This window comes from Ornithodoros turicata, chromosome 2 (assembly GCF_037126465.1).
Source record: "Ornithodoros turicata isolate Travis chromosome 2, ASM3712646v1, whole genome shotgun sequence".
Taxonomy (NCBI): Eukaryota; Metazoa; Arthropoda; class Arachnida; order Ixodida; family Argasidae; genus Ornithodoros; species Ornithodoros turicata.
In genome coordinates, this window is record NC_088202.1 from 142,274,267 (window position 1) to 142,418,445 (window position 144,179).

The window sequence follows — 144,179 nt, forward strand, 5'->3', positions numbered from 1 at the left end:
GTGGACGTCACAAGTGGAAAGCCACTTTCTCGCGTACCTGCCAACGCTTGCCTGGTTGACGGGGGTAAGAGGAGGCAAATGGGAAGCTCTCCTCGCTAAACATCGTTTACAGAAAACGCTGAAGTTGGCACATTTCTTTCCACTTCGCGCTTCAAGCGACAAGACTTGGAGAGCCCACGCGAAGCGGCTTCGTGCTTCGCTGTTGAAAGTGCCCAGCACACTGGACCGTGTGAGAACTGCGGCGCGAATCGTAGCCAAGGAAAGCTACATAGGATCTGCTCTTGCGGTTGAGGTGAGCATGCACCCCTCTGTGATTCAGTGTCACGTCGCGCACATTCGGTATGTTCGTGATGAGCAGGTTTTTTTTTTGTAGCTTCCAGAACCCACGCAAATATATATCAAACGTGCAGAACATTGCGCATCACTGAATGCAAAGTTTCGGCGTGGTTCTGAAATAGCTACGAACAAAGAGTGCTGGCGAATTACTGTAGTACGGTGTTAAAGATATACTTTCGCCAAGTTTGAGGAGGCGGTACAAGGACGGACTAGTTGACAGGACGGGACTCGTTAAGCAGCAAGGACAGGTGTTTTTTCTTTTTCTTTCTTTTTTCTTTTACAACGGGGTGAAGTTGAATCGGAAGGAGGTCGTCACAGAGTAGGGAATACAATTTGCAAAGTCCAGGGTCCGCACTATTGTAGACCTGAACCACTTTTCTCGAAGCCTCATTTGGTGAACCCGTCTAAGAGCCCTGATCCCAGATATCAGCCAACGTTCTACTGCTTTGTCACATCTTGTTATCTTTCTTACGCTATCCCACACTATAAGGAAAAAAAAGGGTGTGAAAAGGGTAACTTCTATAGTTACAACTTATGTCAACATAGCGTCTGACAAAGGGCGTAAAAGGGTGGTAAAAACAATTATCATATATCCAAATTGCTACAAAAAAGCGTACGCCCCCCCTCGCTCGTCGAATCAGAAGCGGTAACGCTATCATTCGTAAGTAGCAGGTATAACTTTACAACCTTTTAGGCACAACATATGCGACCACTATTACGTCCTAAAAGGTGTAACTGCTCCATCCTTTTTCTGTGAGTGCATCCCTGCTGTGAAAGAACGCTTGCAAGTGCAGTTATAGGAGTCTCATCCCGTCGACTGGTGTCTATACTACACTGTCTAACCGTCTTTACACGACCTCCAACGCAGGGAAAAGTTACTCGCAACAGGGAAATATCTGTCCGTGTTCCATTTGTCTTCATGATCCTCGCAAGTGATTCGAAATTTCATGCCCACATTTTCTAGGTCGAGTACTTCGCCAGGCGCAGGTTTATGCATGTCCCCGTTGGAATTTGGAACATGAGTGTACCTCCCAACAGCACACACTCTGCCTTCCACATGGCGCGCTATGCCGTCCGCATCTACAGAAGCCTTCTACGCGTACTGCGACCGAACAGGCAACTTCGATGACACTCCACTGTATAGCCATGCTTCGAACCAAAGGCTGCGCTTTCTTTACCGATGCCTAGAAGACGATATTCGAGCGATGCCGCAGCAGTTGAGAAGTGGCCTCGATCTCCGCATACAGGGCAACGTCCTTCTGGAACAAGCCGTCGCGGTGATACTGGCTCACCGAGCTTTCCAGCACCTGCTCACTACGAAGAGGATATGGGGAATAGACTTCCGTCTTAAAGGCCTGGAACGTCTCTCGTCCGACCAGCTCTTCTTCGTGTATTTCGCGTTGGACAATTGTGAGCGCACCGACGAAACATCGTGGAGAAGATCTGCGCTGCCTCCAGCGCAAGTGCGCGTTAATGCGGCCTTGAGGCAGAACAAGCTGTTCGCGCGTGCGTTCGGATGTAAGTTTGGGAAAGCTATGAAGGCCCACCGTCACTGCCCTCTCGTATCATAACCGGGACGTCCGCGGCGCTTTATACCTTTTTGATAGTACAGTTCATACAGTATATAATATAAATTGATGTAACGATATGTACTGTCTTACTTGATAAGTTTTACCATGCGGTTTTAGGGAGAAGGCTACAGGTCAGGTACTTCGATGGGAGTTTCAACAACCGGATCAAGCTTATGAGGTAATTTTCGTTGAAAATATTGGAAGGGACATCAGAGGAATCAGATAAACATACAGTGCAACAGGCCGATGCTAAAAGGAAAAGTTCTAGATAACTAAACTGTACCAACTAAACTAAAGCAAAAGGTACAGGTGGAACCCGTGGGGTCTGCCTGGCTGCAGATACGCCGTTCGGGCTTGTCTCTGAATATGTTGGCCCCGCTTGCAAATGTGGTGCGGGCGTGGATTACGACGGAAGGCGTTACATGCAGTAGAATGAGGTCAGCTTGTGTGCACCCCACAGAAAGAATTTGAGGAGAAGCAGGGCGGATACGACGAACAGGCGTGTCGCTGTCGTATATTTTGGCACAGCGGGCTCTAAGCCTGTTATGTGGCGAAGCACAACTCTAGGGTGTAGATGGGCATGCCGCGGAAGTACACCCGATAATTCTGTCTACACCTTTATTAATCGACAGAGAATCGACATCGTGAAACACCGTCACTCGAATTCTTCGATTTCCTCGCGAAAGTACCGGTCGTACTCTCTCTTGTAGCAGGGCAAACTGTGTCGCTCGGACACCATGACGTCCGGAGAGTTCTGGAAGCCGTCCTTGTCGACGCATCGACAAGACGAGAACGTGGTGCATTGGAGTGGAGGTAGTTCCCGTTGCGGGCGCATCGATGTCGCAGGAACGTCCTTATCAGCATGGTCATCGGAACTTCCGCGTTGCTCAACAACTCCTTTTCACGCAAGCAATCTGGAAACATGGAAGTCAAAAGTAGGTATAGATTGTCGCGTGTACCTATAGGCTCCAACACCGGGAACTTGCTGCGTGACCCGTGAATGAAGGGAAGTGATGGTGGTGGTGGTGATGGCGAAAGGGCTTGCCGTTGTCGGCCTCACGTATGTGGGCAACGCCACGACTGACGCCCTGGGGAAATGTGCGTCCTGGGCCGACTTCTAGGGGAACTGTGCCGACATATGTCTGAAAGCGTCTGAGGAAAACCCAGGAGAAACCCCAGACAGCACAGCCGGCACCGGGATTCGAACCCGGGTACCTCCCAGTCTCGACGTGACATGGCTAGCACTAAATTAAACTAAACTAACTAGCACTAAACTAACACTAAAGGGAAGTGATGTGTGAATGAAGGGATCATGTAACATAGTAGCCGGGGCCAATGAAATACAGACGGACGAACACACCACTTGTGCCTCACAATACCCAGTTGCATATTTCAATTAAAGGCAATCCGTCTGCTGGTAGATTTCTTGAGTGAGACTGGTCTCATTACCGTATTGTGAAGACTAAGTGCGAACTCCATTTTAGTGTGAACTGCTGACACCGTATTTTGTAGATGTGAAGTGTGCGATATTGTTTTCCCGTTCTATTGATTGTGTGCCTGTGAGTATGTGAGGGATCCCGCTGTGATTTGTTTCGATTGCTGTATACAGCTCTTGCAATGGAGCAGGTAGCACCCATGGTGGGTTGCTGAAAGCTCCAGGGTTTACTTTATTCTACTAATTTATACTAACTAACTGAAGAAGCAATGAGGTGACACTTAACATGGCCCCGAACCCTCTCACATTTGTCCAGCTGTCCATCGGGAGCCACCATGCAAAATAATTTCGGTCAGCGGTGTATTATAGCTGCGCAATCAGATATATAAAAAAAGAGTAAAGAACGGTCGGAGAAAGCTGCTGCGGACGGCCGACACGACTCCCGCGTGACGTACAGAAGTCCCCGTGCTTTTTTTTATTCGTTTCCTTCTTTTCAGCACGCGCGTCACTGTGTGCGGCTCTACGTCACGAGTCACGTGCCCGGGGGACCACGTTACGTCACGACGTTCCGTTGTTCTCCGACGCGCTCTTTTCAAGAGTGGATGAAGTTTTAAAAGTGCGCAGAACAGATCGCCTAGCACGGCCTCCGTAGGTCACATGCACTCGTCGCTCTTTCGCAGGAGCTAACTTTATTCGTTAGAGAATACGCCACAACGAAAAAAATAGATGAAAAAGGGACACCTCTGTGCTCTTTTAAATAGCACCAATAGCAGTTGGTGATCCCACTGCTTGTGCTTTTCTATCTATCAACTGCGCCATTCTTAATTGAAGATGAGCATGACTTGGACCTTCGTTCTGGAACGCCTGGATGGTAGCTTTCTACTGGGTTCAACAGTCGGGGATATAATGTAATGTGCATAGTTCTGTTGTTTTGGGTTCTTTTACGCTGCTTTTGTTTTCGGCCTGTGTTGTCTATTATAATGGCAGCGATATGATAGTGTTTGCAGAGTCGACGTGTCAGCGGTTATGGACACTCTGTGCCGACAGTACTTACTGCAAGTCATCTCTTGCTCTTCCACTGAATACCGGGGAACGGTGTCTTGATTGTCGTACGGTCTCCCGTCCGGTCGAACGCAGTAACACCTAAGAGAAGGGTAATCGGGCTGCAGTCAACGGTTCCGGTTTCGTTCCACTTCGTTTAGTTACAACTTCGTGTGGTCTGTATAGTTTGAGATCTGGCATTTCTCCGATCCCTTTATCGGGATGGGGAGCTCGAATTCAAGGTACGGTAAAGCACTGGGCTCGCGAAAATAGTTACGCCACTATCAGACTTTACGGAACTTTCAGGATTTTTGTTGTGTATTTCAACTTTACCGTCACAAAGCCTTGTGATGAGGAGACAAACAAAGTGGCGTTTATGAACGTTTATAGATAGTTTCTGCTAGACATGTACGATGATCGATTGTGGTGCGCACACAGCGTAAGAATGATTCCGGAAACGCAATAGTAAAACATAAAACATAGTAATAAAATAAAAATAACAGTGAAAATATAAATATAATAGTAAAAACGTTAATAGTAATATAATAGTATATAATATAATAAATAATTACTCGACTGTGACTTGGTATCCTTGTTGTCACGTAACAGAGTTGAGGTTCACAGTTTTTATCAAGTGCTGTTGCATACCTGTCATCCTTGCACTGTTTCGGAGCATAACTTCCGTCTGGATCGCAATACGGCGTATCCATACCAACAAGAGTAGTGTCATTGTCGCTTCGCATCTCTTTTTCCATCGCTGTCAAGTTCAAGAAGTCCACTATGCAGCGCGGCATCATGTCGTCGTATCGTTGATCCTTCATGACTGCAGTAGTGAAATCGAGACCATTGTTGAGACGAGAGTGACTAGAGATGATGCCGTTCCTTGAGGTTAAGGGAAGACAACGACGAACAAGAAGCAATAGGAAAAAAAGAACGCCGTGTATAAGCTTCACCTTAAAATATCGTCACGGTTGAACGCACGCGCACACTGGGCAACACAGTGCACGGAAACGTTAACGTGGGCACACGCCTAAGGGAGAGGGAATTTAAATAAAGTAGGGAATGGTGACATAAGAACGGCCGTTGGAGAAGACACGAGCGGTATCTGATGATCCCGCTGTTCCTGACACCTGTGTCCATTGCTGCCTTCGAACTCGTCCCTGTCGTCAAATCTCCGTCCCTGGCACGAGTTACAACGACGTCACGAACCGTCTACTACGTCACACAATTCACGTACCTAGATGGGTTTAGAGGTCGCGTGGTCTTCTTTCTTGGGAGAGGCATCAGATCTCGCTCCTTGTCACCCAGTCTCCCCACACTGGTCATCCATGCCTTTGGCTGCTGTCACTTGAACGCAGCCTTCATTTTGTTGGCTGAGATGGTTTTGCTGATGGCCGACGCCGTCGGCAGTGAAATGTCGTGTCTGCTGGACTCACGCTCGGCTTCCCCTTTCGTAAGTTACCCTCCACAACAAGTCAATGCCACAACAGCACTTTATGACCGTGATATGTGCGATTTCCATTTTGTTTTCTCCTGGATTGACTCCAGTCCAGTCCAGGACTTGCCAGTAAGAACCGAATGGGGCCCGCCTTGTTGCGAAAGGGATTAGACAGGCACAGTTTTGTGCCCTGGCTGTCAGATGGCTCCACCAATAGTATTTGCGGGCGCAGAGACAAACTGGACCCTAATCCTTTTCCCTCTAAGTCAGTGACGATATTCTGAAGTGAAGTGAAGCGCAGCGAAACTTACTTCGGACGTAAAACTGTCCAAGTACAGGATATCCTTCCTATGATACGTACCACATGGTAGGGACAATAGAGAATTCCGTCGCGGTACGGGCTCCCCATCTAAGCTGCCGTCTTCCTTGAGACAGAAACAGTAGGCGTCCGTACACTGCAGAGGGTCAAGGTTTCCGTTACGAAGGCATCGAAGTCTCTGAGCCGCATTCAGGTCGAGAGCCTCCTGCTGTGCAGCTAGCCGGGAACAATCTGTGAAAGGAACGCGAAAATAAATGCGCAGCAGCCGCCTCGTCCTTAACCACAAACGGATTAAGTGTATTACATACTGTTGAAACAGTTTTCGAACTCGCAGAAGAATTTAAGACTAAGACAATGACAAGTCAAGCTGGAATGTTGCCTATAGGGGCTATAACGCTTGTAGAACTGCTTGTGTGGCTCTTACTAGCAAAGTTCTGCAAGTCAGTATGGTATGCCACAAATATTTGCCCACACAGGCGTAGACGGCGTCTCCCTCACGTTCCTCTTTCTGTTGCTCGCGCTCTCACATCTGACTACACTAAGGGGTTATTGGTCAGGGGATTGCAGAGTTTGCGCGCCTCTAAGCGTTTCATCGAAATTTGTGTACATTCAGTATCTTCCAATGACATAATATGAGCACAAAACGAATCCTTGCAGCCCCGCACTTCTGAAAGTAATAAGAAATAATAACCATTAATACAGAAATGCGGTTGATGTTCCTGTAGAGGTCTGTCCTCGCAAACGGACACACAGATCCTGCGTGCGAGCCGTATGTGGTCAAGCGAGTGTCCACAATTACACTCGGTACAGCGTCCCCCCCCCCCCTCCCAGTGACATAACGAGAGCTTATTGGTTATCTCTAGGCATGTCGCGGGCACTAAACATTGCAATGAGCGTCCGCATGCTGTACGGGGGAATACACTCTAAAAACTGAACTTCGCCGCATAGCACGCTCTGCGCCAACCATGGCCACGAATGATAGGGTTATCGCTTCTGATTCGAAGAGAGAGGGAGGGCGCATAGGCGCCGACTGCGCGGGGGGGGGGGGGGCCTTGCCCCCCCGGAACGTGAACTGGGGGGGCGCCGCTTCCCAAGGGAAGTCCCGCTAAGAGACTGACACCAACCTTTGGGGCTCGGCGCGCCCGGGTCAAAAGAGCGAAGAGGCACCAAACCCAAAAATGCATCTTGCAATTTGTAAAATATGTATCCGCCCACCATACTCATTATCACAGTAGAAGGTGAGGCGAAGAAACTCAAAGGATGACACAACACATAGCCTGAATTTCGCCCAAAGCAATCAGATCAATCAAACGAAGCAGTCGAAAAGGTACCAGCAGCTGCCAGTGAGCTGTAACGGTAGGATCTTCGGAACGCGCATCAGTTGGGAGCGGGTTCAACTCCCGCTGCTCCATTTCATTGACCATATTCATTATATTGCGCGCATTTCGGGTCAAACACCGAGGATTCAATGCCTGAGTGCACGTTCCCAATCGAGCATGTGAGGAATGTCCTCCGACAACGCGTGGAACAACGTCTGCCATATGCAAGAAGTATTAAGAAGTTGTCCAGAGCATTTGTGCCACAGTTGCCGAGCAGTCTAGTTTGCGGCATGCATGCAGGGCGGGGTGCATGTGATTTGTTGCTGTGCGGAGGAACTGCACAGCTTATTCCGTAGTGTTTGCACCAGCTACAAGCCGGGCCGTGGGACTCATCTAGCGGTCGCTCCTGGCAATGACACGCACATCTAGTTGCCCGGTCACGTGATCCCCACATGTTTCAGTGCTATGGCGGTCTGCGCGGAGGCTTTGAAGTTTAGCAAACCTCTGTCCTCTGGCCTTCGAGGAGTCCATTTGCACAACACTTTGAAGGTTAAAGGGTGTCTCAACATTTGCTGCGTGATAAATCACAGCAAACGTTCAGCAAAACAGAAGAGAAGCCAGGCAATGTCACGATGACGTACGTACGTCTTCTAGCAATTTAGTGATCTATTGCTTCCACACTGAGACTGTCTATTTTGTGTTTCAGCGGGTATGATAACTTCTAACTCCAAAGCGGTAATGGAAACAAGTGAACGGAAACAAGTTATTCGGCATCTGCTCGTCCCTGTATTCAAGTAAGATACGCCACGGGCATGGAGGACGCCATGTTCGATGACGTGTTGCCGTGACGTTTATGGGTCACGTGTGTGGGCAACTAACCACAATGCCATACGCGGATCACAGCACGCTCCACTTGCATTGAGAGAAGCGCTTAGGGCATCTCCTTAGCTGCTTACCCACATGTTTAAATGTGTTTAAGCGTGCGGAGCTGTTCCTTCTTGCATCACCCCCGACAACACGTCGAGTGTATCCAACTTCTCTAGTCTCTTGTGCCAATGTCTCTAGCTCAACGATTGTTTTCCCTCGGTTACTTACTGCAGTTCATGCCTTCCGCTTCCTGATGAAGTGCCGTGCCAAATATCCTCTCACCTCCATCGCCTACGCAGTGACACCTATGAGAGAATCGGCAGAGTTTCGCCAGCGTAGCAGAAAGTAGAAGCGATTGCAACGATGTTTCCTACATGAGTCCCTTCTTGCATCTTTTAGGACGATAATCACCGAAGAAGTCACAGTCTGGGGCCGGTCTGCCATAGGCCATCTCGAAACCCGGTCCTTTCTTCAACTCTTCTTGCAATTCTCGCACGCAAGGTTTGGATGTTTCTGGAAACAGCATAGTGTTTTATTTATGGACTCTACTTCACGAAGCCCGACTTCGAGAAATATATTTGTAAATAGTTTCGAAACAATAATGCACGCACTCAGTGATCCGGACAACACTGCTGATAATGGTGGTTGCGTATGGTTCTGGGTGGTTTGTGTAACTTATTGGAAGTCCCGATGAACGTGAAGGATGAACGGTATAAAATAAGAGAGAAACTGATGTTCTGATGCTGGAACAACATAGAAGGTAATCCAGAAGATGTGGGTTCGATCCCTACAGCTGGCTAACCTTTTCAGTGTCTTTCATCTTTCACGGTATAAAATGTTCTGTAGCGGAGCTGTCGTCACCATCGTCGGCTGCACACGTCGTCATCTCGCGCCGGCACGAACGGCATTTCATTAAAAGACCAGTTAGGCACTTGCGATCATCCTGAATGATCATCATCCTTTGTGTCCCAACAGTTCTTATAAGTGGTCGGCCCAGATCCCCCCCCCCCCCCCCTGCAATAGCGGTGACGTTGCTCGGCTAAGAGTGGCCGACTAGGGCAAAAAGTTCCATCATCACCAGCACCGGTGATGATGATGATTCGGGTTTTTATGGCGCACGGACAACTAAGGTTATAGTGCGCCAGATCATCACCAGCACCATCTTACAAGTACATTCTAAGAAAAAAAGGAGCACTTTTATTGGGGACTAAATACATTACCACAAAAAAATAGTCCCTTTCGGGAGTAAATGCACGGGAGTAAATGAATGTCACAGTGTGGAGACTGCATTTCACACGCTGTTGTAAGAGTTCCGGGTGCATAATTCGTGTGCATGCATGAAAATACTTTGAAGCAAACCGTCAACTGTGATATATCAAGTTATATAAACTCTTACGCCATACATAGGGCACAATTTGCGAAGAAAGATACACTCGCTGTTTCTTACTCTGTGCGTGGCTGGAAAATTGCTACGTTGGCTGAGTTATACAGCTTTATGCCATCAAATTGACCAATGGCACATATTTCCGTAGACTGTTGCATTCAGGAACCATTCGCGAAGTTAAGTGACAATTTGCAGTCCTGGGGAGTAAATGTCGGGACTAAATGTAGGGTTAGGGGACTAAAATGGGGAGTAATTGCAGTCCAGGGGAGTAGAGGCTGCAATTACTCCCCGTTTTATTCCTTTTTTTCTTAGAGTGTAGCAGAGTACACGATAACTATACTGTATTAATTAATTGGCTCAGAAAAACATCACACACAGGTCAAATCTGCCACGCACGTGCCAGATAACCTGTTATTTCTCCAAAAGATAGAAAGAATACACAGCTCTTCGGGAGCACGTATGATGTTTTTAAACATTGCTATTCTCTACATTTCGAGTAAAACAACGCTACGTGGCGCAGTGGTAGTGTGCAGTACGATGCCGCATACAATAACGTTATGGCTTCCTTGCAGGCAACTGCACCTAGCGGTATCACGAGGCTGAAGACTTGGCAGGTGAAACAGCAGCAATTTCATTACGTGATGTGCGCTGTTTAAAAGCTTTCCAGTCCTGCTATTGGCTAGACTGTAAAGTGTAAACAGCGCTCGTTAGCGCGTCGACGGTGGTTGGAAAAGAAAACTACTTCGAGAGCGTGCTCTACATACAAGAGGTTTCTTTCCTTGTGTCACATTGCGGTGCGCTATTCAGCAGCTAATCGCAGCACCATTCTCATCGGTGGTAGTCACGCTAAACCATGGGTGATGGCGTGTTCAAATCCTACCAACAGGCGCACTCCCTGAAAATTTCCCAGGATTTTGCCTTTGCAGCGCACAGGCGGATGCCTGCACAGTCCCTCCTACCTGGGACGCGCACTGACTCCCCCCCACGCCCGTCTCCAACTCCCACCTGATGTCCTTCAACCATCTGTTCACCAGTCGGTCCCACACAGTTGCTTCAGAGTGTCGATGTGGGACAAAACGAAAAAGGAAGAAGAAAGGACTTACGTAAGGTACACCTCCCTTTAGAACAAGTCATCGAGTGGCCACATTCTTGACTTGGCAGTGAGGCTATCTCCGTGTTGTGACAGGGACTACCATCGGCTGAATCGAAAGGGGCACAGACTTTGTAACGCATCCCCACTCATGACTCCTTTCTTAATTTCCTGCTCCTTTTTCTCGGGTACCATCACATTTACCTTGCGTCTTCACGCAGATCGGACAGCATCCGCACGTCGTCGCATTGTCGATGAGACGGCCCGCCCCGCAATCCACGGCCTTGCATTCTTCCATGCACGCACGCGGAGAGCAGGCGAAAAATATTTGGCCCTCCGCAAGAGTCACAGTCAGGAATACGAGGAACACTTCGCCGATCCAGTGCATCTTGTACGCCCCGTTGAGTGAACATCTATAGGGAACACCTGCATACAAGCGTCCGCACCCGTTTCCCAGTATAGTCTACGGCGCAGCCTTATCTTATCAGTGTCGGATTTATGATGGGCCGCTGTCACAGCCTTCACTGTATATTATAGGATTGAGATAATAGAAAGGATGTCCTCCTCGTAGCAAGGTTTTGTATAACTCAAAACTGGAGCAGCAATGCGTCTAACACCATTGGGCCATGTCAGGTAGGATAATTTCCTGCATTAACAGATTCAAACTTCGGGCATAATAGGGTTTACTCACTGACGTCACCTCGCCGCCATACTGTAGGTCCCTCGAAGTTATTTACCCGCATTCGTACGCCGCGATATGCTTTGTGGATGACTATTAACGTCGAAAACATGGGAATTACCTGGATATGCTACAAATCGCACCGCACAATAGTTGTGAAACGCCAAATATACGGTGACTGCGATGCGGGTAATGACTTGGGAGGGACCTATACAATATGGCGGCCGACGGCAGAACATCTGCTTGCTAGCGACAGTGGCGGTCTCCTACGGATGACGTCATGTGAATAAACCCTATAAACTGACCTCACGAAAGTGGAGCTAGGGTGCTCAGCTTTGGCCTTCTAAGCCGAGTGTGCATAAGGCCCAAGTGACCAGAACACCCAAATGTTTATAAGACCCGAAAAGAAATTGGGCCTTTTGAGCATTTGGGTCAAATGAGCAGGGTAGGATAAGGTGTTCAGAAGGCCCTAATGCCCAGAAGGCCCAAATGGTCATATGGCCCGAAAACCAGGAAGGCATCAGATTGACCTGTGAGGTCATGGAACCGCAAACAACAGAAGCGTATTTCCCCATTGAACTAGGCCAGCCCCAACCTTCCGTCACCTGAAAGAAAGGCTTCTGTTGCCTCAGGGTCCCAAAATTTGCACTGATAAAAGTACGGTATTTTTCTGTGCATAAGCGCAGTTATACATAAAAAAAAAAATCTCTGAAGAAGTCCTGCGCGTCATCTAATATCATATGCGCGTCATCATCCTGCGCAGGACTTTTTCAGATAACTTTTCTAAATATATAACGGCGCTTATACACAGAAAACTACGGTACTTTTATCAGTGCGAGTTATATGCAACAAATATTCTTCTGTAAAATCGCCCTTCAGGTGTGACAGCGCAGGAATTCCACACTTTTCCGAGAAGCCCTACGGCTTGGTATTTTGCTCGGGGCTGAGATTTATTATATTAATCAAGTTGCGCTCATTTTGGACAATTGCACTCGGTGAATCCTCGGAATATGCTCCTTCTGCAGCACGCATCTGACGTGAACACAAACAATGCGCTTCTTCCGCCGTGTGAAATGTAGTCTCCAAAGAGTTCAGTTACAGAATCAATTCCTAGGTGTTCGCCCATTTGATGGAACCCATTTGGTCGAACGGCCCCGAAAAAATGGTCCCGGAAAATTTGGTGTCGGAACAAACGATCTCGAAAAAAATGGTTCCCGAGGGGTTAGAGCGGAAAAAACGGTCCCATGCGTAGACATGGTTTGCTACGTTCAAACCCCTCCCGAAATCGTACATTTAGTAGCTCGTTTGGGATAGGGAAACGAGGAGTAAACCCTTCTTTCCTATGCAAATTTCCTCCTCAACCCCTACAGAAATATTTTTTTCTGGCTACGCTGCTGCCGTGCCCGGCTTGGTTACCTTCGCAGAAAAAGCGGTACTCATTGTGCGTCATAGCAGTATTCCAGATAAGGTTGAAAAGCTTTTAATGTGGCAAACGGATCAGTTGTTCAATAAAAATACTATGCACAGAGCCTACCAAATGTACCGAACGAAATACTGAACGGTGTAAGGATTCATATTTATTTGTATTTAGTTTTTGCCACATCTATATCTTATTTGCTTGAAAAATTGTTTCCTCATTTCAGCACATTTATTAATATTTTTAGTTCAGTTACCTTTTGCTCCTCTGTCGCATTCATTTAACATTGCGCAAAGAAAATATCTAGGGCACTCCTAATCTTCCCTCCTGGTTTTCGGGCCATATGACTATTTTGGCCTTCTGGGTATTTCGGCCTTCTGGACACCTTACCCTGCCCTGCTCATTTGACCCGAATGTTCAAAAAGCCCAAATTTTTTTCGGGTCTTATGAACATTTGGGCGTTCTGATCACTTGGGCCTTATGCACACTCGGGCCATATGAGATGATACCGTGCGCTTTTGGGAGGGACACTCATGTATGGACGGACACTCTCAAGATTCCATCAGGGCAATGCATAAACCTACGCCTGACGGAAGAATAAAGGCAGAAATATCGAATCAGGTGCAACGCGTGCCAAATGCACCCTAGGGGTAGTGAGCGTTGATTATTTTGCCAGATGATAAATGGCACGACCCGTAGTAATGAAATGAACAAAGTATTTATTTCATATATTACGAAATGAAAGAAAGTACGTATGAAAGCATGAAGCACGCAAAGCGCGAAAGCACGATGACTCTATAGCTGTGATTACGCAAAATATAGACGAATTTGAGCATAGCCTTTCTGAGAAAAAACGCTGCCCAAAACAGTGATTTTCTCATACACTACTTCAGATATAACGGTGATTGCTCAGAGGAATTCACGAACGTGACGAAATGCATTATATACATCCAACGAAAGGCTGATATTATTATGCCTGTTTTACTATTCATATTTTTAGAATACCGAACCCAGCGAGTGTATTTAACAAGATTTGGGCTGGTTGGTACATGCTTGTGATGTGGGAGGCGAAACAAGAAGATTTAAAGGCCCGGTTTCACCAACGCCGGTTAACACTTGAACCTTCTGCTTCACTAAAGAGAGTTGTAGTAACTGAAACGTTCATCACGTCACCAACTAAAATTTGTAAAAAAGAATTGAGTGTTGACTTGGGAGTTCTAGCAATCCTTGATCTCGGTTCAAAGTTAACCAGCGTTGGTGAAACCGGGCCTAAGAAACACAAGGACAGCCTCGACTTTCAACCTCTTTACCTCATTATAGAAAACAAAATGGGGAAAAATGATTGGGGAATTTCATCGCCTAGGGAGATACTCACCCCATTTCTCGCGGGAATGTGGTCAAATGGAATAATGGGATCGCGTTACAGTGAGGACCGAAGACCTACGGTGTCCAAAAACTTTAGAAGTGCTTTTAGGGCAGAGCGTTGATGGGCTGGATTCGGCTATGCACCAGGGAAAACAACATGAAAAAAAAAGACGATATGAAAATAAAGCAATGTAAAGTATCATTGTTTTTACTTTGAGTCATGCCATAAACTGGCTAATGCTTCTTGGCGATTAGATGCTCTCGTTGTCTGGTAGGTAGTCCTATAGTCTCTGATGAACTGATCATCTTGTGCCCGTTAAACGCGAAGCAAAGCGGCTCCTGAACGGCTACAAGTCTAGTAAGCGTTCCGAGAGGTAAATACGCCTGCATGTTAGAGAATGGATCTGAGGTGTGCCTTATAGGCCGTGAATTTGGTTGGCAAGTGATATGTTCCAGGTTTGGTTTTAAGAAGTAGCAGGTGGTGGTGGTGACGAAAACCGGCTTGCCGTTGTTGGCCTCACTTATGTGGGCTGCGTCACGACTGTAACCAGAATGAGATGAGATGATGTGATAAGAACTACAACTTTCTTGAAGTCTCGACATTGTTCGTTGCAGGTTCCAAGTCAGGTCTTTTGAAATTGTGACACATAGATACTTGAAATTGCAATGGATTCCCGGACATGTGGGCCTATCCGGTAACTCGCGCGAGGAGATGCGGCTGCACAAGTTGTGACTCATGTCACGATATATCTGCCCCTTACCTGTTTCTGCTTACCATCTGTCTATCCGCCGCCAGTGTGCTGCTCGTGCCCAAGCGTTTTGAGCTGAGGCTGCCACCTACGACAGCCACCTGCAATCAATCGACCCCTCGGTGGACTTCTTTATTACGTGTCTCTGCACTCGTTACGAGGAATTGCCCCTCCATCGCCTCCGTCTGAACGTCGCCCGCACACCGCTGCATCTGTTCAAAATGGGTCAGTCCAGCACTCTCCTCTGCACTAGTTGTGGCGTGGTGGCTGATATTCGCCATTGCATCCTACATTGCCGGCAACACCTTCTGCACCGCGACGCCCTCTGTCGTCGTGTATCCCAACTTGGCTACAGCACTATAACATTGGGAACCTTCGAAGAGGACCAAACCCGAGACAGGGGAGAAGACGCAACACACACACACAAACACACATACACAAACAAACAAACAAAAACAAAATTTCTAGTCTAGTTCTGCACCAGCTAGTCAGCACGCTTTACCTCTTTTCATTGGCTACATTACTGGGTCCCATTCCTCAGCCGACCCAATGGGCCATCACCACTTTGCTCTGCCGCTTACTCCACGTTCCGAACCTTGTCAACTCCTTGTGATTGCTTGACCGTGTCTGTGAGTTTTCAGTTTTTTATCTGTACTTCCTTCCTTTCTTTTTTCCTTCCTCTTCTTCTTCTTTTTTTTTTGGAATAGCAGGCCGACCTCTGCCTGGTTGACCTTTCCTTTTTTAAGATAAATCTTCATATCCCACCCTTGAAACTGTCCACATTCGATAGATCATGAGTCTTAATCTTGTAATAAAAACAAATAACTTCCTTTTCTCTAGCAGGCTTTCCTTTTGTATGTTCATGCAGATACATTGCTTCCTCAATTAACATCATCTGCCGAGAGCCACGGCTAGAAATAATTTTTGCAGGCAATCGTTTAGTAAATTATCGAGGTGCCCCATGACGGAGCAGGACGTTGGCAACGAAGAATTTTGCTATTTCTTCGGACGATCCCGTGGGGAGTGAAGCCGTCTCGACGTAGCGTGTGAGATGATCAATTGCCACAATTACCCATCGATTGTTGCGTGACGTAAGGGGCAGGGGGCCGAAAAGGTCTATGCCGACGCGTTCGAACGGCGCAGCGGGTGGTGGTATGGGGTGGAGCTCGCCCGATCGGGGTGGAGGAGACGGCTTCCGCCGCTGGCACGATTGGCATGAGTTGACGTATTTCAGGACAGATGTGTAGAGACGGGGCCAGAAATATCGGTAACGCACTCGTTCATAGGTTTTGAAGAAGCCTAGGTGACCAGCCGTGGGGTCATCGTGCAAAGCACGAAGGATGTCGCGCCGGTGTGCGGCGGGGATCGCAAGAAGGAGCGGGTGGCCGGTGGGCGAGTAGTTGTGCTTGTAAAGAAGGCCATTCTGCACTGTAAACTGCTGAGCCTTCCGAGCGACTTTCCGGTTGGTGGTTAAGTGGGTACCCTCGATATGATGAATTAGTTCGGTGTAGCCTGGTTCCTGAAGTTGAGCTTCGCGAACGGCAAGGGAGTCTATGGGTGAGAGGACACCTAGGACGTCTCCTGCGCAGCCGGGCTTGTGGTGGGAAGGGTCATCTGGAAGGGGACAGCGGGACAGTCCATCAGCGTCGGAGTGTTTTCTTCCTAATTTGTATTTTACAACGAACTCGTATTCTTGGAGTCGAAGTGCCCAACGTCCAAGTCGTCCACACGGGTCCTTTAACGTCGAAAGCCAGCACAAGGCGTGGTGGTCTGTGACGACGGTGAAAGGCTTCCCGTACAGATACGGGCGGAATTTGGTAACGCCCAGACAACTGCTAAACATTCTTTGTGCGTGGTGGAATAATTTTGCTCAGCTGATGTTAACGAACGGCTGGCGAAAGCGACAGCTGACTCCATGGGAGCACGAGGATGTCGCTGAGCCAAGGCTGCGCCAATACCATGTCCACTTGCGTCGGTATGGATCTCAATAGGTAGAGTGGGGTCGAAGTGACTGAAGACGGGCGCCGTAGTCAAGGCGGTTTTCAGGTTCAGGAAAGCCGCATTGCATTGAGGACTCCAAGCAAAAGCGATATTATTCCGGAGCAGAGAGGTAAGGGGAGCGGCGATGTCACAAAAGTGACGAATAAAACGGCGGAAATATGAGCACAGCCCAAGGAAGCTGCGTAGTTCTTTTATGTTGGAGGGCGTGGGAAATTCGGAGACAGCACGAATTTTGTCCGGATCAGGGGAGATGCCGTCCTGGGAAACGAGGTGTCCAAGTACTTTGATTTGTCGATATCCGAAATGACACTTCTTACGGTTTAGCTGGAGTCCAGCGGACGCGATACAGTCGAAAACTGCAGAAAGGCGTGTGATGTGGTCATCCATGTTTGAGGAGTAGATTATAATGTCATCAAGGTAACATAGGCAAATGTTCCATCGTAACCCGCGCAAGACTGAATCCATCATTCGCTCGAATGTGGCCGGGGCATTACGTAATCCAAACGGCATAACAAGGAATTCGTAGAGCCCGTCAGGTGTTGTAAAGGCAGTTTTCTCGATGTCATCTTGGGCCATAGGAATCTGCCAATACCCGGATCGAAGGTCGAGAGACGAAAAGTAGCGGGCTCCTTGGAGGCAGTCCAGCGCGTCGTCGATACGGGGCATCGGATATACGTCACGGCGGGTTATTTTGTTTAGCCGCCGGTGGTCGACGCAGAATCGATTGCTACCGTCCTTTTTAGTCACCAAAACAACAGGCGAGGCCCAAGGGCTGTTGGATGGGCGGATGACCTTCTTCGAGAGCATCTCTTGAACTTCTTTATCTATGACTCGACGCTCCGAATGTGAAACGCGGTAAGGTCGTTGGCGTAGGGGACGGAAAGCGCCTGTGTCGATGTGGTGCTGAACACTTTGCCACGCCCAAAGGAGATTTGTTCAGATCGAAAAGCGAGGCGTTGGCAACTAGCAGGTTCAGCAACTTGGACCGTTCTGGACCGCTGAGTGATGGAGCAATTGTCTGCCTAAGAGAAGAGATGTCGCTGTCTGAAACAGGTAGGGTGGTAGGATCTCCTGAGTCATCAGTCAGAACGGCGAAGATATTGTCTTAGGGCAAAGGGTCATACGTAGCCAAGACGAAGCCAGAAGGAAGAACTGCAGGCTCAGAGGAGAAATTAGTGACGGGGTAGTCGACGAAGCCCTCGTGGGTACGGGAGAGTGAATGGGGCGACATGAGGCCTTTCCTCGCCAAAGAAGTGTAGCTGGGTGTGATGATAATGTCTTCGTCAGCCGGGATCCCGATGCGGAGCCGGAGTGAACAGGTGGTCTTCGCAGGGATGGTGACATTTTCCAGAACAGATAGTGCGAGAGCTGGCGCAGCAGATCCTTCTGAGTGGTAGTTAGGCAAGACGGACAAAAACAGGTCGGGACGGGTGCAGGTAATGATAGCAGAGTTCGCGCTCAAAAAGTCCCAACCAATGATAGCATCATAGCAACACGACGCAAGCACCAGAAACTCGACCGGACAACATGTATCTGCGAACGTGAGACGGCAGGTGCAACGTGCGACGGGCACAATTGTGTGCCCAGCAGCACCCACGAGAGGTTTTCCTCGATATGGCGTAGTGACCTTGCGCAACATTTTGCATAAATAAAGAGTTACGACAGATGACGAGGCGCCGGTATCAATTAAAGCAAGAACAGGATGTCCGTCTAGCACGATTGTAATGACGTTATGGGATGAACAGGGGGGAACTTTGGGCTCTGAAAGCGATGCAGTCCGGCCTCCTGCGGCTGCTGCTATGGGTTTCCCTGTGGCGAAGGCGTTCTGGTGCGGAAAGAGCCCTGGTTGGGGGACCGTCCACGGAAGAAAGAGACGGAGCGGTGTCTGGGAGCGGGTGGAGACGAGCCGCGGCTGTAGCGGCTGTCCGTTGGGGGATACCCTGCGCAATCGTTGACGCGACGTTGCGCCCCTATTTGTCCGGGAGGAAGTCCGAAATAAGAGCCGGAGTGGGAGGCCGACATGGCGAAGTCCTGCCGTCGGCGACGACAAAACCGGGCAATATGTCCCTGAATGCCGCAATAAAAGCAGGTGCGCGTTTCACGACGTCGAATTGGGGGGGGGGGGGGAGAAGTCATCAACATGTGGACGGTAAAGTGGAGCTAACGTTTGCAGCGGCGCTGAAGGCTGAGCTGCTAGAAACGAAGGCTGGGAAGAAACGGGCTGAGCTGTGCGCAGAACGTCAGCGTATGTCGGACGGATGGGCAGTGAAGCCTCCGGGCGGAGAGCAGCAGCAACTTCTTCAGGGACCAACGCGTAAATGGCGTTCGTGGCAGAATTGGGGCCCAGAGATCGCGCGTCCGTCGTATCAGGAAAAGTTTGGAGAGCTCTGCTAGCTAGCTCCTCACGGATAAGGTTGCGAATAAGTGACCTCAGGCTGTCAACGTCGGGCTGTCGTAAGGTAGGAGAGATATCAGCGACTGACACCTGCGGGAGGCGAGTATTCCGTTTTTCTTGGAGTGTCGTGCACGCATGGATAACGTCGATTACAGTGGTGGGATCTTTCAGCAGAAGGTACTGAAATGCCTCCTCAGCGATACCTTTCATTATGTTGGAAATTTTTTCTTGTTTGGGCATGCTAGGAGCGGACCTGCCGCAGAGGGCAATGACATCTTCGATGTAGGCAGCATAACTCTCTCCTGGGCGTTGGTATCGTGTCGACAGCTTGCGAGCCGCGTTGGCCTTCCGAACCGTTGACTTACCAAAGAGCTCACCAAGACGGTCGCGAAAGCATGACCAGGTGGAGAATTCTGCCTCGTGATTCTCGAACCAAGTCTTCGCCAGATCTTCAAGGTAAAAAACAACGTTCGCGAGCTTGGCTGTATCATCCCAGCGATTGTATGTGCCGACATGTTCGTACGAGCTGAGCCAGTCCTCGATGTCTTGACCGGCAGCTCCCGAGAAGATAGGGGGGTCACGTTGACGGGGCGTTGGCGCCGGAGGTGTGGCTGCCGCACTATGGGAACCAGGTGTATGGTCGTGATGTAAAGGCAACCCAGCATTTCCTTCCGATGTACCACCGCTGCTGGTAGGATTCGGAGGCGCCATTGCGACTTGCTTGCCGGATCGGAGCTCCGTCCTGGTGAAGAAGTTGCAGAATAGGAAGGGAATCGAGACGCACCTCCACCAAGTTGTTAGGTAGAAAAGCGAGACAGATGTAGCCAATGGAGGTAAGGTTCTTTATAAGCAGCCGGAAAGGATGGAGGCCGAGACCAGAATGAATTGGGCGCGGTCAGGCGATGATCAGAGCGATGGGGATGATTGGGATCGGTGATCTTCCCCCTCACAGGATATTTAAGTGTGTGTGTGATCATGTCACTTCTTTCCCTACAATACAATGATGGCGGATGGGTGGACATGCTGAATGAAGAACCCCGATATATATCTGAACATCTGTGCGGATGCTGGGACACTCACCTCAAGGTGCGCAGTTGCAGATATTACGAGCGCGACTACCGTGCGGATACTGTCAATGTTATCTGCGCTCACGTCGAGAGGTAGTCGTTTGTCCGATTTCATATTGGCTTCTGAAGGAGGCTGAAAGGATAAAAATAAAAATGCGACTGCACCACCTCCACATCACACATTTTAGCGTTGTATATGAATTTTGTGTTACCAACACGGCCGTCGTTTTTATTTATTTACGTCGAATCTTTCTTTTCGTGCATATTTTGTACCCTAATCGTTCTCAGTTCAGTAAGTTGACAAACACAACTCGTCTATGTCTTCACGTACTGCTTTAATATTGCACGCATGAGCTCATTCTATGAGGATGCTGGAAGCTTCATTTCGACGTTTGGTCCAAGTATTTCTCGTTTGTTGAAATTTTTGATGAATTCGTAATGGCTGCACCCCATATCAGGATCCCCCTTGCAAACTAGATCCCACGCATTGCTGTCGTCCCACCAAACTGTGAAATTGTCGTTGTACCATTTCCTCGTGTAGGCTGTGAAGAAATTTGGTGGATGAAGGAACTGCCATATCTTCTGCTTGTCTTTGTTGATCCCGTATTGTTCACATCTCGTACCGACAAACCAATTACCTGTCTCTCTGTAAATGCAAAGAGAAGCAAGAAAATCACTGCTACGAGCAAGTTTTCAAGATCAACGTTTGCTACACATGCAAATCATACTGAATTGATATGTTAGTTCTTTGGTAACCACAAACTATACCAGAACTACTTTTATCACAGAAGTGGTCGCATATAGTTAATACCTTATGCACTCTATCGGATATGTATGTGCAAAGCAGGGAACATGCACGGCGTCGAAAAATACTTGGCCGAACTCGTAGGAAAGACTGGTGTTGTCATTATAAAGGCAGTTGAAGAGCTCCATGTCATCCGAGCAGTTCGTTCTGAAATATCGCGTACGTTAAGTCATGATATAAGGACAGGTTTTATTCTAACTTTTGGACATCACATTGGTTATGTAGGACACTCTGTATTTGCTATTATCACTTACAGAGTATATGGATGCGGATTGTTGAGCTTACTCTTCTCGTGAACTCCCTCTGCTAATATGTAATCTGTGGCCATATCGTGTGTTTGGCAGCACTTGTCTGTCGACTCTCCAGTTCCATACACCTGACCTTTAGTGGATATATTTCCAGCACCACACCATTTCGTACCTGGAAAGTTTGGGGAAAGAGGATGTCAGACACGTATGCATGAGATACGAACCTCAAAGCGTATCTTCATAGTGAGTAACGCTGATATTTCGAGGACTGTATAATTGAAAAATATCGGAAGCCCTTGCAGGGTCGGCACCTACGGGGGGGGGGGGGGGGGGGAAATTGCCCTCCTGACGTCAGCCGAGAGGGACTCCGCGAATCTTGGAGTGTGCCCGCCCAGGACAAAAGGACACCGCCCCTGAGCCCTTGTATGTTCAGGCAACGATGGCTAAGCAATCGTACCAAGCAAGGGCTTATTTATTGCCAGAACGAGACTGCGTTAGTGGTGATTCAGGCAATTGTCCCTTCACAAAAACTAGTGGCAGACACTTCGTGTTAGTATGCGCATTGACAATAGACTAAGAAAAAAAGGGAGTCAGTGTGAGCTTGCGTTTGGCCCTCTTTCCGCCATTGCGTCCCTCGTACCGTTCTGTCCTATCCCTTTCTCTAATATATTTGACTCTGCCATCACCAACACCACCTAGATTTGATTAATCTAGGTGATGTTGCCGCCACGCGTTCGGAAGAGAAGTGTGCACACAATGCTCATGCTTTTGCAGCATGCACAGAAGAGGGATTGTCTTTGCTGCTGCTGCTGCTATTTCCCATGAACTTATCCCAACTACACTGCCTTTCTAGGCTTGTGCACAGAAGAGGGGATCACTTGATCTCTGACGCAATACCATCACAACTTCATCACTGCAAAGTATGAAGCGGAGCCATAAGTTTTGTCGATTGCGTGCGACATGGTCGCGTCGGAACTCACACTGCTCAGCGAAAGCCAGCGTATTTGCCGAGGATTTTTCTATACGTTCCGGTGGCGAACGTGAAGGGCGGGTGAGCTCGGAGGCAATCGCCTGCGCTGTGCTCCCATTCGTGCGCCTGGCTTATGTCACCGTGATGTTACTATCGCTGGAGCATCCTTAGCCGCAGAGGGAGGGCGAATCTTAAAAATTCATTTATTTAATATGTAGCCTGTTTCCAGAAGAAAAACTTGTCCAAGCAGGCTATGAAGCAGTACCAAACCCCAGCAAACCACCGACCGCACATAGACGTGCATAAGACGTCGCAATATGGATGGATATCAAGTGGATTATCGTGAGGGTCCAACTTACATCCACTGGATATCCATGGGAGCTGGACTTTAGCCCTGTTTTCTGATCCTAGGAATCGCCAGACAATGTCTTTCATGGACATGTGGATATGAGGTGGATATTGTATGGTGCCAGTATAAAAACTCGGTAATTCAGTAGTTTTGATACTGTGTGTAGTTTTATCAGTATAGTATATTATAGTATCATAGCCCAAGGTTATTATTTAAGGTGTTACTCTTAAAAATGAATTCACCCCAAAAACGCTAAAAAAAACAGCCGGCTCCCTTTTTGCCCCCTCCACAGCGAGCGTGGATTTGAAGGGAGACCTTATCATCCGCAGTGGCCTCTCTTGGCGAAATGGCCGGAGCATATACTGAAGTACAAGTTGTTGGGGCACGTTAATTCTAAGTGTATTTGGCGTAAAGCGTTTGTTACTGTGAAAGGGAATGTCTTTGCAAGTAGCTCATGTATCTGCAGAGACAAGGTATAACCAATAACCTTTGTGGCATTCGTTCCAACCTAATATTATGTTTTTAATTCAAGCTACCCTCTAAAATATGATTACCTGCTGAGCAGAGCTGTTAAAGTGATGAAATTCCTGCGTTGCTTCACGAGTGTTTCGCACTTTGTACGCCCAGAGGCACGCGAACGATAGAAGTATAAAATGATTCTACTTGCTCCGCGATATCTAGTAAGGTTCACAACTGTTTTTGCTTGCTCTCAGCAGAAGAAAAACGTTGCTGTCAGCGTCAACGTTGCTGTCAACATCACGCGTACTTATCCGTATCTCCAGACGACGTCCTGGCGATATTCCTCTGAAGTTCAATCAATGCCCAAAATCTAGTCTACCGGACGTTCCATGGATATCCCAGGGAACTGCAGGCTACGCCTCTCAAACATCCAAAGCACAATATCCTGCAGACGTACCTGAGATATCTGTTATTCACTAAGTAAAACCGAAACGCGAATGTCGTTCTGGAACATCCCACAGATATCGCATGAACGTCCAGATATTCGGGACGTTCACGACCTTGTAGGGATGCCCTAGGGATATTTGTGGTGTACTGGGACATTACCGTATCGGTCTGACAAACACGTTTCCGGATGCAGTAGATGCTTTTAAAGAAAAAAAAATTTTTTTTCATTACACATACGTACTATCTTATTTTGTAGTCAGATCCCTGTTGTTCTACCCCTCTGTAAATCCAACATTTTACATATCCCATTTACGTGACATTTATACTAGCAATGGATGAGAATTTTGCATCTAACCCAGCCGGGCTATACGACGTTTGTGTAGTTCTAGTAAGGTCAAACTCAATTTTTGTGCTTGTTTTGCAGCTGTTCTATTCTAAATTTTAGCACTTAATCGCGTAATGCCTCTCCGGGAATCGAAATAAATTACAAATAAATATAGATTAAAACCCCACTTGCCTGGATATATGAAGTTTCCATTCGTATTCCATTTCACAAATGCAACCATCTGTGGTATAGGGCCCGCCAGCGGATTAATGCAGAGCTCTGTGTACTTCTGAGCATTCTCAGTCATACTTGGGGTTGCTATGTATGTCGACCCGAGTCCTCCCTTCTTGCCAAAACTGTTTAAACTGCAATACAGGTGAAGGAATATGTTAGATGACGAGATACAAAATTCTAGAATCCAAAATCAGAGAAATTCTCTGAATCAACTCTTCAGGCGCGAACCTGAACTCAAGAACGCAATTTTATTACACAAAAACAGTCATGGCTAACCAACCATGTAGCCACGTCGTAACAACAGTCCCAGTTTTACGCTCTACGTAGTCGGTAGTAGACTTAGTATCCTAGTAAGTAGCCTTAAAAATGCAGGCCTTTCCGCACCTCATATACGAAGAAGTAACAGCGATAGCTGATGAGGCTCACGGTTGTACTGCGCACGCACATGCAGGCAATAATTTTTTTCTTGCCACACATTTTCTACAATTTTTCCACACATTCTGCCATGAACTCCCTGGCCAACAGTTGGCGGTTTTGTGCCACGTCAGTGCGAAACCACAGCCTATCATGGACGTCACAAACATGGCCAAACTCGTTCTTCAAAAACTTGTCTGCAAAATCCGCCTCGGCCAGTGCAAACTCCGACGAACGAGCACAGGTTTCAGGTGCACACATCTGGGGCAGTTTACGTCTCTTGACCTCGGCCTCGCCGAGCAACATTTCTAAATATGACAATATAGAAGCAGTCACTGGTATCAGGTTAACAGTACTTCGTTACTGTACAGATGCTGTTTTAGAAACTATAGACGAGTAAATGCAACTATCAAAGACTTCAAGTCAGCCCTGTGTAATGGAATACTAAATGGAAAAATGACATTCTTCTATTTAATTTAATCCAATAAGGCCCTTAAAGGCCTGAGGGCATTACATAAGAAGTACAGAGATAACCGAACAACATCATAGGAATAAATAGAACATAAACAGCAAATAAATTAGTACTGGGAAGCGAGTACATATAATTAATAAAACCATCAAGTTCTTCTCTCTTGGATGTCCGATACCAAGTCCAGGATATGGTATGGTATGGTGGTCCAGGAGTGTATGGTATTTCAGGCCCTTCTGAATCCTGCTATGACTAGAGGGAGGGGATTTCTTGTTTCCAAAAATCACTGCAGCCGGTTTAAGATTGTTGTCTGTCGCACTATCTCTGGCACACATAGGCTCATAATCCTGCTGATTCATGAAATTCCGTGCCACAAAGGTCACGTACACCAAGCTACTTCCCATGGATCGATCCTTCGTCAGCCTATTCGTATTCGTATTCCTGATGGACATACCTGGCAGGATGCCTGGATGTACTGCATCAGGTTTGCTGTTATGGACATACCTGGTATACTGATAAGGGATCTACTCCAGCATAGGAATTACGATGATTTTCACGGATGCATTCACCAACACCACAGGATCTTCTTGTGCGTTCGTCATCCTGAGCTCCAGTGTCCACCATGCTGTGCGCTTATCGCACCAGATGTCTTGTACGGCTGCAGAGCTGTACGCTCTTCACAATGCGGTCTAGTGCTTTGTCATGCAAGCAGCACCTGGTGAGTGGTCTGAATCAATGAGCGGCATTTAAGCACTATGCGCACCTGTGGCCTCCAGTGATGTTGTGGTCATAGTGTACGATATCATCTTATCGTACAATGCCGCCGTCGCAACAGGGTACAGAATTGGGATCCAGTCGATCATCGATACCATCGGCATTGCCGGAAATGATGCTGCTGACAGAGAAGCACGTGATCCTCACCACGCAAAATACATAATTCACTTCTGAGGATGCAAAACGTATCTTGTGCGTCATCCAGCATGGTCCAGTTTGGAGCCAGTGGTCGAATTCCGCATAATCGACGTCGCTGATGCGCAGAACTGACCCGAACCTGTCCTGCTGAATCCCTCCACGGATGTCCCGGGCTCTCGAAGTTTTGCTTCACAGACGTCGACTCAATTTCCCATTGGTCAACGCATTTGTGTTCAAGATAGGCGCTCAACCGTAGTCGTTGTTTTCAACATCCCAGTCAACGTGGGACGTAGAATCTACATTGTCTAATGTTGAACAATGTTGAATGTAGAATCACAACGCTGAAGCAATGCTGTTTCAACAGTACCTGGTCAATGGTGGATTGTGAACGTAAAGAAAAACCTTAATTTTTCATGAGCCACTCAACTGTAGATATACGAGCAAATATTTGCGTTGATTCTACATTGTAGCGTCAACATATTGTCAACCTTTATCACGAGTGGAAAAGTCGTTGCTGCCTCAAAACGCATCTAGTTGTTTCACACTGTATTTTATTCCTGCATTCTATTCTGCCGTTCGCGTGTAGAGTAAGGCCTGCATGACGTGGTATTTATATCACTCATGCTTCCATTAATAATAATATTTATTTATTTTAAACCCTCATAGCCATACACTTTTTAACCATGTTTGTAAACGACTCATCATGAATCGCACATATTCAGTAAACAATGACAAAAACATATTTTACCTTTTCCACGCCATTATAATGATTGGTCACTGAGGTAGAGCGATATAACAAGAAATCAATTTCCCAACAAGCGCGAGCCGAGCACAACCACGTCTGCCCCATCGCCATCGACATTCTCCAACCGCCGTTTCAAACAGTCGAGGTCGAGGTAGTCGAGGCTAGAGAGTGGTGAGGCGCGTCGCCATGGCAGTTCGGTAGGATGAACATCGTATTTGTGACACGGAAGGATCTTAGGAACTTAAGCATCATGCGTATTTTGTACTGCAATCTCTGGAGCGTCGAGGCAGTACTGGCCAATGCGGTGAACAACTATGTTGAGCGTAACAGCAAATGCCGTAGTGTGCGAGAGGCAGCTTTCCTTTGTTCTCCGGCTTTCAAGTTTTGCAGGTGATTTTTCTTTCTTCCTTTTGCGTCAATTAAGATTTGTGCATTCTTGTTTTCTCAATGACCACATGTGGGAGAGGTGTGGAGCACACAGCTTAGTATCCGAAGTAAACAGCTTTATTTGTTTGCGTGTTCTTTGTCTGCAGAATCTGGTTGCGTATCACTGACGAATTTATGTGAACTGTGGGACTGTGTGTGATGTGCATGTGTGATATATAGTTTGATGTATCCGAATGGTTATTAGGTATATTCTGATGAGATCCTACTGTGGTAACGTATAATGCTTTTTGTGTTTAGTACGATATGGCTTCTGAACATGCCTTCCCAGTGTCGACATCAGTTTGCTACGGAGCTTTACTCTATTGTTGAAGTCGCATGTTTAAACAGCATGTAACGCAGTTAATTCAGTTGTTACAAATTACAAAATGCAGATATATTTGTTCAGATATCTTATATTCACATGCTATTTTATAGGGGCTTGTCATGTCTTGAACTGGGAGTGATGAAAGCAGCGGTGGCCTATTCTATGAACAGTCTGATAAGTATAGATAAGCTTGGCTGCAAAGGAAATGAGTTACCTTTTTACATCTGAGTGCACTGTTCTTCAAGCTTCCTTGTTTTTTGTATAACTGCTAATCTGGTTGTTGTGTGAGCTGGTGTCGCTTTTGTAGTTTTTTATTAATAGCTCCAGTCACAGTTGTCAGAACGCTTGAACTGCGTCTGATGTCCGTCATTGACAGCCTCACGCATGTGTAAAGAACCTGGTGTCTCTACAACAATGAAGAGCAGGGCATAAACGAGAAGACGAAGACATCGCTTGGACATGCCAGTCATTAAGCTGCTTCCGCATCACATCATGTATACTCCGAAAGAAGCTGCGGTAAGACACTGTCATGCATGTGTTCCTGCTGGTTGCAGAGTGTCTGTTTTTGATGTCTATTTAGGGAAGTGCTTGAGCTGCCGTCCCACTAGATGGAATGACCTATGTTATTGGTTATCTTTCAGGGATGACCGTTCCAAAGAGGCATAGCGACCATCCATGTGATTATTATTACTATGACCGTTAATGGGATGGTCCGCTGTGGTTGTCAGAGCGCGCGGGGACAGCGCTTGGTGATTGACGGCTTTCAGGTGACCGTTGGTGTTGGGGTGTTGATCTAGCTTGTAGGAAACACCTGGTAGTTCCCATTCGCCCTGATTTTGCTTCTGCCCCTCACGATACTACTAAGGTAGTTTTCGTCTTCTCACCACAACCGTTGGTGGTTGGTTGGTGGTCTTTCTTGGAGCGGAGAATGAAGACACGAGCTGTAGCTATTGGAAACATACGTCAGAGCTCCCGTTGACGTCACATATTCTTGGAGAATCCGAAAGTATGTAGTATAGCGTGTTCTCTCGAAAATTCGTAGACGCGCGTAACGTCCACCAATGACATATACGAATATTTGACATCCCGAGTTTGTGTCCGACGTTAAATTATAATACGATTTACCACGCAAGTTATTCCCCGAAATCGATGTGTCCTGTGTCCTTTGTGATTTCGTGCTTTGTGACGAACAGTTTGAAATGTTCACTCAAGATTTAAGAAAAGCTTTTTCATGTACAGAGTTGCTACTAACACTGCTCTGCGACTATTAGGCTGTTTTCCAAGACGCGGGACAAGCCGGACCGCGTGGTGCCCTCGCCCTAAAGAGAGGAGCAGGCTAGACTCTAACCCCCATCTCTTCCACCGCGTACGCGGATTTGAAGGAAGACTAGTACTTTAAATACTTTCTTACAAGGTTTGGAGAGGTCCGGAACTCCAATCTTTTAAGGCTTTGCAGGTTTTGCTCATATTTTGCATGAACTGCGGAGTAATCGGTGTGCCGTGGAGGTAGTACCTGGAACCAACAATCGTTGCACAGCATCAGAATCACCTAGGTACAGCTAAGATTGATCGTGTTAGGCAGGGACAAATGCTCATACACCTCGGAGGCACAGTGCTAAATAATAAACTGGACTTGTATACTAATACACCAAAAGCTTCCGCGGATGCAATGACATGGATTGGAATAATAGAACTCCGCAAAGGCGTAACATTGAAAGTCTTCACAGTTCAGGCTTCGGGATTCGCCACGCGGGAACGTTGCGACAGTGAGTGTCGCGTACCAGGAGTGGGCGTACCATCTCCTTCCACAGTTTACTAAAACAACAGCGTCAGTCTCGCGCTTTGTGATATGTGCCATACATACCACGTACCGTACCTAGCCGGTGGATACCAGCGTCCCATAGCCAAGGATACAGGTAAACAAAACACAACATGACGGCTCAAGTTTGCCATCTTTTTAGTCATCGTGTTGTATTTTATTTACGTGTTTTTGCCCACCGCTCAGCATTACCTATCACGGAGTTTATCCAATAGCTTGTCTACATCTACGCCATTCTGTCTAGGACCACCACGATTTAGAGCAGATAAAAAAAACGCTTAAAAATGCACCTATCAAGGCACATTTTATACAGGGTCGAAGTTAGAGTGTCACAAGGGAAACACTAATGAAACAAGGGAAAGGGTGCCGGCTAGCTGGTATAGATCCATGAAGAAGACCGAGAGACACGGACGCACAAGGGACGACACACGTAGAACCTACGTGTGTCGTCCCCCCTTGTGTGTCTGTGTCTATCGGTCTTCTTCATGACAGAGTGTCATACCGATGTATGGCGGGCCATAATACGCCACCGACCAAACCCTCCCCGGACACAAGGCCAGCACGGCAACATTACTGAAGCACATGACACATCATGATCTGGAACACTGCTTGCAACAGCGAAAAATATGTGTCCAGCGTTGCACAGGTAGGGGAGGGAGAATGTTTGTAGGGGATAACCGTTAATTTGCAATCCTGTAATAATAGATACGATGTTCCCCTCCAGTCTCGTTATTTAATAGCCAACGTCACTGCGACGTGACCATGACGTTGGTTGATATGGCGAAGCCAAAACAACGCGGACGGAAAACACCGCCGTTTCACTAAGCCGTATTCCTTCACGCTTCCTTGTCCATCATGTCCAGACCACTGGTCTCCATAGAACTCCCATAATAACTAGAAACCAAGCCAGCGAAGGGGGGCATCTCAATATGGGAGCCGCCATGATCGATACGTTAGGCCTAGCATGCTACGAACGGTGTCTCCTGCGAGTTCCGTACACCGTTTCCTCACGTCGCAGCAGAAGGTGTAAACCGTACGATACTCGTTCCCTAGAGAATCTAAGCCCACAGGTGATGGCAGATAAAACAAACACACTTCGCATACGGCATGGCACGCGGAGCAGAGCGGAAGCCGAAGCGACTTGCATTGGATCGGATACCATTGCGCCGAACGTGCCTGGTCTTTACACGTGGAAAGGCTGTGGCGGAATCTGGCCCAATCCAAAATATCGATCATGGCGCCTCCCGGACTTGGCCATTTGGAGAGGGTCTTGCCTCGGTACAGCTCATTTGCTCTCCCCCAGCTTTTCTTCTAGCCTTTCTACTTATGATTTCCATGCTGGTCTCAGCAGCCTTTGATAGCGCTGCTCTAGTGGACGCAAGGCGACGCCCACGCCGCTGCATGTCGACACTTTCGACGCCTCCACGGTTTTTATGGGCTGTGCCGTGAAGGGTTGCAAAGCGTTCCCGCCGTTTACTTCTGTGGCGTTCAACGTGACATTAAACATAGTTGTATCTTACTTTACCTTGGTGCCTTAGTCGGTGAGCATAGCACACTCGCACATCCCACAAGCATGAGAACAGTGATCAGAAGGAAGTGTCCGATCGCAGATGTCATCTGAGTAAAGAAATTGTAGGTAGAATGAGACCAACGCGCAAAACACCCGTCATATGCTTTAGTTGCGTCATTGTGTTACTTTTATGTGCCCCTGCATACCATTTCTTTCGTACACTTAGGAAACAGAACACGATCCTATAGTCGACCGTCATACCGGAACACATCGTTGCATAAAATTGCTTGTACGTCTAACGAACTAACCAGTGGCGGCAATTCAGAAGACGGGCATGCGACACATTACGCGTGAAGTAAGCTGTGACCTTCATGTATCGCGCGAAGAGCGCCGTGCATGGGTTTTATCGCGTGTCTTTCTCGGCGAGTACCCCTCCCCCTCCCACACACACTTCCTTAGCTCCTTAGACGTTCATCAACATGTTCAAACCGGAGGCGTGTGCCTTTTTGTGACATTTTTGCACATTTGTCTTAGTTTGCAGTCCGATGGGATAACGGTATCATTCTAAACAGTATTGTGCAATGCATAGATTCAGAAGTTACACGTCAAAAAGAACTAGTTACAAGTTAAGTTACCGCGTGAAAAATGTTATAAGTTACTAACGAAGTTCTTCAGCCTGAAATGTAACTCGCAGTTACTGAGTTACTTAAAAAAAGAGCGAGTTACTTCCAAGTTACTTCGGACATAAAATAGCATTACGCAGGTGCAGCGCGCGTGAGCGCAGTTCAGTTAGACCTTGAGTTGCCTGCAGAGGAGTGCAACACGCTTAGATCGTTTTCGTTTATGTCCAACAATAGACCTCTCCCTGTTTGTAAACAAATGACGTCATAGTGTTCGACAGCGCCACAAATTTGGTAGCATTGAGCCTCGCTCGAAGCTAGAGGTGAACAAGGTCGCGCCCGAAAGCCACGGTCTTGAGGGGATTACGATATGGTCCCTTAAAGGGACGCCACCCTCGGTCCTGCTTTTCTTTCAATGGGAGGCAGCGAACAAGTGCCCGTTCGTGGAACTCAGCCCTCTCCTTCCGATTTGTTTCGGTTTCAGTCTGTCTACCAATGTCATGATGACGTTTCTCTGGTAGATGTCTATTCGAACACCTTGAATCTTACTCCCTGTGGGCGCACAATGGTTCAGCTTCATTTCAATGGCAGCGGCTCTTACTTCCTGAATAAAATACTGTCATTGATTGAATATCACATATTATGGCAAAAAATGCCATGAAGGAACCGGAGAGAAAGCAAGAAAATCTAAAAGTATCTTAGAACTTAACTTAAGTTACTTTGGCAAAGTTACCTGAAAAAGGAACGAGTTCCTCTGAAAGTTACCACGGCGCAAAAGTAGCGAGTTAAGTTACAAGTTACCAAAAAAAGGAACTTAGTTACAGTAACGAGTTACCTCGAACTCTGGTCCAATGATCTGCCTGCAGCGTGTTACGCCGTGAAGGTCTGTTTTAAGAGTGTAGATTAAAGCGCTTTACGCAGGGTACCATTAAAGAGTGCGCATGTCGAGCATACTGTTTTAAGTTCTTGTTTTTTAAACGTTGCTTTATCGTGTGGAACGCTATGGATGGCATTGTTCCCGAGGTGTCTTCGAGTCAGTTTTTTTTCTTCACTCCTGCGATAGCGTCGAGTTGAGGCTATACTATGTCTAAATAGATACATGAAGGGCGAGGTTTTAATTAAATTGCCACGATAACTGAATTCAGAAAGAATTGTACGGTACATAAGAATTGTACCGTAAACTGCACAACAAAGACGTCAATAAATAATGCCAAATTCATACCTTGATAACTGTTGCCGCAGATAACTGTTGTAACCTTGATAACTGTTGCAGTTGCAAGATCCACTTCAAACGTCCGAGATTGGATATCACGTTCTCTCGAGTCCCTTTCACGACCAACTGTATTGGCTACGCGACCATAACGTACACTCTCACCCCTGCGCAGCCCTATTTATGTTTCTCCTCGGTGCCGCATCGCAATGTGGCGCTGATAGCGCGCCATACTTTTCTGTATACTTTCGCCCGGCTCCATCCGTGCGCGTCCGAGTTTGTGGCTTTTACAAGTTTTTGCAGTTGCGTCAGTAGTGCTTCCTGTGGTAAATGACAGGTACATCATATGCTAAACATCGTTAACATGGTGTACTGCGTTGTTCCGCAGTGCAAAAGTCAAATCATTAATGGAACAATGATGCACAAATTTCCGTCGGAGATCGCCCATACAGTTAACCCTGATATTTTCTTTCAACATTCTTGAGAATCAGTAAAAGCGGGATTGGAACCAAGCACCTCTCAATTACCGTCCTACAGAACAATCACCTTCCATCATGTTAACTATGTACTTGCCACGTTAATAACAAATCGATGTCTGGACATTAAGCATAAAGTACCTCTCTAATGCTGTTCTGTACAGTTGTAAGTGATTGTGTCTATGTTTCATTGTGTGTTTTTATTATATCTGTGTAGCGAAAATTTTCGTGTAAATGCTTTCGAGTGAACCTTTTTCCTTGATTGCGTCTCTTTGTACATACCCATCAAGCTCCTGAATGTACAGAAATGTACGTTTGTACAAACGCGTGCTTTTAAGTAATCGTACCACGAAAAGACAATTACTCACTAAAAATTTTGACCTTATAGCGGGGCGCGGCCACGGCGCGACTTAAGCTTTTGCTCACTGTCACTGTGAGTTACAATCGTACAGTTTTCACGCCTTTTTCCATTCTCAATATTTAATATCTTTATATATTTATAATATTTAATATATTTTTAATATCCAAACCCCAAATGAGCAGCTGTACGGACAGTTATGTAACGCGCGTTGAGCTATACAGCAGGGCGGACATATTTGTCCTGCAGAGAAGCACAGAAGAAAGAAGAGAGCAACAGAAGCCACTGGAAACACCACTAGGTTGTCCTCCATATCACATATATTTTGCACAAGCATTTGATTCCTGAGTCCTGACTTGGCACACACGAGCTGGATACCCACATGGTCCCACAGAAATGAAGTATTGCGAAAAAAAAAATTATAGCATTACTACATCGCTAAATTCATGAATGTAAACCGCGCACGGCAAAGACACAATTTATATTCCGTATGACACGATATCAGCGCCCCTTGCGGGTGGTTCCGCTTGTAGCGCCAACTTCCGGCGCATACGGAAGTCCTATAGGCCGTGTACTTACAGAGATGGTCCCTTTATACTCTGCAGTGTGTGACGTGTCGTTATTTTCGATTACGCTCATCATTATTTGCAACCAGCATATTATCTATGGCAGCTTGTCATGGGAAGTTTCTCCTTTGTTGAGATAAAGGCAGGTGCGAAGTGAACACAGGTCGACGAATGCCCTGACAGATGGGGATTCGAAAGTAGGCATTATGTAACGTTAAATTGCACCTTGAAAATTGTTGTCGCAGTCGCAGGATTCAGTTCAGTCTTTCGAGTTAGGAGTTGATGTATAGTTGATGTTCTCAAACGATTCTTCTTCTTTATACCCAGTGGTATGTGGCGCATGATTCGATTACGCGCACCATTGTTTGCAACCAGCATGTTAGCGACGCCAGCCCTCATGGAAAGGTCTTCCTTTCGAAAAGCTTTTCAAGTACTGAACGTAAAGAGGTAAGGGCCTATCTATGAAAGACTGTCTTCCTGTTTTCTACCCGTAAACTTCTGCCCCGTTTGCACTTTGAATCTGAACTGGAAGCCCTCAGCTTGAGTTACCCACCATCGGTTTCTGAGGGTTGTACTCGACAATTCCCTGTCCTGGAACGCCGAAGTGAAGCAGTTGAAGGAACGGGATAGACTTACGTACCAACGTTCGAACTCATCACTTCGGGTTGCCGATGGGGCACGACTTATGCCACTCCGTGTTTGATCTTCATTCCTGTCTGGTGCGGCAAATGCTTACATACCACGTACCCGCCCTTTATGACGTATGTCCAACTTTGAAGACCTACAACGTGTATTAGCGACGGATGCTTAGGCGTACCGCGGGCAACTTCCAACTGTGCAGCTATTGCTGAAGCGAGAGGGCCACCTATATCTGTTTCGCGAGCGATCGAATCCCTCAGGCATTACACACGTGCCTCGATATGTCAAGCACACGTATGCCCGGTGGATTAGTGCGCGATCAAGGTCGGGCATCCACCAAGCTCTGGCGCCCTACTTCCATGAAATACCTCGGTTCAAGTACCCATTCCCTAGTGGACCCTGAAACTGCCTACAGTGTCACCGGAGGTTCCAGGACTCAAGTCCAAGAAGGACACTCCAGGGCCTGTTGTAATGCAGCTCGCACGTGATATGGTTGCTCGGCACTCCGAACTCTAGCAGATATTTACAGATGCGTCCACATCGCAAGAGTTGTCGACATGCGCATTCGTCGTCCCGTCCTCGGGAGAGCGCCGTGCGATCCGTCAGTCTCATAGGTCTACTAATGTAACCTAGGTCTTCCTTTGTTCAGAATAAGACCAAGTGGACATCGAATGATGTACGAATCCTCAGACAGGCGGGGATTCAAACAGTCATTGGTAAATTATTCAAAAAGGCAACTGGGTGACAGTTACAGTCACTCATTTTGAAATGTGGCTAGCTGCAGCTGCAGTAACCGCGTTAAAGTAGCTTAGTTACATTACAGTGACCTTGCAAGGGAAACGACGAAGCCAGGTCAGTGTGTATCACTCAAAAACTTTGATGTTGATGATGTTGGCAAAAAAAAAAAAAAAGATAAGAAATGATAATAGGCAGACATTGGAATAGTCACGCGACGAATATAACAGTCTCTTACACAGACTACCACCACCACCACCACCGAATTAAAAAAAAAACGCCGCGTTCGTCTGCCCTTTCCTTCTGAAGGCCCATGCATCGGTAGTGCACCATGAAGAACACCATCGCAATAGACTGACATTAGTGCACTGCTCTGCTCTGAACTTTTGGGTTTGAGTTTCTTTTCGCACTTGTACTATCCTAGCGTAGTTATACAGTGTTATAAACAACTGACTGAAATGTGATGTGGGCAAGCTTTCGCTTGTCCCATCCTACAGTTGGCAATACCACCGACGGGGTTAGTCCAGGTCGACTTGGCTGCGTGTGAGTTGAGAAAATACCTGATACTTCGGTTCGGAAAATGACGTGTATTTGAAGCCTCGATAACACGGGAACATGGAACTGACGCGTGAAAGATATTGCATTGCCTTAGTAACTTAGAGTTAAATTGAGAGTTACTTTAACCAAAAATGGCACCTAGTTACACTGAAACGTTACTTATGTAGGCAAGATAACTAACTAGTTAATGGAAAAGTTGCTAATTACAGTTACAAGCTACCTATAACCTAGTCATTACTCTATACTAGCATTCACAACTTATGTTTCGTAAAGTATAAAGGCATACTCGTAAAGTATGTCAGCCAAGTGAGTTCCGAAATGCTCCGAATGCGACGCCGAACGGATGCCTCTATATTGATTTTGCAGGATTTCGACTGTCCTAGTGACACATTTCTTGAGCGACTTGTTACGGTTGATCAAACAGGGTTTCATCGCTATAATTCCCAGAGAAAACAACAAACACTTTATGAAACAGTGGCACTCGTGCTATCCTAGGGCGAAGAAAGTCAAGACCCAACGATCAGCGAGAAGGGCCATGGCCACGGTTTTTAGGGGCAGGGTGCTTTGATGACTGACTATTTCCAGAACGGTGAAGAAGTTAATGCAGCGTACTACTGTAGATTGCTCTGTCGGTTTAAGGAGGCTCTGAAAGGAAAACTGTCCGGGAAGCTACAGAAAGGTGTCCTCATTTGTTAGGACGATGCACCAGGCCACAAAGCACGCAAGACAACGCAGGTTCTCAAGGACATTCGATTTGATTGCATTGATAATTCGCCGTACCCGCTGGATATATCCCAATCGCACCATTTTTCGTTTCCAAACTTTCCAAACCTAGAAAGAGGTTGAAAGGAAAGAGATTCTCGTTGGACTCTGCGGTGGCACGCTCAGCCAAAGTGTATTTCGGAAAGCACGCATCGGATTTCTTTCTTCAAGGGTTAAAGAAGCTTCATGAAGAAGCTTCATGTGTCAAGTGAATTGAAGTTCAAAGTGAAATTTTAATAAATTGTAATTGTTGTGCCATTTTCATTGATATGCGCTGTCAAGAAGTCTTTTTGAGTTCTCATCTGTCATGGCTCTCTCATTGTTTATTGGCAAGTTAATTAATGAAAGGAAATGAAACGTCCAATCTGAAACGTGCCGTAATTTGAACAAAGGAGGACTTCTCAATGAATTTTGCATTAGTTATTGACTCCGTGTTCTACAGAGTTCCGAGTACCCAGCTGTCAGGGCATTCATGGACCATTTAATCTTCACTTCACTCCTGTGCTACACACACGCCGATTGATTGCAGGAGCGAAGTGAAGATTAAATCAATCAATCAATCGGTCAGATCCAAGCGCCACGGCAACCGTGAAGATCTATTTATTTATTGTGGCGCTCCATTGCGGCATTACATGGAGAACGCATAACAGCAATGCTTACAGAACAGTAACAAAAAAAAAAGACAGGGAATCGAATAACACTAGAAAAGAAATACAATGTCATTAGCAACTAGTTGTGTAACAACTACTACAAAGTAAAAAAAAGAGCGGAGAGCTGTTTTGAATGATGTATGATTTACTACTGAGGTGATGGATGAAGGTAAACAATTCCATAGTCTAATTGCACGAGGAAAGAAGGAAAAGAAAAAAAAAGAGTTGCTATGGGTGAAGAACAGTTCGGTATTTCTGAGCGTTATCCAAGCGTTGGCTTGTGTAATGCGCTGGTCGGATGTAAAGAAGAGTAAGGGGCAATGAGTGCAATTTTTTATGAAACAGATGGAGTGTTTGGAGGTTACAGCGGTGATCTAATGGCTAAAGGTCGAGAACTGACTTTAGAACGGTAACGCTAGTGGTGCGAGAATAATTAGATAAGATGAAACGAGCAGCGCGATTTTGTACTGATTCGATGGCATTTGAAAGGAAAGATTGATGAGGGTCCAAAATACAGCTTGCAAATTTCAACTTGGGCCGGATGAAGGTGAGGTATGCCAACCTTTTAACTTCAGAGGGGGAGCAAGACAGAGGTTGCGCCGGAAATAACCCAGGCAGCGGTTTGAGTCACTGATGATGTAGTTAATATGAGTGTGCCATTGAAGGGTGCACGTGATATCAAGACCAAGGTACTTGTAGGAGGGTGTGTGACTAACTAAGGTGTTACCGAGTTTGTAAGGGTACAGGGATTGGTGTCTGCCGACGTGGAGGTAAGAACATTTATAAATGTTCCCATCACATCCCAATGTTCTCAACACATCTACGCAAGCAGCACAATGTACTGAAAGTCGAGTGCAATAGGGGTGGACGGTATGTGTCTTATCAATGTTCTTTAGCTCCACGACTCTGTTCAAGGCCTTCCACCTACCCGTCCACCCCTATTGCATTCGACTTTCAGTACATTGTGCTGCTAGGGTAGATGTGTTTAGTGGCTTCAGCCATGTTGAGCACCATGAGTCGATAAGATTAAGGTCTGATTGGAGCAGTATTTGGTGTTCGGGTATGTTTATAAACGACACAGTCTTCGGCGAATGGTCGGACTGCAGATGAGAGATTAGTTGGGAGGTCATTAATGTAGATTAGGAATAGTAGGGGACCTAATACAGAGCCTTGTGGGACACCTGACGTAACGAGAGAAAGAGAGGAACAGTTATCATTAACAAATGTGTATTGCTTGCGTGAAGACTGATAGTTAGTAATTCATAAGAGAAGGCTGTCCGGAATCTTTAGACGAGATAATTTAGCGATTAGCCGTTTGTGTGGAACTTTATCAAAGGCATTTTTGAAATCTACGAATATTATGTCGGTATGGATGCCTTTATCGAGGTGACAAGATAAGTCGTGAATAAATGAAGCTAGTTGAGTAGTACAGGAGAGAGCGCGACGAAATCCATGGTGAAACGGAAAGAAGAACGAACGAGCTTCAAGGAAGTCCATTACATTTGAGAATATGACTTCGGGTGCTAACCTGAGTTATGGGGCGATAGTTAAGAGGGCATGACTTCGAGCCGCCTTTGTGTATAGGTATTACTTTACCTATCCGCCAGTCGCTAGGTACATTGCCAGTGGAGAGTGATTGGCTGAAAATGTCAGTTAGGAAGCGACTCGAAGCTTGCTTGGTGCTCTTGAGGACTTTAGAGTTGATGTCGTCAAATTCAGAAGAGGAGGAGAGCTTGAGGGAATCAATGAGGTGACATATGCCACTGGGCGAAACAGAGATCTGAGGCATGTCAGCGTATACCCAAGGGGAGCTAGGAGGGGAATATTAGGAGGCACGACGTCCAAGTACGCACTGCAAAAAGCGATGTTAAATAAATCGCAGCACTCGTGGGTGGATAAATTATCACCGTCGTTAAGGGTTATTTGTTCATGTTGGGTCGGCTTAATGAGGCGCCTGAACTTGCTTGGATTACAGGAGAGAGCAGCAGGAAGGTCGGAAGAAAAAATTCAGCTTTACGAGATTGTAATGTTTTTTTGTAAAGACTGGCATGTGTGTTATAATTTTTCCAATCGTTAGGATTGTTTGTGAGTCTGGCCCTTCTGAAGAAGCCTCTCCTGCGAAGTAAAGATTAAATGGTCCTCGATTGCCCTGACAGCTGAGGCTTGGAGCCCTGTAGAACAAGGAGTCAATAACTAAAGTAAAATTCATGGCTTGAAAATTGTTTCCCCAGTTGCATGATTCACTTCTATCCTTCGAGTTTAGATTATGTACATATGTTATATATTATATTGTTATTATATGTTATATATATATATATTATGTACATACAAGTGTTCTCAACGATTCTCGTTATAATCTGTGATCTGTAGCATACGACTATTTCCAAGTACACGCACAATAGTTCGCAATCAGGATATGGTCCATGTCAGCTGTCATGGAAAGGCCCTCCTTTGTTCAGATTAAGGCACGTTTCATATTGGACATTTCATTTCCTTTCATTAATTAATGTGCCAATAAACAATGAGAGAGCCATGACAGATGGGAATTTAAAAAGCCTTGTAGACAGCACAAATTAATGAAAATGGCATGACGATAGCACAATAGCGATCGTAGAATTCGAGGGTGCGCCGAAAAATTCCCTGCCACCTCAGAGTCCCACGCTAATCTCTTTCCTTTCTAACTTTTCAATGGTGCGATAGGGCAATATCCGACGAGTACGGCGGATTATCAATGCATTCAAATCGCAATTGCTTGAGAACCATTTTCTTGCATGCTTTGTGACCTATTGCATTGTCCTAACAAATGAGAACACCCTTCTGTGGCTTCTCAGCAGAGCAAGCCAGTAGTATGCTACCAATAACTGTTTCATCCTTTTGGAGATAACGAGTCATCAAAACACCTTCGTTGTCCTTGAAAATCGTGGCCCTGGCCATTCTCGTTGATCATTGGGTCTTGAATTTTTTTCGACCTCGGATTACCCGCCTGCCACTATTCCATAGAGTGTTTGTTGGTTTGTATCGGAATTATAGTGGTGCAACCATGTTTCATCAATTGCCATCCCCATATCATCGGAATCATGTATTTCTCTCTCTCTCTCTCATCAATTGCAACAAGTGGCTCAAGAACAGTAGCACTAGGACGCTCGAAATGCTGGAAAATCAACATAGAGGCGTTCAGACGGCGTTCATTTTGGCACTCAGGCACTGATTCTCCAACGCTGGTCAACTTTGAACCGATATCAAGGGTTGCTAAAACTTGACGTTCACACTTTCTCTTCTTTGCAGACATTATAATTGAAGTGATGTTTCAATGACAGTAACTCCCTTTAGTGAAGCAAAGTTAAGCGTTAAATTCATGTAAAGGGACCTCAGTTCAAATGCTAATCACGTTGGTGAAACTTGGCCTCACTTGGCTGACAGCTTCCACGTTCCTCCCACGTTCCAAAGCTCCCACGTTCCAAAGAGTATAAGACTGAGAATGCTTCCTTGGGGTATGCCTTGATGAACAGGGTGCTTGGGGCTTTGGCCGTGGGATGTGGGGACAGCGACAGTTCGATCCGTAAGGAAATCGTGGAGCCAGCTCAAGAGGTGACCACACGCCAAACAACTGCAACCCGTGGAGCACACAGATGTGCGAGACGGTATTATACGCGCGCTTAATGTACAAACCCAATTTCAAACCCAATGCGTTCTCTGGGCAAGCCTACGGTTCGCCGATTCGCCTCTGAGATTCGCACATCCAGAAGGATGAGGTAATGGACAGATTCAACAACTTCTGGAGTTGACGCCGATGGAGAGCTCCTTGATGTTCCAGAGTCTTCGGTGGCAAAATCACCACACTAAAAGTTGCCACACCACTTCTTCACGGTTGAGTAGAATGGGCACTCGCCACTCAATGCTTGCACCGTGCATTCCTAGATTTCCCCTTGAGTTTTCTACTGCATGAACAGGAACTTCATGACAGCGCGAAGGTCAACCTTTGCAAAATTTCACGATTGGTCCAGCTTGATGGCCTGAGCACACACACACACACAAAGAGAAGCTGGCAGATATGATGCAAGTTACATGAAATCAACGAGAGCGACAGAGAAGACACGATGAAAGTATGCATTGAGACTTGGCTATTCACGCATATCGTGCGCTCGCTTGTCCGCATCCTCACGCTCGTCGTCGATCTTGGTTTCCGTCACAGTCGCTTGCTGAACATGTGCACTTGACGTGCAATTTATTTACTGCTCTTCAGCGCCGCGACTCGTACTGGCCACGGCCCGAGCTTCTTATCAGGGGTTCTCTTGGTACTGGCTGCTGCGCGCCGGCTCTTCTTACGCTGCGCGTTCTTTACACGGCTTGCCTCGGTCTCCCGCGGGGTCCTGATCGTAGCAGCTTTTGCTCGCCCGTGCTTGTGCAACGCGATGTGCCCGAAGCTCTTCAGGTGACGCATACTTCTTAAGACGGACCATGATGAGTCCAAGGCCACAGCCAACGTGAGTCTCCGAAATGACCGATCAGCATCTTGCAACTTTCGTCTTCGCTTGTTCTTCTTCTCTTCTGTGTTTCGGCGATGCGACACGCAGGACACGGTCTTCACGAAATTGCTCGAGACTGAGGAGATGTAGGCAAATTTGGCACCAGGGTGATTTCAAGCAGGTTCAGGCACGGTGGTCCTGTCGACATCTCAGATTTTGTTCGTTCGAATATATATTGAAGCCCAGCGCATAGGAAGTACATTGGCGGAGGAAATAGCTGAACGTAATATTAACGACGTAATATTAAAGAATGGTTGAGGGGATAACTTTGCACAGAACAAGGTATAGCGGGGCCAGTGTGAGGAGGTGTCGCGTAACTGAGGCCGCCTGAACGTTGTACAGATTATAGAATCCAAGGTTCAACTTCAGACGGTGTAATACCACCGATCTGTGGGGCAGAGGAGCTTCCTAGCGAACGCGGGATATCTGGTTCAACCCGGTCAAGAGTCACACCCTGCGTACCGTTTTTGCAACCCACTGGGCTCGTTTGTTCCAACCTAACAACGCCATGATCCGATTTACGGCGCGTTACTTGCATCAGATTCCTTATATCTGGGTGCACCTCATCCAGCGTTTGGTGTAGGAGTTCGGCGCCTGTATCTACTTGCTGTAGGACATCGTGATCGCTTTCTTCCCACGACAATCTTCGACTTCGTACGGATGGGCTTCTTGGTTTTAGCGTAGCGTCGCCAACTACACTTTCCTGTAGTCTAGTGAAATGTTATAGTATTCCTTGACCGACACCAGGGGTTCTGGCGATGCCACTGTACTCTTCGACTGCAGGAGGGAGTGACCGCACGGATGGCCTACTCGCTTGTATTGCAGCATCGCTAACTATACCCTCTTCGAGTCTCTTAAAGGACGATAGGACGCTAGCATTGATCACGGATGGTGTAACAACGTCTCCACATTCTTCATAAACCTGCGTAGCAGCAGAAACGCGTTTCGCAAGAGGCGGTGGTGTAGTCAAAACGCTACGGTCTCGGAACAGAGGCGACCTCATCACGGAATCCCGTCCGGTATCAAACGTATACACTTGTGGGAGGTTGTGGCAGATATGATCTTCGTCCTGTGGTATTCGCACTTCTATTTCTTTTTCTGCGTCTGAGATAATGAACAAGCACTTCTTCAAAGTTTTCTTTCCCAACCCAAAAGCCGATGTCCGTCTCGACAACTGTTCAGAGGCGACGCAGAATCCAGCTTTACAACAGTCGCAGTTACATGGCCATCTGTTAAGTTCTCCCACTGATCTTGCGGAACGTGGCTCTGAGCTTGGACGTCGCAGGCGAGGTCTTCCGCATGATCCGCATTGTATCTCGTCCTTCACTTCAGGTTCACGCTTCACGATTTCATTTGCCTCACGCGGAGGTTCGCAGATTTCGGCTTCGCACGCTTCTGGCATGGTCACTTCCGGCACTATGTCTTCCACCACCGTGGACGTACTCATCCATTGAGTACCGCCTTCACCAATTCCGCAGGCAAAATGGATCTTCCGTCGCGGTGCCTGGCTAGTGCCAATTATGGTTTCATCGGGTTTGATTACATTACCATGAATCTGGTCCTGCTTAGGCATCCCCAGTATGCTCGAGTAGATCTTGGAACCCTCATTGTATTCCGCTGAGAATGTTCTGGAGTTTTGTTCACCGATAACACCTTGGGGACTGCTTCCTGCTCGGCCGAGGTATGCAGGAGACGTGACGGTCGTTGGCTTCGAAGAACCTAAAGGCCATTTCGTTTGAGTATCTTGTCGTATGAGGTGTGTATCTACGCGATTCCTTGGCGTTCGTTCCTCTGGTATGCCGTATTCTAAGCCCTGCTGAACTTGTGCCTGCGCCTCGCAGATTATCGGCGGTGGTAGCTTTTCGGAGGGGCTGCACCGAAGGCCTCTGCCCTGATGTAAGCAGGGTCCTCCCATCCACGACAAAAGTCCTGATGGCAGGTTCCCGCACTGTAAGAAAATATTCCGTTTCAAAACGGGAACGAATGCTGCTATCCGTTGATGCCAGCCAAGTGCCCGTAGTCTTCCGTTACGGCTCTGATGGTAGACGGCGAATGTACAGGAATGCACCCGTAACTGAGAAAAACGGTGTTGAGTCTGTTGTGAACTGCCAACGGCTACCACTCAGTAAATAGTACATCATCACCGAAGTGCCGTTTGGGCAAGGTACTGCTATATATCAGTAAGTATAGGAAACTGTACTTGTGATGTGCCTCTTCATTACGGCAGCAATTCACTAATTATAATGACGGGGCGCTGTCCAGTAATGAAACGATGATTCCACTTTAAAACAGGGATAAATGCTGTCGGCCATGATGCTAGCTGGTTTCCTGTTGTTTTCCTTTACAGTCCTTATGATCAATGCGAGATGTCCAGATATTTTGTTTCATTGTTAATTGTTCAATTCTCATGTTTTGTGTGTCCAGAGAGGATAGCTTTTCAATAATAACCCTTTATTTTGGAAATTACTGGAAAGACTACAAATAACTTGTGCATGACTTTGGTGGCGGAACATTTGACCGCTATGTATCACATGAGCTGAAAAGAAAAGAAAGTATTACTGAGCCTCCTTAGTCATAATACTTCCGCAACAAATTAAATTATTTGATGAATAAAGAAATGTAATATGCTCGTAGGAAGCATTTACAACTTACATGTTCCCACTTCTTGCTATATTCATCTGCTGCCCTCACTGCCTCACACATTTATGTATGTAGCCCTCTTGATTTTTTTATGCCTGCTGGCTCCCTTCGTTCTCAATGCTACCAACCAGGTGCCTAAAATCACAACCAATTAATAAAATTTCCTTATGAGTATTCAAAATAATTGCATGAAATATTCTTAGTTTCACATGGTGTAATGATCAGGACAAACACTCCATTTCTCTACAGACTATTCCAAATAAGTTTATGAAGAACACTACACGTCCATCACTGCAAGTGGCACAATAAATTTCTCAGCACATAGATAGGATTTTTTTTTCATCCGTGAAACATGCTTATCAGCATAGTTCAGCATGGCAGAGACATCACCATATGTGAAGCATATGAATGTCTCTGAAAGGTTAGCAGTTGATATGGCCTCTGCTATACGTATGTGTTACATCGCCTGCTGTATTTACTGCAGTATGTATCGTACCAGCCGAGTAAATATGTAGTATAATATAAGGAGGGTTCTTGCGAGACAGGCTCGCAGGTAATCTAAGCTAGAGCAATATCTAAACTTCCAAACCAGTTTTTTGTTACTCTACTACATGACGTGAGTTTCAAAATGCTATATTTTACCTGTATGTGATATGCTCTCCTACAACATTTCAATGCATGTCACAACATTTTTTTTTTTATATCTGCTGTACTCTATCCAGGTAAGCCATGCAAACAGCAAATATACCTGTGAATAATTATCAGGAGTGCCTCCCACCTTCAATGGATATGCAGGGCCATGACGCTGCCATGTGTGCCACTTCCTGTCGTTGAGAGGGAAGCAGAACATTGTCTGCTTCCAATGCATCAAGTACTGTCTTGCTGAGGCTCTCCCAAGGGTAATAAATTCGTGTGAGCAGAGGCATTTGTGGGATTGGTGAAGGTGCACTCACACATGTTGACTGATCTAAACAGGAAAGCAAAAACAAAATGGCACTTAAAGCCCCAAGCAAGAGGGCAAAGTGGCATCTGGAGATGTATGCACTATACCTTGTTTCCATAGTCCATTTTTAACAATGAAAATGTTATCGAGGCATTTCTCAGCACCAGCAACCATACAGCGAAGTGATAACTCATCCACTAAATACACCTAGAAACAAATAACTGGTGTTACAAAGATTTTTAGAACAACAATGCAATTGAAGCTCATACGAGCATTATAAACGTTATAACAAAAATGGTATACCTGTATGTCGCCTTCCTGACAAATTCGATGACCCACAGCAACTCTGATTAGCTCCTCAAGACATGTTACTGACACCAACTTTTTCATGTTGTGATCTCTACTCCTGATCTTCAGAAACGCCTAGTAAAAAAAAGAAAGAGAAAAAGCAGCAGCATTGAGCAAGCTTTGAAAACCACACACATATGTAGCAATCACTGTAGCACGCATAGGGAAATATATGTACCTCTCATATGGAACTTTCTGTGTCAGAAAACTAGAAGTTAGTAAGCGAAACCAGAAGTATTGTATATATTTGGCAAAAAGTTGGTTAAACAGACTATATATACCTCCATAATCATGGTTGAGCAGTGATATTCTGGGGGAGACAACAATAGAGTTTATTACTTCATAAGCTGAATATGGATGACTGTCCATTAATTCTGAGGGTCGCACACAACAATATTCACTTGTACCTGAGATTCAAGATGGTATAGCATGAGGTCTAGTAGGAAGGTTGATGGCGTTATGCGAAAAAGAAAAATTGGCATCACCTCCGGGCCAGTTTCCACAAAGATGTGTCCCAGTTTCCCATAGCACAGGTTGTACTCGTCTCTGGAGACCACAAGATAGTGTCCTGTTGTATGTTGAGTCCCATGAATCGTGACTGTCGAAGCACACAAGAAGGGACTGTCAACTCACAGTGCACGATGCATCTGTAATGAGGTGATGTTTTCAGCGTGCAATATGTGCTTCCTCACTGTCCACACTGCTGGCTGCAAGAAGTCAGAGAGCAAAACTTTTGAGACAATACTTTTTGTGTTGAATGTGTTGGCATTTCGTCAGGATGACACCTGGAGGAATTGGTTCTATAGTTCTTAGAAGCAGCATTACGTCCCTCTATGGTGCAAGGAACACCACTTGCAAAATCTTCATGTGATAGCAGATGGTCGAAAAGAGCTCGACGAGATGAAAATTTCTGCAGGAACAAAGTGCACCCGTATATCACCTACCAAGAGAGTGCAAAAAGGGATCCATTTATATACAGCCTTCAGCTGTGCGAGCAGGAAACTGTTACTGGTGAAAATTTCGACGCCGCTTTGACTAGTAAAGGTACATTTGTCTGGAAAGACTGTGAAATGTGACCTCTTTGATGAATTGTAAACTGTAGAGGATTGCAATTTTGCAGACAGGAGGCCTTCCTATAGTGCAAATGCAACAGATTTCAATGGAAAGTATAACAGGCCATATTGGAATGATATCCACTTTGGAGATTGGGACACCTTCGGGTGAACCTTCCACAACAGAGGAATTCTGTTTACTCCAGCTCCAAGGGGGAAAATAGAGTCACAACATTTATCAATTTTTAGTGCGAGATCACAGCAAAACACAAATTATTTCAGTAGCCTCCCCCTGAATAACTGAAGGTTAGGCAACTCTTTACGTTTCTACTCATGATCCACACACAGTGACACACACAGACACTGTTCTCCTGCTGTTGCACACCGTTGCTGAAACACGTCTGCAACGAAACAATTTTTTCAACCATGCATACAAGTGGTGCTTATTTGACTTGGTATAGTAGTGGAACAACGAAACAGAGTTTCGACTCACCTTTGCTTTGCGGGGGTACAGTCGGCCAAAGACCAAACACTAGATGCACTTCTAAACACTTAAAACTTCACGGAGCGTCTCATGCGTCTACGAGGAAATAATTTCGCGGGCTTCCAGTTAGCGGCTCAGGTGACAATGCTGTATTGCTCCGCGCTGCGCACTCGCTGACGGCGAGCCGCCGGCGTCCTTGAGTCTGCCACATTCATCCGAGCAAAAAGTTACGCCCGAATATCGCGATATCAGTGTTGGATCGTTTAAAAACTGTAAATATGTGCTTCGCTGAAGACATGTATCGTCTTCCATATTTCTGCTAGTATAATCGTGACGTGGTCTGAACAAAATATTTCATTTTCAGCGATATTGCTCTACTCATTCCTGGAAAAGACGACGGGATAGCAACGGTTCATGTGCCGCTACGGAATTGGAGCAGCAATGAAAAAGAGAAGCTCTGGTTCCGTGGGCGCTTTTCCGTAAATTTACGGTCTTTTTTAACAGTGCGCCTGGTGTAGGACGCTGTTGGTCTCGTACTTATCCATTGAGTACCGCCTTCACCAATTCCGCAACCGAAATGGATCTTCCTTCGCGGTGCTTGGCTAGTGCCAATCCGCCATTTTCACGCGATCGCTGTGCGCATGCGCATCCCGCGTCTTCTGCTCTTCTGGTTGAAAACTATAGAACCGTAGCTGAAACCATAGCTGAAAACAGCCGTAGCCATTACTGCGTTAACGCTGCTACGCTATTAACGCTATACACCATTTTCCCGTTCCTGGGTCCCTTCCGTCAATGAGTGAGGCTACGCTTCCGGCACCAGAAATGTATGAAAGGACCCAGGAACGATAACGAATAGCTTTAATGCTGGATGACTGCACTGCACTCAACAAGTGCAAGAATCTTCTTCTTCCTCTTCTTCAAAACAGTTGTGCACAGCTTATTGGTCTGGCATGGAATGACACGGACACGGTTTGCTCCAGGGTCATGTTGTATACATCAAACGGACACTTACACTTTGTACAGGGAGAAGCAGCAGGAATAGGCCTTGAGGCCTAACATGGATACTCAAAAAGTGAATGCACGAAGTATGCTGGAACGAAAGCGACAGAAACCGCAGTGCTCCTCACGTGCATTTGTTTTCAGCCAGTAGCAGACGACATTCGAGTGGGCGCCACATCTCAGGAAAATGGTCCATTATGGTTTCATCGGGTTCGATTACATTACAGACATGAATCTGCTCCTGCTTATGCATCCCCAGTATGCTCGAGTAGGTCTTGGAACCCTCATTGTATTCCGCTGAGAATGTTCTGGAGTTTTGTCCACCGATAACACCATGGGAACTGTGTCCTGTTCCGCCGAGGTATGATGGCTTCGAATAACCTGAAGGCCATTTCGTTTGAGCATCTTGTCGTACGAGGTGTGTTTCTACGCCGCTTCTTCGCGTTCGTTCCTCTGGTATACCGTATTGTAAACCCTGCTGAACTTTTGTCGCGCCTCACAGATTATCGGCAGTGTTGCTGTTGCATTGTACACATCCACTTCTGGTGTGCGGTCCCTGCGTAAGACTTCAAGTATGGCCAAAAGAATCTCGTTCGTCGTCTGGACTGCTAGGACGGTCATCGGCGGACAGCACGGATTCTGTTTACGCTGCGGACTCCTCTCTTTCGACGCATTTCAACTGCTTTTTTGTCAGGGGGAGCTTCTGCTACACTTTTTGGGGGAACTTGTTGAGATTTAGGAGGCAGTGTTCTATCTTTGATATTACGTCTTTTTAACCTAGGAATATTTCTCTTATCTGGTTTCTTCGTGGATACCACCTTTTTCTCGTCATTCGCTGCATGTGTCTCCGAAAGGGTTTGAAGTTCAGACGTAACCTCTTCGAGTAGGCTGTCTTCCAGCGCGTCGTGTTCCGTATGATCTACATCAATGTGTTTCTTTGTTGCCGACTTCGAAGGTCTCTCTACCTTAGTTACCTTAACTGGATGGGTCTGTTTGTCAGCTTCTTTTTCTTTTAAGTTAGGTTGCGACTCTGTTTTGCTGGAGCACGCCGCTTCATGCTTACTCGTTGATTCGATGAGCTTGGAAGAGCTGTCAGATTCCTGGAACGTTGCCCAGCCCGCGACGGAAGTAGCATCGGCCTCAACCGTGGACTTTTCCTCTGATATGCTAGGTTTTTGTTTCGTCGATTCTGGACACTCAGGCGGCACATGATTGAGAGGTTCCTCCTTGATGAAGCCCTCGGCGCTAGTGGTGGCTCCCGGCGGTGGTTCCTCAGGCTGACGAACTCGCGGTTTGTCCACTTCATTCGTAGTGTCGTCAACGTGGTGATCAGCCACCTGCCCCGTCATTTTCGTGCTTTCCAACTCTCGGCTTTTCCGGCGACTACGGTATCGTGTTTGCCAGCTTCGAGTGTCTTCTCACGGTCTTCGTTGCTACATGGTAGCGTTGATGGTGCGGGGGACGCAACTTCTGATTTCTTTTGTTTCTTCTTTTTCTTGTGTTTTGATTTTTCATCTTTTTTGCTCTCCGGCTGTTCCGGTACCTTCGTCCCGGTGGGCACTTCATTAGCTGTCTTTTCTTTTTCTTTGGTTCCTTGGTGCCTTCTGTAGCGGAGGCGTCCTTCTTCGATTTCTTTGTCGATCTCCCCATGACATTCGTTGACTGGATGGCCTTCGGACTTTGCCATATCCCACGGTGTCAAGTGTTCCTGCACCTCATTGCTGTCATCCACATATGCAAAATGCTTCCTCGTCAGGTACTTACTGTTCGCTGTTCAATACGACGTGAGCGAATGCCTTCAGGAAAGACGAGATCCTTGCAGCACTTGAAGTAGGTCGCGTGATAGAATGGATCGCCAGACACCTTCTTCTTCTTCTTCTTCCCCGTCCCCGTCTCAAAAGATGGCAGTGAGTCACTAAGGGAAATTAGTCAGGTCGCTTGGGTGTCATTGCATGTATGTTTACTGACGTACGTACGACGTATGCGCGTACATTCATGTGAATATGTAGGTATTTGGGTGTGTGTATGTGCGTGTGTGGGAAAGGACGGAGAAGGTGTTTAGAAGCAGTTCAAGAGAAGGACGTAAGATACGCGTGGTAGCTAGGAGACGATGGCGGCACTTTCAAATACATGGTCTCGAGTTGTTCAAACTTTGGCAGGATGCACCGCTTTTTCTATGGATTTCCTGCAGGTTTTGTAGCCTTCCTTGGCGCCATGCCCTTTGAAACCCCTATGAAGAACTGAAAACTCGCTAAACTACTTACTGTTTGTTCCGTGGCCCTTGGTCCCAATATGGTGCTGTGCAAACTTTGCTGCAACAGCCCTATATCTGCAGATCCGCAGGTGTGTTGGATGACGAGGATTTCGTGCGGACATCCTGGTCTGTCGTTGCGAACATCCGCGCGACATCCCGTTTGTGGACGGCAAGCGCACGTTTAGAAATCTGTGCGGGGGAAGCTGGGGAAGTGACTATAACCGCCTGCCCTTGCGGGACACGGATATCCGCATTTTACTTGAGGTAAGCATTAGTATCTCTGGTGACGTCTCCTAGGTGGAGCTACAATTAAGAGCATTCAGTAAATTGGAAATGGCCTGTCGTAGCGTGTTATTCGATGGGTTGCTGTGCGGTTAGTTACTATCTTCGTATGCCAGAAAACACCTTTGGCCTGCTGGCTGGCATCAGCCCATCTCATCATCGTATATTTATGTGTGTGTGTGTGTGTGGTCATGTCGCTTCTTCCCCTACAATACAATGATCGCGGATGGGTGGACATGCTGAATGAAGAACCCCAATATATATCTGAATATCTGTGCGGATGCTGGGCACTCACCTCAATGTGCGCAGTTGCAGATATTACGAGCGCGCCTACCGTGCGGATACTGGCAATGTTACCTGCGCTCACGTCGAGAGGTAGTCGTTTGTCCGATTTCATATTGGTTTCAGAAGGAGGCTCAAAGGATAAAAAAAAAATGCGCCTGCACCATCTCAACATCACACATTTTAGCGTTGTATATGAATTTCGTGCTACCAACACGGCTGTCGTTTCTATTTACGCCGAATATTTCTTTTCGTGCATATTTTGCACCCTAATTGTTCTCAGTTCAGTAAGTTAACAAACACGACTCGTGTGTGCCTTCACGTACTGCTTTAATATTGCACGCATGAGCTCATGCTATGAGGATGCTATAAGCTTCGGTTCAGCGTATCGGCTGAAGTTTTCTCGTAAGTTGAAATTTTCGATGAAGGTGTAATTTTTGCACCCCATATCAGGATCCCCCTTGCAAACTAGATCCCACGCATTGCTGTCGTCCCACGTGACTGTGAAATTGTCGTTATACCATTTCCTTGTGTAGGCTTTGAAGAAATTTGGAGGAGGAAGGAACTGCCACACCTTCGGCTTTTTGTTGTTGATCCCGTATTCTTCACATTTATACCCGAATAGCCAATTACCTGTGTGTCTGCAAATGCAAAGAGAAGCAAGAAAATCACTGCTACGAGCACGTTCCCAAGGCCAAGGTTTTTCAAACTTGCAAATCATACTGAATTGGAATGTTAGTTCTTTGGTAACCACGAACTACCAGAACTACTTTCATCATAGAAGTGGTCGCATACAGTCAATACCTTATGCACTCTATCGGATATGTATGTGCGAAGCAGGGAACATGCACGGCGTCGAAAAATACTTGGCCGAACTCGTAGGAAAGGCTGGAGTTGTCCTCATAAAGGCAGTTGAAGAGCTTCATGTCATCCGAGCAGTTCGTTCTGAAATATCGTGTACGTTAAGTCGCGATGTAAGGACAGGTTTTATTGAACGTCACACTGGCTATGTAAGACACTCTGTATTCGCTATTAACACTTACATAGTATAGGGATACGGATTCTTCAGCCTACTCTTCTCGTGATATCCCTCTGCTAACATGTAATCTGTGGCCATATCGTGTTTTTCGCAGCACTTGTCTGTCGACTCACCAGTTCCATACTTGGTTGCATTAGTGGATATATTTCCAGCACCACACCATTTCGTACCTGGAGGGTATGTGGAAAGAGGACGTCAAATACGCATACATGAGATACGAACCTCAAAGCGTATCCTTATAGTGATTAACGCTGATCTTTCGAGTATTGTATATTTGAAAAATATCGGAACGCCCTAGCAGGCCGGCGTCTACGGGGGGGTCAGGGGGGAAATTTCCCCCCAGACGTTCGCCGACAGGGAATCCGCAAATCTTGGAGTGTGCCCGCCCAGGATCAAAAAGTAGACGCCGGCCCCGAGCGCTTTAATGTTCGGACAACGACGGCTAAGCAATCGTATCAAGCAAGGGCTTATTTATTGCCAGAACGACACTGCGTTAGTGGTGATGCAGGCAATTGTCTCTTCACAAAGACCACTGGCAGTGACCTCGTGTTAATTACATCGTATGCGCATTGAGAATAGACTATACGAGAAAAAGAGAGTCAGTGTGTGCAGCTTGCGCGTTTGGCCCTCCGCCCGCCATTGGTTGCGTCCCTCGTCCCGTACTGTCCTCTCTCTTTCTCTAATATCTGTTTGACTCCGCCATCACCAACACCACCTAGATTTGATTATTCTAGGTGATGTTGCCGTCACGCGTTCGGAAGAGAAGTGTGCACACAATGCTCGTGCTTTCGCGGCATGCACAGAAGAGGGAATGTCTTTGTTGCTGCTGCTATTTGCCATGAACGTATGCGAACAACACTGCGTTTCTACGCTTGTGCCCTGAAGAGGGAATCACTTGATCTCTGACGCAATACCATCACGGCATCATCACTACAAAGTATGAAGGGGAGCCATACGATTTGTCGATTGCGTGCGACATGGTCAGCTCAGAACTCACACTGGTAAGCGAAAGTCAGTGTATTTACAGATGACTTTTCTACGTTGCGGTGGCGAATGTGAAGCAGGTGAGCTCGGAGGCAATCGCCTGCGCATGCGTGCGCATAGCTTATGTCACCGTGATGTTACTGTCGGTGCGGCTTCCCTAGCAGCAGAGGGTGGGCGAATCTTAAAAATTCATTTATTTAATCTGTAGTCTGTTTCCAGAGGAAAAACTTGGCCAAGCGGTCTATGAAGCGGTACCGAACATTACCGTATCGGTCTGATACACACGTTTCCGGATGCAGTAGTCCTTAAAAAAAAAAAAAAAAAACTTTTCATTACACGTACGTACTATCTTATTTTGTAGTCTGATTCCTGTTGTTCTACCCCTCTGCAAATCCAACGTTTTACATAGTCCATTTACGTGACATTTATACGATCATTTGACGAGAATTTTGCACCAAACCCAGCTGGGCTATACAACGCTTGCGCAGTTATAGTAAGGTCAAACTCCATTTTTGTGCTCGTTTTGCGGCTGTTCTGTTCTCAATTTTATAGCGCTTAATTGCGTAATGCCTCTCCGGGAATCGAAATAAATTACAAATGAACAAAGATTAAAGCCCCACTTGCCTGGATATATGAAGTTTCCATCCGTATTCCATTTCACAAATGCAAGCAACCGTGGTATGGGGCCCATCAGCGGATTAATGCAGAGCTCTGTGTACTTCATAGCATTGTCAGTCATCGTTTTGGTTGCTATGTATGTCGACCCGAGTCCTCCCTTCTGGCCAAAAATGTTCAAACTGCAATACATGTGAAGGGATATGTCAGGTGATGATATAGAACTTCGAGAGTCCAAATCGGAGAAATTCTCTTATCGACTCTTCAAGCGCGAACCTGAACTCAAGAACGCAACGTGGTTATTTGAAAACAGTCGTGACTAACCCACCATGTCGCCATGTCGTATACCAACAGGCCCAGTTCGACGCTCTACGTAGTCATGAGTGAGTAGCTTTTAAAAATGCAGGCCTTTTCGGACCCCATGTGCGAAGAAGTAACAGCGATCGCTGTTTCGTGCACGCTAAATACGGGCGAGAGGAGGCTCGCGGTTGTATTGCGCACGCACATGTAGACAATAATTGAACCTCTGTACGCAATAAGGGGATAAGTCGACTTATCCCCTTTTTACTATTTTTGCTGCAATGACATCTACATACCCAGTACGCACCTGTCAAAGAAAATTCAGGACAGTATTACAATTTATTGGCCCGCTACAGGAGGGTAAGAAACGGGAAATTCATGCGTGTCAACGAGACGGACAACCAGATCAGGCCCCTTTTCTCGGTTTGGGATTTTTAGACTTATCCCCTTATTGCCATACAGAGGTTCAATTTTTTTCTTTCCACATATTTTCCACAAATTTTCCACACATTCTGCCGTGAACTCCCTGGCCAACAGTTGGCGATTTTGCACCACGTTGGCGGGAAACCACAGCCTACCGCAAATGTCAGAAACATATTGGACTCGTTCTCCGAAAACTCTGCAAAATCCGCGTCGGGCAGTACAAACTCCGACGGACACGCACTGGTTTCATGTGCACACGTCTGGGACAGTTTACGTCTCTTGGCCTCGACCAAGAGACGTATCAGAAAATTCATTTCCATTTTTGAGAAGCACAACGTCATGGGTCAACCAACGGCTGCTACATTGATCCTCGAAGGTCAGTAGTACTGTGAGGGGCAGAAGGAAAATCAGGACAACTAGGAAACATAACAGGTGTTCCCAACGATCTAGATCACCGCACGCAATGGTCACTGTGAGTCCTCGCGCGCCGTCAATCACCAAGCGCTGACTCCGCGAGCGTCAACAATCACTGCGAGCCATCGTATTTCCCCATAGAAAGAATACGCCTCTTCTTAAATAACTAATTAATTTAAGAACTAATTAATAGCCAGTGGATTCCAATCAACACACAGAGGTGTAGGAAACAAGTAATAGTGAACAGATTGTTGTAGCAACAAGTGATAATGAGCGATAATTATTTCATATCACTATATCTTCATATTATGAGAAATTATGCAAGCAATATCAAAGCCTATTATTTAAAACTGCCAATATAACTCTATCGACTGGAGACAGAGTCAGAATCAGCACTAATTACAGAATACTCGCACAGTCTTACATTATCAGAGGAACAGAATCAGACGGATAGAGGAACAGAAATCAAAGCAACATCAAATAATCGACAGAGGAATAGAAGTGAAAGCGAGCGATATCAAGGAATCGATAGAGGAGTAGAGGAACAGAATCATAGCGCCCTGGAACGCCGAAGTCCGGCTAAGATTGCGCAGATGCTAAACTGAATGTGCATCGACACATTTGCGGTACTCGTTGGGGCTTGACGTGTCGTGCTTTGCTCGGTCTTCACTCACCTCTAATTCGACAGATGCTGGCGTATCACGTTCCTATCTCGACTGGCTTGTGCCCCTCTGCTGAAACTATTCTGGAGCGGGTCCTGACTAAAAGTGTAAAGCTATACCTCGGTGTCCTTACCGCAGCATTACAGCCTGAGCTGAGCCTTAGCTGAGGCACTCCAGCACTAAGACTGTGGTGGTCGCTTGCGCTACTGCTAGTGCGCATAAATATCAGCCTGCCCGTTAAGTAATTCATGATCCAACGTAGTATACGACCGTGAATTTGTGGCAGCTTTGCCATCGGCATCGCGGCGCCGCTGTTTTTGAGGCGCGAGCAAAATAAACATTCGTTCACTTGCTCCCTTGCGAGCTACCAGGAAAGTTGTTCCTTGCTTGTGTCACTTGCCGCTACAACTGGTGACCCGAACGTGGAACCCTAACGTTCCATCCGCGATTATGTCTACTGGTGATGCTCCCCCACCTGGACAGGCCTTAGCGACAACCTTAGTGACACCGGTTCAAATTCCGTTATGGTAGAAAACGTATGTGGCATGAATATGACTGACACTGTCATATGGCCTTCTTATATCCAGAAATAGAGCCACGGTCAGCAGTCCACGTGCCTTTTGCTCTTGGATGTCCGATAAAAAGTCCAGAATACAGTTCATGGTATTTCAGGCCCTTCTGAACCCTGCCATGACTGGAGGGAGGAGATTTCTTGTTTCCAAAAACCACTGCAGCCGGTTTAAAATTGTTGTCCGTCGCACTAACTCTGGCATACATAGGCTCGTAATCCTGCTACTTCATCAAATTCCGCGCAAAGGTAATTCAAAGGGTATGTATACCAAGCTACTCCCCATGGATGCTTCGTCAGCCTGATGTTACAGTGGACATACCTGGCAGGATGCCTGGATGTTGAAGGAGGCCTTTCTTGATTGACTGATGTGTAAAAGGAAAAACGGTGCCTTTCTTTCAATCCAGTTTTTTCACTTATTCATAAGGCAGTAAGAAAGGAAAACTTTGATACTTGCTATGGAGGCAACAATTTTTACCACACCAGGGGCTGGACACACACTAAATTAGTTGCAGCATTTCAAAGCAACTGGCAACAACAACAACAATAGATGCTGACGATGAGATGGGGTGTTTCACCGCGACGGTGTGGTACCCTACCCCACTGCACGTGGAACATTATATGAAGATGATAAGGGAAGGATGAAAACACGAGAACAACTAAGGCGTCTGCAGCAACCTAGTGTACGACAGGAAGTCGATGAAGAGGTGAGACCCGACGATAGAGCACAGGATCCTTATAGGGGCTAATAAGTGCAGCTAGGTTGAGTGGTCTCTTGCTGATACGAGCAAGCTCATCACACACTACCTGCCTTTGCAGGCCGTACAATGCACATTCCATAAGAATGTGCTGTGTGTTCGCCACGACACAGCAGTTGGAGCAGAGGCTTGTGTCACAGCGTGATCATTCATTTGAATTATGGGGTGAAAGCCACATTGAGGCGGAGTCTACGCAGGACGGAGGTAAAATGGCGTAAAAACGGGCAGTGAAAGAAAACGATAAATTCGGGTCTACCAAGTACATGAGAGATTGATCCGTGATGTCCCGGCGCCATTGATGTGGAATCACGGGCTGAAACCACGCGGTTAGTAGGGTCCGCCTGTCAGCCCTCGAGAGCACAATGGGCACGGCTCTCGGGGGCCCAGGGGCAGCCGTTGCTACTCTGTCAGCTTTTCTCTGCTTGTTAAACTGCAGTGACCAGGAATCAACTGCTGTGATATGTGATGACCATGTAGACGCTGAACTTTGTGGAGAATGTCTACTACGATGGGGGCTAACGACCCACGAAGTCCCATTTTTTGCCACACATTGCACAGCAGCACGTGAATCGGTGTAGACCACCCAAACACACGAATGATCTTGGGATATCTGTTACACAAAGAGTAGAATGGCATATAGCTTCGCTGATGTTCATGACGTACGATATGAGAGATGATATCCACGTGAGACTGCACCAGATGGGACGACAAAAGCACATGAAGAACACTCCGGTGTGGTAGATCCGTCAGTGAAGAGGGCAGTGTGGGGTCAGGATAGCTAAAGTGCATCATGTCCGTTCACAACTATTGAAGAACTAAAACTCGCACTTGATGCTTTGGAACCTTGAGACCCGGAACAGACAGGGAGAGTGATGGGAGCGCAAGCGACCACGGAGGGTTAGTAGGAACTGTTGGGTGGACTATGAACGGAGAGAGCTTGGGTCTGACATCCATCAGACATTTGTAAGCAAGTGGTGTGCATCCGTTAGGTGCAGAAATACCATGGAAACAGGAGAACAGCAGCGATGCACGATGAAGGAAACCTCACAATTTTTCTGTCACTTTTTCTAGTAGCATTCGTACGCCCACAACAACAATAACCACATGAATGACAATGGGATGAGGTGTTTCACCGCTACAATTGCAATATCATACATTCTTAGAAATGAGGGGGGGGGGGGTAATGGCAGGATCGGCTCGCCGTTGTTGGCCACATTGGGCGTCGTCACGACTATAGGCAGAAAAAAAAAGACGGATGGAGGATAGAGGATGTAGGGCGGAGATGCGCGGAGGGTGCATGAGTTCGTCGGGGAGAGCAAAGTGTTAGATGGGTTGTTGAGCAAGACCTGCCTTCTGCAGAAAGAGAATGAGATTTCTTGCTTTAGCAAGGAACCTTAGAAACCTCTTAAAAATGAAGTTTGTGGTGGCGCGACTACCGAGAAGGTGCGCGAGAGCACCATTCTACTCTGGCGTGTGGCAGTTGTTCTTTGAGGGGGTTCTTGGGGAGTCTTTGAAGCTTGTCCACTGGTCTGACGACGGCACTCTGAAAGCCCCCCATCATCATTCCCTCATCCTTTCCCAACGCGTAATAGGGCAGTGTACCGCCCCAGCGACGGTGAATCGCCCACCTCATCATCATCCAATGTATGTATGTATGTGTGTGTGTGTGCGCGCGTGACAATTATGAACAACAGAAGTGTCACAAGAAAACGTACACCTCCCGTTTTCAACAAATCAGCGCAGATAACGATATCATTCGAGATGATGGTTGACTATCAGCGTGCTATGTGGTGAAGTTCATTTTTAAGAGTGCATGTCATACTACAAATTTTACTTTATACCCATACGATTTGTAAGACTTAATCGCTGGCTTTGATCAGGCCATACAGGAGCAACATTACATACATAAATAAACTAGTAAATTTAGACGACTTAGTAAAAAAACAGTAAGAACAGTAGTGAAGACATGCTATTGAATTCGACAGTATGGTACACGTATATACACATAGTACATTTTCTTACGCTAAGGTGAATAACCAAAAAGTGCGAAAACATGGTTTTGCCATTGACTTACAGGAGGAAATATTTCCCACTGCATGCGGGATGTCACCTGTGAAGTGAAAAAATGGCTAGGAAGCAAGTGAGCTGGTGAAGGTGATGCATGATGGAAAACCCCGAGACTATGGAACACGAAGGGACTTTGAGACTTCGTGTTTGTGTCTGTCCCTTCGTATTCCCTAGTCTCAGTGGGGGGGGATATGTTTATTAAGAAAAAAGGAAAGGGTCTCAGGGTTTTACATCATGCACCTGTGAAGTGTTTGCAATGAAAGACCGGCACTTTTTCATTCTAAATTGTATGGTGGTGTTTGCACCTTCACTTTTTTGTACACAGGTAATTCCGTTTGGTCAAACTAGTGACTAAAATGACTAACATTATATCATTTACGAAAGCTTGTCACTCAACAGCAACAGCAATAAATGATGGAAAAGTGATGATGACTAATATTGGATCCGGCATAACCCGAAGAACTGGATCCCGGCTGTTTTCCACGTCCTCAAATTTTATTGAAATTCGTTTAATTTTCAATAAAATTATTGGATTTATTGCGATCGTAATAAATCCGATTCGATTCGATTTTGGCTACGTCAAACTGGCGTTGATCGACGCATTGGAGACCAGTTTCTATGAGGACCCGCTCACGATGGTACTGTCCGCAGACCAGGAGGACGTGATGGAGGCCACCGCGCACACCACACGTGGAACAGAGGCTGGACGCGCCGACACCGAGGAGGTGTTTGAAAGCTGGTGTAAAAGCCACATTAAGTCTCATGCGGTGGAAGACTGTGGTAAAGGAACGCGGCATTCGGCGGGGGAGAGTAAGGGACAATGTGGCGTCAACGGAGTAAAGCAGAGAGTGGGTGGTGATGTTACGTTGCCATTGAGACTGCATCATGGGGCCAGTGAGGCTTGAGACGAGGTAACGGCGATCTCCAGGCAAGATGATGGGGAACGCCGATTGTACTGGTGCGCGCCTGCGGCTGTTCGATCTGCGTCCTCGTTTCCGTTGATGCCCACATGACCTGGGATCCACTGGAAGACGATTGTGTGGCCCTGTGCGCTTGCTTTCTTGTAGACTTGTAGCGTTTCAATGACCACAGGACTGAGGAAGCCGCGAAGTCCCAGAGTTGCCACACACTGCAGCGCAGGTCTGGAATCCGTAAAAAACGACCCAGGAGCGAACGGGGCTGTCAATAAGTTTCCACAAGGCGAAAAGAATAGCATAAAGCTCAGCGCATGTTGACGATGTTTTATGTGAGAGATGATGGCCATCTGAAATTGACTCGGAGGGAATGACAAAGGCAGACGACGAACTTCCCCTCGTGGTTGAGCCGTCTGTGAAAACTGCGGTGGAAGTCTCATAACACGAGCTCATCATATTGAGAGTGAGCTGCTTCGTCACGCATGCAGCGACGTTGCCTTTCTTCCCTGTTATCCCAGGCAGAGACAGGGACATGCAGGGCATCGGAAAAGTCCAAGGAGGAGTGCTGGGAGCTGTGGGTGCGACCACAAAGTCAGGTATGCTAGTCTTCATTGGAGACACACATGGGTGTACGCTGCTTTGCTTGCGTGTCCGGAGCTTCCTAACTAGCGGATGTCGCCGATGGTGAGCTAGAAGGCGGAGGTACTGCCGACACGTCTCCCCGTAGCGAAGCACTTCAAGCGAGGCTTCCTTAGCCTCAGCAATGACTATATGGGTCTCTGCGGTCTCTCTCCAGAGACTGCGCGCCAGGAGGCACTGAAGCTCATGGACTGAGGAAGGTGGAAGGCCATTCAGCACAGGCAAGCTGTATGCAAGTGAACCGCGAACCAAAGCTCGGTGGACAGCCAACAGCGACGTCATGAAATGGAATGTGGAATGTTTTCATTGACATGTAGAGACAGACCGCCATGGAGTGACACTTTAAGCGCACGCAGGATTAATCATAGTTGCTACTCAAAGGCTGTGTATACTCTCTCTCTCTCGGTTTTATCTCAATCTCGAAACCCTGCTGGGGAATCCTGATACTCCAAAAACTGCCTGGGATTCCCAACACTAAAGAGGGTATGGAATGATTGCCTGTGGTTGCCGCAGGAACCTACCCCACTTCAAAGCTGAGCATCAAACCGAACCGGAACCGAAAACTGGAAATAACCGTTATTTTTATCGAAACCCAACCGAAAAGGCCGCCGCCATCTTGGAGCTGAACCGGAACCTAACCGATTCAGAAAATTTCGGTTACCGTTACAAAGCTGGTTTCAAAGCATCGAGAGTTCGAGACTGACCGTTTTTCATCTTACTTATCTTAAGTGCCCCAACCTGTTCCAAAAAGTGACCGGTTCATGCGACATTTTTTGCAACCGGAGTCTCCAATACAGGCGGAAATGCATATAAACGCACGCATCGATGGAGACAACGTCGGACAACTGCGCTCTATAGTTTCGTTTTCCTGTGGACAAGCGTTCTTGTCACAGCTTTGCAGCCAGCTAGGACAAGCGAAGAGAAATAAAGCTTTTCAAACTTTCCTACCGTTTATTTTAGGGCATATGCCTTCTGCGATGAACCGGTTCGGAACCGGTTTAGAGGATCTTGAACCGGTTCGGAACCCATATATGTGTCCTCCTGGACCTGAACCAGAACTGAACCATTTGCCTGGACCCGGGCCTGAACCGACCCGGAAAAAATTTCAGTTTCATGCTCTGCTTCAAAGAGGTTAATATGAGAGGATAAATTAACAGTGAGCGCGAAGAGGTGACAGGTCGGAGTTCTGTTTAGAGCCTTTCGAGGAGGCTGGAACAAAAGCAAAGAGGGAGCGAAGAACCCGGAGCTGATGCGCGGGGGTGCGCGCCATGGGCCAAGGACCTTGAACAAGCTACGTCTCAAGGGTCACTCCTCTCACAGGTCCGTGCTCAAGGAGTTCAAGTTGACGTCGAAGCACCTGTCGTTCACCCGGGTACCGGTCGCAATCCTCGATGATATGGGGAATCGTACCTGGGGTGGTGGCAAGCTGGGCACAGCGTCGTGTGACTGTAAGCCAGCCGAGCCCAGAACATATAGGGGTGAAGGCGATGTTGAGTCGTAGACGCCGCACAAGTGACAAAAGGATGCGAGTGAAGCCACCTGGCACCTTAAATGATAATATCGGGTCCACTTCATTGAGTCATGTCACGGCACCACTGCTGGCGGGCCCATGGTGACACCAACGCAAGTAGGAACGTCTCTCTGTTGGAGAAGATAATGGGCACGGGAGATCTCTTGAAACCTTCCCGTTAACAGCTGCAGCTGTAGAAATATTGAATGTACGTCTGCTGAAAGTGTGTACATCTATATTCTTTGCATTGATGGGTTGGAAGTCGATCAAACAGTTCGTTATTTAAGTAATAGTGTATCCTTTCATAGAGAAGCGCGATGACTCACAATGGTTCACACAGGCTCACAGTGGCTCACAGAGCGCGTGGGGTCATCGTGGGGTGATTGTCGGTGTGCGCGGGAACAGCGATTGGTTATTGACGACGCGCGAGGGCTTGCAGATGGCCGTCCCCGATGTTGATCTAGATCGTGGGGAACACCCGTTGTGTTCATATTTGTAGTAATTTTCCTTCTGTCTCTCACAGTACTACTAAGGTCATTTTCGCCTCCTCGCCACAACTGCTGGCGGTCTTTCAATGTGTGGCGGAGAGTGGAGACACGAGCTGCAGCTAGGAAACAGACGCCAGAGCTCCCAGTGACGTCACATATTCTTCGAGAATCCGAAACTATGAAGTTCTGCGTGTTCTCTCGAAAATTCGTAGACGCGCGTAACGTCCACCAATGACATATACGAATATTTTGCGTCCCGAATTTGTGATCAGGGTTAAATTATAATACGATTTACCACCCCAGTTATTCCGGGAAATCGATAAGTCCTGCGTCCTTTATGCTTTCGTGCTCTGTGCGGAACGGTGTGAGATGTTCATTCAAGATGTAACAAAAACTTTTTCAGGTACATTGCTGCTAGCAATACTGTTCCGCGACTATTAGGCCGTATTCCAAGATGCGGGCCAAGCCAGACCGCGTGGTGCTCTCGCCCTAAAAAGACGAGCAGGCTCAAGTCTGCCCCCCCCCCCCCCCCCGTGCACCGCGTACCCGGATTTGAAGGGAGACTAGAGCATTAAATACTTCTTTCTTACAAGGATTGGAGAGGTCCGGAGCTCCAATGTTCTAAGGTGGTGCAGTTTTTTCTCATATCTTGGATTAGCTGCCAAGTAATCCGTGTGCCGTGGAGGAAGTACCTGGAGCAAACAATATTTTAATTTCGTCGTATACCATAAGAACTACCCAGAGAGAACTAAGATTGATCGTGTTTGGCAGGAACAAGTGTTCATACACCGTGGAAGCAGAGTGCTAAATAATACACTGTGTATAGTATACTAATACAGAAAACGTTTTCGTGGATGCAACGAAATGGATTGCAATAACAGAACTCCTCAACAGCGTCACATTGAAGGGCTTCACGGTTCAAGGTTCGGGATTTGCTATGCGGGAACGCTGCGCAGCTAAAAGTACTGTAAAGCAGTAGACAAGCATGATATGCCGGTGATGTGACTGGATACTTTGTTGCTTCTAAATACCACGTGCGGAACCATACGACCGACAATGCGCTATAAATATTTTTAATTTGCCTTGAAAAATGCAGCGTAGTGGAGCGGTGTGACGCCTGGTGTCAAACAACCCCCTCTACAGCGAGCAACACTGAAAATTGGTATTACACACTATTACATCGGTTTTTATTGGTCGTTATTTTAGTAACCATATTATTAGTTTTCCTGTTTACCTATATGCATTCTGAAACCCCTGTTAACAGTTTAACCTGTTAGCCCCCGTTTTTGCGAAGTAATCCAGCGCTGGCCGTTGTTTGATGGAGGCTCTCCCTACTTCTCTGCTGCGCCTGCGCGCTCCTTCTGTTCGCGGCCTCTTTCGAACGAACAAATTCTCTCTGTGAATCTCTGTGAACAAAAAAGTCCCGACGCTGTCTAGCTTCTTGAACGTCTGACACATTTTTTTCAACGGCTCAGCATTTAATTTCATTTCAGTTCGCTTATCCGTTTATCCTCAGATGTGGATCGTTGTGTGGATTGCAGGGGCGGATTTTATCGTGGATTGTGGTGGATTGTTATGTCGGGCCGAGTGTTATACGCATGCAATGTGGTTGCCGCCGTATGTGTCAGGAGTACGGATTCATTTCGAATACCTAGTACATTGTTGCCCGTAATCTTTAATTGTAATTTTCTAATTAATTGCACCGTCGATTGGAATGAAACTTGCGCAGTTTTTGTCCTGGTGGCTTGGACTATCGAATAGCCACACTAAATGACATTTGATCCGTGCTGCTGTACAGTAGCTTTAAGTAACCGTACCGTCTCCTTCCACAGTGTACTAAAACCCCAATAGCGTCAGTCTCGCGGGTTGTGATATCGCTTCGGATTATGGTACCATGTACCGCACCTGGCTGGTGGAAAGTGGAGCCGTAATTTTTTGGTGGAAAGCGCGGCAGCTCGCCACGGCGTGGCGCCAGCTGCACTCCCTTCGCCGCTCCGTTTAAATTCGCTACCGAGAAATCTCCTCGCATGACGAAGGTAAAATTTTCGTTCCAGACTCAGAAAAATGTTTTCTTTCTAATGAAAACGAGAAGAAAATCATTTCATAGTCCCTTTAATAGCCACACCTAGTGAAAAAACGTCACCGTGACGTGACCATGACGTTGGTAGACACCCGTCGTTCCCGTCGTTTACTCCTGTGGTATGAACGTGACATAAAACATAGTTGTGTCTTACTTTCTCTTCGGTGCCTCAGTCGTCGAACATCGTATATTCGCCCATCCCACAAGCATCAGAACAGTGATGAGAAGGAAATGCCCGATCGCAGATGCCATCTGAGCAAAGGAATGATACGTAGAATTAGGCTAACGCGCAAAACACGCGTCATATGCTTTAGTTGCGTCATTATGTTACTTTTGTGTGCTTCTGCACACCATCCTGTATCCTATATTCTGAACAGGTTCCTATAATAATACGAATTCCTATACGAATAATATTCCAATACAAATAATTCCCATATAATATGCGAATACGCTATAGTCGACTGTCATCCAGAAAACATCGTGGCTTATAATAATAATAATAATAAAACAAAGAAAAATAATAGTAATAATAATAATGATGATGGTGCCGTGATGTTACACGTAAGACTTGTTTGCGCAGTGTGGCGACATGTTGCACGTGCTGCGGGATAGGACTGAGGATAATTTCGACCACCCGGGGTTCTTTTGAAGTGCCCCGGAGACCTTCGACACACGGTGCTGGAAGCAATGCTGCGAGCTAACCAGTGGCAGCAATGCAGAAAGACGGTCACGTGACACCTTCCGCGTGACATATGCTGTGCCCTTCACGTATCGCGCGAAGAGCGCCGCGCAGGTGTTTTACCGCGTGCCTTTCTCGGCGAATTCCCCCCCTTCGCTAGCTCATTAGACGTACAAGTGATTAAGCCTCCAACACGTTCGTTCAAAACGGGAGGCGTGTGCCTTTTTGTGACATTTATGCACTCGTGTTAGTTTGCAGTCGGAAGGGATAACAGTATCATTCTGAACGGTAACATTGTAACAGTATTGCGCAATGGTCTGCCCACAGCGTGTTATGCCGTGAAGCTGTTTTAAGAGTGCAGATTAAAGCGCTTTACACAGAGTACCATTTAAGAGCGCGCATGTCGAGCAAACTGCTTTAAGTTTGTTTTCCCTTTTTTAGCATCGCTTTATCGAGCGGAACGCTATGGATGGCATTGTTTGCGAGATGTGTTCGAGCCAGTTTTTTTGCTCACTCTTGCAATAGTTTGAGCGCGAGTTGAGGCTATACTATGTCTAAACAAACACATAAACTGCGCAGTGATATTAAATTGCCCTGAGAACTATGAATGCAGAAGGTCTTGTACGTAAACAGCACAACAAGGACGTCAATAAATGTGAAATTCATACCTTGATAACGGTTACCACAGTTGCAAGATCCACTTCTAACGTTCGAGTTTGGGTATCACGCTCTTTCAAGTCTCTTCATACTCTGCAGTGTTTGACGTGTCGTTATTTTCGATGACGCGCATCATGAGTTGCAATTAGCATATGATCGATGGCAGCCGTCCTGTGAAGTTTCTCCTTTGTTCAGATTAAGGCAGGTGCGAAGTGAACATTATGTGGTCGACGAATGCCCTGACAGGTGAGGATTTGAACCTTTTAGACAGCAGAAAAGTAGTCATTACGTATTGTTAAATTGCACCATAGCAGTATACGCGATTCCAGCGAAGTCATGGCCACCTTGCGGCGATTTCGAAAAGCTGCAAGTGGAGGCTCGAGTGCGCGTCTGGACAGGGAAGCGTTACGGTACACGTTTCTCTTTCTTTCGTCCGCCATCTTGGACGTTCGGGGCGCCACCTGCAGTTGATTGGAATCGCGAATACGATTGTTGAGAAACTCGAATATTGCCGATAGGGCGGCGCCACCGACGCGATTTTTTCCCGTGCGTGGTCCCTCTGGTGGGTGGCACGTGGGCGGAGGGCTGTGTTTTACGACCCGTGCGCTTACAACATGCAAGTGTATACATACAAAGAGCAGTCATACACAAAAAGTACAAGTTGAAATATATTTAATAAAGCCAATAGTGCTGGGAATTGTAATGCCAATCAGATGAAGGTGAAAAACCCTGCCGAAAAAAACCTTGATGATCTGAAAACGAAACAACACAACACAGTACAACTCGTATAATAAAGAATATACTTACTCCTTACCAATTTCACAGCTTCCATATAGATATGACTCAATATCATTGAAGAGATACCTCGCGGCATCACCCGTTGACCACACCGAGTCATCACACAGAAAGAATCAAACCAAGTGCATACTCTGTTTTATTATTGGCAATCCTCATATCTTACACACACGTTTTCGATGAATCGGAATTAAAACACGATCGTTCTTTATCAAAGGACACCACATATAGTTAAAGAGGATATTCTTATTCCATACGATTACAATCAAATTTACAGGTTTTATCATAACAAATCTGAGATTCCTATAAGTGACCACTATCATTACAACACTGACAATTTTCCAGAGCCAACATTATTGTATAGTGGGGACACAACTCTTAAAGATAGTTTCTTATTAAGTGCTGATAGATACAACGACATTAATCGAATTTCGAGCACAGCAGGGAAGACCAAAGACACCCAACTATTATGCTCTGTTCCTACGGGACACAACTTTGAAAGACAGTTTCTTATTAAGTGACCAGCGCAGATGTAATGAAATAATTGGATTCTAAAGAACAGAGGAACACAATCAATACAGAGCCAAACTATAGCGCTTTTTCAAACATGCGAACAACAGATACATGTAGGAAAACAATAGCGAAACAATACTCAACCAATCCATCAAAACGAGAAGCATTACAAATTTAATAACTTCTGTCCGTGACCAGCGCGGATCTAAGAAAATAAGTCGACTCTGAAGAATACAACAAGAATTCTATCAAAACAATTAATAGCCAGCAAAAAACTAAGGACAGATAACGACGGTAAGGACGGTTTCTCTAAGTGGCAATTTCTCCGACACGCAAACAACAGGTACATAATATTAATTCAAATAACCATCGTGAGCTAGGCTAAACGAACAGTACGAAATACAGTTTTCATTCTGACAGACACTACAGACCTTACTTTGTTTTATGGATCCACTGGGGGTATCTACACTAATACCCAGAAAACAGACATGGTACAATCAGAAAAACCAAGGCGAGCTATCTCTCCCGTTTTTTCTTTCTTTCTCCTCCTCTTTCTATACAGCCAAAGCCAAGCAACTGCGCATGCTTGTTCCTCCATGGGATGTGGAACGCTACCTCTCTCTCTCTCAAACATTCCTTTCTTCAAAGCGGAGGACAAGCCGATAATCGGCCAAGTTTGCACAGAGGAGATATTTTTTTATTGAACATTTACCACAAATAGACGCTCATTATTCGATTCGGAAGAAAATATGGAGAAAGTCAACATTATTCAATGACAGAAAACAATCTATCAAAACGAGAAACATTATAAATTTCATTTAATTTCGTTTATTTTCAATTGTAACACAGAAAAGAAAGGAACAAGGGGAAGTTGGACGAAGAGAGGCTAAAAAGCCGTTTGACAAGGGGGACAAATTTAGTAACTGCTAACTGTTTATGATAACTTTACAACAGAAAGTTCTACGTGCAGCACCCACTGTGGGGATGCCAGGGCTGGAGAGGCATGAGGCGAGGCTTGAGAAGAACAATGGGGGAAGCGAACTACCCGTTTAATGGCGAAAGCGATACAAACAACTAACAAGACAACCGTGAAGTAGGCATGGCGAGCGACGACTGACTAGTAGTAGCGAAGCGGAGGGAGTCTCCGGTCTTTCAGACGCGGCGAGCGCGTGCCACAGCTTTTGCATCAGAGCCATTTATAGGGAGAGTTTGGCCATTCTTTGATCTTTTGCCGCCTCATGGGTGGAGCCTATTTTGACGTCAGAGTCATCGTTGCGCCGCCCAAAAAGCCTGAGTCCGAGCGGAATCCGCTTATCAGCCGTCTAGTCCGCGCCATGTTGATGCTGTCCTCCAGCTGGTCCACAGCTTCGTGGTCGCGCTGAATGTAATCTACAGGAATAGCCGGCTTATGACCCACTCGCCCTAGTGATAAGGGGGGCTTTGTTGCCGAACTGAAAGAGTTCAAGGACGAAAGGCTTTCGAAGCAAGAAGTTCGCACGTGTCTTCTCTCCGTGGATTGTAAACAACGATCAGCATCAATATGGCGTCGGCGACCAGCTGACGACGGGACAACAATAGAGCACGACGAGGGAGGTCGCTCAGCCGTGACGTCGCATGACGCGCTTTAAGTTAGGCTCCTCCTAATGGCCAAACTCTCCCTATAAACGGCTCTGCTTTTGCATAAGCAGGGGGCGACCTCTGTTGCAGTCCAGGGGAAGTGCGGCGTGAATAAGGAGGAGGGGGAAGGACGACCCTCACACCACACACAAAAGAAACAAGTATTCAGCTGAAATGGAAATTAATATATAAAAGTTTTCTACAGAGGAAATCATCAGACACAGCTCAGAAACACATTTTCTCATCCAGCTCACCCTCTCAGTTAATCTCACCCCCTCTCTCTATCTAAATTTCTTGGTCTCTTACCGAATTCAGCCCACCAACGCTGTGCCCTCAACGCTCATTTGACATTTTTGGGACAACCACAGGACTTTGAACCTTATTGTGAAGGGGCTCATTATTTCATTCTCCACACCACCATCACCATGGGGTATCATGGCGATCGAGATGAACTCCCCATTCATTATATCTTAAAAATAAAGCTGTTATTGTTGTTAACACAGTTAGTGAGGTGCTTGAATGAATATTATTAACCAGATCAGAGGCTTTTTTTGAGAAACAGAGCCTTTTATCTTATTATGAGTTCGAATTCTGAAAAAATAAGTCAAATAAGTCAGGAGTACTCTCAGTTTGTAAACTTCCTGAAAGTAATATTGAAAGAAAACAGTTAACTATGGGCACGAAGGGAGTTGCCTCAGGACAGGAGCCGCCGATATTTCGAACAGAGACTGTTCTCTTCTGGCCCAGAAGAAGAATACTCTGTTCGAAATATCGGCTGCTCTGTCCTGAGCAGAAAAGCTTTAAATGTTTTCAATGGCTCAATATTATGCAAAAAACTCGAACACGACGATGTTATATGTAAAACTGTCAACCTGCTCACCGATTATTTACAAAATTGAAAACAATTTGCTCAAGTTGCTGACACCTCCTCTTATCTGGGTGATGTTTCCACAAGAATAAATTCTCTTCTCTCTCTCTCTCTCTACTCAGCAATTGGCGGTTAGGCCCGGTTAAGCCTACTTCTATTTTGTTAATGAAAAGTTCAGCAACAAAAGTTGATGTGGTGACTAAAAGAGTGTACAAAGAGAGCATCTGCCACATGTTCTTTGAAAGGCAGCACTACGTATCCTGGCGGAGGTGATCGTTGTGCTTTCGTTTGTGTTCGGTCATCAATTGTGGTTGTGTATAATAACTGCATCTACATAGCTAATCGCTTGTTTATCGTCTGTTCTGCGACCTATGCGGTGAACTGCAACGTTCAAGATAGCCTCTCGATGTACCTCAGCCTCGAAAGCAGCGGGAGTCTGATGCCATTTTCACAACGTGTGTGCAAGTGCTGATCACGGTAGGCTATGTAAACAGAAGTAACATTCAAGAGTGGCATTAGTCTGCATCGGACTCCTACATGAATAACTTCTACAGTGTTATGGTTTCAAGAAATCGACGTAGTACTTTGCAACGTGTCACCGATGTGCAATCCATTAAAGCATATCTTCGCGGACTGCGTTTCTCCGAGAGCATGGTGATTTCAGGCAGTTCTGGTAGGGTGGTTCGGTCGACCTCTCAGATTTTTGTTCATTCCAATATATATGGAAGCCAAGTGCCCGGAAAAGTCTTATCATGACCCTTTTCATTTCGGCGGGGCGTTTCGTCTTTAGCGGGAGTGTGTACAGAAAACGGAAGAGGAAATCGCTCGCCACAAGAATGTAGCGGTAGCCACCGTTGAACCTCTTGTATTTTGAAAAGTTGGCAAGATCCATTTGCCACACGTCGTTGATCTTGAGCGCGATGATGCGACTCCTATTAAACTTTCTTCTGACCGGATGGTGAAGCGTGTAGGCATCCAGCTTTCTGAGAATGGCGAGAGCCTTCTTTTTGCTCAAGTGACGCGCTTTTCTATAGCGGTCCACACACCCCAAACCACCCGCTGGCTTCTCATATCCCTCCATAAGTCGTCCACGCAATGGAGGCTTGCTGCTGCTGCTGTTGAGGCTCGCGAGGTTTGGGCAGAGAAATCAGACGCAATAGTTTCGAGACTTTGGGGAACCAGGAAGGTTCCTTTCCCGTCTTACATTGCAAGAAATAATTGATGAGTTCGTAAACGGAGGAGTGCCTGATGGGCTTGCCCGACACGGAGACACAACCCCCGCGATCCCAGGAAAGAACCTTCTGTAATTCCGAGACGGCCCTTTCCGCTTCCTCTTCGTCCACCTCTGGAGAGAGGAGCGAATAGTCAAAGTCATTTGTAGCGTCGGACGCCTTGTTTTTATTGTCGTAGGGTTCGTATCCATACTGCTTGAGTATACGATACAGTGCTTGCAGTATGAGTTTCACTTTGACGTCGTCACTCTCCTTCGAGGAAAGAACGTTTCCGGTGGAGGAGTTGGTCACTTCAATTCTCTTGGCCATTGACGAAAAGGTTCAACACGGCGGAAAGTAGGCGAGGAGCCACCGACGAAAGAACGCCCTGTCCTCGCTGCTGAGACGGATAGCGCTTCAAACGTTGCGGATTCTTGTGAATCTTTTTGTAGGCAAACCGTCGTAAAAAGCGTTTGTGCTTCTTCAAACGCGCGAACGTGTCTGGAGCTAGAGCCACCTTTCCGTTCAATAAATTGAGGCAAATTTCGGAGAGGTGTTTCATGTCAGACGAGGAAGAACGTCTCAAGACGTCGCGGAGGGGGTAGAGTGGAGAGTACTTTGAGTAAAGTGAGGTGAGGGCGGAGATTCATTTCGGGGCGTAGATATATTGACGTTCTCCCAGAAAGATATTGCTACGCAACCTGTGATCCTCGTGCGTATAGTTGTGAAGATCCACGAGTAAATAAGCGTGGGGCGACGACATCGCTTGTTTATATGCGTCCAGAAAATACTCAAATTTTTTTCTGCCAAATAACTGTTGCCCGAAATGTTCCATCTGGTGCACGCTGTGCACGGTGCGCCACAGGACGACGTAACTGGCGTTGTAGGATATAGTTCTAAAATGGCTACTGTCGAAAAAGATGTTTTGAACGAGTAAGAGGATCGACGCGTTGGCATGGTGAGAAACCAGAATGAAAAGATCGGTCACCTCCTTCAAGGAACCGGCGTTGGTCATGTGATCGTCGACGGCGATCAGCGTAGCGCGCGACGTGTCCCACTCTCGCAGTAGCTCCTTGGTAAATTTTACGGAGTCCCCAAATTCGTCCTGCATGCTCGTCGAAGCATATTTCTGTACGTAGAATATTTGTGACAGAGGCTTGTCCACCACGTCGTTCAGGTTCCTCAGCACGTTCGCAATGAAAGTAGATTTGCCGCACATGGAGGGGCCGCTTAAGATGCAGCGAAAAGGATGACGGAAACGAAAAGGTTCGGGGGAAGACATGTTGCGGGTGTACACGTTGCACGAAGAAAAAGAAGAGACTGAGAAGAGGGATGCATCGCTTTTATTTACACGTCGTCGTCGTCCTCTAGATGGAACTGCCCCAATACAGATTATCCAGGCTAAAGTTGGACTTCTTTTTCGTCAGTCTGTCCGCCGCTAAGATGCGGTCGAGCGTCTTCATCTTGTCCTGACACATTTCTTGACGTGCTTGCAACCATTCCAGGCGGTGGACTTGAAAGGCTTCCTCTACGATGCCGCGAATAAGTTCGCGAAGTTCTTCGTTTTTTGTCTTTCCTCGCCAACGAGAAACGCAGGAGAATAAACTGCACATGGCGTTTTCCACGGCGGGCTGCGCGGAGGACGCTAGGAGCGCGCGTCCCAGCCAGTTGCTGGCTGGCTGTCGCGGAGAGCAGACCTGTGCTCGGTTGCTCCGCAGTCCCCGCGCCCGCTCAGTTTCTGCCTGGCTGATGAGCAGTCGCCGCGGGGGAAAAGGTGAGTGATTTGCCGCGTTGTTTTACCGCGCTTCTTTTCTCGCATGTTTGCCGTTCCCCCTTGTTTAGCGGTGACCAACGAGTGATTTGCCGATGTTTGACTGCGCTCGTGTTAAGCCTTTTCGCGCATGTTTAGACTTTTTCAGCAGTGACTAAGCCTTTTCTCCGTGTTGATGCACGTTTAGCGGTGACGCGGCGGCGGTGCAGCGTTGTGACGCTGTGGTTAGGCCTAAGCGATCACTCCCCCAAGCCTTTTCTCCGATGTGTACTGTTTTCTCCGTGCTGTTTAGCAGTAGCAGTAGCGGTTAGACCTTTTCTCTCGCATGCCTAGACTTGTTCAGCAGTGTTGCCATTTTTTACCTGCCGCTAGTGTCTTGTTCTGTCTTTCTCGCATAGAGCTACGATGGTGGCGCCATCTGGTGTGATGCCTTGCAACTAAGTGGCCACCTGTCGTCGATCTCTGCAACTGCTGGGTGCCAACTACCAAGATGGCGGGCGCCCGTCACTCGGGTGTTGCGAGCGGTTTCTTCGCCGCGGCGTCGTCGATTTTCGAATAAATTCTTCTCTCCACTCTATTTCTATATATGTATTTTATTTTCTACCTATTTTTTCTTTTTTATGGGCTCTCGTAGTGCACAACGCTCAGCTGGTCTGGACACGAGTTAGATGCTCCCCAATTAGCGTGGTGACTCCCTGGAGGGTGCTGATTAATGTGGGGGGTCCCAATTAGCTCTAATTGCTAATTAAATCGTGTTCAGGCCAGTTGAGCGTTGTGCACGATGAGAGTCCATCCCCTACTACTAAGCACAAGGGCAATTCAGCAGCCGGGCAAACAACCTGATCTCCCTGCCTAACAAGACGATATCCTTGGCCAGAAAACTCCAAACTCCCTGCCTAACTACAGTTATTCGCCAATCTTTGTGGTTTCGCAGTGGTTATCCAAGATGGACCCTTATATTTAAGGAGTGCCTTTTTCGGGTTAAACGCGATTCTGCCCGGTTATTGCCCCCCGAACTGACCCCCCACCAATTCGGGTTAAATCCGATTTCTCCATGAATTCCAGTCACTATGAAACCCTCAAGTGATGTTTCCACTCGAGACGAACAAAGGTAACACATGTAAGAATGGGTCACTTAGGTTCCTAGCAATACACCCATATGTGTCAGCACTCCCAAGCAGCGCAATGCCTTGGAGTTCCCCTTGCAAGTTCCTGCAGTAGTCAGAGACAAGAAGTTGTCCGAAGTCAGAAGTTTTCCGCCGTCCACAATGCTACAGGCTGCTGAGGAGACTAGTATCCCGCAGGTAGCTGAGAAGCTCTGCAGTTATATCACCGCTGAAATTTTAACGCGTTCCTTCAAAGAGAGAGAGCGACATTTATTCAACAATCGTTGGACAGCAGCGAAGAGTCTCATTATGTCCTCTCCTGTTATTCCCTGCCGACTTCTTTAGAATCTGAAGAAAGATAACGTCGCGACCTGTGAGGAGACGATTCAAATTTTTCTGCATTGACCTTTTTGACAAGTCTACGCTACTGACATTGTAATATGAAGTAGAGTTCCTCTTAATTACTAGTTTCGAGAGTGAATAACAGTTTGAGTAACCGGGCTCGGTGACCATTTCAAGTGCCGACGATGAGCAGTCCAAGGGAACAACCGAGGACCGGCAAGTCTCCTTACCCCTTTATCCGTGTATTCGCACGAGCGACATTCCTCCAGAAGCGGAAGATGCGAAAAGCGGTATAGCTTTCTGCCGTCACGTGATCGTGAGCGCTCAATGTCATGTCACCGCTGACAGTGGGGAATATCTTGCTACACAAACACAAGATATTCCGTAGCAGACGACAGGAAAACATGCTGGTGTGCTAGGTGGCACCGTGTGAATGTTCAACATAACACAGGCCGGAACTTGGTCTATGTGAGCAGTGTTTTCGTGTTTTCTTCCACTAGAATATTCCGTGGGGATGTCGCTCGTGTGAATACAGTCGACCCACGTTTATCCGGACGGCTTTGTTTCTTGTGAAAACGTCCGGATAGCAGGGGAACCGGATAAGTGAAACACGAAAATTCAGAGTGATCCTAAAAGGACATCTTTATTGACCATTACACAGAAAACTATCCACTGTCATCTGTTTCATTCTAATACACGCATCCAGTTCTTGCAAACCTTTGCTAATGACATCGATTTTGCAAAATATTGTTCTGTTGCTCGAAAAATAATACCGCTGTTCTCAGTGCCGCTCGCGCATTTTCTACCGCCACAGCTGGTTGCGTTCACGCTTTCATCATCAAATTCTTCTTGAATACTATCGGAAGCGACGACAATGACGATGTCGTCATCTGTGGTTGCAGCGCAGGGGTCCTCGTTGCAGACCTTCTCTGTGTGGAATGATCAGACTGCTCAGTGGATGACTTTCGTGTAACGTGCAAAGTCAGAAAGGAAGAAAATTATTCCTAGCAACACCGTCTTTGTGTCAGTAAAAAAAGGAGGTCACGACTAGGGTTCTCGACCACCCTTGACTAGGTGTAGGCCAAGTGTCATTCCTGGACAATGACCGGATAAATGAAGTCCGGATAAACGCGGGTCGACTGTATTTTGCAGCAACACAAATACTGTGCCGTGGAAAAAATTCTGACTGGATATAAGTGATTTCTATGAGGATGTACGAAAAATGATCTGTGTAACAAATGGGCTTTGTGAAGGTGGGGGGCCTCCCCAGGGCGTACGCCCTGTCTGCCTCTCCTTAAATTCGGGACTGATGGAAATTTCTCTTGTTTTGCCCGCTCGCTAGTGAAGCATCCGCTACTACTGCACCTTTGCTGAAGTCCGGATAAACGAGGGCGAAATACACGGAAAGAAATCCGTTCCCATGCTTTTTTGTCCGGATAGCGCAGGATCCAGATAAATGAAGTCCGGATAAATGCGGGTCGACTGCACACGGTACGTGCCTTTGTTCAGGAATTCGTGCCACTGGCTATAAAGCACACGTCGAGCACCGAAATGAAAGAAAAGTAAAAGGAATGTGGGCTTAGGTCTGCAGAGGGAACCATAGTTGTTGGATGTGCTTAAAGAAATGAAGGGTTAACGCTCCACCGCGGTCTCAAAAGTGCTGTTCGTACACTGTGACGAATACAAAGAGGGGGGTGGGATCGCCTCCCAATCAGCAAGCTAAACATTATGTTCTCCCTCCCCGCTACGTGCTTTGACAAAGAACCCCCTCCCCCCAAAGTCAAAGCCTGTCTCCGCTCCTGTTTGTACCATGCTGTTGAAACGCACGCTAGTACCGCTGCTATACGTTACCCAAGTGGATTAACTGACTGCACGCTTTCCGTGATAGCAGATGTCGCGTCATAATTGGTTTTCATCACATGCTTTTCGATGCGCTATCAAGACTACTGCCAAGCGTAACACAAGCATACAAACACATTGATAAGGACGCATCTTCCCAGGCAGCACAATGTACTGAAAGTCGAGTGCAATAGGGGTGGACGGTATGTGTCTTATCAACGTTCTTTAGTTTCACGAGTATGTTCAAGGCCTTCCACCTACCCGTCCACCCTTTTGCACTCGACTTTCAGTACATTGTGCTGCCTGGGTTAACAGCATTTCTGGCGCTTGCGATGGCCCGATAAGTCGCGCCTGATAACGATAACAGTTCCCCCTTTCTTTTTAAAGTTTTCTTTCAATCCCTCATAGACGCCCCCTTACTTTGCATCTTCTGCCGATTCACGTGATATCCTAACCGATCATCGTCATTTGTCACTGAGGCTGGTGACGTCGAGCACCCATGGGTATATCAAGTGCCGCGTCCGAGGTTAGGCCACTTACTCCTGAGTCGCTTGGTAAGTTGCTGTTCGCTTTTGTCCTTTCTGAAGGTCTTGTACGTCTTAAAGGGGGTGCGGCAATCTTAGGTGGGTTGTTGTCGGTAGGTTTTGCTAGAATTTCGCGGCGTGTTTTGTACGTTTGCTTGTCGTCAACTTAGCGTTCCCAATGTCGCATCTTTGGGATAGCGGGGCATACGCTAAAGGAATTTTAGGAGTGCTTAAAGCCTTAGTATTTTTCAGGATTTCCGATTTATCTTCTGTGTGTGCCACCGCATGGATCTGCGCTGGATGTGCTGTCCATGTGCTCCTGTGGCATTGTGGTGTCCCATGGGTCGTTATTAAAAAGTATAAGCACGTTTCGTAATGGTTTTCTGTCAATCTAGAACACGCATTGTTATTGTCTGTTTACGTTTAGAAGAGCCCCCGAAGCTTTCTTTATTTTCTTTTTGTCAACGACAGGGCGTGACGTATGAAGGTAGGCACAAGCCCTTACCACTGATTTCTCCAGCGTTCTCTCACTGCGTTACGGGGACTCTCCTTGTTGAAACATTCACTCTCCACTTCTTCCCAAGAAGCGTGGATACGGGGACAATTATGTAAAATGTGGTAGCTAAACATTTTCACGTATTGATGATGCAAGTGCAATGCGCATTGCCTTTATACAGCATTTTCAAATAAACACGCGCAAAGCAACGAGAGCGAAACCGAAACGGAGAAGAAACCCGCTAGGAGCGAGTGCCCAGTAGGAGAGAACAAAACTGAAACAAGGAGCGCGATGGAGCGGAGGTGACCACTCGATGCCGTGCGGCCGTGTGCAGCGGCAGTGCAGAGGGCGCTAGGAGCGCGCCTGCGTAGAGACCGCGGAGGGACGCCAGAGGAGGCACAGTAAGCCGGTTTCGCCGCCGCGCAAATAGTGTCGCCACTGGCATTTCCCGCCAAATTCCGGCTATTTACTTTCCATTGGCTCCGGTCTCCCACGTGACCCTTCTCGATCATGATTGGCTGAGGCTCATTTAACCGGTGGATTCGCCCGCGTTCGTTTTTCCGAGGCGCCGACCCGTCTGACCGTTGTGTAGCTCGCGTCTGCCTATGTGAGCAGGCGGTGATTTCGTTTCGTGGATCTCGAAGATCTTCGAGCCATGGATGAACGCCTGAATGAAAGGTAAGCAGACAAACGTATGATGCATGTCAGTGATCAGACGTTTAATACTGTCGCCTAACTGTGTGCACCTTGCCCCGTATTACATCACTTTCTGCCGGTTAACAGTCATGATCTGGTTGATGATTCTGCGTGGCGTTGCTTCTTGCGTTTTGTTCCGCTGTTTGAATGTGTCTGATGCTTAATACACTGGTGTGCATGAAAAGGAAAACAGCGTACATCGCGTACGCAGGGCTCCTCCAATTTTGGCATTAGTCGACATTAGACGCGTAACGCTGGCATGTCTTATAGAGCGTATTCAGCCAATTAACGTTGCCTGTGCTCCGGTTTACCATATCATTAACAGGTTCACTTGTTTTTTGTTTTTTTCATTCAGACACCGACAGCTGTTCGTGGCCCTGCGATCTGCGAGCATGTGGCCCCTGTCACCAGAAAATTCGACAGTTGTGCTGGGATAAAGCGGATGGCTTCTGCGACTCATCACGTGCTATAGATATGTATAATAATATCTACTTTCTCCAAACCGAATAGGTTCCCTTAAGGATTGTATAATATGATAGTCACGCTTTCTGTTGCTCGGCGCTATTTATTCTCTGTTTATTCTGCAGTATTCTGTAATAATCGTGTTGATTTACTTGCATTCAAATGTTGCTTCTTGTGTATATGTTTACCGTGTCAATAAATTTGTACATGTGAATTCCTTCGTCTTCTGGATTTTCATTTTCTGCTTCCCGATAATATTAGCATATGACCTGGCGAAGCGCTCGGAACAGGGGGGGGGATATGAGTGAGAGGGTGTGGAGAGGGCACGCATCGCACATGCGCAGTTCGATCAGCCAGCGCGCGCTCTTTGGCGCCGTTTTCCGGCTATTTTGTCGTGATTCGTTACGGATGATCACGTGGTCAAGGGGGGCGGTGGTTTTCGTGGCGAAACTGTGGAAGCTACAGCTGCACTCCACTGGCGACGCCCTTGTCACTTGCGCGCTGGCTCTCGTGCAGTGAGGACGCGCGGTCGCTCGCTGCGCCGTCCCAGCGCCGCGTCAGTTGGGACTTGACTGTCATCGGGATCGAACGCTCCGTCGCCGCTGGGGAAAAGGTGAGTGATCTACCGTGGTGGTTTTTCCCAATGTTTGCGCGGTTTATACCGTGCTCGTGTTAAGCCTTTTCTCGCATGTTTGCCGTAACGGATAGGCCTTCTTCCCTGGGGTTTGTAAGCACATGTTTGAACTTGTTTAGCACTGACACGTAGCGTCCTAAGGTTTTTCTCGGTGTTGCCGCATGTGTAGCTTTGTGCGCCTAGCGTTTTGTGGTTATCGTCTTGTGCTAGCTTTTGAACCTTGTAGCGCTGTGGTTAGGCCTAATCGATCGCCTCTTCCCCGTTTTCTTCATGCTGTCGCATGTTTGTCATAGCGGTTAGGCCTTTTCTCCACGCTCTGGCATGCCTAGACTTGTTGAGCAGTGTTGCAATTTTACCTGCCGCTAATATTTTGTTCTCTGTCCTTCTCGCATAGAGCCGTGATGGTGGCACCATCTGGTGTGATGCCTTGCAACTAGTTGGCCGCCGTCGTCGAGCTCTGCAACTACAGGCCATCAACAAGCAACATGGTGGTCGCTGGTCATTCGGTCGTTCCGGAGCAGTTTCTTCGCCACGGCACCGTTCATTTTCCGAATAAATTGTTTCTTTCCACTCTATTTCTATCGTTTTTTCTTCTTTTTTTATGGACACAGGTTGACGCCAACACACGGTGTGGTCTGGACACGAGTTAGATGCTCCCCAATTAGTGTGGTGACTCCCTGGACGGTGCTGATTACTGGGGGAGGGTCACCATTATCTCTAATTGTTAATTTAATTGTGTTTAGACCAGATGTGTGTTGGTGGCAGTCTGTGTCCATCGCACACTACCACTACGAACAAAGGAATCGCCATGAGAACTGCGCTGAGTATTCTAAATGGCGAGCCGTCGCCAACTGAAGTATTGTGGCTCTGCTGCTCTGGCCGCCTCGCACAAGATCTGCCCATGCATGCCTATGCGGCTATATCGGCTGGGTCGCCTCCACAGTTTCATGCCGCCGTGCACTCCTATCACCGCAAGGTGTCCTCTATTCTACTGGCTTCATTTAGTGGCTTCTTCTCCTAGCGTGCTGTCTAAAGCAGTGGTTTGCCAAGAAGTGGAGAACAATCGGTCCAAAGCGGGCAACGCCCAAGAAACATGCCGTGAGCGGCGCTGGTGGGCTCGTGGCTGACTGGACTTCTGAGCAATGTTATGTGGTGGTTTTCCTGGGATATCCTGCCCACACGCTATCATCCCTTCTTGTGGAATGTTGCCTCGACAAACGGTTGTCCCCGAGAAAGAGGTAACATTTCCTTGAGTTTGAGGGACACACAATACGAAGAGGACAATTGTGGACATTGAGGGCATAATGTGTGTTTCTCGAACTCAAGGAAAGCTTACCTCTTTCTACAGTACACTTCTACAGTACAGCATTCTAATTTGTTCATCAGTTGTCCCTGTTGTGGTCGTGCCGAGACAAACAATCATATGCTCTACGAGTGTCACACGGCGAGTATCTTTTGGAGCCTTGTTCGCCGTTCGCCTCACAGCCTTAGTGTCCTTGTAACTGTTTGTGGCGTCGACATATTGTGGACAGCGCGGAGCTACTCGTGCTTGGACATGATCAGTTCGATAGGCTATGGGGAACACGTCCCTCAGCTTGTGCAGAGGACGGCCACGTATCAATCGCAGGAGTCCTGCCTTGATTGTACATAGTGTACATCGTGTAATTATTTTTCTTCCTACTTTCAGGCATAGGTGGTATAGCCTACAGACTATATGACCAATGAATCTTTTTTGTATCTAGTGTACATAGTTATATCCTGTGAAGTGCCTGAGTTTTTTGCGTGTCGTGTATAATCATTCCAGTCACTAAATTGTCCTGTAGCCATCGATTTACTTTGTACTGAGTACAGCTTGTGTATTACATAATTAAGCTTCCCGTAACAGCGAGGCTTTTTAAATTCCGACCTCTCTTTCCTCTGTCACTGGTTATTAGCAAGTTAATAAATGAAAGGAAATGAAATGGCATTCGTGGGTTGATCTCACACGTGCCTTCATCTGAACAAACCAGGACCTTTCCATGACAGCTGACATCAATAATATGCTGATTGGAAACTACAGTGTTCGTAATTGAAAATACGCCACAAACCACAGAGTATAAAGGGAATCGTTCGAGGACACCTACATGAACATGATCTTTAAACTCGAAGAATAGGAGTGAACCATTCAACTGCAGAATCCATTTTCAAGCGGTGACTTTTACTTTACTTATTGACTCCTTGCTTACAAGGTTCTGAGTCGAAGATGTCGGCATTCGTGGACCGTTTAACCTTCACTTTGCTCCTTTCTTATACACACACAAATACATGCATGAACAGACAGACAGACGATGATGAGATTGGGCTCCTGTCGAAATCTGAACAGATGACCTTTTTATGACAGCTGCCATCGATAACATACTGACTGCAAGTTATGGCGCGCGTGATTGAAAATAGCCATATGCGACAGACCCCCAGAGTAACGAGAATCGTGTGGCAACATTGGCATGAACATGATGATCTTTAAACTCAGATGATAGAAGGGAACCATTCCACTGCGGAATCAATTTTCAAGCGATGACTTTTACTTTACTTATTGACTCCTTGTTTACAAGGTTCTGAGTCGAAGATGTCAGGGCATTCGTGGACCATTTAACTTTCACTTCGCTCATTTCTTATACACACACAAATACATGCACGCACAGACAGACAGACGATGATGAGATTGGGCTCCTGTCGAAATCTGAACAGATGACCTTTTTATGACAGCTGCCATCGATAACATACTGCATGACTGCAAGTTATGGCGCGCGTGATTGAAAATAGCCATATGCCACAGACCCCCAGAGTATAACGAGAATGGTGTGGCAACATTGGCATGAACATGATGATCTTTAAACTCGGATGATAGAAGGAATCATTCCACTGCGGAATCAATTTTCAAGCGATAACTTTTACTTTACTTATTGACTCCTTGTTTACAAGGTTCTGAGTCGAAGATGTCAGGGCATTCGTGGACCATTTAACTTTCACTTCGCTCCTTTCTTATACACACACAAATACATGCACGCACAGACAGACAGACGATGATGAGATTGGGCTCCTGTCGAAATCTGAACAGATGACCTTTTTATGACAGCTACCATCGATAACATACTGACTCCAAGTTATGGCGCGCGTGATTGAAAATAGCCATATGCCACAGACCACCAGAGTATAACGAGAATCGTGTGGCAACATTGGCATGAACATGATGATCTTTAAACTCGGATGATGGAAGGGAATCATTCCACTGCGGACTCAATTTCCAAACGTTGACTTTTACTTTTCTTATTGACTCCATGTTTACAGGGTTCTGAATTCTCATATGTTAGTGTATTCGTGGACGATTTGATTTGGTCTTCACTTCGCTCCTGCCTTATACAAACAAACACGCACAAACGGACGCACGCGCAGATAGGCAGACGATGATGAGATGGGGCTCTTGCATAAATTCGAACAGATGACCTTTTCGTGACAACTGCTATCGATAACGTACTGGTTGCGAACTGTGGTGCCATAATTGAAAATAGCCATATGCCACAGACCACACTGTATAAGGTGAATCGTTTGAACACCTGCATGGACATAATTTCAAAACTGGAAGGATAGAAGTCGATCACGCAACGGCGGAATCATTTTCAAGCGGCGACTTTTACTTTACTGCGGCAGCGTGGATGTTGGTACAAGACTTTATTTTATTTTTTTTATTTTATTTATAAAATACTACAAACCCTGAAAGGGTCCCAGTAGGAGGGGCACAGAAAGTCCAAAATAATTTACAACAGGACACATATGTCACATCATGTAACTGCGTTCAAGCCTTTCACAAATGCCGTGACAGAGCGGTGTGAGACCTGAGCAGATGACAGAGAATTCCATTCTTCGACGGTTCGAGGAAAGAACGAATATTTAAAGCAGTCAGTCCTGCACTGGAATGGTTTGAGTGTGCGCTGATGGCTTAGCCGTGTTGATCTAGGTGCGTGTGGAGTGATATAGTCCTGATGATTGATTCGAAATTGACCATTGAGTAAATGAAAAAGAAACTGGAGCCTATGAGTCTTTCTACGCTCTTCCAGCGGTATTAAGCCACTCCGTGCGTAAAGAGGAGTAACTGAGGTGAGACGATGGTACGAGTTAAAAATAAAACGTTATTTCTTATATTATCTTATTTCTTATAACGACTTATTTCTATTGACATACTGGGTAAACATTGGCTTCCGAGCATGTGGATAAGTTACCGGACATCGTGAGCACTTCCCATCCTTGCGCAATGACATACGAACGAATTTAGGTACTCTTCCAAAGTAGATCGTAATATACGTGTACACAAAGCGCAGTGCTTGTATCACTGGTAGCTGCAAGCAATGCCTGTGTCTTTGGGTTCATGTGGCTGTCTCATAGTGCATGTGGCTGTCTCATAGGCTGGGTCTCACCTCCTTTGGTTCACAATGTGTTTGAACTCATATTTTACACGGAGACTTTCCATTTAATGTATCGCAGACAACAGGTGTATACGAAAGCATTCTTGGGGGTGGATGTGTTAAGTGGGCTCCCATGATCACCGAAGGACGCTTGCCCACTGCCCATATTTCCCCAAGGTCGCATCCCCATTGAGGAGGGCTTATAGGTGAACCCCGGCGTTGTACGGAGAGACATTCTCTGGCCCCCGCTATGTAACCTTGTTGCCTGTTTCTGTAAATAAGTCGTCGTGTAATCTTCGTCTAACGGGCTGAATGCCGAAATAGCTCTTTTCAAATAAAACGCTTAAATTTACCCTTCAAAATTCATTTTCTGAAATCATCCGCTTAAGAATACACGCCATCAAAATAAACGATATGAAAATAAATCATGGTTAGCCTAAGCAAGGTAATGTTCCACATGATAGTTTAGGGGCGACGCGATGTTCTTCTCGTCAGAACAGGGTATTATGGGAGTATTATCTCATATACAAGTTCAACCCTCTTCACCCGTCCGGTATCAACAAATCACAAGGCACCCTAGAAACACTTCACAAATAAAATATGCTTTTCCCTTCTATCTCCGTTATCATCTGTTACGTTCTGCATGGCCACTGCTTTTTGCTTTCTTTATTGCATGCCACAACTTTGTATTACAAATATTTAAAAAAATACTTTGCTCGCTCTGGAATTTTCCCCACGTAACCACTAACCTCCTTATCTTTCGGTATGTTTGCCAATTCTTGCCTGTTGTCCCGTTTCGTCCACGTCTTCGTGAGCCTCCCATTTTTCTGTAACCGGCCTGGTGCCAAGATCACTCCATTCACATAATCCCTTCCACACTCTAACAAAGCGGCCATTCACTCCGGCCGTACAAACCCGTCCGGACCCTTTCTTCCCTCCGGGCTGTTGACCCGCAATTCGCATGAACCTTTAAACACTTCACACTTAACCCTTTAAATACCCTGTCAATGATGAGGACGGTGCCCAGAAGAAGAACAATCGCTGTTCGAAATATCGGCGGCTTCTGTCCTGAGGCAAGTCCCTTCCCCCACCTCTACCGGTTCGCTGGATTTCTACCCATCTAGGGTATTATGATGTTTCTTACACATGTCTGTACTGTTGAAGTACATTTTTTCAAATAACAACTTTGGATTTCGAAATATCCAGTTTAAAAGTGATGACGACGATGCGCGTATACACACTCTTGACACTTGAACGAGATAGGAGCCGAGCTGTGAACGAGGATAACAGGCTTGGGGGGGGGGGGGGGGGGGGGGAGATGACTATGGCATTGTTGTGGACGGATTGCACGGCGACGGTCATTCGCACTGCATGTCTCGTATTATATGCCTGAGAGAGATATATAAAACCGGCCAGGATACACCACCAATAAAATTCGCAGCAGCCCAGTCACAAAACATCCCCCAACTAAGCTGGGAACACTGACCACGGTTCACATACAGACAGACAACCTAGTTCCGGTGCAGCGGAATCCTGGTTCACAGTTCTAGCCATGGCTAGCCCCAAGCTCGATGAGCACACTATATTTTCCGCGGCGGACGTCGAGTTGACATCCCTCACTTATCCTGAGGATGTTACTCTGGGACAGAAATGACATCCTGAGAACATCCGCACGGGATCCTCAATATGTTAGAAAAGTGCAAGATTGAGGCTCCAAAGATAATCCTAGGGACAACATCTGGAGACAGAAATGGGATGGTCTCAGGAGCACTATAGGATAATGTTCTTCTGCATGTAGCAATAGTGAATCTTCTTTCATTTCTCTCTTTTAGCACTGAGCAGACGTTTACAGTAGAAACTCACTTTCTTTTTTTAGTTTTTAAACCTCGGCCACCAGCTTGTCATTTTCTTTTTCTCCTCTTCGATTGTTTTCGATGACGAAGAATGGGTCCAGCGGTATAGAAAGCAAAAATATAAAAGGTTGTACTGCCAACTGGAGGATGTGACAACCGAAAGCCTTGCACACATCGCAATTAAAAAATAATACTGCTCTCACCCTAAAAACGAAGGTCCTGTGCCAGTACGTTTAAGACAGCCCAACTTTGGAAGAAATATACGGCAGTGGCATTTCCTTTCGCAGGTGAAACATATACTATACATTGCTTGTCATGCGAACTCCCCCATGTGTGAGAGTCCTCGTAGCATCTCAGTCAAAACGAAGGGTAAGCTACCTAAGTTTAACTCAATGGCATGCATAAGGAACACTGCAGTGACGAATTCTTTTGAGTATTCGTCAATGTTTGCGACTTAGTTGATTTAAAACATCAGTCGGAAGTCACGCACGCACTGTAATATGCCATCACATTTCTGTATCTTCCATGGAAATGTTCTGTCTAGCATCCCATAAGGGAGCTTGCTTGGATACTTATGGCAACAATATCACAATGAAAGAACTAGCAAGCTATAGTCTATAGCACACTGAACCCAGTGCATTGGTTCATTGAAATCATTCAAGTTGTATTTGTACCCCTGTATTTTTGTATTTTCTATTTGTAATATTTTTGTAGTGCATAAATGGTCACTTCTGGTTCAGTTGAATTTGGTTATGACAAACAAACCGGAAAACTAATTAATGGGTGGAGGCATTGAAGTGCACAACACAGTATTAAACTAATTTACTTCTTCTATGTCTCCCGGGTGACGGCCGCAGGACGTTCGCAAATGACTACCACTGGAAGATCCCATGATGACACTCTCTGGATCTCCTCCGGAGATTTGATCACGGACCAGGACGCGATGACACTTTGAGGACTTCCTGAGGGTCGCGAGTGTTCTTCGTGGAGCAGCAGTCGGCTGTTCAACAATCAGGGACGGTGCAGTTTAAAGGATTTATTTTCAAGCGTTTGTTCTTCAAAGTTTCTATTTCGGCGTTTATTTCGAGAGCGTGAATTTTCGCATGATTGATATTTAAGGGTTTATTTTGAAAGTTTGATTTTTAAGAAATTTATTTTTGAACGTTTTATTTATACGTGATTTATTTCGGCGTCATCCCATGGAACGTGCCCGCAGTACCTTTTCCCCTGGAGTTGACTCTTTTCCCTCCCGACCCTCGAACCAAGTTTAACTCATGGTTCTAAATCCCCAGATGTCCGGGCCATTCGTTGATCGTTTATTCTTCACTTCGCACCTGCTTTAACATGAACAGACGATGACCTTTTCATGACAGCTCACATCAATACTATCCTGTTCGCAAAGCGCGTAATCGAAAATAGTCACGTGTACACCCCACACAGTATAAAGGGAGCAGACACGGCGTGATCTTCAAACGCGGAAGTTAGCACGAAATCCTACAACTATGGCAACAGCGTTCAAGGTATGATTTTGACATTACTTATTGGAGGCCTTGCAGTGCCCTCTTTGCTTTGTGATATTCCACAGATATCAGAGCAATTCAATGTTAAGAGTACTTTTCATGACTGGCCACATCCATAATATCCTGTTCGTAAGCTATGGTGTGCGTAATTGGAAATAGATACACATGATAGGCTACTTCGCATAAAAGGCAGGACATTTGGAAGACCGCGATCTACCAACTCGGAGGGTTCAAGCAGGGCCGGCGAGATGGTGGGGCAGCCGGGGATGGTGCCCCGCGGCCCAGGCCACTGCAGGGGCTCGCGGGACCCAAGACGTGTCGTAATAGTATAAAGAAGAAATACTTAAATTGTGTTATCGAGACGTGAGGAGGGTGCCCGGGCATGACGCGTCCCCGGGTTCCGTAATTTTTTTCGCCGACCCTGGGATTAAGTGAATCCTGCAACTGCATGCGGCAGCACTTCGCAAGTCATGAATTTCTCATTATTTATTAACGCGTTCTTTTACGTCTAGCTCGCCTGCCTTTAAAGTGCTTTAACCTGCCCTCTGAAAAGAGAACTTCGCGGCATAACATCTCGAGGACCAGTCATTGCACGGAATCATACTGTTATCACTTCTGACTCTGGAAATCGCGGAGCGTAAAGGTGCATGGCCTTTTGTTTTGAAGGAATCAGGGGAGGACAACCACAACTTTATTTCGATGACGATGATTGGGTAGTTTCATCGCACCAGGCGCGATACTCTGTCACACTACTGAGGGGGAGGTTTTTCGCAGTAGCTTCCAGAAGGGGACCTAACCGGCGGCACAGTCTCATGCCCGCACCGCATAGTGCTTGCCTGGGGGGGGGGGGGGGGGGACTCCCACAATCTGTGAAACCCAAACTGACCTAACCTCACTAAAGTGCCTTGCGCGAAGTTCTAATTCCCCCTGCAATTACTTTGCTCAGAGGACATCGACGATTCTGCAATTCCTTCTCATCACTGTTGTGGTCCTTGTGGGAAGTGACCTCACTGACGATGAAAAAAAAGGGTAAGATACAACATGTTTAATATTATGACAAGAATGTAGGGAATTTCGCATAACCGTCGTCGAAGACGTCGACGTGTAGCGACATCACGATGGTTGCCTTGCGTCCACGGATGAAGCTCCAACAACAACTGCTGGGACCACCGATGTGGATTTGACGATAGAAATCAAATCAGCTCCTCATTGTTGGAAGGCAGATAGATCCAGTCGAGCTTAAACCCACAGTTCAAGTTGTGTCGGAAAACCAAATTATTTCGAAGCGGCATTATATTTTTCAGGTCAAATCAACTCGTTTTTAAAATCGGGGTTTATGAAATCTTTCACCAAATTGGAGAGCTTATGAATGGCTTCGAGGTAGAGCCCTGCGCGGATGAAATTTTTGGCATCCGCATCCGACCCGCATCCGCGCACACGTTATCCGCATCCGATCCCCAGCATACACAACGGTTTACATCCGCATCCGATCCGCTGAGCAAAACGCAACACCCGCATCCGATCCTCAAAATCCGCACGTTTCGAAGGGCGCGTAAAGACCGCCGGAAGCGTGTTGGTATAATTTCGGACGCCTCCATGCTGTCACGGAAGGACTCAGGACGACAAGCAAAGATTCAACAAACACGATATAGATAGACTTCTGCAAGGCGTGGAACGCTACCTCGTTAGTGCTCGCGTGGTTCGAGACGCCAGAATGCCTCCTCTCTCGTCTTGGCCGTGCATGCTCAAAGGTGAACCCCAGCATGCGCTCGCTGACGACGCTCAATGCAAATAAATTGCTGGTGGGAAAATGACAGCACGCGGTATATTCGCATCCGACTTCAAGCCATCCGCATCCGATCCGCACACCGCGGAAAGTGCTAAATTTGCATTCGAATCCGCAAGTATCTTGTGGATATCCGCGGATGGTGCAGGGCTCTACTTCGAGGTATCAATACAACTGGCAATCGGTCACTATCACAAATATCTTGAATAACAGCGGAAGTGTAAACAGGCATCACAGGGTCAGCGCAACGACCGATCAATAATTGTATAACTGTCCAACACAGATTGACGGAGAAAATAACTGGAATTATAGTAATGTCCCAATGGCGTAACATGAGACGCTACAAAAATTAAAAAAAAAAAGAATTAAGGGGCTCGAAGGTGCCTTCGGGTAGCATCTGCACAACTATCACTGATACTGATTACATACTGATGCATTCATGTAACTAGTCATTTGGTGGCTACATACTCCCTTGCAAAAAATATACGCCTAGCCGTAGAACCCACTTGCAACTATACACCTGTGATATTTGACCTGCCGTGTTCTCATAGACTTGTAATAAAAAAATATTAAATAAAGATTTGTGTAATTACAAGTCTATGAGAACACGGCAGGTCAAATATCACAGGTGTATAGTTGCAAGTGGGTTCTACGGCTAGGCGTATATTTTTTGCAAGGGAGTATGTAGCTACCAAATGACTAGTTACATTAATGCATTACTTAATCTCATAATTATGTGTCTTCGGCCAGATGTCAGATTTCATGTATGGAGGCAGTCGATGTTTTGCCTGTCGTTTGCAGACGTTCTTTTGTGCGTGCCTATCCATTTTAGAAATAATATCTCACGAGTTTGTGCTTTGAGCTATCGAACCTCAGAATTCCCATGCAAGACGAGTTCAGAAAATCCCAAAGTGCTTAGCGCCGCTTTGAACTGTGGGAACTTACTAATACGAAAAAAAAAAAAACGGGTGGCGTCCGATTTCTCCCCTACCGGTCTATTGTCCACGGCGTGTCAAGGTCAACGAAAGCGGAATGTGAAGGATTATTCTTCGTTCCCACACTCAGTAAGCGCCCAGGATGCAATGCGTGCGCAAAGAGCACTGGGATTTTCTGAACTCGTCTATTTAGCCGGCACAGAAACCCTGGAGGGCAACTTCTATTTGCATAGACGACTTATCGATGCTACTCAGCGGTTGTTCTGGCCCGTTGATAATCACTGACACGAGTCAGGTCTACATCGCCATACCACGTGGCCCTCGAACATGTTTCATGCGGCTGTTTTCAGCTTGCAACACTGCATGCACTGCTCGGTGACGCAGTCATTATGGCCCGAGTATTATGGGTACGTCACTTTCTGCCCGCAAAAGTGTTATGTAAGGAAACTATCGTGCAGGTTGCGCTATCTATATCACCCTCGCGACACCCCCTTTAGCTAACCCCTCGTGACGTAAATCAGCCTGCGCTACCACCTGTTCTTGCGAGCCGACTCCACGTATTTCCTCATGTAAAGAATACACATACGCAATATTAAAAATATTTTATTAAAGAAGCACTGCTTATGTACTGTATACACCATGACTCGACAGATCAACTCTTCTGCCCACTCCAGCATGTTTTTTATATAAAAAAGTTTTTATTGTCCTTATTGATTGAAACATTTATTTTTCTAAATACAAGCTCCTGCGTACAGCATACGCTTCGTCAGGTAACTCATGTGTTACATCACAGGTAACACTCATGCATCTCATTTTCTGCCTTGTACTCTAAGCTATTCTGCATTATGTGATGTAGCTGTTTACAGTCATATGTGTACTGCTGGGAAGTACATACACTAGGAGTTATCTGATAGCAGTGTGCAGGACTGTACACCCATGCACACTTCCCTTAGATATTTCTTCTCTTGTACAACAAAATGAAAATGTTATTGCTTCCAGGTATTTCACGAACACAACGATTACTTCTGCGTACATCGGCCAAATGAGAGCATACTGCAGACCCTTGGCAAGAGCGAGTAAGGGAGCTTTGCAAGACATGTAAGACAGTCTTTAATCAGCATCTTAAGCTGTTTATGGCAAACGTCGCAAAAGTGAAAGAAAAGGGGACATGGTTCACGTCTGGGTGTCCGCCCATTTGATCGAACGCCGTTTGGTCGAACGCCGTTTGATCGAAGGCGTTTGATCGAACGCCGCTTGGTCGAAAGCCGTTTGATCGAAAGCCAGTTGATCGACGCCGTTTGTTCGAAAGACATTTGTTCGAAGGGAGTTCAAAGCTGCATACACTGTGTTGTCCGCACCATTTTTTCTGTAACTTTTGACTCGAGCATACGGAGCAGGCAATCAGTGTCCTCTGCTTTTTTTATTTCTTCTTTTTTTTCTTTGCTTTTTGCAGTCGAAGAGGGGAGACCACTGGTTAGTTGCATACGTTTGTCATTTACGAATCAGTAGGACACATATTGAAGAAAGCTGCCCCAGGTTGAGAGCAGCCGATAGTCTATCCTTGTTCTGGGCACCCTTCTTACTGCTGGCGACATATTGAAAGGGAACGGTCTGAAACGGGATAGTCATATGTGCAAAGCCACTCGAAGTCTGTGGGTGCTAAGAACGAAATTTCGCCATGGTACAACGAGAGATATTAAATTAACAGCATGTAAAACCTTAGTTCGACCTTAGAGTATGCATCTGCAGCCTCGAATCACTACACATGCACGATATCGGAAGAAATAGAGAAAGTACTAAGGTCTGCTGCCCTGTAATCTTGTCTAAGTTTCGAAGCATTTCTTCGGTTACATGTCTGTTGTAAGAACTAAATTTAGGTTCACCTGCACATAGGCGAAAAGTAAATAAACTGAAACTGCTCTTTCTCCTATACAGTGGTCAGTTGATTACAAATAATAATCCACTGTTAGAATTTGTTCACATTCGACGGGAATAAATCATCGAAAATGTCATTTACTTATTTTTAATTCATTTGCCAAAATGTTTAATACTTGACATCTATTATTATTTGACAAAGGCTAGCAAAGGGTTGGGGGATTAACAAGTACAGCATGTTTAGTCACTATGTGTCAGAGCGGAAAAACCTATTCGGTTGTCCAACGGGTTAACGGTGAACAACCCTGGCCCTTGTACTGCTTTTTGGACACTAAAAAGTGGGTTAGCATGAGGAACGTGTTTACGGGGAAGCAGATCACACAAAGTTAAATGTTCCTTAGGATAACTGCATTTAGAACTGCAGCTTTTTCGTATCCTTGTCTTTCTTTTGTGATTTTCGACACTCCAAGTGAACCAATTAAAAAAATCGATCAAACGACCGCTACCGTTTCGATCAAACGGCGTTCGATCAAATGGTTTTCGACCAAATGTCCTGCGTTCGATCAAACGGCTTTCGACCAAACGGCGTTCGATCAAATGTCCCGGAACCCTATTTGAGGGGAGAAGTGCTGTGAGCTGGGATGATCCGAAGCTGGAACACATAGAAAGGGCAAACGAAGAGCTTTCATCACGAAGAGAACTGAGTGACAAACAGAAATTTTATTGGACAAGGAAACGCGCTTATAACTCTATGCAAGCAGATCGGTCGTTCACGTAGCCCCACAACTTTTCCCTTTCCCGTCGTGCACTTAGAACGATATTGCTCTTAATTGCTGTTAATTAATTGCAATTAAAGAATTGTTCTTAAATAAGGTACCACAACAACTACACGTGAGTTCCACATGGCTTCGCCTTTTCACCATGCTGCTGTGGCCCGTCTGCGATATATATTGCTATCGCATTTGCTAATACATTTGCTATATATACCATATTGCTGTTTTCTCGGGGGACAGACGCTTTGTCACGTCCTTTCACCAACCATTTCTTTCTGTCATGCGCGGAAACATACTGTCGTAGGAAGACAAAGTTTTCAACAGAACAACACCAACCTTCTCTGTCACAAGCACGAAACCTGGGGTATTTTATCGCTTTTTACATGCACTACCAAACAGCCCGGTTTTTATCACTTTGCACCTTTCGTATCATATCATAGGTCACATGCACTTGGTGCAAACTGACGTGAAGGTCACTCTGTTTCCTCCTGTTCTGAAATTGAGCATTTTCGAGTTTCTGCTTGTTTTCTTTCCTTTTTTAAGGGGGAGGGGGGCTGGCATTCGGCAAAGTTTCTCGGCGGCAGCGTGAAGCGACCGTAACAGAAACAATTTGAAGTAGTGCATTGCGATCTGCTCATGATGATGTCAAGGACAAAATGAAGTACATCCCAAGCAGGACAGCCCGTTTGCAGATGCACGCACCGATGTCCGATCATACCTGAATGAAGACATTTTTGAAAGATATCACAAGCGCACAATAAAGATTCAAAGTGTTTACTATCAGAACAGAGAGAAGGACAGAAAGCCTAAAAAGCAATGATGTCACAAGAGGAGAAATGGTTCCTTAAAAAGTACTGTAAATTCATGGGGTAATACGCTATCACACCAATGACTAAACTGATGTTTAAGAAAGACCACTATAATGCAGGTCGAAAGGCCAGCTGTACAAGCCTCCTGGCATATTGCCATTGCATGTTGCCATTCGGATCCGGATCCTTCTCATGCAATGAACATCCATCTGCTGCATAAAGCACACTTGCAAGAACGTGTACACTAACCCGATTGTGCCTCAGTTCACTATTAACCAAGCTGGCATAAAAATGCATAAGTTCTCACCAGTGCACAGCGAAAAATTGGAAGGGCTGAGCCTGTCTTCATTCTCTTGTATCATTTAGTCCGTGATATCTTGTACAAGCCTTCCAAAAGCTTTCATTAAATTTTTCATGTCAACAAGGAGTCGTCAGATGCCTTGCTCAAAATCTGAAATTCTGCAAAATAGCACACGTCAAAAAAGCTGGTCGACGCATGTATAATGGGACACTTACCCTGAGCTGTTCCCACTAAAATGGCGTCGTCTCGCAGGACGTATGTTTCGGAAGAAGCATCAGGCCCTAGACACTGGCAGTGATCACAAACGTATGTGAATTCACTTATTCGCCATGACCTTCAGTTAAGGAGGAATCACTTCTGCGCTAGACAATAGAGAAAGTTTGTTGGCACACGCTTAGAAACGGTGTAAAATGTCGTCAAAACAGAAGTAGTGGCGTGTTCTCCTTGCTTTACCCTTGTTACTGACATATTTTGTAGAATTCCAGGACTATCCGTTGATTTGTATTGAGCCCGAATTCGCAAATATTTTAGTGCGCGACACTCTATCGAGATGGCAGCACGTGTTCGAGACGCACCAAATTTAATTTATTAAAAATCAACGGCTCAACCTTGTCCTCTAAAAAGTACGTCATTATCACTAGAGAAAAAGTAAGAGAACACGGCAGAACCAATCTTAAGATGATAGTTTAGAGCTCTCACGTGTCTTGTGCGAACGAAAAATCACCCATAGACATCTGAAGAAGTGATTCCCCCTTCAGTCTGCAAGGGAAAAGTTGTCTTTCACAACGTTAAGTACTTAAAACGTAAGACATATCTATCTAACATCACATAAAAAGAGATAGGACTTACTATTTACAGCGCGCCGCTCATGTACTGCAGCACAGCTGTTAGACAAGGCCGTGTAGCAGAATGGGAGTCCTCTGCTGCACTATGAGAACGATGTTGTGCGATAAGTGCTAAGGAGCAGGACAGGATAAGTTCCGAGCTGTATGAGTTCTCGGTGTCACTCAGCGTGAAGTTTCCGTGGTTCTGCTTTCGTGCAGTTGGAAAAACGAAGTAATCAAAAAGTTCAGTTCTAGCGCAAAGCGGAACCTATTCGTGAATGCTGACGATTATTCAACTCATCATCGCTTCATTATTCGCTTCATCGTCGTTACGGTCGTTACAAGCTAACGAGTGGCGGGAAATTCGAAAAGGTGGGCACGTGACACATTGCGCGTGACGTGTACCACGGCCTTCACGTATCGCGCGAAGAGCGCCGGCACGTGTTTTATCACGTGCCCACATTTTTAAATTTCCCGCCCGCCTTTTTGAATTTACCGCCACTCGTTAGCTTGTAACGACCGTAACGACGATGAAGCGATTAAGCCCAGGCTTAATCGTTTCTTCAGCATTTCTTCCCGGACGGAACAACATTACAAAATCTATCTGGTCCAGTTGAAAGGCATCCTGACGCCTAAAATAAAATAAATTCGCAGTGCAACAGTTTTCTAGTGAGCTTGAACAGAACGTCAGTGAACTATCTTAATTCCATGTCAGCAGCGCGAAGCAAGAGAATGTTATGAAACTATTCAAGACAATCGACCTCAGAAAATCCACAGAATCCTTTGCTCTTCCTTTCATTGCTACATCAACACTATGTCCGCAATATACTATTAAAGAGAACAATTCGAACACTACTATATGCATCCATTTCGCCTCTGTTGTTCATCACAACACCCGTAGCTATCAAGACGGAGTGAAGTACACGGTCACAAGTCCTCACAAACGGTGCGGAGAGCGTTTCTTGGCGGACGGAAGAACTTTACAGAATCTGTCTCGTCCAGTTGAAAGACATTCTGACGCCATCACGTTCATGGGGCACAGTTAGCTGCTTGTGTGATCGCCCAAGCGAAGAATCACTCCGCCATCTTTCTTGGGCAGCTTCAACGTCAGCGAATAACGAAACGAAGCGAATGACGAAACGAAGAAACTTATCGACGCCCTGCTGTGGCACAATCCCTGCTCCTCGTTTAGCTTCTTCGTTGAGGCTATCGTGCTCGTAACGAGCCGTTACGTGTTGTGATGTCACCGCCCTGAACAAACTAGATGGTGGTGGTGGTGATGGTGAAAGGGCTTGCCGTTGTCGGCCTCACGTATGTGGGCAACGTCACGACGAACGAGCTTAGCTCAATTGGTAGAGCCCTGGATCGGCAATTCAGAACAAACTAGAGCTGCCAACGAGGCTGTAATCTTGTCGACCAATGAGGTTGTTTAATTTTGTTTGGATAGCTCGCATGGTTTGTCTCACTGATCTCTATCTATAAAGGCTGGATGGCGCATGGGAGAGGGGCTCGCGGGGGAGAGGCGTGCATTCGGGCCGCCGTGTTGGGAGGCCCTAAAGCGCAGTGTGCGCCCATAGAAAACAATGGGAGGCAACGGAGATTGTGAGTATTTATAGCGCTGCAGGCGTTGATCGTTGCTTGTCATCACACAATTTTGTAAGGTGCCAGTATACTGATGTATCCTAACAGTGTTTCACAGGTGTCCTGCCGTTCGATATTTATTACGTTATGTTTTGCATTCCGAAACAAGACCGTCACAGCAGTGCAGCGCTGGGGATTGTACTACAGTACGTTTCCCAGCCAATATTTCAACAAGAAACGATGTGAGGTTAACAACCACCATGTATGTAATATCCCGTGCTGCGTTCTGGACAAAAATTGTTCCATAAAGAACGGTCCGGGAAAGGATATACTCGCATGGCAGAAAGAGATCGTTCTGTAGAATCACAGCCGTTGTTTTAGCCGTGTATCGGTTTCGTATGATTTATATCAAGCACCGCCGCAGAAAGTGTCTTTTAGTGAACGACTGCGGTGCTTTGCCTCGCAAATATGGACACACCGAAGCAGCCCAAATACGTTGTGAGCGTGATTTAATTGCTTCACGCAATTAGAACACGCTCGTTAGGACAGTTAATCAGGTAGTGATGTAAGCTTAATCAATTAAGTTACTTAAAAGTGGTAACACCTCCTTGAGACACAAGATTTACCTCTTTTTGAAGTACAGCCCTTCTATGTTTGTTTGTTTCTTCCTTCATTTGTTCTGATTATTTGCAGGCGCGGTTGTGCCAAACTGAATGTCCTTCTCGAGTACTCACATGCTTTTGCTGAGTACAACTGCAGCGTGAGCAAAGCTGCTTAGGAACGGGGGCCTGCTATCCAGTGCTGACTTTGTCATGCTTGTTATGTGGAGCACGTTCGAAAAAATGCAGCTGCACATCTGAAACTCCAATGAGTATCATCGTCATCTAAAAGAGAGCGTCGTAGCACCGTTGTGAGACCAGACACGCTTTCTGAATATCTTCTGTGGCACCTTCCGCAGTTTGCACAATTTTGTTCAGCATCGAAGTCTCTCATAGGAACCACTTTGCATTAACTGTGACTCCCATCTTACATTTTGATGTGCAAGGGCCTTCTTGCACTACACACGTACGGTCTGCAACAGGATAATTGCAGCAGGACGATTTGGAGCTTGAAACAGTTGTGATTTTGTCATTTTGGCCCTCGTGTACCCAGTCTGTGAAACGTAAACAAAAAAAACTAACACGATAGGCTTTTGTAAAGAAGGTCACTGATGGTGAGTAAAGAGAATGTACAAGTTCAAGTTTATTCAACATTTTGTATCATACATTATATTATTCAACATTTTGTATCAAGTTTATACAACATCAAGTTTATTCAAGTTATTTCTTGCACTTATGCGTTTCAGGATACAATGAACGTGCAGGGAGGTCACAAAAGACTACATTTATTGTTTTATGACCTTGCTACAATGACAATATATATTTTAGGAATGACAATGGACAGGTACTCTCTCTAAATTTGTAGCACTCAATTTTAGGTTAGAATGAGCAATGAATAGCAACTTCCTTCCTGATATTTTCTCATATATGCTAAATTTTAAATTTAATGTGATCGAATATGTGATAATATAATAATATATATAAGAATATAATATGTGATAAATGAATGTGATCAACAGTAGATGTAAACAACACCAGTAGCCAGAGAAGTGCATTCTCAAGAAATAATTTTCTTCTTATAGCATATATGTGCATGCCTATTAACTGAAACAATTATCACGGTTCTCACGGTTTTAATTTCTGAGAGTGTACTGTAGAGACGGCTTAGATCTACAACAGTTAATACAAGGTATTATATACTGTGAATACATTTAAAAATCCCATGTGACACATACTTTCTGGAGGTGCTGTGGTAATCAAAGTTTGTGGGCATTACGCAGGTTCTGCACCCATTTCTTGAGTATGTCGAGGCAGCTGTGAAGTAACCTGCATTGATGATGATTATTCAAATTTTTATGGTGCATCGACAACAAAGGAAATAATACATCAGAACATTGGTTTGGGTGCAACCAGTTAAAAATGAATATGTTGTTTAATAAATGCATTGGACGAATGTTAAAACATCAGTTTAAAACATGGTTTACAATACCTGTATCTTCTAAAAATTAAAAAGATTAAAAACTATTCTAAAAAGAATATGGGGAACTCTTCTAAAAAGAATTATAATCTCTAATTATTATATTGCTGGGTGAAGGAGCCTAAAGTGTAAGGTGTGTTTCTGATGTGAACATTTAAGAAAATATGCAAAACTGAGAGAGGCTAACCACAGTGCGTGCACTGAGGTTGTTCCTTCCTGTAAAGTAGAAACCAGTGGATGAGGAACGTGATACTTACCTGTACACCCAGCCGTATCACACTACACAGATTATTCACTGGGTAGCCCTCATGACGAAACCTGTATTGAGAGACCACTTTTGCCTTAAAAACTGCTTCAAATAGCACGACACGCTACAAATTATTACTATCGTAACAAGCTGACGATACAGCTCAGACAAAGGCGTTATTCAAGTCGCGCCACACCACCGTTACGTAGGATTCTTTGTCACAAATCAAACCAAGGCACAAAACAATACCAATGCATGAAAAAAGGTGACAATCGTGGTCTCATTATGACGTAATACCGAACTTGTGCGTGAAGGTAATTCAAAGAAATGAATGTGGCACTTGCTTCCGCAGAGAACACCGTGTACCATGCTAGCAATGCATGCAAAAAAGCGCTCGAGTGCTCGCACATATATTGATGACAACACTACCTGTGTAGTGTAACATGTTCTTTCAAGCATATTATGCACTCAAACTGTATTCGCCGCCGGGTAAAATGCAAGTGTGCTCGATTGAACGTCGAAAGAGCGATCAAGCAACCTGCATCCAGTGCTCGTTTTGGGCAAAAAAAACACTTCATAATGGTCAGCTAAATATACAGAATGGACGCCTATTTATTCCTTGATGAAGAGTGACTCCCCTGTATAAATTTAGGCCCTGTATCCTTGCCAGTACGGTTGGTACGACCGTAATTGCAAGAAGTTGCCATGATCGCTGCGGCGACTGTTGTGGGTACAGTAAGATGGCGGCCGGTTTCTTCACGCTCGCGCTCCCTATCCGCGATCCAGCCTTTTACAATCGAGATCAGTGGTTTGTCATCTTATGGCTTGTCGTTGTCACTTCTTCGTCTTCTTTCTCGTCTTCATCTGCATCTTCTCGAGAATATCTCACAGCCCTCATGTAACCAGTGGTGTAAATACGATGAAAGGGGGAGCATGTCATTTTGTACACAGTCGTGCAGCAATACATGTTCATTTCTGCAGAAATTCCGTTTCTGCAAATCTCCAAATGAGGATGTTTCACATTCTAACGAGTGTTAGGCAAATGATCTAATTTGATCGTAACTGGACCGAGAGATTACGCCCCTGTCACTTTAAAGGGCAACCTCCATGGAGCGAATTTTTGCAACGAAGTTCGCGCGGCAGACTGCCACGCGCGTTCCGCCGCCAGTTGTTCGCCGGCACCAGCTCCATGGAGCGAAAAACCAGCGGTATAAGGTGAAAGCTTAGTGAAATCCGTTGCTCGAAAAAATGCATTTAATGTCACAAATTGTGCAACTAAATCCAACAACTGCCTGAAAAGCTGCGCCCAGTAACGTACCGAAGGGCATATTCACTACTGCGAAAGGAAAACTTGTTTCTTGGCAGAGAATGCCTCACGTTCTAACGATGCAGTTGGCGAAACAGCGAGCAGACGATAGCATCCAGTTGCAAGAAGAGGACGATGACGATGATTCACGAGAGCAGACGACCACGTGCAGGCGATCAGGCGTAGATTCGTAGCGGAAGAGCACTTTGATTGGTTCATCTGCAGTTGACGCTTCCGGAATCGCGGACGCTGGGCGAAAATATCTGGCATGGGCAGATCGGCGCCGGACGCTCACATTTTTGACGCCTCGCGCAGGGCGTCCGACGCTGAGCGAAGTTCGCAGCTTTTTCGCTGTACATTCGCTCCATGGAGGTTGCCCTTAACGAAAAGAGCGCGTTATACACCACGTGCTCGAGCTCCCGAGTGCCTCGCGCCTTGTTAGATCATGAGCCATGTAGGCAATGAAGCCTGTAAGCACGTGAACACATTCGTTGGGCAGACGACACCGTCGGTCGTTACGCGAGCAAGAGATTACGCCTTTGTCCCGTTAACGAAAAAAGTGCGTCACGTGAAACGTGTCACGTGTTCGTGTTAACGAGAGCTCCGCCCCTCGTTGGCTCGCGAACGATGGAAGTGATTAAGCCCCCAGGTGCGCTAAGATCGTTATAACTGAGGCCCAAATCCTGCCCATTCGCTGCTGTGGGGGGAGGTCAGGGGGAATGATCTCGAACGAGTGCCCATAGCCTGCGATGAAATTCAACTGACAGTTAAATGACGGAACTCGAATGTATGCCAAAGGCAACGAAAGTATGTACAGAGACAAGGCTCGATAAATAACAAGCGATCAAGCAACATCAGTTAGGCACACTCGAACACAAGTGATCCGGTCAGGTGCATCCCTTCTCTGAACGAAATTCTGCCTTTCATGAAAACCTACAGACTCGAAATCTGTTGAACGCAACCTCTCCCATGGCAGAATTGATATACTTACATCGTGGTTACTTCGTATTCTCGACTCCGAGAACACGGAAACATCCATGGCTGCTCCTCACTCCCGCTGACAACAAAACAATGGATAACGGTTCCCAGCGCGTGGGGTGGAGTGCGGTAGAGTCACTATATTGGGGTACAGAGTATCGCATTCCTTTTCCGCGCCGCCGTTCGGTGTCCGCGATTGGGCCGATCGTGTCACGTGGTTTCTCCTTCGAAGAACTCGCCGTACATATTGAGTCACCGCCATCCATGATCGGTTTCCTCGGTTGCAAACTGGCTCGACAGCGAGCTGTTTTCCGGCGGAGAAGGGGGAAATTGGCGTCCCGTTGCCATGCGATGCAGCGCGCCGGACCCAAGATGGCGGTCTCGGTCGTCGGCGTGGCTCAGTGTCGCTACTCTGCCCCCTATTTAGTGACTCTAGGGTGCGGCATATGCGCTGCTGGGGATGCAACTGCTTGGAAATGCGGCCACTGACGGTAATCCCCGTGCTTTTCTAGGCAATGGAGTTTTTTCCTCCACGTGGCTTCTTGGGAAGGGTCGGCGGTCCTCAGGATGATTCAGTCGTTGTAATACCCGGCCTTTGCCATTCTTCATGGTATGACCTCGTTGTTATGAACTGGTCGCTTACAATAGGCTACACGCTCAACTCTGCCATTGGGTGGAATCGGCATGGAAGAACATTTCTGCTGATGTGATTCAAACTGCTTTCCGAAAGTGCTTGAGTGATTCAGTCCACGAGGGCGACATTGAGGAACTGTCGTTGTCAGAAGGAAGTGGTGCTGAGCTAATGGCGTAATTTTTAATATCCTTGTCTGCGCAATAAAATGTATGAACGGAAAATTTTGTGTGGGAATGCGACATTGATCAGTTCACATTGATGAGCACATTCGATGGAATAGCCACGGCTTATCGGTGCGGTTCATGCGCAGGATATTTTTCGTAGCGGAGGAGAATCGGGCCATGCTCCTTATCTGCGGTGCGACTTATAGGTGTGAAATAACGGTACTTAAACTGTACTCGAGAAATGGAACCATGTCGCGGAAGAAACACACTATAGTTTACGCTGACAAAATACGTTCACATCTTCGCATTATGCCGTTGGGAGTATGTCTTCAAAGGTTAAAACGATACATAAACAAAGTCACATGACCTCAAAAGGACGTTGCCTATGACGTGTGACCGCGACAAGATGGTGGTTTTGCAAAAAGCACCCGCATGAGGGTAGTTACAACAATCGTGGGTTTGTGTCACCGCTGTGGTTAGAGGTGTGCGTCGCTACGCCACCGGCTCTGCCGATAGGCGCGCCGCTGTCGGGGAACGAAGTTTTAACTTTTCCGTTCGCATTTTAGAAAACAACTGGGAGGAGGCATAAAGGCTGCCACCATGATGTGATTTTTTTTTCTTATTTCTGTGGTAATAATATTGTGACCATTCATGGTGTCCAGCAAACATGACTATGATGACCACGACATGATGTTGGCAAGATGTCTCTGAGCTTGGGGGAAGGACAAAAGACGAAACACAAGCGTTACGGTAACAGTGAAAGGGTGCAGACTAACTGGTTGATAATGACAATGCGGAGACAGGGGGAAAATAACACTCGTAGCTGTGTCTGAGAAATTTGTTCTCTGTTAGTTTTCCCCTGTCTCGGGTCTCCTCATTGACAAAACACATCAACGAACAACACAAGGCTAGGCTCAAAAAATGCTATTCGTTTTTGTGCTCGTTTTGTGTTTTTCTGTTTTGTCTTTTGTCCTTCCTCCAAGGCGGAAGGACAATAGACAAGCCGAGAAGGACAAAAGACAAGAGGGGCTCAGGGACTTGTTGCCAACGTCAAGTGAACACGAGTACGCTTGCGTTTTACATCCGTGTTCAACATGACATGATCATCGGCTCTCATATACGCGTATGTAGTCTGCTGCAATTGTGCGATCAGTGGTGAAGCCGCAAGCATTACGCACAAAATGGAAGATCAGCGATCACAAAGTGCTTTCACAAACACGGAGAGAAAATGTGAAGAGTCAGAATATGTTAATGTGACACCTCCCACAGTCCCATAGACATGGTAGACATAGTCACATTGTTGCCAGGAAAAGACTGTGTGGAAGGTTCCAGAAATTATGAAAGTAGCGTACCTTCAAAGAATTATGTTTATTAAATAAGGTATTTGGCATTTTCATGGATGTTACGAATACAGAGGCGGCGTTTTGATTGAGCAATAAAAATAGCTATGGTGTGAAGCCTAATAACGTTGTTGCTCGGTAACCTTTAATGATATTGTAGCGACGACGATGACAAGAGGCATATCACGCGCATTGTCATTCTCTCATTAAACCATTGCCATCATGACGCTGTGCTGTTCGTAACATTTTGGTGGAGGTGCTGGCTCGCCCCGACGGAACTGCTGCTGCCATGGCCATCGACACCGCAGCCCCGACCTGCCGACAGATTTATGAGACCCAAAATGACCCTACCTGACCAGAAGCCCCCATCCCCGTTTAGAACCGACGCCCGTAATAGCAGCACCACGTGATGGCTCAGCCCCCGTCCTCGGACCAATGACTTACCAGCAAGCAGCACAGCGTCTCCATCGCTCCATCGTCCACATTGTTGCCGAACATTGTTCCCAGCCCTGTGCCATGTCATCTACGTCACTATTGCTCGCCACGTCATCCACGTTGCCACCATCCTTCAACCTGTTAAAGGTACTGTAAAGCAACACCGATCAAATGTCATTAAGTGTGGCTATTCGATGGTCCAAGCCACCAGGACAAAAACTGCGCAAGTTTCATTCCAATCGACGGTGCAATTAGAAAATTACAATTAAAGATTACGGGCAACACTGTCCTAGGTATTCGAAATGAATCCGTACTCCTGACACATACGGCGGCAACCACATTGCATGCGTATAACACTGGGCCCGACATAACAATCCACCATAAAATCCGCCCCTGCAATCCACACAACGATCCACATCTGAGGATAAACGGATAAGCGAACTGAAATGAAATGCTGAACGGTTGAAAAAAAAAAAAAAAAATGTGTCAGACGTTCAAGAAGCCAGACAGCGTCGGGACTTGTTTGTTCAGAGGTTCACAGATAGAGTTTGTTCGTTCGAAAGAGGCCGCGAACAGAAGGAGCGCGCAGGCGCAACAGAGAAGTAGGGAGGTAGGGAGAGCCTCCATCGAACATCGGCCAGTGCCGTGTATGCCAAAGGGAGTCTGGCCATTAGGAGGAGCCTAAAAAAGGAGCTCGACCTGTCAATCAAATTGAGCGTTTTTCATTGGCTGCTGTTTTCTATGCGGGCCGCCATGACACCAAAATTTTCCCGAAAATGGCGGCGTAGCTTGGAACGGCGAAGCGAGGATTTCATGACAATTTTTTGTTCACAAATTACGTCAATTTTATTCCGTAAGTGTACATTTTGTTGCAATTATCTTGCAAATCACCTTTAAATTACGCTACAGTGTCGATGTTTACGTGAAAATATGTTTCGTTGTCCTTGTTAGGCCTAGTAACGACAGCGATCACAGGCAAATAGCGAGAATGGCTACAAATGGCCAAAAATTTTCATTTTATGACATACTTTTATTCATATACACACCTTTGCCCGTTCTTGGTTCAGTCTTGTTATGTTTCATAGTTGAAATACGTATAATACCGGCAGTGTGTTCCAACTAGCGGTTCTGCTGGCCAATCAGTTCTGATAGCAAGCACTTCTGCTTCTGCTACTTCTGCCTTCTGCTATTCTGCGTCTTCCCGGCGTGCCCCTCACCATCCAGATGGCGCCGTTAAAAGTGGACGCAAAATCCATTATGTTGCTAGGTCGTCAGGGAATATCCTATTCAATCTAATCCAATCCAGTTTCCCGAAAATGTCGGCACCCAGTTAATACAGGTAATATATAGCTTGGATAGCCTGGGGTTAATAGCGAACTGTACTTTGGCTCGTGATTGGCCAGAGAGCTCAAAAAGTGGGTGGAGCTCCAGGTATAGGCATGTTCCATTAACGGCCAGACTCCCTTTGGCATACACGGCTCTGACATCGGCCAGCGCTGGGTTACTTCGGGAAAACAGGGGTTAACAGGTTAAACTGTTAACAGGGGTTTCCGAATGCATAGGTAAACAGGGAAACTAATAATATGGTTTGACACCAGGCGTCGCACCGCTCCACTACGCCGCATCTTTCATGGCAAATTAAAAACATTTATAGCGCGTTGTCGGGCGTATGGTTCCGCATATGGTATTTAGAAGCAAAGTCTCTGGTCACATCACCGACATATCATGCTTGTCTACTGCTTTACAGTACATTTAACGTCCACGCCGTCGACGTCACCTTACGCTACTGTCTCTTCACAATTGTTCACCTTCGTCGTCGCTTCACAACCCATCGTGCCCTTCGGAGGGGGGCATTGTAGAGACGACGATGACACGAGGCTTATCACGCGCATCGTCATTCTCTCATTAGACCATTGCCATCATGACGCTGTGCGGTTCGTAACAATATAAAAATGGGCGCTCCGTAGGCCTGGGTCTGACATGGGCGTACAGTTGCGGTTTCGCTGTGCCGATTCGTTTACATTCCAAAATTGTAGTGTTCCTGTGGAAAAATACCCGGATGGTTCACCATGTCCCCACTAACTAATGCTCGAGTGACTTTTGCAAAATCCCCGTAAAAATCCCCGAGAAAGCTGGGGAGAAATGGGGTGGTTATGCTCAAAGGACGACGGAAGCTGCAAAGCTGTTTGCCTCATATTGCGATGTGTACCAAAACAACCCGGGATTTGACTTAGATTTACGTATAATGGTTGAAATGTCGCCACAATCGCGATATAAAATTCGGCCGCGGAGCACTCTGAGCCCCTGGTGAGCGTCGCTGCACCGCCGTAGCAGACCACGGAAGTGACGCACGTTGTCTCTCCTGTTGGAGCTCCTGACTTTCATTTCTCTTTGAGTCTCACATGAGAGCCCTTGCAGGAAACCATGTTGTAAGTTAGAAAAGAGTTAGCTTCGAGGAAACGGATAAGATTGGAATAAATGATATGCTCGAGAAGTTTGCAGGGGACGCAAGTTAACGAAATCGGTCTGTAATTACCCGGATCTTCCTTGCTACCAGACTTGTAGACAGGAACCACTTTCGCCGTCCTCCAGTCGTCCGGAATCCTACAGAACTCAATAGATTGCGAAAATATTTGATACAATAAATTGCCAATGGTCTCCTTAGTACTCTTGAGAAACTTAGACGTGATGTTGTCGGTTCCACAGCTGGAAGATAGCCTTAGATTGTCAATGAGTGAAGATACACCAACAGGGTCAATGATAACAGGGTTCATAGGAAAAGCTGTAGTGAATGCATCGTTTATGGATGGATCGCTGAGGATCTCTTACAGTGTACGACTTGGAGAACTCATTGTTAAGAACACACGCGCACAAATCAGGGGATACAGCAGTATCATTGACCATGAGGTTTACTGTATGACTATGATGAGGCCGAACGGAATTCCTAAATAGCTTAGGGTTAGTATACGAAGAAGTGATGGTAATGTTGTATCGAAGTACCTAGTTTTTGCAGACCGTACAGACTGTTCAAACTCATTCGCGCTGTGGTGATATATAGCCCACAGGTCGGAATCGTTACTGCTACGTGCCCTGCTGAACAGCCACTTTTTCTTATTTCTAAGCCTCTTGAGCTCTTTGTTAAACCACGGGGACCGGCTACAAGCTGGAACAGTAACCCGAGGTATATGGAGGTCAACAAGACGATTGATTTCACGCTTGAGAAGCAGCCAATTCTCGTCTAATGACCGCGATGAAAAACAAGACAGGAAGTCTTCGGAAAAAGCAGAAAGGGCATGGTTGATGGCATCGAAATTCGCTTTCGAGTAACAAGTGATGGTCTTGGTGGTAACACGTTCACGAATGAAAGGTATGTCAATAGAAGAAACTACGATAGCGTGATCACTAATGCCAGCTAACAACTGTATAGAATGAACAGTATTCGGCTGAGTTGTGAACAAAAGGTCCAAGACTCGAACGAGTACAGCCAATTCTAGTGGGCTGCAAAATTAATTGGGACAAGTTAAAAATAGATGCAACTCGAATAACGTCGTCACAAGTCTTATTGTGGGCACGTGAGACGGGTGGCGGATCCGAAACAATATCAGGGAAATTGAAGTCGCCGACGATGTATACTATTGATGAAGGGAACCTGACAGCTATTTCGTTGAATACATCAGGAAACGATGAAACGAAAGATGGCGATGAATCGGGCGGGCGGTAAACACGCACCTACTACAAAATTATTATTCGTACAACGAAAGGAAATCCACACCAATTCAAGATCAACAACCGAGAGGTTACTGACAACGGGTTTCAAACATGGCCTGACTGTCAAGAGTACACCACCACCTATACGTTGTGCCCTATTACATCGAAAGATCTCGTACACCAGTGATGAGTTGGCGAATATTTCGTCATTATTTATATGGGGTGTCAACCAAGTCTCTGTGAGGGCCACAATATCAGCGTCACAATCATCAATGTGGGACAGAAGGCAGTCACGCTTATCATTAGAGCAGATGCTGCGAGTATTTGTATAAAAGAGCGTCAGGGGCAGACCCAGTACATCAGGAATTTTTATTTAGATCCTCAGTATGTCCGCTACTAAGAATATCGCCACTCAGAACCGTGGTCGCGGTTGCAGTGACAAGTTCCTTACGAGAGTTAGCTACAAAATCCCAGCAGTAGACCTTGTCACGCAGACACAGTTTGTCGTAGGCAAGGCGAGCTTTAACACCGGAACTCCTTTCATCTGAGCAGCTATTCCACAACAGTCTCCGCGCTTCCTTAATTTTCTTTGAAAAATCTTCACTCACTTAAATGCTTGTTCCCTTCAATTTGCTACAGTTACGCAGTATTTGAGACTTTTCTTTGAAATCACACACCCTAAAAATAACAGGCCTACAACTGGGCCGCTTACGCCCCAGACGATGGATACGTTCCACCGTATGAACTTCTACACCGATTTTTTGGAAGACAGAAGTGTTCACCAGTTCAAGCATCAGGTTATTCCTGAAGACTGTGAATAATTAAATTGTTCCGCCTAGAACGGTTCTCGAGGTCGTCGACCCTTGACAGTAGTTGTGAAACTGAGTTCTGAAAGGATGTGACAGTACTCTTTAACTCAGTGAAATCGGATAATAGCGTTTTCATATTAGATATTCTTGGCGATAGCTGTTTAACCTCCTCGCTATTCTCTTGAACAGCTTTCTGGAGAGAACGCTGATCACGCCGAATGTCGTTCAACGTTTTAGCAGTGTCTGACTGTCCTTTCAGAATTTCATTTAGCTTCTTTTCAAATGTGTCAGAAGGGCCAGGGTTCATTTCGACGTCACCACATCGCACAAGCAACATACGGCGCATAAGGGAACAATCGTACAAGATGGAGACAAGCGTGTGTGGACACGGCACAATTACAAAAAACAAACTGTTGCTGCGGATTGAATGAACTGGGCTAGACCTCACCTGCGGGATAACAAACAGCAGTAGGTTAACCGTTGTACCAAGCATTGTGCCGTGTCCACCACTGGCGCTGAGACAGGAAGATGCTGTTCTTATAGGATCTGTGTAGCCTGGTTCCCAATGTGTACCGCTGTACCTCCAGAATGATCGGTAGTCGAAGTCATCAAAAGCGCGTGTACCGATGCCGATATCAGCGCCGACAGGCGAAGCGAAACGAGTTGAAGCATAAAAGGCAGCAGTGCAAACGTGGAGACGATCGCTGATAAACAGGCACAGTTGCGGGATAACAAACAGCAGGGGGTTAACTGCTGCTGGCTGTCTTACCTTGCGTTCGGCCAGGATATGTTTCAGAACAAACACGCTCTACCAGTCTGCGGTTGTTTCCGTGGCCGTATTGGCTATTGGCGCTCGACTGGCAATCGAGAGATGCGAAGTTCAAATTCCGCCGATGTCTGACTTTTTTGATGACTGTCATATTTCAATTGTTTCCGAAAGGCAGGAATCTTATTCTCCCCGGGAATCCGTCTATGACTAACTTGTAGACAGGTGGAACAAGACAAGTAGTGTGCAGACATATTGTTGACGAATGGTTCAAAACAAATCCAGAGGTGCTCACTAGCCTTGGGTTGTCAACGAAGTACATCAGGCTGAAGGAAGGAGCGGCCCCTTCTGTATTTTCATGGAAACGGAAGCCACAAATCTTTACCTCTACTTGGCGTTTCGGCGTACGTCTGATTCCCGCTACGGAGAAAAAACAGTGACCAGAAGCATAGGTACGAACCCATCTCTCATAGGACATATCGCCATAAGACTTCCACGAGATCTCCGAATGAAACATCTTCAGGCGTTATTCGGAATTCGCCGTGTTTATCCCGTTCACCGGGCAGCCGCACATGGAGCACGAGAGATATTTGACATCACGCGCTCCTCAGATTTTCCCGCAATGCTTTGCGGCAGCGGGCGCGCTCCATGAGCGATCGTGTCGGGTAGGCAGCCCAGCGCGCTCGTAATCGTCAAAAATATGTCCATCCGTACAGCGCACTTTCAAAATACTAGTGGCACGATAATTCTACGTAATATTTACATCTTGTTCGAACCCTTTTTTGCAATGGGCAAATTTCGCTTCCGTTGTCCTTTAACACAGGTGCCATGGCCAAGAAAAATCTTCACGGGAACGTGCTGTGACTTCCTATGATAATAAGTACGGAAAACTTTCACTGGATAACGTAGTCTTACGTGAAGAAGAAAAGTTCGGTAATACGACAAAATCCTGTCCAACGGGCAGAAAACTAATGGATGAACAACTTTATACACACCGACAGCACTTCCACAGACCTCTCGGGAAAAAAATGAAACACTGAAGAAAAAAAAAGAAAGAAGCGTAGAACTCTTTATGTGTCACACTAAATAAAAATAGTCGTTCAGTTCTAAAACTTATTCTGGTGATGTTAGGTTACATCGGGTACTGCCGAGTTGCATCCGTACTGGTGTGGCTGCTGTAGAATAAAATTTTCTGGTAAGTGGGCTAGGTACCCTACTGTTCAAAGAGAGGTACCAGTGAAACGTGAAAAATTCTCCTATCCGAAAATTGTTGTTTGGTGGACGTACTTCGTTCTGCCAAGGCAGTTATTTAGCAAGAGTGAGCTGTTTCCCGGATAATAATCGCATAAAATTAGGAAACTGTTGTACGTGATTAAGGAACCTGTCATGGAAGGGCGAAATGTTCTGTATCAGTTGACACCTATTGAGAGAGTACCTTCTTCGACACTTACAGGTGCAGGATACGCGCACGCTCCAATGGGTACTAATGGACCTGGGGCTAGATTTTGAACTTTTCGCTATCTCTAACGCTTGCTAAACGCTCGTGCTCCCCGGTTGACGGCCAATGCGCGTGACGGAATGAGCGCGCAAATTTTGAAAAATAGCCATAACGATCGCTATGTGCTGATCAAGATTGAGCCCCTGCACATTCTTATTCAGCAGTGTCGCAACGCACGCGAAAATCATCCTTTATTCCGATGCTTGTTCTGTGTTACAAAGGAGTGGTTATGTAAGCATAGAATTATGTAAGCAGAGATACAATGTAGTCCTGGGAAAGTCGCCAAAAGCCCTCACTTCTCCTTCACTCCCTCTTTCCTCTTCCCTACGCTAGGCGCGGAGAAAAGTTCTGCATTTTGGCGTATTTGGCAAAATCGCATGCCGTATTGTTCTCGTAATTCTTTGAGAGAAGGGTGTTAGTTTGTGCGGCTTTCTTCGAGTTCAGTGCCACGACAAAGCTGTCGTTGTCGCTGCTTGCTACAACATTTATATATACGAGGGGTGTTCAAGTCAAATCGGGACTTTCTGTCTCCTGAGTGTACAAATGGCTCCTGCTACGTCTTTTTCGTCATTTTCACACGCGACAGGCCTCCGCGTTCACCACGTGGTTGTCCAAAGTTTGTGCAAAACAGAAGACACGTGCTGGACAAGATGGCCGACAACGAGATGAGCGTGCACATCGAACAGAGAGTTGTCATGAAGTTTCTCGTAAATGAAGGCGTAAAGTCATCTGAAATTCACAGAAGACTTCACGCTCAGTATGGCCACGATACACTTAGCCGCAGTAAAGCGTTTGAGTGGTGCAAACCGTTACAAGATGGCCGTACATATTTTCCTTTTCAAGTTGAACACGACTATAGCGAGTTTTAGGAGAGAGCAGAAGTTTCACGATAACGTTTCTGAAAAGACTGCGATAAGCCAATCGCCTGGTTCCTTTGGAATGGTTGACTTCACGTTGCTGGCATGTGATTGATGTAAAACGATACGGAGTCTGAATCGGGAGGCGCCTTACGATTCTCTAAAACGTCACGCTTCTGAGGTCTGTAGTTGGCCTCCAGTCGTTTATCCTCTCTCTTTTTTTCTATGCAATGCGTAAGTGCCGGGATCTCAAGAGAAAACCCAACACGGAATCGCGCAGTCGTCTCATTCAGGCTTATAACATACAGCCGTCGAGCGAAGGACGATGCTTAATATGCCGAAAGTGAGTATTACACGAAGTGTTGCGCTCAGAGGCCTCGGCTTCGTGGTTGTGAAAAAGCAATATCACCTGTGGACTCGTATAGGCTTTATCATGGAAGGGTTATAGGAAAAAGAGGCTGCGAGGACCTTCGGCAACAGCAGCGAGAGCAAACGGCCAAGTGGCCAAGTTGCAAACATGTCTTCAAAGAAAGAAAAAAGAACAAGATCACTGTTCAGTTGAGCGAAAGGCAAGCGAAAGACACACGAAACGCTTACAACACTGTCCACGTCTCCGCGCGCATCATTTCGCGCCTTCTCTCTCTTCTGCGGAATGAAAAACTGGATGAACGGTTTGGAGCATCGCATTTAAATTTAAAAAATCAAAAATGAATAAGAACAACAACTTAAATTCAAATTTGATGCTCCTGACGGTTTAACCAGTTCTCTCTCTCTCTCGCTTTTATTTACTTACTTTTAAAAACTCGACTTGTTTTGCAACGTTCTTTGTGCGTATCTCTTCTGACGATCAGGAATGTTTTTGGTGTTTGAATTTTGACATTTCTCGTCATCTAACATATTGCAGCGCAAAGGTCTTTGGTGAGATGCTCACACTCGGATCAACATACGTTGCAACCCAAACGATGAAGGACAATGCTGTGAAGTACACAAACAGCTGCATTTCTCCGCTGATAGGCCCTGTACCAATGTGGGTTGCGCTTGTGAAATGGAACAAGGATGGAGACTTCATATATCCAGGCAAGTCAGTCCTTAAACGGACGGTTCTAAACAGTCCAGGCGATTCTGAAACTTCGAGAAAGCTATATTCTCGAGTACTGTAGGCACATAACCGTGAAAGTTTCATTCAGAATTACCAGGTCGTTTTCGGGGAATTTGTCGAAATGTGTCGTAGTAGCGACGGCGGAGCTGCCCTACACTCTCATGCAAAGTCACGTATGACGCCCAGGAAGTCTCCCATTGTCTGAGCAGAGAGGAAAGGAGCTGCTCGCAGTTGCCGCCATTGCCATGGTAGCTGCAACTGCCAGAAGGACCGCGGGTTGTTGACGCGCGGCGTAGTCATCTCGGAAATCGAATTTCGCGACAGTGACGAATCCCAGTCACTCGAGAGACTAGGATGATTTCATTGACATCGATCAACTTAACTACGAGGACATCGACAATGACCCTGTGCTGACCCTTTGCCATAACGACGTAGTCAACATGTGGGGGTCAACAAACCTTTGGGCTTGTTGGTATAGCATAACGAGACAGGGGAGGGAAGCGCAGACGGGAAGACAGAAGTAGAATGGGATGGTCGCTCGTAGCCCACAACTCACAACCGGCCTTAAACACAATTTAATTAGCAATTAGAGCAATTTGGGACCCCCACAGTAATTAGGATCATCCAGTGAGTCATTACACTAATTGGGGAGCATCTAACTCGTGTTCTGGCCAGTTGTGAGTTGTGGACAACTAGTGTCCATGAAAAGAAAAAAAATATTAGAGATGAGTGGAGAGAAGGAGTTTAGTTGAAGATGAACGACGGCCATCTTGAAGAAAGCGGTCCGGAACGGCCGCTGACCATCGCTGGGCGACGAAGCGCAGAGGCAGGTTGCAAAGCATCACAGCTGTGACCACCAGTTCCGGACATCCTGTGACGTCAGCTGTGACGTCACCGTGGCATGTCTGGGCAGGTTAGGACAGCTCTGGACATGCAAGCAGAAAACCACTCATAATACGGAGGAATGCAAACTGCTGTGAAAGCAAGAGTAAATACGCTAACAATCAATAGCTAACAACAAAAAGAATCAGGCACAGAAGCAAAGCAGCCCACCACAACAGCAGTCACGGGGAGCGCAGAACGATGCGACTGCTCCATCCGACAGCGAGGCAGAGAACTGACTCGTAATGCTTTTTTCTCCTCTATAAGTCCCGCATCTGCACTTTCTCAACTAATCTCACAACAAAATTATTAAGGACGCCAGCGCTACTCTCGTTTCGAAGGCAGAAGAAGATAGAAAATGGCAGGAATGCCTGGACAACAGCAACCAGCGCCCGACATGCACGGGCATGAAAATCTTAAAAAGCGGAGACAAAGTGATCACGTGTGAAATAATTAGTTATACAGCAAATCATCCCACCACAACGGCATTTTCTAGGATAAAAAAACATTTCTGCTACAAAACAATTCCTCGGGCATAGTACGATAAAGTCTGCATTTTTGCCAAGCAAACGAAGCTTGAGCAGCGCTACGTGCGCGAGAGACGCATACTAATGAACAGACAAACAAACAAACAAACACTCCTATTCACTTCTACTGATATAATTGGAGCCCACACTACAAAACCAAAGCATACCGCTTCAGGAAAGCATGTGAAATGCAGCGCAACAGGACCGGCGTCGGGCACTCGTAAAATAGCCTGCCCAAAACAAGGAATTCACCAGGTTCGCGAGGCAATTCAGTGAAAAATGCTCGTCCCATCTTACAAATTGCAATAAAAACGCGATAACCCTTATTTTTTAAACCAATATTTCACGCATTAGTACATAAAATTATCATTCGTGTTACGCAAAAAGGAAAACATAAAGAACTTACTTGTCGAGTGGAATCCCAGCTTCACAAACAGATCACTCACTAGCATTTTGCAGAACGCACACCACCAGCGAAAACCAAAAAATATCATCACGACCACATCATCCGTATTATTTCTCTAAGTCAATGATTGTCCATACGTGAAAACAAGGCCTACATGTACTATATACGTGTGCGCCGATGAAATAATAGAGCCTTCCCTCCGGATGTAATAGGACATCGCCAGTCGACCGTCGCGAACCAAAAAAAAAAAAGCGGCTCAGGAATGCATGTTGTCTATACAACTAAGAAAAAAACGAACCCCTCGTGCGTTTGCGCAGCAACTATAATTCAGAAGAGGATTAATTTCATGTTACTTTCATTCGCTTGCACCCATATATTTTGCAAGAATACTATTGAGTGGAACGGGTAGATGAGAATATCGTTGGCAACACGCTGTACCTCTCATCATTTTTCAAACCTAACCAGTTTACAAATGTTCACAAGCACACGTCCCTTCACTAAATAGGTGAGTCGCTAATGATTCAAATAAAAAAAAAACTAGTCATTCCAACATCATCATTGACTGGAAGCTTCAGTAGCCAACAGAGCAGTGCGCGCCCATCAACACTCCTTATTTGGGCTCACCTCTCACACTCGAAGCCACTGAATACATTCTGCTGACACTGGAATAAAAGATTTATCGCAAGGATAATCATCTGCTGCATGTCGTATTTTTAGAAGAGACGCCAACTAAGACTCACTGTCATCGTGCTAACATTACCTAGGGAATGTCAACAAGAACAACGACAAGGTTTCTTCTTCTTCTTTTGTTGATTGTGTCATTTTCAGGAGTTCATTACTTTGTGCGAATCATTGAAAACTAAAATGTCAGCTCGGCTGCTTTGAAAGTGATAAAACAGTGCGTTCGCTCGGGGAATCGGTAACGCGCGTCGTTGTGTTAGCGTGTCCAAACCGCGAGAACGGGCTCGCGTGCGGCTCGCGCGGGGACGCCGTTCGGCCGCACTATTTTATCACTTTCAAAGCAGCAGAGCTGACATTTTAGTTTTCAATGATCATACAAAGCAATTTTATTTTTGTATTTTGATGACTCCGTTCCCTGTAATGCTCTAAATACTGCACCCGAACATGGAAACAAAGCGCAATATTGGATATCGAGGGCGCATGATTCGCTTACCTACTCGTGGCATTACATACATACATGACATCAAGACATGAGACTTACACAACATAGACTTCACGCACTCTACTCCACCATAGTACGACGATGACATGCAGCCCCCCCCCCTTATGGTTCTTATTTCTTGTTACTTTCTTCATTGCACCGTGGCTATGGCATATTCTTTACTACTGAGAGCGTCCGCCTATGAATGGGGCATGGGATGAAGTCCATGTTGGGTTGCTGGACTCTGAGTGACTGAAGACAGAAGACTGACTGAAGGCATATGCCTACACTTCTTTAAAAATCTTGCGAGATATGCGCATCACAACGACGTAAAATTACTTGTGTAGTGTGTACGCGTGACACCGAAGCAGCACTTGTACAAAACAGAGCGCTGACAGACGCAGTTCGGTAACAGCCGCTCCATTACCGGAAACAGCAACGGAAACCTGACGAAAACGAAATTTAAAAGCTGGTATCACAAACGGATAACGGAAACGAAAATATAGCAGTAACGGAAACTGTAATTAAATACGTCTGTTGCCCTCCCTTGGTTATCAATCCCCCACCGTTCTCCATACGCCCCCCACAGCTCCACAGTCGACACTGGGCATGCAACCAATGAAAATGAGCTATGATGCCTACCATTTGGCCAATCTGGAGTCCCTCCTTTTGACGCACCCTTCGGCCGGTCCTTGCTACCATCGACTTTTACCTGTTTTCATGTCTGACGGTGGTTATTCAGTATTCCAAAAGAAGTCTGATACAAATATTAACCGTGCGTACAGAGCCCAAAGCGTTGCATTTGTTGGCAGACTTCAAGCAAACCGGCAAAACACACAGGCAGTCTACTCCTAGAAGCGAGTGACGCTCACAAGAATGCATGCATCGTTGCAGTGCATCAAATATTACAACGAAACGGGAACTGCTTGTGTCAACCGGACACTGAATCCTGTCTCCGTTGTCACTGCATTTGAAAATGCGACGGCTCTGGAAAGTGTGACTGCGAAGGCTATACTTCATTCAACAAAATGCATACAAAACCCCGCTACTGTAATGCCTAAGGCGGTGTAGCGTATACGCATAAATAAAAATAAATGAAAAACAAAAATACTGAACGTACCCCATCGATGAACCCGTGCTTCGTCTATAGGTTGGAATACAAGTTGATACTTTTGTTCCTCAACTTGCAAACCAAGCCGAGAAAATCAGAAGAAACAGAAAATCGTGTCAGAAAGTTGGCATATACGGCTATATTGAATTATTAATGATTGACTAATGCGTCATGCGTGAATAATAAGACTGTACAAAATGAGAATTTTGTACAGTCGCATGTACAGTACTGTACAGCACTGTACAGTCGTACAGTGTACAGTCGCATTTTGTACAGTACGCTGAGCTTGGCCACTAGGCTGCACTTATGCTGTTTTATCACTTGTCAGCACAACCAGCATGACTTGCTCAGGGAAGCCGCGGTCTTCCTTCTTTCCCTGTAAGCTAGGTAACCTGCGGCGGAGCTTGGTGCGAGAAGGAGACCACTAGGATGTCAGCCACTTTATTTATTTTGAAACGTCATTTGATGCCCTTGCAATCTGCACCAGTTAGTAGCGCGGTACCACGTGGCCCACACAACAAGGAACGTCAAAAGCGAGCTGGCGTGAGACTTTGGCTTAAATTTCACCTGCTCCCACGTCAATTTGCAGGAATGCAAAAAGAGATTGGTTGTTCACAAGCTGTCTCACTGCGTTATTATCATTACCACAAATAATTACAAAGATTAATGTGCGTGTACCGTGTAACTAACATGTGGCCTAGGCCAGTTCTTGTTCTGTGTATGACCACTGCCATTCCCACCAGTCACAACTAACGCAATGGACCATCTCCATATTCTCGTCGCCCCTAGATGCGGAATGCGGAACGTCGTATTATAATCCCAAATGAACAGGAAGACTATTTTTGGGTTGGCACGTCGCGCTGGAAAACTGCAACAGAAGATTGCAAGAAGGATACAGAAAGAGTGAAAGCGCATTATTGCACTGATTTTCAGTACAAAGCGTCGTCAAGTCGCGTCCTCAAACGTCCACGTAACATTGAAACGGATTATCTCCCCCAAAATAACAATCCAGCCGCCTGCAGGTGGCTGCGCACGCGCTTATTGGGAGAATGCCCATTTTGGTCATGTCACTTGCTGTGACTGGTAATCAAGAGATCCGTGGTTGAAATCTTGCGGCTTGTCTGGCTTGTTCGATGACAGCCACGATTCATATGTCACCTAGCTTTAGTATCTGAACACATGAAGCCAGCAAATTTTTACTGGCCGAGATACGATATATGAGAAGGAATGCTGTCGGTGCATATTGGTCACCCTCTTTCTACGAAACTTCCAGGTACAAAATGGTGTGGTGCTGGAAATAAATCAACTGAAAAGGAGAGGTATGGATCTGGTGAATCGACAGACAAGTGCTGCGAAATACACGATAATGCCACAGACTATATGTTGGCCAAGGGATATCACAAGAAAAGTGGGCTGACGAATCCAAGTCCATATACACGGTAAGTGTTAACAGAAAAAGAAAAATGTCTGACATATCCTATGCCATGCCGAGAAGTTGGAGGGCCTCTCCTTATGTTCTGACGTGATGTACACGATATTTCAGAACGAACTGCTCGGATGACATAGAGCTCTTCAACTGCCTCTACAATGACTCCTCCAGTCTTTCCTATGAGTTCGGCCAAGTATTCTTCGACGTCGTGCATGTTCACTGCTTTGCACATACATATCCGATAGTGTGTAAAAAGTACTTATTTCATTTGTACTACGTAGACAGTTCAGGTAGCGTGCAGGTATACGCAGGAAGACCATGGGGCTAACACAGCAGTTCATGGTGATTTGCATGTGTGTAGAAAACCTTTGGAAAAATCTAGTGAAGAAGGTCACACAAATGTTTTTCTTACTTCTGTTTGCATTTGCAGAACAACAGGCGGGAAATGTGTAGAGTACGGCATGAACAAGACTCAAGAAAAGAAGTGGCAGTTCCTTCCTCCTCCAAACTTCTACAAAGCCTACACGAGGAAATGGTTTAGTGACAATTTCACAGTCCAGCCGGATAAAGTAGACAACACATGGGCTCTAGCTTGCAGGGAGGATCCTGATATGCGGTGCAGTCAATATGACTACGTCAACTTAACATTGACAGTACCACCGCTACCATGGAAGTTCGCAGCATGAGTTCGTGCAGCATTACAGGAATACATGATGCAATACCCGACCCGTGTTTGTCAATTTTCTAAAATGAGAAAACAATTTCCATGTGCTGCAGTACAATATATACACGACAAGGAAGATTGAAAGCTGCATAGAAGGTCAGTTCTGTTTGGTGACTAGTAACAAAGGCTCAATGTGCAATTCTAAGTATGAAGGGTGAGGCAAGCGCGTCAGATATCTCATCAGCAGGGGAACGACTATGAATACTCATGTAGGACGAAATGCATACGTAGGTGCGACGCACGAGCTGTGGCGTCTGAATCCGTTTTATCCCCTGATGGCGAAATGTAAGACTGGTCGAAGGAACAACTATATATAGAGGTCAGCACAACCAACATTGACAGTATCCACATGGTAGCGGCACCTGTGCGACCCGCAGGTGACATACGAGGGGTGTTCAAACCAGGACTTTTCATTTTTTGCAAAAGTAAAATGAACTGCCAGGAGAGAAATTTATTTTTAAACGTAATCTCCAGCTGCACTAATGCACTTGTCCCAGTGTTTCACGAGGGCTTGGATGCCAGCACCGTAGAAATCCTTACCGGCGCGTAGCAGCCATAATCGGACCGCATTCTTGACCTCGTCGTCGCAGCTGAAGAAGCGATAGGAACGCCTTCGGTGGCCCGAAGAGATGGAAATCGCTGGGGGCGAGGTCTGGACTGTAAGGGGGACGTGGCACCAACTCCCAGCCAAGTTCCTGTAAGGTGCGTGTTGTGAGATGCGCTGTATGCGGGCGTGCATTGTCCTGTAGGAGGAGGACTCCTTTGGTGATGAGGCCCGGCCGCTTTTACTTCAGCGCCTTATGCACATCCCTGAGAACCTGGCAGTAATATGCACTATTGATGGTGGTACCACTGGTCAGAAAATCAACATGAACAACGCCAACCTTGTCCCAGAAAACTGTGTCCATGGCCCACAGACGGGATGCTTTGGAACTTCTTGGGAGCTGGCGAGCCTGGATGCTTCCACTGTTTTGATGCACGTTGATACTCAGGAATGAAATGGTGCACCCAGGTTTCATCGCACGTGATCATCCGATCAAAGAACGGCTGTCCTTCAGTGTCGAAACAGTACCTTAGATCTTGGGAGATTTCCAGTCTTCTCTGCCAGTGAAACACGGAGGGGGGGGGGGCGGGGATATGTTTAATGATAACGGAGGCCAGCAGGCACTAACTTTCCGAAACTGGAGGTGTCCAGGAATTATAGTGTTCAACGTTCCCACAGAAAGGTCCGTCTTTCGAGCCAGTTCGAGACATGTTATCCGTCGATCCTTGAGAATCAGGCGCTCCACAAGTTGGATGTTCTCAGGAACTCTGACACTGGGCTCTGAGCCGCCCCGTCCGGGATTGTCATGCTCTGATGTACGGCCGTCTTGGAACCGTTTGCACCACTCAAACGCTTTGCTGCGGCTAAGTGTATCATGGCCACACTGAGCTTGAAGTCTTCTGTGAACTTCAGATGACTTTACGCCTTCATTCACGAGAAACTTCATGACAATTCGTTGTTGGATGTGCGCGCTCACCTCGTTGTCGGCCATCTTGTCCAGCACGTGTCTTCTGTTTTGCACAAACTTTGGACCACCACGTGGTGAACGGGGAGGCCTGTCTCGTGTGAAAATGACGAAAAAAAGTAGCGCGAACCATTTGTACACTCAGGAGACAGAATGTCCCGGTTTGACTTCAATACCCCTCGTATATTCCGGTTGCTCTACAGAGATATGCACACGTCGATGTAAAAAGATTCACTGTGGAAAAAACGAGAGAATGCCTGGCAGCAGTGCTGTAAAGTTCTTCCCGTATTTCCTTTGGTGGCCTGTAGAACATCAGCAATATTGAGCCATCGCACGCTTCAACCACTTTTTTCTAATCCAATAGAAGCCAATTCTAATCCATCACAAACCAGCTTCAAGCCATCTGATTGGTCGCCTTTAGCTCTGCCCCCAATTATGCTAATGAGTTGGCTTGGCTCCGTCCCTTCATAGAGATTGGTTCGCGCCGAGCCTACTGATTGCTGATTGGTCGACCGCAGCTTCATTCCTTTTGACTAGCTCTGGCCAGTTCATGCTGATTGGTTCATTCTAAGCAGGGAAGGGTAACGGTAATGGTAACGGAAACAGAAACGGTATATTACCGAAATTGGAGATGGTAACGATAACGGAAAAGCGTACCACTGTCCTCCATTACCGGAAACAGAAATGGAAATGAAAATTATCGTCCGGTATTGAATTCGGGTAATGACTAATACTGTTGTGCGATGACATTCCATTGTTTTTTTTTTCATTTTATTTTTGTATTTTTATCACTCCATTCCCTGTACACTCTAAAAACTGAACTTCACCGCATAGCACGCTGTGCGCCAACCATTGCCACGAATGATAGGGTTATCACTTCTAATTCGAGGAGAGAGGGAGACGCACGCCTTTTTGTGTCAATTACCATATATCCAAATTGACACAAAAAGGCGTACGCCTCTCTCTCTCCTCGAATCAGAAGCGATAATCCTATCATTCGTGGCAATGGTTGGCGCACAGCGTGCTATGCGGTGAAGTTCAGTTTTTAGAGTGTAATGCTCTAAATACTACACGACAGCATGGAAACAAAGTGCAATATTGGATATCGAGGGTGCATCACCCGCTTTCTTACTCGTGACGTTACCTACCTGCATGACATCAAGACATGAGACTTACACAACATAGACTCCACGCACTCTACTCTACCATAGCACGAGGATGACAGCATATGATTTTTTAGTTTTATTTTTTTACTTACTTCATTTCACGGCGTGGCTATGGCAGTATAGTTTACTACTGAGAGCGTCCGCCTATGAATGCGACATTGGATAAAGGTTACGCCCATCTTGGGTTGCTGCACTCAGAGTGACTGAAGACAGAAGACTGACTGAAGACATGATCCCACACTTCTTTAAAAATCTTGCAAAATGTGCGCATCCCAACGACGTAAAATTACGTGTGTAGTGTTTACGCGTGGCATCGAAGCAGCGCTTGGGCAAAACAGGGTGCTGACAGAGCCGGACAGGCTGTCCTCCCGCAGCTCTGTAACAGCCGTTCCATTACCGGAAACAGTAACGGAAACGAAATTAAAAGCTGGTATCAGAAACAGATAACGGTAACGAAAATACGTCCGTTATCCTTCCTTGATTCTAAGCATACTGATCACTGAATGGCTCTCCACATTTTCTAGACTTCTAAGCCCTCCTGATTGGCGCTTCATGCTGATTAGTCTATTCTAAGCCTACTGGACAGTGAATGGCTAGCCTGCATTTGTCGCTCCTAAGCTGGTCCGACATAGGCTCCACCCCGGCTGCTGGGCAGAGGCTTCAGACAAGACATGACAAAATGGATTTCAAACTTTATTTGGTACAACAGGTTCAGCCGCCTGCTATTGGTCTAAGTACGTCATAGAGCATGGGTTGGTCACTGGTTCATCTGCATCAGAGAGATAATTGGCCACTCATGTATCGATTCACTCATTGGTCCATAATTCTACTCGGTCTCCTCCACTCATCTCTTGACCAACTGCTCATCGATTATTCTATCTGGTCACTCAGCCACCTCATAGGCTGGTAGACTCCAGCTGCTATTGCTTCATCTATCTGCAAGACACTCATAGGTCACTCCCAACTGTTCATTGGTCCATCGAACTACAATCCTATCATTGGTCACTCACGTCTACCAAACTGTTTATTGGTTCATACTTCTAGCTGGTCAGTTGCACACATCCCAAGAGCTCCCTCACAGGCTGGCAGACTGCAACTGCAATAGGCCAATTTCACTGCAAGCCACTCATTGGTCACTCTCGCTAATCTCTACATAATATAATAGAAATCTAGCCTGGGTTTGGAACTTTCTACCATAAGATAAGTTTAGCGGGGGACTTTACACATTCTTCCCAACTGCTCATTGTTCACACTATAGATGTGAACAATTATCAGCTGGCTGCCAAATTATCAGCTGGCTGCTCATTGGTTCACAATCGACCCTTTTCACAACAATTCTGCATATCCTCTGTGATCCTGACGGTACAGAAGAAGGTTCCCTCCATATTCAATAATTGGAGCCATTTTGGCACAGGTTGTAGAGTGCCTTGATCTTCGTGCTACTTGCACCCTCATTGCAAAAAAGGCAGAGACACTCTAGCTGGCTGTGCTTTGACGCGCATCAATCGTGTTTCACTGGACAGCCGGAACGACACGCGTGTGAAAAAGGCCCATTGTAAATGCAAACCACACATTGGTCAACAACCCAACTGCTTATTGGTTCATACTTCTAGCTAGAGAGCCGGTCACCTCCGCCGCGTTGGAAGGCTAATACACTGCTGAAGAATACACAACATGAATAAAACAGCTTACATGAACAGGTTCGGTGCCGCCGCCTGAAGTCAGCCTCCTTCCTGCTGTCCATGGCACTGATAGGCACAGTTGGTTCACGGTGCTAATGAAAAAAAAAAAAAACATGTTCAGGGTGTTACGAAAAGGAAGGACCGACCAAACTGAACTGCCTTCAGACGCTTCACTGACTAAGAACAAGCAAACAGAATCCTAGTTCGCGCCAGGTCCCCCAAACTCACCTCGGAAAAGCGTGCAACGAAGAAGGCCGCCACTAGATACCCCACTGTTGCCGTTCCTGATCACTTCAGCGCGCTAAGTTTAGCGGCAAAATGTTTTTGTTGTTTCTGCGAATGAATCTAGTCTTTATATGTCCAAATAAAACGCGTATAACAACTTTCTGTGTCGTTTTTCACTTTTTGGTCCCGTTTTTAAACGTGTTGAGCGATCGGAAGGATCTAGTGCACGGCTGCGTGCATCACGTAGCGTACCTGTCGTACCAGGCGCCGCAGGCCGGCAGGCGCAGTCGTCCATTTCTCCTTCGGTGACTTGGCCTGGCTTGGATTGTGCTTCAACTGGATCTTTAGCGCGCTACAATCCAACGCAAGCCAACGTCTGGTAACAATGGGGTATCTAAGGGCGGCCTCCGGCATTGCACGCATCGGGTAGGAACAAATACATGGGAAAATGGCGACCTTGGGGGACCTTGTTCGCGCCACCGGCGCGCACTATCAGCCCCATCTTTGTCTTTCCTTAACATGTTCACCGGCCGGCGTTGCGGTGATGCGCCTCCAAAAACGCCACTGATCCCACCATACTTCACTTCGTGCTTCCACCTGTCGACTGGGTACTGCCCGCTGGAAATCCGACAGCATCAGCGTCTTGATGAGTGCCCTGGCAGTAGAGCCACTAGCACCGGAGTCGTAGAAAGATGTCGCTCGGCCAAAATTCTCCAAATGTCCAATACACCTGACACGGTGGACGTACCTCTCAATGCTCTGAAGCAAGTCGTAAGTGACGGCGTAACAGAGATAATTTATTTATTTATTTATTTATTTATTTATTTAAATACCCTCAGGGCTTGCGCGTTACAGAGGGGAGTGGTAGTTAGAATAAATGGGTTACAGAAGCAAAAACAATCGAACAAACAAAACTGAGTACAAAATCTAACAATGATGTCAAAACAACGAATATGATTACAATGCAATAAAATCACTAATGACACTTTTGAACTGAGCAATGGGCGAGATTGACGTTAGTGAACCGGGGAGGTTGTTCCAGTCGATGGCAGTACGGTAGAAAAATGAGTCAGCGTGAGTCTTGGTTGAACAAGATGGAATGTGGACCTTTTGACGATGGTCAGTGCGGTTTGATATGTACGCGGGCGGAAAAATAAAGCGAGATCGCAAGCTATCGGTATGGTAGTAAATTTTATGGAACAGGCACAGACGGGAAATTTTTCGTCTGGAAGCTAGGTTAGTAAGCTGCAGGTTACGTTTCATGGAGGTTACGCTGGCTGTGCGTTGGTAGTTGCCAAATATGAAGCGGGCAGCCCTGTTCTGAATGGTTTCAATGGCCAAATTGATGTCTGGCAATTGATGTCTAGTCCACGGGTTGGCCCTGCAGCTGCCACTATGATATGGCATACTTTGGCATACTTGGCATACTTACAGGTTGCGTTGTCTTGTGGATACAGTCAGAGCTTTTCTTCTTCGCCACATTTGCAAACTGAATTGCTGGCTCACGGCACTCAGACACGGGCACTCGAACCGCGTGGTCCTCTGGCCTCTCAGGGTTGGGGTCCTCCAGCGAGCTGTGGGTGTTCAATTGTGGAAAGGCATACCTTTTCACATACCCTGTCTGGGAGCACGTTCTGAAGCCTCTGCCAGCGAGCGCGATCCTCAGATCTCTGAGAAACCGTTGATACTGTGTGCCGTTGCACGTTGCAGGCTGCCACTCTTGAGGAGGTCGCACAGTCCTGGCCGAAAGGAGCGAACGGCACATGGAGCTCTCCATTTCAGGCTTTCACGGGAACAGCGTCATCCTTGGCAATGCCACGCTAGGCGAGGTGCTCGTAGAGATGAGCGAGTCCTCTGGGAATGAGCGAGAATTTTTTTCTGCCAATAACTTTTGCCACATATTGGTAACATTTTTATTTCATTTCAATTGACGGAAAGTTAATTTCTTGAATTGAACTCCGAAATCTCCCAAGGCAACCTAACGTTTTCTTTGCGGAAATGGGTTCCCCGTGGTCATTTTACTCAGTATAGCACATAATCCCACTCGTAATGCAACGGCAATTGCCGAAATAAATACACCGAAAATGCGTGGAAATGAGCCCTTGGCTCCGCCTCTGTTTTGACGGCTCGTAGTTTGAGCGCAAAGCTGCGAAGAAAGGAGGTTACGTTGACACGCCACACGAGGGGGGAAAGGGGTAAGGGGAATGAAATAAAAATGTTAACAATATGTGACAAAAGTTATTGGCAGAAAAAAATCTCTTGACCGCATGTCTCTCCGGGGCCTACGTTTTTTACTATGAATTTCTATCATGGTTGGTGGACCACCCTGTATATCCTTCTTGGCACTTGAAGTGGCCCTTTGACTTGTCCTAACTAAAACACCCCCAGTTTTTGGCGACACCCCCTGACTTTTTTCTTGACGACATAGCAGTAATGATGCCTGAAGCTGAACTTGGCCATGGACCAAGCGGCCATACCATGCGGTCAAGCGGACCAAGCTGAACTCGAAGGCCTTGCGCTGAAAAAAAAAATGGTTTCGAAGGCTTCAACAGCCGAAGCGGCTTCAGTGCAGCTGGATTCGCCCATTCGTATACGTCATGAACTTGCTTCATATTTATTCGAGTAGTTCGACTAAAATTAAATAATCACCATGAGCGTCGTATGTAGATGTGAACGCGGACAAGTAAACTCGTACCCGCACCGCACCCGTGGCGCTAACACGCACTATCCGCGCACGTAGTCCGGGCACACCCACGTTTTACCCGCCTCCTGCAGTGACACTGAATTTTTACACGTTTACTAATTATTCTATACATATTGTTGATAGCAATAGCAAAATCGTGCGCGTTTGTGCCAGCATTTTATGTTCTGTGTCGAATTTGTTAACTAGCATTTCAGTTTAAGCCACGTGCTCGTGAAGCGTCAAACGACCACGTGTTATATAACATTTTTTCTCGTGTTGGAAACTGGGTAAAATGGCAGAATTAATGAGTAGATAGAGGTTGTCACAATGTCACAACACTGGGTGCGGGTAAGTCAGAACGTCCGCGAGTATCTGCGGGTATTGTCTAGATGACGTATTCGGCTGTCTCTCAAGCATAGGTGGGGAGTAACGCGTTAAAAAGTAGTGCGTTACCGGTAACGCGTTACAGTCGAGTAGTGAAACATGGTAACGCATTACATATGGGAGAAAAGTAACGAGTAACGTAACGTCATTACATTTTTAATAACTAACGCGTTACTGCGTGTTCGGGAACATTGGTTCATCGTCTAGGTAGCAACTCATATCCTCCAAACGCCCATTTCCACCGACGTCCCAAATCAACCAAGAGCTCACTTCATCCGAAAAAATATTCGGAGGTTCTGAGCTTTCGGTTGATCTGGGCACGCGGGTGGCAGTGACCCATATCCCCCAAATGCTCTTTCCAACCGAGCGCCCAGAACCACCGAAAGCGGGATACTTGAAAGGACACCTTTCCCCTGTTTAACAGGGAGAGGAGGAAGAGTGAGCGGTACCCAAGTGTGCGGGAATCCAATGTACAGCTCGAAGCAGAGTTAACTGGAACGCTACTTCGACTGGCGGAGCTAAAGTCCAGAGCTCTGTCCAAACGGCTCTGCTAAAGTCGGGGAGAGAGCAACCCTAGTGGCTCTTATGAGAAATAAAGGCAAATAGTGTTTCGACTGTGTCACTGTTTCTGCGGGGGTGCCCGCCTTGGCATGAGCTGTTGACTCAGCGTTGCCCTCAGCTGTGGTTATCACGGCGATGTTTGTTTGTGTGTTTGCGGCGATTATGTGAAGGTGTATGTCGGCTGAATTGCATGGATGCGATGACTTTATTTCATTGATACACGCGAGGGCGGTCGCGTTCGCTCAGTGGGGCATTTTCAAATTCCTGATGAAACAAAGGAGGATACACGGAGTCTAGTGGCAAATTTATTGGATTTGGTGTCCGCCTTTATGTGTTAATGAGATAACAGCATCGCATCCGCGTGATATCGGGCAGCATACACCTTTACATAATCGCCTCAAACCCAAACAAACGTCGCGATGACAATCACAGTTGATGGTAATGCCGAGTCCACAACTCTTGCCAAGGGCAAGGCGGACACCCTCGCAGCATAATGGCGAATTCGGGTGGTCATTTCGTGGCAACGTTTTTTTTTTTTTTTTTGATATCTCGAACAGTCATGTTCCTTGGTCGAAACAAAGCAATCTCGCATGTTCGCGTGGCGCTTTCCGAGCGCCCAGAATTTGCCAGCTAGCACTTTTTTCGCGCTCTCTCGAAACTATCGAGCAGCGGGTTGCCCAACTCTATCCGGTGTCGTCAAATCAGCACTGCAACGGTGACAAGTGCCCTCATTGGCCCGCACGTCGAAGTTCACGCAATTTCACAGATGACGGAACCCGAAGACGGGCGATCGCGATGCCGCAAGCTTGATCCAAGTGTACGAACTCTGCCCTGATTCAAAAGGGATGAGGCGAGCCTGATCCTGATCTTAAAACCGCTAGATCCCTGGCACTCATGTTCGGGTGGCAACTGTCACGTGATCCAGCTCGGGAGCCGACCTAGCAATTTTCGAGCGCTAGGCCGTATTGCCATAAAATCACCACCCGAATTCTCCATCAGTAGGACAGTCGAAACATTATTTCCCTGTATTTCTTCTAAGCGCCGCCAGGGTGGTTCTCTTCCCGATTCGGCGGTCGAAGTCGCGTTCCAGTTAAGTTTGCCTCGAGCTGTACTTCCTGCAACTCACCAGAGAGGGTCACGTGATCCTAGCCGTCACGTGGGTCCTTGGTAGCTGCTCATCCGGTGTTCGAGATGTCCTGTAACGTGATGTATATAGTCCGCCGACTTCTACAGCTTCTTTTGTTCCCGTACTTAATAATTCCGCGTAGAGATCTAGCATCTGGATCTCCGCTAGATGTAACAGATATGACTGATATAAAAATTTACTACTTCTTTTGTTCCCGTGCTTAATAATTCTCTTAAGAGATCTAGCATCTGGAACTCCGCTAGATGTAACAGATACGACTGATATAAAAATTAGAGCTCATGCACGGAATCTAAATTAAAGAAGCCTGAGCTTGGGACACGACACTCACAAATGAGATCGCGTTCAAGAAGTGATCTGAACAGACAGATATTTCTAAAATGAATTTTATTCGTATACTCGTCGCTCACGGGAGAAGCACTATCTTCGGAAGCTCATGGAGGTCCGCGTCATGACTCATGAGGCACGGAAAAAGAACATGGTGGGAATGGTATGTCCTGTGGCTGGAACATGTCGCGGGACGGCTGAAAACACACAAACCTCAAGCGCCTTCTGAGGAGTTTGACAGTACAGACGATATGTTGGTTTCATGCATTCCTACTGCTTGCAAGCTCATTCTAGGCTTTGTTTCAGACGGTTAATTGAGTGTTTTCTGAACGTCTGAACTGTATTAACAGAAAGCATTAAAGAAAAGTAAAAGAGGTCCTTTTTGTAACCTTTTTAGGGACCTATGCCGTGGGCGCTTTATTATTATTCGTTTTCCATTATCATGTGCCTTGGACTCCAGTCACTCATACAGAAAATATCTCTCGATTCGGATCGGATCACTTCTTGAACGCGATCGACATCAATACCGTTCCTTGGCAAACTTCACTTCTGAGTCAGTTGCAGGAAGTACATTGGAATCCCGCAGACCCAAGAACCGCTCACCCTTCCTCCTTTCCCTGTTAAACGAGGGAAGCGTGTCCTTTCAAGTACCCCGCTTTCGGTGGTTCTGGGTGCTCGGATGAAAAGAGCATTTGGGGGATATGGGTCACTGTCACCCGCGTGCCCAGATCAACCGAAAGCCCAGAAGCTCCGAACATTTTTTCGGATGAAACGAGCTTTTGGTTGATTTGGGAGGTCAGTGGAAACGGGCATTTGGAGGATATGAGGCCTAACCCATCGTCTAAACTTGAAAGCTTGAAACGAGGACCATGCCTACAGAATCCGGGAAAATCCCCGTTTTTCTTCTATTTATCTTCAACAATGACAAGAAGGTCACATCGGCACCCGTGAAGAACGTAAAAAAAAGGTTATTGACCTACCCTGGTTGAGATGTCACCTTTGTTTACCACCACTGTTTTTCACTCCCTCTGGCATTTCCCGGAAGAATGGGGCAAAAGCGACATAAAAATGGCCTCTACCCTCTGAACAAGTAACAAAGTACCAAGGGATTGGCTGTTTGGATTTGTACTGTGTGAGATAAAAGGTCATCGTCTCGATCAACCTTGACAAGGAGCCCTCACTGGTCATTAGGCGTCCTCTCAGCCAAACGGGCGAAGCTCAGAGATGAAAATTTTGAACATCAACTACTTCTGCGTTGCAATAAATCGTACATGTAACTTATGTTCATGCGTGACCCTTGTTTGTGCCCAACATTGCTTGTATTGATTTGCCGAATGACTCAACCAAAAACGGTACATATTAGAAGGACAACTGGTGTAGTAATGCAAAAGTAACGGCATTACTTATTGGAAGTAACGGCGTTAGTAACGCGTTACCTACTACCGCAACAGTAACGAATAAGGTAACGCGTTACCTTTTGAAAAAAGTAGTGAGTAACCGTAGTGCACTACAAAATAAAAGTAACTTCCCCATCTATGCTCTCAAGTCGCAGTTCGGCCGAACTTACGGCAATATTCGAAAGATGAAATCTGCTACCTGCAGACGAGAGTTCATTTTTATTTATTTATTAAACCAGGAACTAGTCCAGACAAGAGGAGTCCAAATAGACACGAACTAGTCAAGGTGCAATCATGACAAACAAAGCCTGACACCACTTTGCCAAACGAACACGGATGTCTGAGGCGAGAACAAATGTCAATGCGAAGAAGAAAGTATTTAAATCCAATCCTGAATACCGCGTTTGGCAAGCTTTTGACGAATATCAGGAGTCGTACTCTTTATGAAGTGCACAGTATGTTCTTCGGACGTTGGATCGAAAATTGTTCCTTGTACCTCCGGCAGACACTTCAAGCTTGAGCACGATGGTTCTCCGGAAGGATATCCGCTATTCTTCGAGTCAAAAAGCTTTTCAAGTTTTGCAATGTCGACCTGCATTGTGCTATCTTGATCTTGCTTATCCCCTCGTATCACGATATATTCCAACGCAAGGTGGCCGTGAACACTGCTGTTCAAAATACATGTCCTGATGAAGCGAGGATTCAAGATGTGTCGCTTCGTGACAGCGGCCGCGGAGGCTGCGATGAGATCGCCGGATTTTCCAAAAAGGTACTGCGCAAACTGGGGACTGGAAGCGCTTCCCCCGTGAGCTAACCACAACGCCTGATATCTGCGCGAAACGCTGCTAGAAAACCAAGCGAGCAGGTCATCAAAAAGTGGCATTTTGTTGAGCAGATTCGGGCGGCTCTGCCTCGTCTTCTACCGTCGTCTGTTACTGAAAGCGGGTCATTGTTGTGAGCGTCTCATTTTGTTGTGAGCTGCTCCTGTGCGACAATTATCAGTTTTCACGAATGGTACTTACCTGATGTTGAAGCTGGAATTACATGAAGTATTTGGAGGCACTTACTATCATGGTTCACTTAGCATTTCTCTCTAAATTCCACCGCGAATAGCCAACTTCAAAGATTGAGAAAACAACCCTGAGCTCCTTTTCCCCTTTCCCTGTTCGAGCACTCCTTTCATCTTTTCTCTTGGCGGAGGGCCGAACCCGGGTTTGTAACTCGGAAGAAAAAAGACACGGGGCTGGATGGTTAAAGCGGACATATGTTTATTTGATATCTCATTCAGTTCCGCCGGTGTGGCTGCGGTCATCCTGTGCCGCGAAATGTCGAGGGGTTTGCTGGAAAGATAGAGGCATACCTATGAGAAAATGCCAAAGGGGGGGGCAGCCAGGGTGGGAGTTATGCACCACGATAGTAAGTGCCTCCAAATACTTCATGTAATTCCAGCTTCAACTTCAGGTAAGTACCATTCGTGAAAACTGATAATTACATTTCAGTCTTTTACGGCACTTACTATCATGGTTCACTTAGCATGTTCAACGCTCAGCTCAATACCTGGGCACCAACCCCAGTACCGGTAGCAGGCCTACAATAGAAACGCCTGAAGGTTGATTCGGACGACCAATCTGCTGCTTCTAGAATTTTAGCAACTGAGACCCCCTTTCTTAAGGCTGTCGAGGTAGCGGCACCACGAGTAGAATGTGCTGAGAAGCGTTGGGTGTCTATGCCTGCTGCCTTCAGGATTCGCTTCAACCACTGAGCAATCGTGTCTTTGGAAGCAGCTCCATGAGGTTTGCGAGTGGAGAGGAAGGGCTGGGATGTTCCGTCTCGGATGGGTCGAGCCCTCTCTAAGTAGCGTTGAAGGCATGAAACTGGGCATAGGAGGTTGTCTGCAGTTAGCACTGGGACAAGCACTGAATTACAGTGGTGTCCTGGGCAGGAAGTCTTCCTTACTCCTGACAATGCCAGTGTCCAACCTGTAGGGGATTTGTTGAGTACCTGTGAGGAAATCAAAGAGAGGTTCACCTGCTGTTCTCCCTGCTGTGGACAAAGCTAGCAGCATGCAGAGCTTGTATGATAGGGTGTGCAATGGAAGAGTGGAATTGTTGCCTAAGGCACGGAGAAAGGATGTAACCTCGGCAACTGGCCACAACTCAGAGTACCTCGCCTGAGGAGGGTAAGTGTTGAAGATGCCCTTAAGTAACTTGGTAACCAGAGGATGCGCTCCGAGGTTCACCCCATTGAGACTAGGGACAGACTGGGAAATAGCTGACCTGTAACATCCTATAGTTCTGTACGAGAGGCCCTGATCATGGAGGGACGCCAGGAAATTGATCAAGTGCACTACAGAGGGAGAAAGCGGATCAATTTGGTGCCCACCACACCAGCTAGACCATTTCTTCCAACACGAAGTGTAGGTTGCTCATGTGGCTGGCCTCCAAGCAGACTCAATGGGCTTTGCAGCTGACTGTGAAAACTGACTTGGAGTGTGTTGCTGTTGGACACACTCCACGCTGCCAGTTGGAGCCCAGCGTTTAAAATTAAGGGGTCTCCAAGCCCTGCCCTGTTCTCTAACAGATCCTGGGAATGAGGGAGCGGTCGTGGGTGATCTATTGCCATTTGGATGAGTGATGGGTACCAGGCTTGTGTGGGCCACACTGGAGTCACCATGCATAAAGTCACTTCGGAAGCTTGAAGCTTCTGAAGACATCGGCCTATCAGGGCAAATGGCGGAAACGCGTACTTCGGAGCTCCGCTCCAGTCCTTCGTGAAGGCGTCTATCCCGCTCGAAAGAGGATCTGGCTTCCAACTGTAGAAGGTGGGAAGCTGGTGATTTGTGTAGTCTGCAAATAGGTCGATAGCAAGAGGTCCCCGCAGGCACTGAATCTGGGGAAACACTGCTGGTAGTAATCGCCAACTGCAGCTGTCCAGTTGATTGCGAGACGCCCAATCTGCTAGAGTATTGAGCTTCCCTGGCAGATGTTCTGCTCTCACTGAAATCCCTTGTTGGAAGCACCACGACCAGAGATCTCGAGCTAAGGCTGATAGTGCTGGGGAACGAGCGCTGCCTAGCTTGTTGATGGCAGCTATAGCAGCTGTGCTGTCCATTTGGATTAGAACACAGCCTTGCCTGAGGTCCCTGGCAAAGGCCTGAAGACCTAGGAATGCTGCCTTCAGCTCGAGCTGATTGATATGCATACAACGTTCATGTGGATTCCAGAGGTTGTCAATCGAACTGGTGCTCCAGACTGCGCCCCAGCGGAGTAGGGAGCTGTCGGTTTGGATTATTCGCACTATCGGACTGTCTAGTAGTGGCTTGCCCTGACAATGGAGGATATTTGTTACCCACCACCTCAATTCCGCTATGGCTTCTGCAGACAGTTGTACTCGGGTATCCCAAGAGCCCCGGGTAAGAACGCTGTTCCTGAGGTGTTGCAAGCCCCTGCTGTGCAAAGGGGCTGGGAAAACTGCCATAACTAATTTAGCCATTTAAGCAATTTTAGCAATTTAGCCATTTAGCCATTGAGCTTGCCAATAAGGCAAGATAGCTCCCTTGCTGAGACAGCCTGTTTCATGAGTAGTTTCTGCATTGCGTTGGAGAGCGCTTTCCTCTTCTCCTGGGGAAGGGAAATCTGCATGGTTTGTGTGTTCAGAATGAATCCCAGGAAACGAAGCGACTGGCTTGGTGTCATCTGGGACTTGGTGATGTTGACCTGAAACCCAAGAGCTGTCAATTTGTTCCCCACTTCTGATGTGAGGGCTAGGAGGCTCTGAGGGCATTGGTGGAGGAGAAGAATGTCGTCGAGGTAAATCACTAATCTTGCTCCCTGGGAGCGGAAGAGGGCCACTACTGGCTTGAGGAGCTTTGTAAATACCCGCGAGGCTGAAGCTAGACCAAATGGAAGAACGTTCCACTGATAGAAGTGGGTTCCTCACTTGAAACAGAGGAGTTTTCTGTGATTGCAACGGACAAGTAGGCATCTTGCAGATCTATGCGAGTCATAAAGTCGTTTGGTTTGATTAAAGACCGCACGGTATGCCATCCCTCCATCTTGAAGTGCTCGTACTTTAAATAAGAATTGAGCTGACGAAGGTTTAGGACTAGACGAGCACCGCCCTCTTTCTTGGGGACAAGAAAGAGGGGTGAAGCAAACCGGACCTCTTCCATCGAGATGGGCGATATAGCCCCTTTTGTGAGAAGAGACAAGACCTCCTGATTTATGAGACGGCACTGAGACCGGGACAGTATGGAAGATGTTGGGGCGTGATACTGAGACTGCTCTACTGCAGGTATTTTTTGGCCAGCCTCCACTGCGGTGTCAAGTGACCGCAGCAGTGCTGCATTTTCCTGCAGGAGGGACAGGAACTGTCGGCCGAAAAGCCGACTGGCATCCTCGCCTGTAGGCTCTGGCAGTCCAGGCACTAGGGCTCGCAGGGTTTCCGGAAGAGAAACAAGGGCTCCCTCTCGGCGCTCACGCGTAAGCAGGGCACTTGTCTTCGCCAGAATGGCCGTTGCCCTGGCTACTGCTGCAGCCACTGCTGCCTTGGTAGGAGGCCGCTCCACAGCTGTAGCCAAGAGACCTGCAAAAGGGTCCAAGACCTCCAACATCGCGTCATGAATCTGCTGCAGCTTTCTGTCCCTTGTGGTGTTGACTGAAAGGCTTCGCCCCGCCCCAAAGGCCTGGATTTCCCTATCCAGGGATGGTGCCTGAAGGAAGGGAAGCTTTATGGCCGGCGTCCCCTTGGGCCTCCGGCATCTCTCTGACCTCCCCTCAAGGCACCAAGCCCGAACGAGGAAGTCTGAAATCTCCTGAGAGTGTGAGGTGGCAGACTCCTCCGGTTGTGGTAGGAGGAACGCTGTTCCCGGTTGCTCCCGAGTGTCTTCCACCGGGTCCTGAGGGGTGGGGGGTAAGCCTCCCTCCAAGTTTCCTTGTGAGGAGCCCCCTACTGTGTCGGTGGGCACCCCCTCGTTGGACGTCACGGGACGCTCCTTTGGGAGGTCTTGAGAGCCCTCCAGATCAGCGGGAACGTCCTCCAGCCCGTCAAAAACCACCTCCTGTCGACCTGCCATGAATTGTTGGAGCAGGTTGGATATGCCCAGCACCTCCTGGATAACATGCGCCCGACCCTCCTCCATTGCAGTCATACGTGCCTGTGCATCTCTGGTGGGTGAAGCCATCACTGTTGACAAAAGAGGGATGGTACCACTTATTAAAGTTTTTTTTCTTCTGCCAGTCCCCTGTGAGTGATGGCATGCAGTGCTCCTTTGAGTCTAAGAGTGGGCTAAGCGCTGTATCGGTTTGCAGGCAGGGCCTGCATTCAAGCGCACTCTGAGGCAGACAGTACGCCCCAAATGTGGGACAGGGTGTCACCTAGAGCATCTTGCACGCAACAGATAGCTGTTTGTGGCCAGGCAGAGCGCACCCTTCAGAGGGTAGCCTCCCACACTGGCCCGACTGCAGACACCTTGAACCTTGACCCCTAGGGCCAGTCATCTGCTCAGGCCAAAACACAGCTTAAGTGGGTTCAATTATTATAGAACTGACCTCTTGCACGGGGCCAGGCTAGAGTGAGATAAGCTCAGTCCTTATGGGACCGACCTCTTGCAAGGAGCAAGGCTACAAACAGAAACGCTCGGCCCTTATGGGACCGGCCTCTTGCAAGAAGCAAGGCTACGGACAGAAAAGCTCGGCCCTTATGGGACCGGCCTCTTGCAAGGAGCAAGGCTACGGACAGAAAAGCTCGGCCCTTATGGGACCGGCCTCTTGCAAGGAGCAAGGAGCGTCTCTCGCTTAAGTGGTAAAGAATGCTGTACCCAGAACACCATTAATCAAATTTGTACAACAACGGAGGACACGAAATGAATCTGCGCGCAGTGCCAGGTCCCAAACGAACGATTCAAGATGAAAGATGATTCGAACACACACAGGCGAAGAAAAGAACCGATCGTGTACTTACGAGCAAAACGTGTTCTCGTGACAGAGTTACTTTCCGTTCAACGAGGGACGCCGCTGGGATTGGAACACATTGCGATACGTCGTTTCTACGATGGTGCTCACATTTTTACAATAAATGACTTCCAAAAAGCAAAAACACACGTAGAGCAGCGTGATAAACAAAGCCTCCCAAAACCGAAACCTTAGAGAGGATTCGGGGAGGTCCGCTCCTTGTGTTTCCCTCCTCTGTGGGTATAATGGACCACTTGGCACATTTTCTACGGGTTATTCTTGTACTGAGCTCTTCATATATTTTTTAATGTGCACTATCGGAATTTTAGACTCAATAAACGGCACAGAATTGTGGCTATTGGCGTAGTAAGCCAGAAAAATATTTCGGAAGGGATTCTGCAGGAATTTTACATGGGGAGAGGTTTTAAGCCCCGTTTTCCTCTCCAAAATGCACTACAGAAGGTTCTAATTCCGACCTCCTCTGGTTATGCCACTAGATCATTAGGCTAGCAATTCAACCGCAAATGATCCAGGGAGGATGTGAGTGTGAGAGAACTGATGTTCTGAGGCTGGAACAACATAGAAGGGACAAATACATACAAGGCCTCAATTTGCCTAAGAAATTAACGATGAAAGATTAAAGTCACTGAAAAGTGAGTGCTCTCAGTGAGTGCTCTCGCTGTTATGTGCAACAGCTCTGCGAAAAGCGTCCCAATTAGTGACCTTGTACGTGCGCCGTTCGTGGGTCGTGCTTTGTCGGGGTGCGGAGATTTTGATTGGAAAGTGGTCGGAGTTCCAGGTGTCCGGTTCCGTCTTCCAGTCAAGGGTGACGTCAGGCGAGCAGAGTGTGAGGTCCAGGGCACTTTTGTAATTTGGAGGTCGGAAAAAAGTTGGACTACCGTCATTCAGCAGAACTAGGTTCGTGGTGTTCAGCCATTCGGTGAGCTGCATCCCTCTGACGCAGTCCGTTAGATTTCCCCATTGAGTATGTTTGGCGTTGAAATCACCACCAATTATTATGGGACCTGGGCAGATCTCGAGAAGGCTATTGAAAGTGGAGACTGGAAATCTGGATTGTTGCCATCTGTATATGGAGACTATTGTTATTTCGCGAGTTCCTTTTGAATCTTACAGGATACCAGTATATATTTGTGGTGTCGAGATGTGACGGGTCAATCGGGGCTTGTCTCAATCTTCTGTGAATGAAGAGCGATGTCCGAGAGTGTCCATCTTGTTGATTTGTTGAGGCGTGGTAAGGGACATATGGGGAGAAGCGGAAGTTGCTTGCTACCATGCTTTCAGATATAATTAGAGCGTCGTATTGCTCTTTGGTGACTTGTACGTAACAAAATGCGTAACCACCTCGAGGACGTCCCGTTGAAAGTACACCTGACCTTTGACCATGTGACTTCATAGCTAATTCGACTACCTATTCACACCTATTAGCTGGTTATTGGATTAGCTTATATTAGCTTATATTGCTTGATATTAGCAGACATTGGCTTATATTAGCTCAAATAAGCTAATGCTAGCTGATGTTAGTTGATATCAACTGACATTTGGTGAATTATCTGACATTAACTGATGTATCTGATTCGATTATATTTGCTTACATTAGCTGATGCTAGCTGATGTCACCTGAAATAGCTGACATTACCTCACATTAGCTGAATTAGCTTATATTAGGTAATGTAACTGACTTTAGCTGAATAGCTGGTATTAGCTGGTGACAGCTGATGTCAGCTGAAATAGCTTATATCAGCTGACATTATCTGAATTAGCTGACGTGTGGTGATATTAACTGAATTAGCCAATATTACCTGATACTAGCTGATGTTAGCTGAAATTGCTGATATTAACTTTCATGAGCCAAATCAGCTGATAGTAGATGATGTTGCTGATATTATCTGATACTAGCTGACTTAGCTGACAACTTGATTACCTGATACTAGCTGACGACTATCTATTCATAGCGAATGATTCCCTGTCATTTGCTGAGTTACCTGATGTTAGCTGAATTAGCTAATATTAGCTGATGTTGCTTATTACATGATATCCTATATTACCTGATGCTAGCTGATGTAACTGACATCAGCTGACATTAGCTGAGTTAGCTGAATTATCTAATATTAGCTAGCTAGTTGATTGGCTTAGATTAACTGAAATAGATTATGTTAGCTGACATTAGCCGGATTAACTGATATTAGATGATGTTGCTTACATTAGCTGATACTACCTGACTTAGCTGACTACCTGGTTAGCTGATATCTTATATTAGCTTGACTTGCTGTTACTAGCTGACGACTATCTATTTATAGCGAATGACTCCCTGTCATGAGCTGAGTGATGTTAATTGAATTAGTTAATATTAGCTGACTACCTTATTAGATTTGATTTGATTTTAGCAGATATTAGCTGATATTAGCTAATGTAGCTTATTACACGATATCCTATATTACCTGATGCTAGCTGATGTGACTGACATTAGCTTATATTAGCTATTTCAGCTGATTAGATTATGTTAGCTTATATTAGCTGATTCTAGCTGATGTAACTGACATTAGCCAAATTAGCTGATATTAGATGATGTTGCTGGTATTAGCTGACGCTACCTGATTAGCTGATACTAGCTGACTATCTATTCATAGCGAATGCCTCCCGATACATATTGAAACATCCACGTAACTCAAGAACACAATACATAACCACCTCGAGGAGGCCCTGTTGAAAGTGTAGCCGGCCTCTGATCTGATTAGCTTATATTAGCTCAATTAGCTGATGGTAGCTCATATTAGCTGAATTGGATATTAGCTACTTGATTAGATTAGCTGATGCTAAGTGATGTTAGTTGAAATAGCTGATAATAGCTTATATTCGCTTATTAGATTATATTAGCTTATGCAAGCTGATATTACTTCACATTAGCTGAGTTTACTAACATTGCATTGACTGAATCAGCTGATGTAGCTGACTATCAATTCATAGCAGCTGACTCTCGATACATATTGAAATATCCACGTCAACCGAGGACACAATGCGTAACCAGCTCGAGGAGGTCCCACTGAAAGTGGAGTGGCCTCTCACCATGTGACTTCATAGCTAATTCGACTACGTATTCATACCTATTAGCTGGCTACCTGATTAGCTTATATTAGCTGATGTAGCTGATATTAGCTGATGTAGCTTATTACATGATATCCTATATTACCTGATCCTAGCTGATGTCAACTGAAACAGCTTATGTTAGCTGATGTAACTTGCATTAGCTGACAGCTGATATTAGCTAATGCTATCTGATGTAACTGATATCAGCTCAGTTAGCTGAATTAGGTAGTATTAGCTGATTGGACTAGCTTAGCTGAAATACCTTATATTAGCTGACATTCGCTGAATTAGCTGATATTTGTTGATGTAGATGATTAGATTATTTTTTTCGGGTTAGCACCGCGAAGCAACTGTGGCTAAGAGCGGCGTACAGACGTGGACAGATAGAGAACAGCAGGAAGGAGTGGGGCACAGGGGGTTAGTGTGCGTCCTGGGCCGACTTCAGGGGGAACTGTGCCGACATTCGTCTGAAAAGTCTTCGGAAAACCCAGGGAAAACCTCAGACAGCACAGCCGGTGACAGGATTCGAACCCGTGTCAGCTCCCAGTCTCGGCGTGGATTAGATTATATTAGCTTGTATTAGCTGATGCTAACAAATGTCAGCTGAAATAACTGATATTATCTCACCTTAGCTGAATTAGCTGACATTAGCCGATGTATCTGATATTAGCTGAATTAGCAGACTACCTGACTTGCTGATGCTAGCTGACTACCTATTCATAGCAACTGACTCCCGGTACATATTGACACATCCACGTCACCCGAAGACACAATGTGTAACCGTCTCGATGAAGTCCTCTTGAAAGTGTAGTCGGCCTCTGCTCACGTGACTTCGCAGCTAATTCACCTGTAGAGGAGGTGGTGTTCCTCTACATGAGTCCTGACCGGCGATGATGGAATGTCCAAGCGGGCAGATGGTCGTGGCCTCACGCTAGGACGGTGCCGGTAGAACTTGCTGCCAGGCGCAGTAGCGCGCGGCAGCAGAGGCGCGTCGTCGTCGTCTTCCACGGGCCGCCACACACCTACCTATTCATACCTATGAGCTGGCACCTGATTAGCTTATATTAGCTGATGGTACCTGACATTAGCTGACAACATGTTTAGATCGTATTAGCTTATTTTTGATGATATTAGCTTATTAGATGGTACTGTCTTATCTTAGTTGATACTAGCTGATGTCAGCTGAAATAGCGTTATTAGCTGATATTAGCTGAAATAACTGATAATGCTTTATATTGGCTGAATTAGCTAACATTAACTTACATTGGCTTAATTAGCTTATATTAGCAGATGCTAGTTGATGTCAGCTGAAATAGCTTATATTAGTAGACATTACCTGAATTAGCTGACATTAGCTGATATTAGCTGACGTAGCTGATGTTAGCTTATATTAGCTAAACTAGCTGATGCTAGCTGATGTACCTGATACAGTCAACCCTCGATTTATGAACACCCTCGGTTCCCCGAAAAACCGTTCATAAATCGAAAATTCAGTTAACTGAGTACTATCGAGCAAATGGAACAGTATTTCCGAGTTGGGATTGTGTTTATAATGCCATATATTGTGTAATTTTGCTTTTGATCATGCCTTCTGCTGTATCAATCTCACAAAGAACAGACGTTAGCGCATTCACACTCTGTTTATTATGCAATACTAAATTGTTTAATTTTGCTTTGGACCATGCCTTCCGCTGTGTCAATCTTGGAAAGAAATGTCACCACATTCGCACTGGACTGGTCTCGGATTTCCTCCGGGATTTTGAACCTCCGTTTATTTATCTCCGGGTGACAGCGACCACCTTATTCATCAACTGGGGTCAGGAACACTTGGTCGCACCTTGTGCGACCCCGGAAAACCCGTTTGTTGTTCCGATTTCGAGGGATTAAGAACCGAGGGTGCAATACCTGGAAAACGTTTTGTCCGTTCAGGCGCCATTCATAAGACCACGGAATTATCCCTTTGAAGGTTTCTGTTGACCTCGGAACAATCCGTTCATAAATTGAGGGCAAAAACGCTGGGTAACTCCTAGTCGGTTCCCAGAAATTCCGTTCATTATTCAAATATCGAGGTTAATAAAACGAGGGAAAAATGAATGGAAAAAGTTTGGTTCCCTGTGCTCGTGTTCATAAAACGAGGGAATTCATATATCGAATGTTCATAAAAGGGTTGACTGTATTAGGTGAATTAGCTCACTGCCTGATTAGCTGATACAAGATGACTATCAATTCATAGCAGCTAACTCCCGATACATATTGAAACATCCACGTCACCCGAGGACACAATCTGTAACCGCCTCGAGAAGGTCCCGTTGACAGTGCAGCTGGCCTCTGACCATTTGACGTCATAGCTAATTCGACTACCTATGCATACCAATTAGCTGGCTCCTCATTAGATTATATTAGCTGATTTGAGCTGAAATAGTTTATATTAGCTGATGTAGCTTATTAGATGATATTATCCTATATTAGCTCATGCTAGCAGATGTCAGCTGAAATAGCTAATATTAACTGACTAGCTGATTGGATTAATTAGCTGAAATAACTTATAATAGCTTACATTCGCTGAATTAGCTCATATTAGTTGACACAGCTGATTAGATTATATTTAGCTTATATTAACTGATGCTAGCAAATGTCAGCTGAAATAGCTTACATTATCTGATGTAGCTGATATTAGCTGAATTAGCGGACTACATGTCTACTACTGCTGCTAGCTGACTACCTATTCATAGCAACTGACTCCCGATACATAGTGAAACATCCGCGTCACCCGAGGACACAATGTGTAACCGCCTCGATGAAGTCCTCTTGAAAGTCGACCTCTGATCACGTGACTTCATATCTAATTCATCTACCTATTCATACCTACTGGCTGGCTACCTGATTAGTTTATATTAGGTGATATTAGTTGATGTCAGCTGAATTAGCTTATATTAGCGAACATTACCAGAATTAGCTGACATTAGCTGATATCAGCTGATGTAGCTGATATTAGCTGAGCTACCTGATGTTTTTGAATTAGCTAATACTAGCTGACTACCTGATTAGATATTAGCTGATGTTAGCTCACATTAGCTAAATTAACTTATGTTAGCTGATGTAGCTGATATTAGGTGAATTAGCACACTGCCTGATTAGCCGATACAAGATGACTCCCGATGCATATTGAAACATCCACGTCACCCGAGGACACAATGTGTAACCGCCTCGATGAAGTCCTGTTGAAAGTGCAGTCGGTCTCTGATCACGAGGACTTCATTGCCAATTCATCTGTCTATTCATACCTATTGGCCGGCTACCTGATTCGCTGATATTATCTGACATTAGTTGAGTTACCTGATGTTTACTGAATTAGCTAATATAAACTGACTACCTGATTAGATTATATTAGCTGGTTTTAGCTTATATTAGCTGATGTTAGCTGATATTTGCTGAATTAGCTTATATTAGCTGATGCTGGCTGATGTGAGCTGAAATAGTTTATATTAGCTGATGTATCTGATCTAACTGACATTACTGATTTAACTGATATTCGCTGAATTAGCTGATGTAGCTTATTAGATGATATTAAATTATCTTAGCTGATGCTAGCTGTGTCAGCTGAAATAGCTTATATTGGCTGACAATAGCTGATATTAACTCAATTAGCTCATATTGACTGACTACCTTATTAGCTGATTTTAGGTGAAACTCACTTTTGCTAGCTGAAATAGCTGATATTAGCTGTTGTAGATATTAGCTGATATTAGCTGAATTATCTGACTACCTGATAGCTGACACTAGCTAGCTGATATTAGCTGATGTAATTTGAAATAGCTGACATTAACTAAATTAACTGACATTAAATGAGTTACTGATGTTAGCTGAATTAGCTAATATTAGCTGACTACCTTATTAGATTAGATGATAGTAGCTGATACTAGTTTATGTTAGCTGATATAGTTGTTGTTTGCTGAATTAGCTCATAATAGCTGATGTAGCTTATTAGATATTATTCTGTATTACCTTATCCTAGCTGATATTAGCTAATGTATCTGATGTAACTGACATTAGCTGACTAGCTGATTAGATTATATTAGCTGATATTAGCTGATACCAGCGGATGTCTGCTGAAATAGCTTATTTTAGCTGACATTCACTGAATTAGCCTCTATTAGCTGATATTAGCTGATGCTACCATATGTCACCTGAAATAGCTGATATTGCCTCACGTGGGATGACATTAGCCTATGTAGCTGGTATTAGCTGAATTAGCAGACTATCTGACTTTCTGATGCTAGCTGACTACGTATTCATAGCAACTGACTCCCGATACATATTGAAACATCCACGTCACCCGAGGACACAATGCGTAACCGCCTCGATGAGGTCCCGTTGAAAGTGTAGCCGGCCTCTAATGACGTGACTTCATTGCTAATTCAGTTACCTATTCATACTTATTATACCTATTAGATGGCTACCTGATTAGCTTATATTAGCTGAACCAGCTGATATTAGCTGAATTAGCTGATATTAGATGACGTATAGCTTATTAGATTATATTATCTTATATTAGTTGATACTAGCTGGTGTCAGCTGATGTAGATTATTATATGATACTATCTTATCTTAGCCGATGCTAGCTAATGTCATCTGAAATAGCTTATATTAGCTGACATGAGCTGGTATTAGCTGGTACTAGCTGACAGTAGATGATGTTGTTGATATTAGCTGAGGCTAGCTAAATTATCTGATTACCTAACTGCCATATACTAGTTGACTATCCCTAGAGAACGACTCCCGACACAAATTGAAACATCCATGTCACTCAGGGACACAATATCCAAGCACCCCAAGGAGGCCCGGTTGAAAGTGTAGCCGGCCTCTGATCAGATAACTTCACAGCTACTTCGACTACCCATTCATACATGTTAGCTGACTACCTGAGTAGCTGATATTACCTTATATTAGCTGTTATTAGCTGAATTATCTGACTACCTGATTAGCTGGTACTGGCTGTTAACCTATTCATAGTGACTGAGTCCCGATCAGACATCGGCAAAGCTCACTCGTGAGCACGCTCATTTATGCTCACTCACGCTCAGTTCGGCCAATGAACTGAGAGTGAGTGAGCGAGTCGAGACTGAGCGGCATTTGAGTGAGGAGGACAGAGGACAGGGCGGGCGCTGAGTGAACTTCAGTGAACGAAAGTCAAAACTGCCGAGGATGATTGAAACATCCACGTCCCCCGAGGACACAATGCGTAACCGCCTCTGATCACGTGACTTCATAGCTAACTCATCTACCTATTCATACCTATTAGCTGACTACCTCATTCGCTGAAATCAGCTTAATTAGCTGATATTAGCTGAATTATCTGACATTTTCTGGTATTAACTGATGGTAGCTCATATTAGCTACCTGGTTAGATTAGTTCATGCTAGCTGATGTCAGCTGAAATAGCTTGTATCAGGGGACATTACCTGCATTAGCTGATATTAGCTGATGTAGTTGATATTCGATTCATCGCGTTGCGAACCTTTACGCACCTGCTACGCCCAGCCTTAGTAATGCGTTCTTTGCGTCTATTAATACAAGTTTATTTTCGGTCCTTATTGTCACAGGGGACTTTGACTGTGTAGAAAACTCACAGGCGGATGTGATAGGTCAAGGCCATGGTCGCTCCGCATGGGACACGCGCGAGCTTAGCAGTAACGTTGGACAGTTCAACCTTATAGATGCCTTTCGTGTCGTTCCTGGGCCGCACCTCGTCAGTGTGATGTAGCAGCGTGGGGCATCTGGATCTCGCCTCGATCGCATCTCTGTGGCCGGCAGCTTGCGAGACAGGATCCTCTGCTCCAATCACCGTGCGGTTCTCTTGTTGTTTAACGTTGCCCACCACATGTGTTGCACCGCCTCTTTTGGCGTTTAGATAAGGCATCGCTGCAGGACGACGATGCCGTTGCCACAGTCCGCGCTTTGCTTGCTGTTCCGAGGACGCCTTCCCAAGCAGCACAATGTACCGAAAGTCGAGTGCAATAGGGGTGGACGGGTGGGTGGAAGACCTTGAACAGACTCGTTAAACTACAAAACATTGATAAAATACATACCGTCCACCCCTATTGCACTCGACTTTCAGTGCATTGTGCTGCTTGGGTTCGTTGTGTGTCTAGCAGAGATGTAAACACGACACGAGCCGTGCTGGCTTTCTGTTGTCTGGGGAAAGCG

At 46.2% G+C, this 144,179-nt stretch overlaps 6 protein-coding genes and 2 long non-coding RNA genes across 10 annotated transcripts; 2 read left to right on the top strand and 6 right to left on the bottom strand.

Moving 5' to 3' along the window:
- Nucleotides 1-2,524: 2,524 nt before the first annotated feature.
- Nucleotides 2,525-11,728, bottom strand: LOC135386259 (uncharacterized). Its single transcript, XM_064616067.1, has 9 exons — nt 11,492-11,728; nt 11,005-11,226; nt 10,814-10,909; nt 8,701-8,839; nt 8,555-8,631; nt 6,183-6,371; nt 5,032-5,206; nt 4,397-4,485; nt 2,525-2,821 (listed from the first exon to the last, which is right to left on the bottom strand). The coding sequence occupies exons 1-9, from the start codon at nt 11,589-11,591 to the stop codon at nt 2,529-2,531; spliced, it is 1,380 nt and encodes a 459-aa protein (XP_064472137.1). The 5' UTR covers nt 11,592-11,728; the 3' UTR covers nt 2,525-2,528.
- Nucleotides 11,729-20,789: 9,061 nt separating this feature from the next.
- On the bottom strand, nt 20,790-33,177 carry LOC135386260 (uncharacterized). Its single transcript, XM_064616068.1, has 7 exons — nt 32,773-33,177; nt 30,946-31,037; nt 29,013-29,114; nt 24,269-24,441; nt 21,533-21,698; nt 21,285-21,425; nt 20,790-21,119 (listed from the first exon to the last, which is right to left on the bottom strand). Exons 2-7 carry the CDS (start codon nt 31,035-31,037, stop codon nt 20,834-20,836), a joined length of 960 nt encoding a protein of 319 aa, XP_064472138.1. The 5' UTR covers nt 32,773-33,177; the 3' UTR covers nt 20,790-20,833.
- An 11,192-nt stretch (nt 33,178-44,369) lies between these two features.
- LOC135386263 (uncharacterized) lies at nt 44,370-47,496 on the bottom strand. Of its 2 annotated transcripts, XM_064616072.1 has the most exons (8): nt 46,595-47,496; nt 46,447-46,529; nt 46,243-46,271; nt 45,917-46,036; nt 45,721-45,820; nt 45,449-45,637; nt 44,683-44,805; nt 44,370-44,566 (listed from the first exon to the last, which is right to left on the bottom strand). In XM_064616072.1, exons 1-7 carry the CDS (start codon nt 46,606-46,608, stop codon nt 44,726-44,728), a joined length of 615 nt encoding a protein of 204 aa, XP_064472142.1. In that variant the 5' UTR covers nt 46,609-47,496; the 3' UTR covers nt 44,370-44,566; nt 44,683-44,725. The 2 variants fall into 2 exon arrangements, with proteins under 2 accessions (XP_064472142.1, XP_064472143.1); XM_064616073.1 differs by having other exon boundaries at nt 46,369-47,496.
- Nucleotides 47,497-51,620: 4,124 nt separating this feature from the next.
- On the bottom strand, nt 51,621-66,476 carry LOC135386262 (uncharacterized). Its single transcript, XM_064616071.1, has 7 exons — nt 66,123-66,476; nt 64,930-65,027; nt 63,286-63,387; nt 53,962-54,134; nt 52,358-52,523; nt 52,119-52,259; nt 51,621-51,955 (listed from the first exon to the last, which is right to left on the bottom strand). The coding sequence occupies exons 2-7, from the start codon at nt 65,025-65,027 to the stop codon at nt 51,670-51,672; spliced, it is 966 nt and encodes a 321-aa protein (XP_064472141.1). The 5' UTR covers nt 66,123-66,476; the 3' UTR covers nt 51,621-51,669.
- Nucleotides 66,477-78,690: 12,214 nt separating this feature from the next.
- On the top strand, nt 78,691-79,560 carry LOC135384175 (uncharacterized). Its single transcript, XR_010420277.1, has 2 exons — nt 78,691-78,964; nt 79,380-79,560. It is a non-coding gene; the product is annotated as an uncharacterized LOC135384175 (long non-coding RNA).
- Nucleotides 79,561-86,704: 7,144 nt separating this feature from the next.
- Nucleotides 86,705-117,839, top strand: LOC135386264 (uncharacterized). 2 transcript variants are annotated; one of them, XM_064616074.1, is made up of 7 exons: nt 86,705-86,797; nt 87,744-87,826; nt 90,518-90,616; nt 111,404-111,576; nt 116,960-117,125; nt 117,230-117,370; nt 117,546-117,839. In XM_064616074.1, the coding sequence occupies exons 1-7, from the start codon at nt 86,780-86,782 to the stop codon at nt 117,799-117,801; spliced, it is 936 nt and encodes a 311-aa protein (XP_064472144.1). In that variant the 5' UTR covers nt 86,705-86,779; the 3' UTR covers nt 117,802-117,839. The 2 variants fall into 2 exon arrangements, with proteins under 2 accessions (XP_064472144.1, XP_064472145.1); XM_064616075.1 differs by having other exon boundaries at nt 117,230-117,359.
- Nucleotides 117,840-121,199: 3,360 nt separating this feature from the next.
- LOC135384176 (uncharacterized) lies at nt 121,200-122,399 on the bottom strand. The gene is made up of 3 exons (XR_010420278.1): nt 122,206-122,399; nt 121,524-121,609; nt 121,200-121,449 (listed from the first exon to the last, which is right to left on the bottom strand). It is a non-coding gene; the product is annotated as an uncharacterized LOC135384176 (long non-coding RNA).
- An 8,863-nt stretch (nt 122,400-131,262) lies between these two features.
- On the bottom strand, nt 131,263-132,393 carry LOC135385109 (uncharacterized). The gene has a single exon (XM_064614285.1). It carries the CDS (start codon nt 132,391-132,393, stop codon nt 131,263-131,265), a length of 1,131 nt encoding a protein of 376 aa, XP_064470355.1.
- Nucleotides 132,394-144,179: the final 11,786 nt, after the last annotated feature.

Coding starts and splice junctions, on each gene's coding strand:
- LOC135386259 (XM_064616067.1), bottom strand. CDS start 11,591: ATGTTTTCGACGTTAATAGTCATCCACAAAGCATATCGCGGCGTACGA. Junction 8,632..8,700: donor AGATGCAAGAAGGGACTCAT/GTAGGAAACATC, acceptor ATTCTCTCATAG/GTGTCACTGCGTAGGCGATG. Junction 4,486..5,031: donor AAACAGTGCAAGGATGACAG/GTATGCAACAGC, acceptor CCCTTCTCTTAG/GTGTTACTGCGTTCGACCGG.
- LOC135386260 (XM_064616068.1), bottom strand. CDS start 31,037: ATGACATCTGCGATCGGACACTTCCTTCTGATCACTGTTCTCATGCTT. Junction 29,115..30,945: donor TCACCGACTAAGGCACCAAG/GTAAAGTAAGAT, acceptor TGTTGGTTCCAG/GTACTACCTCCACGGCACAC. Junction 24,442..29,012: donor TCCGGACCTCTCCAAACCTT/GTAAGAAAGTAT, acceptor CCTGTATTGCAG/TTTAAACAGTTTTGGCAAGA.
- LOC135386263 (XM_064616072.1), bottom strand. Junction 46,037..46,242: donor GCTCAACCATGATTATGGAG/GTATATATAGTC, acceptor TTTTTTTACTAG/GCGTTTCTGAAGATCAGGAG. Junction 45,821..45,916: donor GTCAGGAAGGCGACATACAG/GTATACCATTTT, acceptor ATTTGTTTCTAG/GTGTATTTAGTGGATGAGTT.
- LOC135386262 (XM_064616071.1), bottom strand. CDS start 65,027: ATGGCATCTGCGATCGGGCATTTCCTTCTCATCACTGTTCTGATGCTT. Junction 52,524..53,961: donor TGGAAACTTCATATATCCAG/GCAAGTGGGGCT, acceptor CATACCCTCCAG/GTACGAAATGGTGTGGTGCT. Junction 52,260..52,357: donor AATCCGTATCCCTATACTAT/GTAAGTGTTAAT, acceptor ACGATATTTCAG/AACGAACTGCTCGGATGACA.
- LOC135386264 (XM_064616074.1), top strand. Junction 117,126..117,229: donor AATCCAAGTCCATATACACG/GTAAGTGTTAAC, acceptor ACGATATTTCAG/AACGAACTGCTCGGATGACA. Junction 117,371..117,545: donor TATCCGATAGTGTGTAAAAA/GTACTTATTTCA, acceptor TTGCATTTGCAG/AACAACAGGCGGGAAATGTG.
- LOC135385109 (XM_064614285.1), bottom strand. CDS start 132,393: ATGGCAGTTTTCCCAGCCCCTTTGCACAGCAGGGGCTTGCAACACCTC.